The sequence below is a fragment of the Pseudochaenichthys georgianus genome, chromosome 3 (assembly GCF_902827115.2).
Source record: "Pseudochaenichthys georgianus chromosome 3, fPseGeo1.2, whole genome shotgun sequence".
Classification (NCBI taxonomy): domain Eukaryota; kingdom Metazoa; phylum Chordata; class Actinopteri; order Perciformes; family Channichthyidae; genus Pseudochaenichthys; species Pseudochaenichthys georgianus.
Genome location: NC_047505.1, coordinates 10,590,844 through 10,735,022, shown reverse-complemented (window position 1 = coordinate 10,735,022; position 144,179 = coordinate 10,590,844). Strand labels below are relative to the sequence as shown.

At 41.5% G+C, this 144,179-nt stretch overlaps 2 protein-coding genes across 4 annotated transcripts; one reads left to right on the top strand and one right to left on the bottom strand.

The window, feature by feature from the left end:
- Positions 1-6,624: 6,624 nt before the first annotated feature.
- On the bottom strand, positions 6,625-13,525 carry dhcr7 (7-dehydrocholesterol reductase). 2 transcript variants are annotated; one of them, XM_034077418.1, is made up of 8 exons: positions 13,438-13,525; positions 12,460-12,568; positions 11,420-11,642; positions 11,187-11,277; positions 10,487-10,700; positions 9,660-9,864; positions 8,768-8,899; positions 6,625-8,030 (listed from the first exon to the last, which is right to left on the bottom strand). In XM_034077418.1, the coding sequence occupies exons 2-8, from the start codon at positions 12,564-12,566 to the stop codon at positions 7,566-7,568; spliced, it is 1,437 nt and encodes a 478-aa protein (XP_033933309.1). In that variant the 5' UTR covers positions 12,567-12,568; positions 13,438-13,525; the 3' UTR covers positions 6,625-7,565. The 2 variants fall into 2 exon arrangements, with proteins under 2 accessions (XP_033933309.1, XP_033933313.1); XM_034077422.2 differs by having other exon boundaries at positions 13,388-13,478.
- Positions 13,526-36,550: 23,025 nt separating this feature from the next.
- LOC117462567 (protein MTSS 2-like) lies at positions 36,551-139,362 on the top strand. Of its 2 annotated transcripts, none has more exons than XM_034104860.2 (14): positions 36,551-36,777; positions 66,872-66,933; positions 67,071-67,144; positions 108,601-108,685; positions 109,665-109,756; positions 110,494-110,568; positions 115,275-115,432; positions 116,990-117,097; positions 117,184-117,281; positions 118,376-118,523; positions 119,028-119,102; positions 122,773-122,955; positions 129,104-129,269; positions 131,003-139,362. In XM_034104860.2, the coding sequence occupies exons 1-14, from the start codon at positions 36,691-36,693 to the stop codon at positions 131,860-131,862; spliced, it is 2,271 nt and encodes a 756-aa protein (XP_033960751.1). In that variant the 5' UTR covers positions 36,551-36,690; the 3' UTR covers positions 131,863-139,362. The 2 variants fall into 2 exon arrangements, with proteins under 2 accessions (XP_033960751.1, XP_033960739.1); XM_034104848.2 differs by having other exon boundaries at positions 118,238-118,523.
- The last annotated feature ends 4,817 nt before the right edge of the window (positions 139,363-144,179 follow it).

Below are 144,179 nucleotides of genomic sequence, written 5' to 3'. Positions count from 1 at the left end.
CAACTGTCAAATTCGCTGATTTGCAGATTGCTAACAACCACTGGTGACCGGTTCATTACAAGCTGCTGAGAAGGCAGAGATTAGCAAAGCATGCTAATGGACCTTATCTCCTATGACTAAGTGGAAGGGGCGGAGTAAAGATGATACCAGTAACACAGAGGGAGTCGTGGAGTGTGAGACAACGGTATGGAGATAGCAAAGTGGGGGACCAAGGTTACATTTAGGGTGTGGACGAGAGCATGTGTTTAGAACCGTCTTGTTTGACCATGGTGAAGAAAGGAAGTTGGAATAAGTGAGCTGTGAGAGGATGGGTGACAAATAGCCGGAAGGAGTTCATGATCAGACCAAAGCAGAGCTGCAGGGTGTGGATGGGAATGGACTCGGTGTGGAGAGCCTAGCATGGTTTCACAGTCCCTACAGAGCAGTTTTCATCCCTATTTAAGTACGTTCCATAGCAGGACTGTTCATAAAAATGCAACATGTGTTAGCCCTTTATTTCTGGCTCAGGTTCTGGCAGAGTTTCTCTGGCTCGGTATCAGTGCTGGAGCTAACACGCAAAGGTCAAAGCTAATAATGTGGTGAGGAAGAGCTGGGCTCAGCAGTAAGATGGCTAGTAGAATAGATGGTTAACACGTGAAACAAAGCTAGACAACAGAGCTCGACTGCCAACAAAAGAACAGCTATGAGGTGACTGAAATGCTGACTTCACACCAGACGTAGTTATATCAAACCTCTGCCTTACCTCAGATAATAGCAAAGACAGCCGATCGAATTGCTGTCAACAGGTATTATATACACAGCGCAGAATTGTAATGGTGTGTGAATTGTGACTGAAGATATTGGAAGAGTGATTGCCCCTTGTGATTTATTAAAGAGAAAGCTATTAGTGGCGGTGTGCGGCGCTTCTGCCGCTTCAATTATCATTAGATCCAGTTCTGACCAGTCAGCTAATTGATAAAGGAAAAGTGCATGGCTCATCCAGTATCTCGTTTGTAGCAGCTGAGAGAAGTCAGAAGCTGCAATAATTGTTGCTATTCTTTTTTGTATCTATTCAGTACACCCCAAAACTAATAAGCAATTCAAAGACAACTTAAAATGAAAGCGTTTAGTTTATTTAATAAAAGAGCACATGTTAAATGTGAAAACTGGCAGTAGATATAGATTAGTTGCAATTTGGTTCCAAATATGAAAAAAAATTACAAAAAAAAAAATTATATATTTTTTTTTTTTAAACACCTTGAATTTCAGGGGGGGCGCGGGGCTCCGTGCGGGGCTCCGTGCGGGGCTCCGTTGGCGGGGTGCAGCGCCCCTCCAAGACAATGGTAGGGGAAACACTGAGCGGCAAATGGCCCTGTAAATGAACAGAGACAGCTCTTGTTTTAGAAACTGTAGGTTGTGGGAAATGTTTTCGCTTTCTTGAGTTTAAAAGTGTATAATTAACCCCAGGCCAATTTGGGTAAGATTACCATCAACTGATAAGGATGACTTTTTGTCATTAGCCTCAGTTTTTTTTAAGCGCAATATCAAATATGTGGTCATCAGGTGCATTGTTTTCAACCAGCTCATGTTAGCTTATTGAGCCATAGCTTATCTTAACAGAACGGCATATGAATGAAAAATGTAAAGGCAATGGCACAAGATTTTGGTAACAGAAGCGTCCTGTTTACTGTTTTAATCTGAGTAGTATTGACCATTAATGTTTGAGGAGGCTTTGGTTGAATTTAGGTAAACAGTTCATGTAAAAAAATAACACGCAGAAAGAATGCATGGTCTAAAATGCAACCTGAAAACCCAACTGCTATTTTACTTGTTAAACAATCCACTTGTTGGCTTTTTTTCCAAACCAATTCTCCCATCACAGTTTGATAATGGGACTGTAAACAATGAGGGGCCCTGAGAAGAGGAAGTCTTAACCCAGATATCATATAGCTACACCCCTGATATGCCCCTCGAGGCTAATCATTGTCACACTGATAGCTGATGGGTTTCGGGGTTGAGCGATAGCTGATAACATCTGCAAGATGCAGTCTGGAATAAGGGTCCATTGTTTAAAGAAATTGCAAATATTTAAGTGGTAAATTATCAATTATCATTTTACAACTACATGCGCCATACAAGAATGTCAAGCAAAGCGCATATTTTGTTTTGTTTTCCAGCAGTTGGTTGGTGTGACTAGAGACATACTTTCACGTTTTTTTTGTGTGAAAAATTCACATTTCAGATTTTGCTTAAAAAAACGTGGGCGTCTTAAATAATTGGGACCCAGTCTGAATCCCAAATCACTGTTGGCGGTAGTCATCGTGTCTGAATGCCATGCCAGCTAATATCCCACATTGTGGAGCAGGGTGAGGCCGCAGAGGGTGAGAAGGTCCGGTCAGATGGGTCCTTGGTGCTGTGCCCAGATTGGCAGCAATGTCCTTACCCCAACTCTCTCCCACTGGACAACTGGCCTTCATCCGGCCAGTTCACCACACCCCCTCACACCTGCCTGTCCCCTAAGCAACCAAACACATCAAACAACTCCCTTGTGGTGTATGTGAGTTCACTAAAAGCAAATTACTCCTTCTGTCCTCCGGTTGTGTTTTCAGGAGTTCATTTAAACGTTGCTGATGTCTCAGCATTGTTTATAATCCGGTAAACAGTAATTGTATCTCCAGCCACAGCAGCTCCCCTGCAGCTAAGTCAAGCTCAATTTGGCTCAGCGTTTGCAATGCAGGATTCAAGCTGTTTAAGTGGAGTCTGACTATCAGCTCGAGAAAGAACTCAGGGCCTCGTCTCGAACACTTCAAACATGTAAAATATGAGCAATTTGGTGCCTGAGTTGCTGCTGCTGTGGCCACTGATGTGTGAAGACAGAGCCTGCATGCCTCACAAGCCTTGTTAATATGAGATGGAGCATCTCCAACCAATCATTTTGACCACATCAGCTATGGATTTGTAGCGAGGCCCGGGAATCCTTTTTAATCCCTCTAATACTTTCTCTGCTGCTAATCCCTTTTTAATTCAACTCTCTCTGTCACTTACAAGGAGTCAAGCCTCCAACGTAGGTGTGGGATTCTATCAGCTTATTTTGGTGGATCACTTTTCTCAATTTAAGACCTGTGTCAATATCTCTGGAAGATCACAACGGAGGAAGATGTGTTAAGCGTCTAGGTGGGATGTGTTGTCTGGATTCAGGCTTTTGGTCTGGTCTGCTAAATTGCAGGGGTTCAGGTACTGTGTCTGACCGAATCGTGACTTCCAAAGTCATTCAAACTCACATGTTTGGAGGTCTCTTATCTCTATTAAAGCCAGGGTTAACCACATGCCCTGACCTCCTCACGCCCTGACCTTTAGTATCCAACGTGTGGCTCTTTTTGTTTAGTCTGATGGTCATCCTGGATGACTCATCACTCCATTAGCTAGCAGGACAGACCCGTCTTCAGGTCAGAGGTCAGAGGAGAAGAAAAGGAAGGGAAGGAAGATCAGTTGAACAAACTAATAGTTGAAGTTGGTTGTCAGCGGACATGTGGAATCTCTTTGTGGTCGTTTGATTGACTTCACAACAAAAATGTTAACACTGATTTTAAACAGGGCTCTGACCCAAGGGTTACTTAAGGAATTGGACCCCCTGTGCTGCCTTGTACCGAGCAGGTTTCGTTCAGTATTCTGCAATAAACATGTGTACCAAATTACAACCCATTTAATACTTGGGGAATTATTTCAAACCAACCCCTGCTGGAGCTTGAGGAAAAGACATCCTGAAGGGCAGCAGGACCCTACAGAACCTTCAATGTATTTCCAAAGTCGTGGACAGGCCAGACCCTAACCCTAACCCTAATGCCCGTCATCCCCATCCGTAGAGTCGCTTAGCTAATGTGGCTTTAAAATAAAAAAACAAGGGACTGCTTATGTTGCACGCCTTTTGAAGTAGAAAAAAAGAAATTAGCAAATGTATAACCAACTAACCCAAACACAGGAAATCAACATCATGATGGCGAGAATCACTCTCTTGCCACCAACCACAAGCAGCCAGTCAAGCTAATCTCACCCACCGCAGTGTGGTTATGAGGCACACCTCTAAAGTCCTGGAATGCTCTTTAGAGGTCTACTTTATGGTACATGCAAATCGTCGGTGCCCGCAGTTTGCTGACAAATCATGTACTTTCCTCTGAGGTGCCCCTTTTCCTCCTGGGTTTTGACTCTCAACAACAACGCTCACACCCCCCAAAACCTCCCATAAAAACTAATTTGGCCCCTCGGGAAATCAAGCCAACTTTGGATGAGGAGTGGCACCAACTCCAAGTATCCCATTGTGCTTTCTGTATATCGCATTCCTCGAGCCCAGGGGTGTCCAAAGTGTTTTCACTGAGGGCCACAGAGAGACAAATATACGAAAGGCTGGGCCACTCACTAGGTATACTGCCTCATAAATTCAGTTATAAGTTGGAATTAATCCAATGTAGGTAAAATATTCTTGATGCTGTTAGAAAAAAACAGCCTACATCACAGCTCTCCATAGGGTTTCATTCATTTCGTGAGCAGCTCATTGCTTAAAACAGAAGCTTCTGATTGATTATAATAAGAGGAAATATGAAGAGTATATTTCAAGGTTGTTATGAAAATAAGTTATTGGGCTTTTATCTTATCAACTTAGATTTGTTAGAACATGTTTTCAACTTTAATTGACTGAATTGATTTGAAAATTGGGCTAAGTTTGAGAAACCGGCTCGAGATACACTTTTTGCTATATTCCATGGAATGCTCTTAACATCCCGATAGCAATGAATATCTTAAGTGCTTTGACAGAACATCCATACAAAACATGTCATCTGTGGAAGCCGTAGTACTGTAAAAAGCACGACCAATCATCTGAGCCGGCCCGGCTAAAATAACTGGATGACCTACCTGCCTGTCAGCCTTCCATCTGTGCACAAACTTATCTCGTGCCCTCATTGGTCGTGTGCGCGTTCCTGCGTGTTGGAGGCGGGGCTCTGTAAGGAAGTGGCAGATTTTTTCCGGCTGTGTATTTTTAAATTCTAGCGATCTCGAGCCGGTTTCTCCAAAATTACCTACCCCACATTTAACTCATGAACACTGTGTAATATATTTGAACAGATATATTTAAGAAGTACAATATAAGACAAGCAGACGTTTATTATACTTAAGTCATTATGCTTTTTGAATTGGCTGACGGCCGATTCAAAATGGTTCACCTCTGCTCTACCTCCTCGTCATCTTTCACTCTCCCCTAACTTTGTTGTTTCTTTCTCCCTGACCCCCACCTGCCTGTCAGTGCAGATGAATGTGCAGCTGCACAAAGGGTCTTCCACAACATGGTTATTGTGTACACTGGATATGTATATGGGTGCGTGCTTCTCCATTTGTAAATTCAATAGCGTAGCTTTTAGTGTCCTCACAGGAAGATCATCCCTTCTTCAGATTTCAACCTCTTTCCCAGAGAGCTATCTGTCAACGAGTTAGCCCAGCAGTAGAGCCCCCTCAATCTCACGCAATATGTCCTCGCCTTCAAGGATAATTTGGGAATCAATTAACCTGAAAAGAGAATGATCTGTAACGTGGTCCCATGTAATGCAATGCATCTTGGGAATATTGCATTAGCGTTGAACGAACGCAGGGGAAATCAATGAGTCTCCCATTATCATAACTGATTTACATCCATAACTTGTATCATTACAGATATGGGAGACCCACTGATGGGGGGGGGGGGGGGGTGCAGGGAGTAGGAGGGTGCTTACATGGCATAATCGGTTGCCAGGTGTGGATAACTAAAAACACTTGAGAACAAGCTGTCAATCATTGACGTCTTCAACTAAAATAATGCACCTAGAATATTTATTTTGCATTTGATACCAATGTAGTTTCACTCCAAAGATAACATTCAAGGTGAATTGCTAATTTTGAAGCGTTGATAAAACAAAGTTCAGCATAAGGCCAATTTAAAGCTGTACTGCAGTTTCTAAATGATATCTCATCATCTCCAACCATGAAGATATACTTTCATTCTCAATTGTTGGTTACCCTGTGCAAGCTTTCCTTCTAACACCATTAACTTTATATTTGTACTGGAAAATAACTATTTCCCACGAAATAGGGATTTACTAGGCTATATATACAATTTTTACAGTTTTAAAAAAAGCTTGCCTGAAGAAGACCTTGGTTAAGACGTTACAACAAAACAAGTTTGATTCTTATGTGGGTTTTGTTCTAGTTTTGCCTTTTTGATTCATAGTATCCACTGAGATTGTGTTGATCAGCGCACGAATGCTCAAATTAAATGATGATAGGAGTAAGTGTTACAACATAGAAGTGCATTACGCAAATGATGCAGTGGTTTGGGTGTGGATTTGGTAAATGACAGAAACATATTTAGAAGCTTTAAATGGACAGTGAAAATAACATGTGTATTCTAAGCTGTTTGTATGTTTTTAGGTAACCTACGCCACCTATCCGATATGTATACAAATACAAGTCTCTTTACATGTAACTGACCACTTGGATTAGCTGTCATCTGCTGCCCCCTAGTGTTGAACATCAAAATAACATGCTGGGGTGCAATTTAATTTAAATGTCTTACTGTTTTGTTTGTCATACATTTCCCAATTTGACTTTCATACCCACACATATCTTGAATCCTTTTTTATTTGCTTGTATTCATACAGAATAAATCAACCAAATATCAACCTTTTGAAGTGAATTGTGTTGCTATAGGAAAGGCAGTGCTGGCATACGGAAATAATATCAAACAGCAGACATATGATGTTTTGACACACACAAAACCATTTCAGTCAGCACAGAATTAGCTACCGTAAATGTCGCAATGCGACACAGAGATGACACTTTTTATGAGGCAGGCCAGAGAAACCCTTAATCCCATTGGTCCATTAATCCCTTCGACAGCAACACAATATTATTGTCTATATTGATGATTACATTTATTGTTTTCATTTGAAATAACTTGGTGAGAAAAAAGCCCCCATCATGGCTACCTGAACTAAGTGACATCCTCATCATCGATTATGAGCAACAGGCAAGGGAACAAAAAGGTTTTAATCTCACTAAGATATAAAACAGAGAAACTTCAAATTCTCATATTTGAGACAGCATAATCAGCCATGTTGTGTCTTGATACATGATTATCAAAATGGCAAAGTGCATTATGGGAATGTCACAGAAAGTTGTGTGTTAGAGAACTGACTCCTTCTCTTCCTGATGTGGGCTTTGGGTGGTTTAAGATGTGCTTGGTCTTACTGGCTCCAAAAATATATTGTATAGTTATTGAAATAGTTTTAAAGTATGTTAAATGATCACATCATAACGGAAGCAGCATACTGGTGTATCAAACTGCCTTTAAGAGGCAGGAAAAAAGAGCACTTAAATGTCTGTACCTGCATATTTTGTGTGTCCAGCTCTTATTTACAAACATTTGTTTTGGAATGTACAAAATGTAGTGTAACATTTTCAGTATGTTATATTCTAGACATATATAAAACACATTCCAATTGTTGAAGCTATGTAGCCCCTCTCTATCCCTGTGGGTCCCGCCTCCCCTCTTGCCCCCCTCTCTAAAACACCCCAGGAATGAGTCGGCGCGGCACAACATCAGTGTAACGCTTCCAATCCTTTCCGTACTTGCTGCTGCAGCGGTGCTCGTCGCGCACACAGCGGTGCACCAGCAGGATGGTCATGTAAACGATGTAGAAGTACGGGAGGATGTGTCCGAAGCCGCAGGCGGCACAGTAAGCCAGGGAGCCCATCAGGTCCCCGGTGTAGTTGAGGTGCCGGGCCATCCCCCAGAAACCTGAGGTCATCAGTTTGCTGCGGTGGAGGCCGCCGTCACCGGAGTTGTACGAGCACTCGATGTACGTTGGCTTACTGCCCCAGATGGAACAGGAGCCCTCTGTGCGGCGGAACAGATCCTTCTGGTGGTTGGTGGAGCGGAAAATGTAATACCCAACGAGGCCGAGCAACAGCACGGCGAGGGCATGGGCGCTGGAGAGCTGCACCGGGTGGTACACCAGGTACAGACCCTGCAGAGCATTCATCACATTAATGTACACTTATTGGTGCTGTTATACATTTGAGAGCAACACTAATGATTGGTTGAATGACAAGTATTTGATAAGGGATGGCATTAAGACATAGGATTTAAGTTCAATATAAATTAGTACAGTCTTGTATTTTACTTTCAACTTGACTTTAGGGCTTCCCAATGGGTAGGCCCCCTGGTGTACCGGCTAAGTAATAACAGCTTGGCAGTAGCCTTGGCTGGAGAAAAAAAACCTTGTATGCAGCAAATTCATCCAAATAGATATTATGTTTAACCATATCTTTGAAACTAATATGCACTAGATGAAATAAAATGCATATTTCAACTGTACTTTTAATGTTATTAACAACTAACTGTTATTACTGTACAGTGTGTATTGTATGGGCAACCCTTATATTTTAGATTCAAATCAAGATTTATTTTTTGAAGAAATATTTGGATTATTAAATGCATTGTTATTGTAAAAGGTAAGTGATTATCATGTTCACATGCATTTCTAATGGCTGTAGCCGTTCAAATCATGTCTCTTGATCCTTTACAAAGGGTGGATCCCATTAGGTTTGCTGCCAATCATTAGTCCTCATGGTGTGATGTGTTGGTGTCAGGGAAGACCCACATAACTAAAACAACGGTGTTTACACATGAAGCCACTAAGGACCAGTCTTTTCATATTCATGACATAATTGTTACTATGCATTTTCAACATGTGTTTGTTACCTGCAGTGTGTAGAGGTATGGCAGCCACACACAGTCTCCCCAACCCAGATACCATCCGAAGTGGTCGTGGCAGATATCAATAGTCTTCAGGTACCACGCCTCATTCCAGAAGAAATCCAATACATAGAGGGCCTACAAAAACACAAAAAGACACAACTTGCTTTTACTACAATGACTCAACAAGCAGTGTTTACTCAAACTGTAGCTTAAGACCCCATTTACACGGGAACGCAAACGAAACGCAACGCAAACGAACCGAATACGATATCAAAAAAGTCTTCCGTTCACACGACACCGCTCGAAAGCGCTGGAGACGCTGGAGTACATATGCCGGGCCTGTAAGTGGCGCTGTACTTCCGCCACAAAATACACCAAAAGCAGCGAAGAAGACCCCCGAGCATGGTTGCCATGGTGGCCTGGTTGCCTTTTTGTTTATTCTACATCTTCTTCTACTGACAGTATCTACTGCTACAGCAGTGAGCAGCAGAGGTGGGGAGAGGCGGGGCTATGGCTTCATCGTTATCAGAAAAGTATCGTATAGGACGTACACACGGAGCCGTTTGCCCCCCCAGAGCGTTCCGTTGGCAGATCTATCCTCCTTAGGAGCCGTTATCGTTTGCGGGGTCCGTTTCCACGTTTCCGTTACGGCCTCGTGTGAAAGAACGGGCTATACGGAAGAGAAAAGTAGTGGATACAACCGTTTGTGTTCTCGTGTAAACACCACCTAAGAGTCAAGAACTCTAAACTTAAATATAAACACACACAACTAAACAGGTCGGAGAAGTTGAGTTCTTCCTAGTCCGTTTCTACATCGTGGTGTGATTTCAGTTTGCAGGCGTCTGCTTCCACATGTCTGCTCAGGGTCATCAAAGCAATTGGTATTCGTCCTTACCTGCAGGACGTTGACCAGGATCATGGAGTTGGTCACGTGACCGTACAGTTCTTGCTGCTTGGCCATGTATGACAGATTGATCAGAGTCCAGGCTACGATGCCGGGCCGGCCGTTGAAGAAAAGCTTGAAGTCGAACCACTTCCCGACGCGTGGGTTGAACTCGATGCCCATCATGTAGTTGTAGAAGACGTTCCCCGTGAACTTGCTGCAGAATCACAAAGAAAAGATCTTGATAAGCACTGTGAAGATTATGAAAACAATTGTAGAAAATGTAGAACATTAATGCTATCTACAGTATGGCCGCTCATATTCACAGAGAAATAATGATTTATATTATATAATAGACTGCTTTATATTATATATCAATCGATATTTATATAGCCCAATATCACAAATGTTACATTTGTCTCAGTGGACTTCAGTTTGTACAGAATATAATGAAGACTACAAGTCTTCACTAGTACATTACTACACATATTAATGTTTATATTAAGATGTAGTAGCAGTAGCCCTTAGGCTTGGCAGCAAGGGTGCCATCCCCTTATCATTGTGTATTATGTGTATCAATAATTGTATTTTAAATAACGGGTAGGCTATAGCTAGGGCTGGCTCAGGGTTGCCTTGAACATCCCCCTGGGTGCTATACTTTATTGCATTTCATTTAATATGATTTCCCTTTAGTCGTATTTTACATTCACATTAGCATTTTGTCCGTTGGATTTTCTATGCTGTAATGCTATTATGTTTTTTCTGTACAAGCTGCAAAGCCACCTGAGACAAGTGTATGTTGTGATTTTAAATCAAACTTGAATGTGATCAGTACTCACCAGTCCTCAGCGCACGTGGGGAAAAGGTAGGCCTTTGTGAAAGCATAGGTGGACACGGCGTAGCCCAGTATGTTGGCACACCACATCAGAGGGATCCAGTTGTCAAAGATGATGGTGGGGGAAAACCAGTGGAAGTAGTGGGCGTTGGCGAACCACAGAGCATGAGTGATCAGCCAGCACTGCAGCCCGTTCACCTCATACTTGTTAATCACGCCTTAAAACACAGGAGATCAGGTTTTAACATTCCATTTTGTTGTTTGTTACAAATTTGTATTAAAGTAAAAGTGGATTAACACATTATTTTACATGGCTTAGTTGAATACTCAATTCTGATTGGTCGATTTGGACAATAGGTCTGCTCTTTTTCAATAACAGACCGCTGCTAATTACGCTGTGATCAAGTAACTATGTGCAGTGATATCACTCCGCAGTAAGAAGTCCGGTCAATTTAACTTCAGCTGAGTCCCAAAAGATATTGGTTTTCCTTCATCAGAATATTCTGCGAAATATTTTTTGATTATTTATTTGTATTATTGTGGAGAGCATGCAGTCTACAGCAGACCATGTTTTTCTTAGCGGAAGCATCACATTTAAATGAATACAATTGTGTTAAATCAATATCCTGCTTTATAATATTGATTTATTTAGTTAGTGGCCATAGACTTCTATGTATAGTACATGTAAGTGTGTACGTAATTACCAGCAGGCGTCCGTGCTCCGTCCTGCACTCCACCGACATAGCCAGGAATAAGCTTGTGTGTCATGTCAGGAACACACATATACAGGAACACCTACGGGAGGAACACACACCCTGCTTTAACACTACTTGCCAAGACGCCTCCCTGTTTAGCAAGAGCTGGAATGGACCCATTATGCAATGTCATTCGTTGTGCTTCTTCTTCTTCTTCTTCTTCTTCTTCTTCTTCTTCTTACCTGGAAGGACACCCAGATGGCGTAGATCTTTGCAGCTGACCAGGTGAAGGAGGGAGCTCGGGACCAGATGGAGAGCAGGGTGGTCTCTCCTTGGTATAAGTCGATCAGAGGCTGGCTGACGGAGCACTGGTACTGATCACAGGCCATCACAAAGTAGAAGACAATGAAAGGGGCGAAGCAGAGGAGGCCTATCACCCCGCTCAAGGAAAACCAGTCCACCTCCCTGAGGATGAATCACATGTGAACACACATTTAAGTTTGGGCTGGGAGACAAAGAACATATTCAGAAATATACGGTATACTTTATTGTCCCCGTAAGGACATTTGTTCTGGACTCCGTCCCACAGTTCCGCATACATGTACATATACAAACATAGTGGACATTAAGAGACATACACATATCATCAGTCATGCACCTTTTGATAAACACAATACACAGACGTGACGTGATGTTGTTGTTTCAGTATTACCAGAACAAGTCAAATGGAGTGTTGGAAGATGAGACTACAACATCAAAACAACAATAATAACTAGAAGAAAAAATGAATGCTGTAAACTGTGTACATTTGTTGCTGAATTTAGCTGAAAATGCAGATAAAGCTATTAGCTATTAGTTGATTTAAAAATGGTAGTAGATTGTGATTTCAGTACAGTTTAATTAATTGTTCAGACCTAGTTTAAATGGTATATGGACTGCATTTATATTGCGCTTTGAGGTCTTTCCGACCCCTTATAGCAGCTTTACATATACATTACATAGTCAGCACTCACCCACATTCATACAGAGAGGGGATGCCATACAGGGGGCCTCTGCTCAGCGAGACTAACACACTCACACACCGTCCATGCCATTGGAAGCAATTTGAGGTTAAGTGTCTTGCCCAAGGACACATCAACATGTTGACAGCAGGGGTTGGAGATCAAACCAACGACCTTCCAATGGAGGACGACACTCCACCTCCTGAGCCACATAGACTTGTGATAAAGTAAATTATTTAAGAAAATTGCCTATTGCGACCTGTGACATAACATCGTCTCACCATGCTCTCCCCCACTGTGCAGGCTGCCCCTCATTTTCACTGGACTTCCCATTGGCACCGTGCTGGGCTCTTCTCCTGGTGGCTTCCATGGCCACGGAACCTTTCATTACTGGGGAGGGGTCAGGTTATCAGGTTAGAATCAGATATCCAGTGGCATGCTGTACTTTGTACTTCTGTCTTTCGAAGAACATACAGTTGCATTCACCAAATAAAATATGTAGGTAATGGCACCAATGACAAGGGGACAAAATATGCTATTTTATACATTTCACAAATAATTTGCCTTTTTGTCTGTACTCTTTTAAGAAGTGTTTCAATGTGAACATGCCATGAAAGGACAAACAACACGTTCCACAAGCCAAACATTAACAAACAGATCTGAGGTAATTGGGAATTAAAGTTCATGTCCATGGAGATGTGGCATGTACCATAAAGTAAATAAATAAAGCTAACTGCTCTCTGGTCAGCTACACCCGCGCACGCGCACACAGAATCGAGACTCTCGATATGCATCATTACCTTTGCTCTAGACTAGAGCAAAGGTAATGATGCCTGTACTTCATGTATGTCATACATATGCGCACAGAAACAATATTACTATCATTTAATAACTATGTTGCATGAAGAGACTCTCTGTTTGTCCAACATGTCAGTGTTAGCATGTTAACAGCAGCTTGTCACACAGGCAAGTGGGAAGAGGGAGGAGGCGACCCAGCATTTCAGAACGACATAACAAATAAAACCGTTTACCTCTTTTTTGTGTGAAATACAAATCTTTATCTTTCGCACACGCGCCCCTTCTCTGACGAAGTAAACGGAAATAACTAGGTTAAACGCTCAGTACTCATGTGTATCTTTAACGGTGCTATTTAAATAAACACAGAGGTAGTGCACATGCATTAACCGTAAACACAAGTTGTAGACCTACCAGGTTAAAAATCCCGTAAGAGGTGCACTAATGTACCGTATGTCACTCACCGGTAGACAGGCCGACAGAGGCGGAGGCAGGCTGCTCTTCCAGGTGCAGGCTATCATGGAACCGCTGGAACAAAACTCACCGTAAGGCTAGAGGCTCCGCCCATAAGACCACTATTTATTAAAATGTAACCAATGATATCCGTGCAAAGGCGGGCCTGGGAAGTGAGGTGGACTCTGATTGGGCAGTACTAACTGGAGCCACCAGCTCCTGACAAAGACACCAGTGGTGGAATCATTTAGTAAACAATGAAAATGGAAACATTATGAAATAGCTGTCATAGTATCTTTGCCAAACACTGTCCTTTGGCACCCTCGATTATTATAATTGGTTGTTATATCACAATGTTATTAATGACAGAATCAAAAAGACAACGTAACGAGAAATCAGTAACATTATAAAGGAACACATTTAAATTTGAAAAAAAGAACTGAAATGCCTTTTTCAAAAGCAACACTCTAATTTCAAACAAAAATGATTACACAGTGTCAGATTATAATAGCCTACTGAGTACCCAGTTGACGTTTAATTTAATACTGGTCTTGAACAGAGGCATGTAAAAAAACATATTTTGTTACACAAGACTCAATTGAATTGCAGTTAAACAGTTATTGTATTATGGTTTTGTCTCTTTAGTACTTTCATACACATACATACAAATATGGTGTTTCTTCTAATTTAAAACAATATTAAAGGTCCCATGTCATGGCCAGTTCTACTGATCATAATTCCATTGTTGAGGTCTACTAAAATAGATTTATACTGTGCAATTTTCCAAACTCACAATGGTTTCTCAAACAGCATCTCTGTATAGTCTGTGTGTTCACCGGTATTCACTCTCTGTCCTAAACGGCTTGTTGGAGCCTGCAAGGTGAATACAGCTGGTAAAAGAAAAAGCGTTTGAATGCGTACATTAACAGATTTATGATCTCACTGCCCCGTCTAAGACACGAGTGGATCTGACTTTAATTACATTTGACTCGAGTGTTTCATCAACTTAATGTGTTGCTTAAAATAATACTTCTGCATACAGTATGTGACACTGTAACGGAGCTTAAACAATACACACGGTGGCGTGCGTTGAAGCTTCAACGCTTCTGCCCATTCACTTTGAATGGGGTGACTTTGCCGAACTGCATTGTGGGAGCAAAGCGATGCTCGCTTCAAAAGTAGAGTAATTTTGAAGCTTCGACGGAAGCGTCAGCCAATCAAATCCCGCTTATGCAAATCTGCCAGTACCAGCGCTAGCCAATCAAACCCTGTGTATGCTGGGAGAGCCAGACCGCAGTTCATTTCCAAAAATGTCATTTCCATGTGCCAAAAAATGGAGGACAAAATCATCATAGCGGTAGGGAATCACCCGGTGTTATATGATCAGTCCCTGTTCACCTACCGGGATACAAACCGGAGGAGCCATGGCATGGAGGGAGGTGGCAGAGACAGTGGGTGAAACTGGTAGGTTTTCGCCTGTTTGTGGAGTTTATATATCCAGTTGGTCGCGTTGCTCGCGTTAACTCCCCAAGCTTCAGACACGCCCACCGCCAAGCGTCAACGCACGCCGCCGTGTGTAAGCTCCGTAGCGTGTGCCCATTCTGCCCATTCACTTTGAATGGGGTGACGTCACGCTTCGCCGAACTGCATTGTGGGAGCAAAGCGTAGCTGATGATACCCGCCATGTCTGCTACTGGGGCCTTCGTCCTCAATTGCCGCCGCCACGTCGCCTCCACACACTGCCAGATATCTGATATCTTGGGAGGGTGAACTTGAATGGCACCTCATAGAGATCATCCATTTTGACCACCTCAAGGTCCTGATCCTCCACCTGCGGGCCGAGCTACCCCTGGAAATGCTCGCCACGATGCCGGTGGCTTAGCTGCGGGATCATGCAGCAGGCATTACAGGCCGGCGTCTGGCCTAGGCCCTCCTCGGCGTGGTTCGGCCCCAGGCACTGGAAGCACAGGTGGTGCAGGTCAGCCCCTGCAATCAGGCCAGGGCATGTCGGGCAGGTTCGGTGGTCTAGGAGTGGTTCCATGTTCAATCGCTTCTCTTTCTCTCTCACGTCTTTGCTCAGTATCACTTCCGCTTGCTGAAGAGAAAGGGATGACGGTCAGGAGGCAAGGTTTTTAAAAAATGTTTTTAAATGTATACTTTTGTGAGATGTGCGCGCATTCAGGTAGGCCCGCCCCGGGGCCGGCTACGTCTATAGCAGTCTCAGTAGGTGAATGCTTGCATGATAAGGTAGTACCCATAGAGTCCAGTAGAGGGCGGAGCCTGTCAGAGATATAACTCAGAGTTTTCGCTGAAGTTAGCTCGCTAAGCGAAAATCCGGCTTCGTAGTACAGGCCTCTGAACACTAAATAAATAACCTGACCAGAGAGCCTAAACAAGGTCAGTTTGGTCCCAAAATGTGGCACTTGGAGACGGTGGAGGATTAATAATAAATAATAATAATAATAATAGATTTATTTTGTTAGCGCTTTTACAGGTGCTCAAAGCCGCTTTACAGATATAGTGAAAAGGAAAGAAAATAAAGGAACAACAAATAAATATATATAGTTAAGTTAAAGTCAAATAATACAAAAACAATCACACATTAAAAGCCAGATTGAAGAGGTGAGTTTTTGTACGTTTTTTGAAGGTGGTGAGGTCAGTGCAGTCTCTGATGGGTTGTGGGAGTGAGTTCCAGAGGGAGGGGGCAGCAGTGGTGCAGCAGGTCTGTGAGGTAGGGGGGGGGCCTGGTTGTTGAGGGCTTCGTGAGTAATGAGGAGGACTTTGAAGTTGATTCTTTGACGAACGGGGAGCCAGTGGAGGTTCTGGAGGACGGGAGTGATGTGGTCTCGGGAGCGGGTGTGGGTGAGGTGTGTAGGAGCAGACACAGTTGTGGTGGCTTAAAGCCCAGCTCTGCTCCGCGCCGTCCGTTTAGATGAGCCTTGTCAGATTAATAAGAAAAGGAGTTCAAAACACCGGCATACAAGTTATAACAATAATCTGATTTTATGGTAAAAAGACACAATACGAAAATACAGAGTGCCCTGTAACAGAGCACTCTGGGCTCCCCGCTCTACTGCCGTGCGATACAGGTATCGGGACCAGCCAGTCAGCAACAGGGGGCACCGTGCATGAATAAACAACAGTATATATGGACATTTTGGGGTGGAGAGTCACTTCTTATCTTCCACCGGACTTCACTCCTTTAATTTCCCAGGGAAGGTTTCACACAAACTATTCTTTCTCAAACAATCAAACATTGTACACAGATATATTGGTATCAAACATTGGCCTCAAAAAGAACCTTGAAAAGGACATGTGTGTGTGTTTGGTAAGAGGACGTGTATGTGTGTGTGTGTGTTGATATCTTGGTCAGGGAGTGTATGTGTGTCAGGGTATCTGGGAAAGTGTGTGTGTGTGTGTGTTGGTATCTTGGTCAGGGAGTGTATTGTGTGTGTGTGTGTCAGGGTGTCTGGGAAAGTGTATGTAAGAAGGTTTATATATATATATATAGGATTACTTTAAAACAGTCCCAAATAATACATGTTCACTTCAATACAGTTCAAGATAATACCTGTTTACTTTAATACAGTTTAGAACAATATCTGTTTGCTTTAATCCCTTTTTTGATCTCACCTTCAGAGATCGACTTATACACAGCATTTGAAACATAACCACTGTCATTCTTTTCTACTGTCTGTTCCCCAACATTTATATAAATCCATCAGTCGCTGGGATTTAGAGCACTTTAAACCTTTAGGAACAGTCCACCATAACAACTTCTTATGACAGTGGAGGGAGACCAAAATATGTTAAAAAATTGTCCCTGTCGGCTGAGTCATCGTGCTCGTCCTCCTCCGACGGGTAAGCCAAAAGGGGCATTTGGTACGAAAGGGAAGGGGCAGCTTCTCCCTCAAAAAATGGGATATTGAAGCAAAGTTCCTCAAAAAATGGGGTATTGGAGCAAAGTCCACACCGGCTATATCAACCTGTTTCAGCGGAGAGTGGAGTCCCCTGGGCCGTCCTGGCTTGCCGTGTCTTTGGCCCCCCCGATCCGCTGACGGCGGCTTCTGGGCTGCCTTCTAGAGAGATGTCTTTCGGATCCTCCTCCTCTGGCCCGCTGATGGCGGCTTCCGGGTCGATGCTGGAGAGATGTCTTCACGATCCTCCTTCTCCGGCCCGTTGATGGCGCCTCCAGAGTCGACCTCCTCTGCGAGGGCCACGTCCGTCCAGATGTCGTCCCCGGTCCTAGCAGGTGGTTTCCCCGCCACACACTGGCACCAGCTGTCCCCCTTTCCTCCTATGCGGATGGCTAGAGAGGTCCGCTGGGTCACTCGGTCGGGGCCGGAGAGCCTGGGGTTGAGCCACTTTGTCCTGATGACCTTCAGCCAGACGAACTCCGCTGTGTCGGCCTCCTGGGTCCCCCTTTTGGCGCCAGCAACCTGTGTGGAGAAATCTGATACAAATCCCTCAAGCCTACGCTCAGGGCTCCTGGGCCCTCAGCTTTTTGATCCCCCACTGCGTATGAATACAGAATTCCAACAAACTGTCATCAAATGTCTTTCTATTATGAACTTGGATGAAATGTATATCCCCATAATGACCTAAACAATAAAGTCTATGGCTTTTACTTCTTTACCAGGCTAGTTACATGATGTTGTTTAAATTAAATTCTGTGTCATTACATTACTATGTTTTAGCTTAACTGTAATATGTTCTTTCTACATTTCAAACCTCAGTTACTTTAATACCTGTTGAAATATTACAAAATTGTTTCATTATCACAGGTCAACTTCTTCAGTATTCCATTCTGGAATTACATCTCTCCCAGTAGCCCCTTGGCCACTGATTCTGCATCTGTGTTACCTGTTATAACTCAATCAATATTAGAGACATGTCAACATCCATCAAACAGTATCTTATCCCCAGATTTGGAGCAGGTCAATTCTAAAACTGTCAATCAATGGTCAGATTGAAAAATGTAGATTGTGAAGTTTACACTCCCCCTTTTTACACATGAACTCATGTGTAACACAATCCTGTATGGGAAGAAAACCTTCAGGTAATAATGGATTATAAGAAAATACCAAACCTTATTCACAAATGTACATCCATCATTTTCCATAGTAAACACTCCAGTGAAATGAAGTTTTTCTCTCCATCCTTCAGTCCTAAAAGAAACAGAATCTTCATGTTTTAGTTTGAGTTTCACATTCTGCAAACAGCCACCTCCTGTGGGAGTGAAATATCATCAAGCAGATTAGAAACGGGTCACATGTGCGGTTTTCCAATTCTGTGGAATTGTAGGAAACCTCTCATTTCCCACAGAGCACCAGAAATAATGTGTTAGTCCAAAAGCATGCTTGATTAGTAATTGTTGTAAAGTCAAGTTTGGTCAGGTTCACCTCAGAGTCAGTCATTGACAGTACTTTTCTCAAGTCACACTGTCGGTCAGGGTCAAAGGTCAGTTGGTCTCAGTCTTTTTGGCCATGTGTCGTGCTCTGCAGAGACTTTGACATGTCAGCATAGGCCAGTATCCTTTGTCTACAAAAATCTGTCATATATGGAGCGCCATCATTTATTAATTCACGATTACAACTATAATTTTCAAGATATCTCCAACCCCTCATTGGAACAGCTGTTTCCCACATTCCCTGAAAAGTGTTAGCCAAAAAATGTCACTTCCTTATTGTACTACTACTGCAGTTTATCAACACCTAATCCATATTAAAATGTCTAATAGATCTATTTCAGAAACGTGTGCGTATAATTATTTTCTTGAGTCAAAACATTATCAGGATCTGTAAAGCTCTGCTATGTATTTCCTAACTCATTATATTAATTTATCTTCAATTCTGGTCCACTTAAAGAACAATGTTACCCTCTTTAACAGTGCGTGGAACCTTGGGTGTCCGAACATGCAACAATTACTCCCTAATTTATCAAGGATTTAAAAACAGAAGTCATTTCGTATGTCCATCCGAAAGCCCTCCTATGGTAATAACTATGCCACAATGGTGAAACCAGCACCTCAAATTGAAATACTATATTTTGTTTAGAACCAGCTTTCCCTTCAACATGACCTATATAAAGAAATATTTATCTGATCTTATAGAGCTGTTACTAAAACTCTCCCTTTGAACTGATCAATAATGTAACAAATTAAAACACTACCAGGAGCAGGATTTAGAAAAGCTTGTCCATGCTTTTATCTTCAGTAGACTCGATTAATGTAATGGTGTCTTCAGGGCTCACAAAAAAATCCATCAGAAAGCTGCAGCTGTTTCATAACGCTCACATAATCCTCACAAACACTAAAAGAGTGGATCACATCAGTCCAGTACTGAAGTCTTTACACTGGCTTCCATTCTGCCAAATAATTGATTTTAAAGTACTATTGCTGGTTTTTAAAGCACTAATATATAATATAAATGGTTTAGGACCAAATTATATTAACGACCTCCTGCAAAAATATGAACCATCCAGGAGTCTCAGGTCTTCTGGGACGGGTCTGCTCTCTGTTACAAGAGTCGGAACTAAACATGGAGAAGCAGCGTTTAGTTTTTATGCCCCGAGCATCTGGAACAAACTGCCCGAATCCTGCAGGTCAGCTGCAACTGTTGATACTTTTAAATCGAGATTAAAAACGTATCTGTTTGACGCAGCATTTGGATGAGTTGTTGAAACTCAAACTGCAGTATGGCTATTTATCCATGTATTTTATACCTGTTGTGTTGATTTTATTATCTTCACTTTTTAAATGCCTTTTTATAATGTGCTTCCACTGTTCTTAAATGTATTTTATTTCATTTTGTAAAGCACTTTGGGTTGCCGTGTGCTGAAAGGTGCTGTATAAATAATCTTGCCTTGCCTTGCCTTGCCTTACCAAATTCACACTTGAATAAAAACTCTAAAAGAATAATTTGTAAACATGATGAAAAGATTGAAGAATATGTTTCTACTCTGTACTCCTAACTCCCAAACACCCACTAATTAAAGTCTAGTGCACACTTCCATCATGCCCCCCCCCTTTTTCCATCAGTGTGTTTTAGGATGATTTTTCACTTCACTTTAATAGTTTTCTCTTTACCGCTATTTTTAATTTACCAATTGATTAATTTATGGTTAATACATCTTCTTATCTTCACTTATTTATCAAGTCAATTCAAGTTCTTTACAATACATTAGTAGATACCTTGTGGAGTATTCACAATAACTAATCCTCTCTAGGATATGAAATCCGTTCATCTTTAAGCAGATACTATTTCCTTATTTATCTTTTGTTCATGATAACAATGGTACAACAACCACACGTTTTACCCATAGCTAGTTTCTAGTCTTGTTTGCTAACCAAGAATATTAAACTTTAATCTTTTCAGTATTCCAGACCATCATTTAAACAAACAGCCTCTTATCTAAACACTAAGCATTAAGGTTTCTACACCACCCCCTGGGAAACTCTTGCACAATTATGCTGTAAAATCATTGCATCATTTGCATTTGCTTTAGGAGGCGGGCAGCAGAGTTCTGGATATGTTGGAGTTTATTGAGGAGGTTGGATGGTATGCCGTAGGATGCTATTGCAGTAGTCGAGTCGTGAAGTGATGAATGCATGAATCAGGGTTTGAGCAGCAGAGGAGGAGAGTGATGGGCGGAGACGGGCAACGTTTTGTTACTGTTTTGATTACTGCGAGTGCCTCCTGTGAGACCCATATTAAATTAAAGTTATATTTCAATTTCCGTGCAGTGCGCAGTTACTGCCAATTGTTCTTCTCGACAATTAACTTTATCTTTTGCCTTACCATTTTTATTTTATTTAAGTGCAATAGTTACTCATACATGTTCTGTGTGTCAAAGGTTCTTGGGTTTTATACTTCGATTGTTTAGCACTTATGTCAGTAATGCAGTTTTGTCAGGTGCATGAACATAAACCAACCACTAGAGGTTAGCATTCAGCTGTTACATTATGCCACTGCATACACACCACCACCACCACCACCACCACATGCCCTTATAAGAGAAGTGCAGTTGAATTGTACATCTATTTTTCAGCTTAAATCAAACCATAGATGTGAAACATAGTGCGGCATCAGGCATTCAATGAGCAGGATGTGTCTTTATGTAGGAGTTCAGCATTCAGCTGGTAGATTGTTCAGGAAATTAATCCTCCCAGCTGAATCTTTATTGCCACTGAGATGTGAGGATGCCATGGACAGGCTTGGGGAGTAATGGATTTCAAGTAATGCAATTACGTACAGTAATCAGGAGGATACAAAACAAGGAGACCGTATTCCCTTGGAGTTACATACATTGTATAATACATTATCATATTACCAGTACATTTAGAAAAAATGGGATTATCAATCAATCAATCAATCAATCAATGTTTATTTATATAGCCCAATATCACAAATGTTACATTTGTCTCAGTGGTCTTCACAGTGTGTACAGAATATCAGTATGACAATACGACACCCTCTGTCCTTAGACCCTCACATCGTACAAGGAATAACTTCCGGAGAAAACCCACAGTTTAAAGGGAAACATGGGAGAAACCTCAGGGAGAGCAACAGAGGAGGGATCCCTCTCCCAGGACGGACAGACGTGCAATAGATGCCGTGTGTAAATTGAAAAGATAATACATTTGCAACATAGGTAGTCCAAATGTTTGGAAATGCATGTGTGTATAATAGGAAGATTAGGATCACAACATTACAACACACACAGAAAAGATCGGTATTCAACATTTTTATTTTTGCTTTGTAAACTGTACGTGCTCATGTTGGTCTATGACTATCAATATGCCTAAGAAAAGACAGGTTTTTCTTTTAAACAAAATGTTCTATTTTCTAAGGTTTCATTGTTTTATTTTTCTAATATAATACACTTAAAGGTGGGGTAGGTAAGTTTGAGAAACCGGCTCGAGATCGTTAGAATTTGAAAATACACAACCGGATAAAATCTGCCACTATCGAGCCCCTCCTCCAACACACACGAACGCGCACATGACCATTGAGGGCACGAGATACGTTTGTGCACAGATGGAAGGCTGACAGGCAGGTAGGCCATCCAATCTGTTTAGCCGGGCCGGCTAAACGGATTGGTTGTACTTTTTACAGTACTACGGCTTCTACAGATGACATTTTTGTATGGATTTTTTGTCAAAGCACTTAAGATATTCATTGCTATCGGGATGTTAAGAGCATTCCATGGAATATAACAAAAAGTGTATCTCGAGCCGGTTTCTGAAACTTACCTACCCCACCTTTAAGTAAAAAACATCTTATTACTATTTATTTTCTGTCATATTTATTTGCATATTTGATTTTGATATAATCCAGAAGTAAGGGGAAGCAATCAGGTTACATTACTTTAATGATGAGATACTCAGATTACTGATTCTATTGTTTAACAGGTATAGGTAACCAACCCTATGTTTTCATATTTCTGGACTTTCTTTTTCGACTGATCTTTGTCCAGTGTGAAAGATAGTGGGACCGATGTCCAGTTGTCATAGTGTGTTCTAAATTGTCGGGATCGGCCTGCAAAAGACTGTAGAATGACTTAACTGTATCCAATGTTTTAATGTTATATCATATATTAGTCTTGAGGAAAACAAAAGTAGTGGAGAAGATGTGAGAATGCTGTGTATTTTTATATCCAGTGTAGGAATGTGTTGAAATGCGAACAGTTGATCAGGGCTATTTTCTATTGCACTACTGGCTGTTATATTGGGAGTGGGGATACATTCCTGTCTCATTACTTGTGGCTTTTTGTGCCACGTTAGACATTCCACCATCATATTATCCCCTTCATGTAATCAGCACCAAACACGCTCCCTCTGAAACGCTGCAGGACTCTGACCCGGCTGCTCGGAAGTGTAGCCGTGTGCTTTTTGGACAGTCTCAAACTGCTTTGTTGTCATCATATGTGTGATTTTCTGATGATCCGGAATTGGTTCTTCTCCAGGTCTACTGGTTTCCTGTCAAATAACTTCTGCATCATCAAATGGCCGCACTCTTTCTGATCTTTGAAACATCTAAGTCTGGTGCTGCTTCTCTTTTCTCGCAGTGTGTGTTGTTATGGAGCAGTTCACTCTGTTTCTGCAGTCTTTACTCTGTTTCCCTGTTCTCCTTCCTCACGTCTCCACTCTTTGATCAGAGGTTGCTATGCCGTATCCAGACAGTGTGATGTATCTGGGCCAAGCAGCAGACAGCTTCACAATGTGTCTGAGAAAAAGAAGAAATGTTCTGCTGCTGGCATCTTTTGTTACCTTGTGAAATGTGCTGTAAAAATGCACCAGTCTGCTCTCAGAAAGCACTTTCATATTAATCCCAGAATGCAACATGTCAGAATTATTAATGAAAAACCTGTCAGTGTGATAATCTTCATTATTCTGAGTTAATAGACAGGCACTAGGATTTACCATTTCAAACTGTGAAATTCAGAATTCATATCTCCTTCATTCTAATACACCAGTATTGTAATATAAATGTCATATATTGTCATATGTTTTACTTTAACCTCGTTTATGTAACACGTTTTAAAAAAAATAAATCTATTCATCTTTTATTAGACATTTTAATTTGACTTCTATGTTTATATAAATATATTTATTTTATCTTTTTTTTTTACATTCTAACTTTAACTTATTGTGTTTATATAAATATTTGTATTATTTTTGTATTGTTTATTATTTATTTATTATAAACTTAATTTATGTCTCTGTAGATTACCAAGTCCAGGGACGTCTGTCTGTCTGCGTGCGTGCGTGTGTGTGTGTGTGTGTGTGTGTGTGTGTGTGTGTGTGTGTGTATGTGTGTGTGTGTGTGTGGCACATATGTGGGAGGGAGGGCAGGTTGCCTGACACATCTTGCTCTAATCAGCTCCCCTGGGAGAGTGCATGTGTGTGTGTGTCTGTATGCATAGCAGTTTATGCAGTCGCGTACAATATTCAGAATGTATGAATAGTGTGTATCAATGTGTCGCCATGAATGTGCATATATGTGTTTGTATGTGTGTGGTGTGGTGTGTGTCCCTTTGTTGATGTGTTAGTGTCTTATACATTCGAGGACCTTGCTGTATCAGAGACGCAGGGCAACACAGCTCTTAAATAATTTACTTTAAATGAAAGTGAAAAATGAATGAGAGCAGATCCTCTCTCCTGTCCTCATGTGAATGTCCACCCCCCTCTTCTGCTTCGTTAGACTTTGTCATCTAACACATTTTATTTTATGTTCGGCCCTAAATGTCTTCGTATTTCCACATAATCAAAATGATCATTTCGCAATTCAAACATAAACATTATGTTGCCGTTCTCCTTACTGTCCTTCCTCTCCCTTCTGTTGTGACATGAATGCTCCCACCCTCACATCCCTCACATATGATCTACAGAACCCTTTTTCTCAGCTGCATGTTTGAATTTGATCAGAAAATCTATTTTTCACCAAATGTGTTCTCATATGGGGCAACATGAAGGCTCTAACCGGTAGTTTAAAGCTACCTTCACGTGATCCACGGTAATCCCTTTGACGCGCAACCAATGAGATTACAGCGGTCTGAGACCACGAGTCGTATCCATAATCAACACAGGCAAGCAGAGGGGGTAACCACACACATAAAACACACAGCAATCATCAATCCTTCACTCTCATACACTCGGCCCACCACCTCGCGGTGAAAGAACAATAATGTGAAGAGAAGACGACTTATTGATATTCATTTTATTAAAACCAGAAATATTTGAATATAGTTGAAATAGATATTTCTGAACAAACACTGAATCACCCTATCTAAAGGAGCCCTAACGTTTCCAACTGTTTACATGTATACATTGTTTTCCATTGACAACACCCTTCATCCGTCGGTAGGGGCCGCTACTTCAGTTTGGACTGTTTAGGATGGTGTGTGTTGCGTACACACAGCATCCATCTCTGTTTTTAATGGCATGAGTCTGTCTCAGAAGAACGTGATCCGCTCAGCCGGTGTTCTTAACGGCTAGAGATCGCTAGATACAGCGTGGAGCCAGCATTTTTTTTTAACATCCAACAGTAAATGAATGGTTTATCTTACCCAGATCACAGTTAGTGATTGTTGAAAAAGGTGGACAAACCAAGAAGGTTAATAAGGTTAATGTTGTTTTGTTCCAAAGTGTGTGTTCTGGTGAGTTAACGAGGCTATCTGTAAACATACATCTACTGATGCATCTGGACACATCCTCAGTGATGTTCCTGGAATCATCGGGTGTTTCGGGTCTTTCAACATCATACACCCTCCTCCAGGTGACCCAGCTGGGGCTGATCAAACCAAGCTACTATTTCCTCCACTTCTCTCCCCTCTTGAGCCACCGCCATCTTGATGCTCTCTCTGTCGCTTCGATGGTACTGCGAATGGCTCTCCTCTTCCTTTCCCCCTCAATGCCCATGGTACTTAGGGCTCTGGCCAAAGAACGAGCTGCAACACCCCTGCACCCAACCTCCACTGGGAGACACCTTGCTCTCCAACCAGCCTGCTGGGTGCTGGCAACTGTTAACCAGTCCTGCATACTTGAAAAGCTTCCTCTCAAGAGCCTCTTCCAAACGATCTTCCCATGGGACTGTCAGCTCCAGAAGTACAACTTGCTTGGTGGAGTCAGAGACAAGGACTATGTCTGGTCGCAGGATGGTTGCTGCGATGTCATTTGGGAACTTCAGCTGTTTCTCAAGGTCAACCAGCCGCCAGTCCTTCGCAGTGGTCAGGATGCCTGCAGATGTTTTCGAGGTGCCTTTTGGCTGCTCTCCGGCTCTGACAAAGGTAATGGTCTGCTTGGAGGGTCTGGACCGCTTTGCTGACTCGATTCCTGCTGCAATAGCTTCAGCTACAGACTTAAGGACCTGTTCGTGCCTCCAACGGTACCGTCCTTCTCCGAGCGCCTTTGGGCAGCAGCTTAAGATGTGCTCCAGGGTTCCTCGCTTGGAGCACAGTGGGCATGCTGGTGACTCTTCACCCATATGTGAAGGTTCGATGGGCCTGGGAGCCCATCGTACACTGCCTGAACAAGAAACTTGATGCGATGTGGCTCTGCTTTCCAAAGCTCAGCCCATCTTGTCCATGCTCCCTGTTGTTTCATCCCCACCACCCCACCAGGTTCTGGTCTCCTCAACTGCTGCTCGCCTATAAGCTAGCCTTGGCGAAAGACAGCTACCTGGTTTCCGAAGGTGTACGATTGCCTGTGTAATGAGGACAACATGTACGAATATTTTATTGATACTTTATGGGTTTAATTGGTTAATTTATTTTACTAAAGAAGTTGAGAGATCTTAATTTGATGCTGTTGGTTCACATATACTTCAAACGGCTAAATTAGTTTTTCTGGAGCCCTGTCCCAGAAACACCTTGCAGAGCTCTGCAGTTTACTGAATGCACGTTTCTAGCTCTCAATTAAGAGCTTGTTCCGGATTTTGTCAACATGATGGCGGTCATCTTATTCAGTCTCATGTATTATGTCACTGGAAACAGTCTGAGAGCGAGCAAAATGATACTGAGTGCTGATAGTCACACAGAGAACCTTTATAACAAGGCTATTTGTCAGTTGGACTAAGAACAACCAGATCATGTCACACAAATTATATTTACTTGTACAAAGATGCATCTTTAATGCACCTTAAATAAATGTTACATCATATCAAATGCATTGTACTCTTACAGAATACAACAGGTTACTGTTTGATTGATTAACAGTGAACTTATCAAACAGTCGTTGATTACAAGGGGCAACATAAAAAGCCTTTAAAGTTAACTGTATTTTGCTTTATTGAGAATGTAAAGTTCAAGAGGGTTTAAGGCAGACTACATGTATCCTCTGTCCTTGTCCTAGAAGGGACCTGAAGGAGTGCTGGGATCATTTCCTAGTTTTGTGAATGAGTAAAAGCACTCAACCCCACGTGAGACCACCCTCAGTAGTCTACGTTACTTTTAATGTCATGAATGGACTGTATGCATAACAGGCACTTGGGCCTTTGGGGCACTCTCACGAACAGATAGGACACACATAATAACTGCACCAACAGAGTGTCTCATATGCCTGAAGCCCCAAGATAAATAGGAAGTACACACTAAAGTAGATCTTGCCAAAAGTCTATTAAATAAGAGATATTTTCTGACTGTGAAACCACTCAACTGCTAGGTTTACCATTTCTGCTATCATTCTCTAATCTTCAAGACACATATATCAACAATAAAGCAACACTATTGGTAACAAAGTCTGTGTTTTTATCCTTGACACGTAATGTGACTGTCAGTCAACCATCATGGACTTTTATTCTTAAGCAGCTACAGCTTTTATAACATTTACTGTTAAGTACAGATATGCAAAAAAGCTGAAAATGTTGAAGAACATTTTCATTAAAGTAAATATAACCTGGAACAGTTGAAAGAGCAGAACCCTCACAATCCTTGCTGCCCAACGACCTTTCCATTACAACGATCTTAACCATTCAAAATCAATGCCTTACATTAAGAGTCAAAGACCTGACTGTCTTTTCTGATTCCAACCCTGAACCCAGACCAGACAAAGAAGCATAGAAGCAATTTCCTTCAGGACATAGTGGAGACCAAAAAGAGAGCAAACAGAAAGTATATTAAACCCATGTTTATAAGGTGGACTCCAACAACCATTCAAATAAATAATAATATGTACAATTTTCTTGAGCATTTGAAAGACAGCAGAACTCTTACGATACTTGCTGCCCAACGACCTTCAATCCCAATGATCTTAACCATTCAAAGTCGATGTCTTACCTTAACTGTTTCACTAGGAAAAAGGTTACTGTCTTTTCAGCAACTGTCTTTTGCAACCCTAACCCTAACCCTAACCGGACAGCATTCATTCTGGTTATAATTTGTGATTTGAAAACTAGATGGAGAAAATCTCAGCATTTAGCAACTTGCGCCATATTTTTCCTTCAGGACGCGGTGGAGACCAAAAAGAGAGAGTATATTAGACGCAAACACCACTCAAAATAAACAAGAGTATTGCTCAGTAACTGCTATGTAAATAATCAAATATTGGCTAACATGTTTTCCATATCGACTTTAAAGGTATATTATATTGAAAGTGTATGAGGCTTGTTTAAGCCACCTTGAACCAGCATATCATAAATAAATAAAGCTGCTGATGTGAAAATCAATGATAAACATGTTAGCTGATTTTCACCAGCGGTTGTGGGTCCGTCTATCTTTGGTAAAGTGTGTTATTTTTCCTTCATTGCTACTAAATGATGCCAAATAAAATACATGCAGTTTTTTGGCTGTGACAGCTGTGATAAAAAAATATGATATCCGATTTTTTTTTTTTTATTCACCTCCCGAATTCTGAGAGAGGCATGATCATCTTCAAACGTATGCAGACGTAGGCTCAGGCGTGTCGCAGATCAAGCCTCTGTGTGCCAGCGTGTGTGTTCCTCTGAGACTGCTCTGTGTGTGTGTTTCTGCCAGCATATTGTAAGCGTGTCTGTTTCTATGTGCATCTGTGAGTGTATTTCTGCGTATTGTGACGCATGTGTGTGTGAGTATGTTTAGTCTGTGAGATGCGTCAGTAACTGGGGCAGAACAGATTGTTGCTGATGGCTGTAGGCGAGCACAGACCTACATTCTGCTCCGCCATACAAAGGAGGAGGAGGAGGAGGAGGGGGGGCGGGGGGTGCAGTAGGGTTATAACAATTGGGGTTTCTCCATCACTCCTCTTCCTCCTTAATCTCCCCTTTTCTATTTCAACCTCCCACTCTGCTTTTGTCTGTTTTCTGATCTGTCCTCTCCTCTCCGCTCTGACAGTTGACAGACACGGAGACTTACTCAGCACACTGAGAGGAAGTGACTCCCGAAACGAGGGAGAGAAAAGCCAAAGAGATAGAAGAAGGGAGAGAGAGGAAGTAAGATGAAATTGATGGTGCATTAATGTAATAAAATAATACCCTTCTCCGTTCTAGTGATGGAAGGAGTCCTCAAATTTTAAGCAAAAATAGACATACTATAGTATAGTGTACAATCACTCTGTTACAAGGTCCTGCATTCAAAATATACTTAAAATACCCATATAAAAGCCAATTTTAGAATCATAGTCCCTCTGTGGGACTAATAAAGGAATTATGATTCTGATATTAAATGACAGATTTATGGCAATTGATGCATTAATGTGTTTGTCATAGCTGCTAAATGTGGAGCTAATTTGAATTGTTTAATTGTATACTGCCGCTGGAAGTCTTAAGCAATAATTAAATAACATGTTTCCAATGTCTTCAGAGCTATGTCTGTGTTCACTGTCCGCCTTCAAAAGGGGGGCTCTGAACCTACCAGTAGGCATAAAGCGGCCTACACATCAAACTGACACCAAAGAACACGTCCCGACGCAACACGACTGTTGTGTCGCCTCACTCGCCTCACGTCTCCTTGGCCAACAGTCGCACTGGAACACACCGCAAAGACTTCAGCAGACGGCCAAGTAGCACGTACGAACTGCGCATGTGTGAGTGCCAATAACTCTCCTTACCAGCAGGCGGCAGTAGTGTGTATTCATCATTAAAAAGACGCAACAACCGGAAGACAGACTGCGTGATACACCGAGAGAAGAAGAACAGACTGCGTGATATAAACAATCAACAAATAGCGTGTGCGTTCCATTTTCACTCCACAGCAAGAAGCTCACGGGGCTTTCCCGAACCTGTGTCGAGAGCTGGAGTTAAATGAAATCTCAGATTTGCCTTCTTAATAGTTTGTTTGGGTCCCTCACTTCCGTTCCGCTTCTCATGCACTGATTCGCTAAGCTGAACAGTCAATCGGAGTGACTTCTTTGGCCGACGGCCTTTAGCCGACAGCATCCCGATTCAACATGTCGAATTGGCGGCGGAAGGTGTCGGCACGGGCGAAAAGACACGACGGTGTGGGACACACCAATCTGAGTAGGGTGACAGGACGCTCATCAACGGCCAGACATCTGTCGACATCTATCGACGGCCAACATCGGCTTGGTGTATCCGGGCCTTAAGATGCGTACACAAATCTATAGAAGGTCACAGTTTCCTTAAATCTAACTTACAGTTAGACTAGTTTAGGAACTATAATACATTTGTGTTTAAAACAGGTAACATTGCAGAACGTAAATTCGGTGTAAAACGGACGCAACCACACTTTCCATACGTGGGGTGAAACTACTAAACGCTGGTAAGGTGGATGTGGCTCAGGGGATTAATAGATGTCTTCCAATCTGTGGGTCAGTGAATTGATCCCCAGCCCCTGCAGACGACACGCCAAGTGTCCTTGGAAAAGATACTGAACCCCAAAAAACTACTTAAGGACAGACATGACCAGGACATATGTCCCAGGGAAACAGGGGAATAATAACACCTGTGACAGGTTGGAACGACACTGGGGAATATGTTAGCTAATCTATCCTTGGAGTAATGTAGTCGGTGTACCATACCTTAAATTGGATTAATCCATGTCTAATACAGAAAGATAAGGTGTGTTTACGTGAAACAATGTTTTTCTAGGCGTCCTCTGAGATAGAATCTCCAACATCCCCTTCCTATGCTTCTTTACTTTTATCCCATTTGTGAGGGCAGATATTTGGAATTAATATATATTTTTTGACAGTGAACCTTTATCGAATGGATTCACATTAAGAACTGAATAAGCTAAATCTTCAGAGGGTATATGATGTGATGTAGACTGAAAATCATCTTATCTTCAATGCTTTTAAATGGCCTAATATACTCTGTAATTAAATATTGCCGATAAATGGTGCAGAAGGAGAGGATCACTGTCAGTTTTTGTTCCTCTTTAGACAAAACAAAACAGAAAGTCCTCCTTTGAAATTCCATTAGATAATAAATCAGTACTTGACTCAAATATCGCTCCACACTGTTGTGTTCAGAGCTGCTCACATCTGCTTTCAGTGGGCAACATCAATTGCTCAAGTTGTGCTACTTCCTCTCAAAAGAAATGCCGACAATCAGCGGTTTGAACAGTCAGCTGACACCTGACCTCTGACCCCACCCAGGGACATTGGTCTGAGTCACACCACAGAGCATGAAACAGGCTGTCACTCCAACATTCATTGAATGATGACATGAATTCTAAAAAAAAGATATAACCTTACACTTAACATACGCCTATGTAGCAAATGCCAGCAAGATGTGCTGGAGCTTGTGCTGAATTTGACTCTCATGAGACATCCATCACTTCAAAGAAAACATGTTCATCCTACCATGACTTCACTTTACTGTAGGCTCAGCTGTCATAATGTGATTCCCTGCAACACATGAATCATCATGGCCTATATGCTAACTGTTTTCAGGGTATTTGAATATTCTATTTTGAAAGCCACTGACTAATCTTTTGCACACATTTGCCATAAGCCTTTAACACATTATGATAAAAGAAACTGTGAAAATGCCTTATTTTTCTTATTTTTCCCTCATACTTCACTGTGCGTGTGGTCAGAATGAAGGTTTCGATGGAGCAATGATGAAAATATAGACAACAGTTCTTAATGCAACAATGGTTAGGACTGACATTGTCAGATTCTTAGGTCCAATACCAACTGGCTAAGAGGTGAGGAAAAGGTTTTCACTAGTTTGAAGGGAAACAAACATGACGGCCTGTCTCTGCAGTAGCTGTGTGCGAGACACTCTAAATAGAAACCAGGTCCACGGTTAAGAAAGCAGTGAAACCTTGTCAAATTGATTTAACCTGGCTGGAATCTGTCTCTGGAACATACACAGCTGTTAATAAACCCAGACTGTTTTCATGATTCTTTGAAGTATGTTTACCTTCCACACTGATCGGATCTTTTTCACGAAAGGCCTGGTGGGAGACAATGAGAGCCAAAGGAGGATTCAGTTGCAACTGAACACATGCTCCTTAGTTTTCTGTCACGTCCAAAAAGAACCGGTACATTTGCTGAGTGTGACGGTAGAGAGAGAGTGTATGAACAAACTGTGCGCAGGACAGACTCGAAGCACAGGAAGGGTAAGGCTGAGACAAGAAAAACACTGGCTGTGTTGTTCCTTCTGTCAAGGTCACTAGAGGACCATTGTACCACATGACACATGCTCGCAAACATGTACACATATAGAGTACACATATGGTATTCACACACACACACACACACACACACACACACACACACACACACACACACACACACACACACACACACACACACACACACACACACACACACACACACACACACACACACACACACACACACACACACACACACACACACACACACACACACACACACACACACACACACACACACACACACACACACACACGAGATGCTCACATGGGCGTGTCCTCTCCTGTATCTATATGAAGTCTCTCTGGGGAAGCTGAACATTTGGCAGCTGAGCATGTTGCTCATACACAAGGTGTTTCTGCAGTCGACTCCCCTCTATAGACACACAGGCTCTTACATGTTGATAAATGTCCCTGCTTTTTTTTAAATATTAAGTGTAGGATATGAGCATCATTTTTGTTTTATTATTTCAAAAAGGAACTATTATTAACAGAATTTCAAGAGTTTTGTTAAGTCAAAGAAGACTATGTTTTGTGTTGCTGAGACAACTACTGAAGTTAGCATGCTAATCCTTTCTTGTAATACCATTTGTTCCTTTAGAGGTGTTAGGCCAGACTTGATGCTACAGTTACACACCAAGTCTATGAATGTACAACGTTTAAAGGTTATAGTGTTGGAGACGGGGCCCGTTCGTTCTGATGTGTTGCCCAGGGACGATGTAGCCAATGGCCCATCTCTTAGGAACAGTGTTGGGCAAGTTACTTCCAAAATATAATACATTACATATGACTTATTACTGTCTTTTTTATGTAATAAGTTACATTACAATATTACTGTCTCTGAAATGTAATGAGTTACACTACTTTTATATTACTTTGGAGTTACATTCACCAAAATAACAGCAAAATAATGGCTAGGTATTTTAAATGCTAAAATGTAGTTTAGTGCAGCAACTGTGTGGGCCCTTAAGACCCTGTTTACACGAGGACGAAACGGGTTGTATCTGCATAGTTACTCTCGCGTATAGCCCTTTCGTTTACACAAGGCCGTAACGGAATGTCGGAAATGGACCCCGCAAACGATAACGGGTGTGGGGGGGGGCAAACGGCTCCGTGTGTACGCCCTATACCAGTGACCATCAACATGTCAATTGAATTTAATATTCATTTGACATGTTAACTATATCGTAAAGCGCTTCATGGGAGTAATTGTGGGATGATACATTTTCAAAGTATCACGATATGTATCGGTATCGTTCAGTGGTATCGGTATCGTAAAAAAAGTCAACGATATGCATCCCTACTTTGAGAGAAACATTAAGAGATCTATCGATACATCTCTCAACACCCATATGAAACAGAACTGTAAACAGATTTTTCTTTATGGATATTTTACAAATCACTCCCCTTTTAAACTGTATTCTTGTTTTACTGTCATATAGTATTTCATAACTGTTTTTCATTTGTTCTCTCTGGCTGTCCATCTCATAATGTTCACATAGAAACTAGCTAGGAATATCATTCAGAAGAATTATAATTTCATGCAAAAATAAAAAAGTCACAAGTGTTGTTATGGCAACGTCAGTGGCCAAACAGCCACATTTACTGCTGCAAATACGTTCAAACATGCTGTCGACACGTAAAGCAGTGGCATGCCACCATTTCAGCTGACTTTTCCTCAGAAATACTGTCACATAACATCCATATATTTCAGTGCTAGGTTGATGCTTAGCTAAGCTAACTATGAAACACTTTAACTGACAGGACTCAGGATAAACTGTGTACTGTAAGGTAGCTTCTAGCTTCATGTCGAACAGTAAGTCAACATTTCCCAGAGAGCTTTGAAATCACCAGGTAACGCTAAAAAACATTACATTTAGGCCCCGGCCCCACGGGAACGAAACGGGTTGTATCTGCATAGTTTCTCTTGCGTATAGCTCTTTCGTTTACACGAGGCCGTAACAAAACGATAGAAACGGACCCTGCAAACGATAGCGGGTCCCAAGGTGGATAGATCTGCAAACGGAATGCTCTGGGGGGGGGGGCAAACGGCTCCGTGTGTAAGCCTCTATACCAGGGGTGCCCAACCAGTCGATCGACCGGTCGATCGCGGGGAGATTCCCAGTTGATCGCGAGATGTGTCTAAAAATAGAACAACAATATTCTGTTTTATCGTTGATGTCCTATAACATAATCTTCCTGTGCCAGAATAATGCACTTGAACGCATCAAAGCTTTGTGATTGGCCGGCGTGACCCCATGTGTCGGGGCGTGGCTGGTGGGCAGTGGTAGGGATGCATACCGGCTACAACATGGTTAAGTTTATGAATATTATTAAGGAATACAAATCCCTCTTTGCAATGTTTACCAGCCTCCTTAGGCTTTTCAATCACAATCATTCAACTGGAATAAATACAATATTGTTAACATGAAAATATGATTTAATGTTCGTTGTTTAGAGTTATTCTAAGGCTTTACTCATTGGGAACTCGGTATGAGATAGATAGAGCACACTGTTGAGATGTCCAATCTGCCTGTTTTACACACGTTGACCAACAGGGGGTTTGTGTTCAAATGAAGCCCATGATGAAGCCTCATGAGATGAACCCTTTTGCGAACCAATTGGCTGGAAAGCTTCAAAGCTTCATAAGGCTTCATCTCGCCATCACTACCATTCACCATAGCTGCAAGCCAGCAAGAAGGTCAATGAATATAACTCCACTTCAAATGGATCATCTGCTGCGTCCATATGTGGTTGGTTTGTACTGTTACGGTTGAGTGAAGGAAGCAGGACCCAAATGCAGATAACTCAGATTAACCTTTATTTCAAGGATAATGAAAAACTAATTTGGACAAAACAGAACACTCACCGGTGAACTCAGTCACAAACAAAAGACGAACCAACACTGAACGCAGGAAGAGACAAGACTAAATACAGGGAGGGGTCATCACGAGACGAGAAACAGCCGGGCAGGGGAGGAGAAACACAAGGGCCACAGGGGAACACAATCAGACAACTAGACACACCAGGGAAACTAACGACAGGAGGAAAAACACAGGGAGAAGGACCAGACAATAAACCAGAGGAAAACACGACAGGGAGAACAGAACAGCAAAATAAAGCCAAACATACAAAACTACAAACGTGACATAACATGAGAATCGTGACAGGTCCCTTATAATTATGATGAATATCATTTATGTCTATGCCTTATTCTGTATTTGACATAATTGTTTCAATAAAAAAAATATATAACTCAATATAATGAGATAGCTAAGTCAATATATTGAGATCGTAAGTCAATATATTGACTGTATTTGTTTTCCTGTGGCGCAAACAGGCTTCCATATTATGGGAACACATTCCCACACACATGCACACACTCTTGTGGCAGCTAAAGCAATGTGACATTTCCCCCCTGCTGAATTTTTTTTTCTGGTGGTCTACAGTGTGTATGTGCGTGTGTCTGAGCGTGCGTGGTGCCATGTGACAGGGGGTCCAGAGTTGTCCAGCCTCCTTTATTTTGTGTGACTCCCTTGCAGTTGCATGGATCGTGTTACTGGCTGCTCCCCGCACCGCTGAGCCCACCACCTCTGCGCCAATCACAGCCTGCCTTCACCTACGCGCACATGCACACACGCACGGGCTCAGACCCTGAGTACTGAGTGACACACACGGCGATCCACCGCTCCCGGTTCTCCGCTGCCTTCACATGCGTCCCCACCGACTCCGCGTAGCGCTGGCTGCGCCAAGATGAGCGGTCTTCCCGGTACCATCTGAACACCGCCTGCCTGACCCGCCGCGGAGAGAGACATCCAGACATCCAGACAGACAGACAGACAGACAGACAGACAGACAGACAGACAGCGAAAGAGACCGTCTTTCCTCTCTCACAACCCATCTTCCGTTTGCTTGGAAGCACCGCATATCTTTCGGCATCTTTTCATTTTTTCTCACCCCTCCTCTTCTTCCTCCTCCTCCTCCTCCTCCTCCTCCTCCTCCTCCTCCTCCTCCTCCTCCTCCTCCTCCTCCTCCTCCTCCTCCTCCTCCTCCTCCATTTGCTGCATCCCCTCCGTTATTGCCGGTTTACAGGAGAAACCGGAGAGCCACCTTGTGGAAATACATTTTCTTTTTTTGTGCATTTTCTTTTTTCCTGCCTAGTGTTGGTAGCGCGCTGTCGGTGCGCGCTTTGCAAATTCCGTTGAATGGTGGATTTGGCAAACATGGAGACCGTGGAGAAGGAATGCGGGGCCCTCGGGGGTTTATTCCAGGCGATTGTCAACGACATGAAGGTAAATAAAAGCTTATTTCACTGGGATGGTGGCGAATCACACGTGCGTCCCTGAGAATCATAATAAAACATTATAATCATAACCAATAACTGTTTCTATTCCAAGTGTATCCTGACCCACACATCTAGACTACTAATTTCCCTTTCATTTAATAGTAAGATGGAGAAATGCGGCGGTTGTTGGTGCGAAACCCGCCTCCCTAATATTGGCTGCGCATGTAAACCCGTATGCACCCATTATCGGACATGTTTGACGTGATGCGCACCCCCATTTCCCAGCTCGTGCACAACCAGCTCACAAAGGGGTTCTCAATGTGTCTGGCTATTAATGTTGCTCATCATTTCGGGGTGTGTGTTAATAAGCCTGCAGGATCCTATTAACGTGTCTTAATCAGGCACCTATCTTTGTGGAGCAAATTGGCATATTAGGCTACAGAGGCCTGTATACTTTAGGGTAGATGTTTTTCACACATTCCGTTACGTAGGCCTACATCAGATGCATATTATAATCACCTTGTTGTGTATGAGGGAAGGTGCAGACATGATTATTGCACATTCAGCCTCTCCTCCTCGCTCTTTTCACGGGTTACTGTGCGTCTCCGTGAGAGTGCAGCGTCATTGATTTTCTGTCAGGCTGATCTGGCAGGAAAACATGAAGGCGTGAGAAGCCGAGCTGCCGTCAGACAGCCAGCCTCCCTTGTCTGTCTGTCTGTCTGTCTGTCTGTCTGTCTGTCTGTCTGTCTGTCTGTCTGTCTGTCTGTCTGTCTGTCTGTCTGTCTGTCGGTCTGCCTGCCTGTGGTTCTGCTGCTTGATGTCTCCAGCATGCTACACGCCCGGATCACTCGTCCATCCAACATGTTCTGATTCAGGGTCTGTCATATCTGCCTGTCATATCTGCCTGTCATTCCTCTCCCTTTGTCTGTTCCAACCTGAATATGAAAGATAATGCGGCTCTCTTCCACACTGCACATTTTATTGCCTCACTAGCCGATGACCCCAAATGGAGGTCATGTGCTCCGCTCTTATTGTTCCATAAGGAGAGATTATTGGCTTTCTGTGAAGCATGTGGGAGCAGGAGAAAGTGAAACATGAGAATGGTCCTGGAGTCAATACCAATCCAGCAGACATAGATGAAATATTTCCAATAGTAAATCTGAAGAGTATTATATGGATTCAATTACATTTGAGTGAATGTACTTGTTTTGGGTAAGAAGGATTTCACTACAAAACGAAGGATATTGTGGCTTTTCTTTTTTAGTTGTTTAGGCTGTCACTAGTTGTGAAGTCAATACATCAGGGCTGAAATAATGCATGGATTCATTGATACATTAGCACTTGATCAGTAACTACTTAGATAGTCAATTCATCCGTTTTATTTTCAAGCTAGAATGCCCAACCATCTTCCAGAGAGGAGTTTTGTTAGGACCCAGGGATATCGGTGGCCAAGCGCAGGAATTGGGGGTTCCCAGGAAGATTTGTTTTAAATATTCAACGTTAAATGCATCAATAAGTTTGAGAGCAAAATGAAGAGGCTTGATTATTGAAAAACCTTGTGATCTTGTTAAGGGAAGGGGCGGTGTGCACAACTCTCAACATTCAACAATGAATCTGTATTATCACAATATAAGAACATGAACTTAACTAATAACATCAATTCAACTTATTGTATAGTTGTGAACTGCATGTACTCACCCTCCACCACACATGTCTTTTGATCAATGATATAATATAATATAATATATATATAGGTTTTAATGGATAATCGGAATGACGGACGAATACTTTTTTTATTATCCCTAATTTTTGCATTAAAAGAAATGCCCTTGACCTATTTATGAAACAATATGAAACGCTAAAGAATAGTTGTTGGCGATCACTATAGTCCGACAATGCAGCATACACATATTTACATAAACAAATAAACTAGGGGATTATATGTTCACTGTTATCTTAAGTAAGGTGTATGTAATAGTAAACTGGATATGGTTAGGTTTAAAAGCAGCTTTATGACATCACCTTGGGCTCGGGGAAACCATGAAGAGAATTGTTCAGTATTTTCCGACATTACAAGAACAATATTTAACTGGTGCGATAGGAATGATGTCCTCGGGTGACAACACATTCAAATATTTCAAATAAGTCTGGAAAATGTCAGCCTGCCCTGAGTATAGCATAGGTGTCACACTTCTCTCTACAGTATCTGGACTGAAGCTGAACATATTTAGTATTTATTGTTCTGTGATGGCACATAGCAGCTCCTTTTACGCAGGCAATCCATCTGTATTTTGGAGGAGATTCTTCTGGGAGCTGCAATGGGAGCCACGCAGATCATAAATCAAGAGTTCCTGCTTATGGTCATACATCACGAGTCTTATAGGAAACAGTTTTTCTGCCAAAAACAACCATTTTGTGAGGATAATAAACGTGTAATGATGTCCATCTCTCTGAAAACGATGTGGGTGTTGCATGGCAACATCAGCAGCCATGACACAGCATCTGTGGTGTTCTTTAACAGAGTTCAGGATGTAGGTGCATAGTGAGAGTTGCTCCTGCACGTTTTTATTGGTAAAATGTCACATTTCAATTAGGGATGCACGATATTGTTTTTTTTTAAACCGATACCGATAACTTCCTGCTTCTCAAGACCGATACCGATAACCGATAATAATATAATATATATATATATATTAAATGTACCTGTAGTTTTTGCACCTGGTGGTAAAAAAAAGACTAGTAGTGAGCAAATGACATGAGCATTACTACTATGAACAAAGCAAAGCCAAGAACAGTTCTGACTCTTCAAAGTGACCATATTTATTTTCCCAAACAAAGTTCTTGCCTTTTTCAAAAGCCTCGTCGATAGGTAAAAGCCCCGGTGCCTTTGCAGCTGGCTTTGGATTCGCCGCTAGTTTAGCAGCGCAGGCGTCTTCGTACGCTTTTAACACACCATCGTAGCCATGGCGATGTTTCAGGTGACTGATCAGGTTGGAAGTATTATAGCTCGTTGCCTTTTTCCCTCCTCATGGAACTTCTGCATTGCATTTGTTAATACAAATAGCAAGCGAACTATCTAACTCTGAAACTTTGAAATAGTCCCATACTACCGACGACATGTTTGTTTACTGTCCTGGCTTCACGGCCGCACACCATTTACGCCACAGCCAGGCGTGAGAAGGGAGCGCTGGATTTGTGAAAAACTCCCCTCTTGCTAAACCACTAACACCACAGTACTGGCAAAACCCGGAGGAGCCGAGTGAAAAACAAGCGCCCCTCATCCCAATCCGCCCACATCGCAGTACTTTTTTCGTTTTTTTACCCAAAAAATATATTGTATATTATCGGGGCTATTAATACTTTTATCGGGTTTATCGGGATGACGTCATAATTCCTAATATCGGACCGATAATTATCGTGCACCACTAATTTCAATTGATTCTTGTTAAGTATGTCCTGCAGTAATGGTCTATAATTAGCAGTAGTAGTGTTTTAGGATGGACGACTTTGCATTGAGGTCCAGGGTTTGAAAGTGAAGTAAACCTGCATTCATTCAAACTGCCAGCAGGGAGTTAGATCGTATAGAAGTCTATGAGAAAAGGACCCTACTTAGCCCACTTGATTTACAACCTCAATAAGCAGTTCAGACCAACGGTACAGTCTAAATGTTAAAGTAGCCTTGACAGATACTTTAAGAGGATATGTTAAGCTCATTTTAGGGTTCATATTTATAATGTGTGCCTCTACTGGGACATGTCTCCATGCTTTAATGTTCAAAAAGCTCTTCATTTTTCTCATACTGCCTGTGCTGCAGCACCTCTTTTCACCCTCTGTCTGAAACCAGAGCCCAGTCTGCTCTGATTGGTTAGTTGGCTGGCTCTGTTGTGATTGATCAAGATGTCCGGCCTCTTAGCCTATCACGTACAAAGTGTTGCAGTGCTATATAAGCGGGAGTGTTACATAGTGATGTCACTATGTTACGAAAGTAAACAAAGGAGACCGTATGCACACAAACCTAAATAACATACAGGAAAGAGAGAACTGACAAAAGGTGCTGTGTCAGCTGAGTTTCCCAGAATTAGCATCGTCATGGTCAGCTCTTCTAAAAATAGATCTGCTATATCTTTTAACACTTCAACAACAATATCACCAAAGACCAAGACTGATGACAGACCTCGTTTAAAAATCTTTATTCTCTGTCTTGTTCTCGTTTGTTCTCTCAGTCACTACTCAAACACACGATACAGAATTAAGTTGGGTAAACAATGTTCAAGGAATCCCACTTTAAAGACTTCACTTTCCATGTTTTCATCTATTATTCATGAGGCTCCTAATGGCTCTCTTGTTTACGCTATCCAGCTCACTCTGATCACTACAATCACTGCAACCTGCGCCAACACACACTACTGCCCCGTAGTCTGAATCCCCCAAGGAGCCACTGAATGGACCTCAGCGAGCGATTGAGGATAACTGAGTCACCAGCCCTCAAATTCACTTTGACTCAACAGGAAGCTATGCGGCTTTAATCAATATGTATCGCTTGGCAAAGAAGAAGCCATCGGTCAGAAGGAAGAGATTGATTAATAGTTTTCGTTGATTTGTTCTTGGGATAAGGTTTTGAGGTCTTTGGATATTAAGTGGATTACTTGGGCGATTACACAAAAACCAGGGTTAGGAAGGGTCAGAGCTATTTAATAGAAGAGTTACGACACCGGAAGTCCAAAAACGGTTATCGTCACGTGGTTCATGTAGACGAGGGATCGTTCCCCGGAAGTTCATGGCGGGCAATGTGAATGCATCGATAACAGGAGATAGAACTACGATTTTTGGTAATTATTAGTGAATAAAGGTTTTGATTTGCAATATTTATACAACAAATCGATATGTGTATGTATTTACATCAATATGTTTTCAAAAATAAAATCGAATTTGCTAATATTAAGTGATAATATTAGGATTAGTGTGAACAACTAGTTTACATGTTACTAACAGTGCCTTGGTTAAAGAGCCTGTTGCTGTTTATTTATAGCTTTGAATTATTTCAAACCAATATTATCTTCTTAAACTTGTATGGTAGTCAGGAGCATCACTTTATAATGTTTATTGATACATTTAGAGGGAGGGGATCTAAAGTAATGCTTTAAAATTCAGATTGGATTCATTTCTACCATTTTCTTAAATTCATGGTAGTTTCAGTAATCCCATGGTAATTGAGGACACAAGTTATCTAAATGACTAATGTTGTCTTTATGGCTTTCAGAAAGGACAGGAGACCGACAGGATATGATGATGATGATGATGATGATGATGATGTTAAATGTGTTGCTTTAGGAACATCCATTGCAAATACATGGAATTCAATAAACATAGAAGAGCATATCATGCAGTTTGTCGGTGCCTTTTCCTCCGTGTTGTCCTGGTTTGCTGTGCTGCCTCCTAGTCGCCACCATGGTTTGCTGTGCTGCCTCCTAGTCGCCACCATGGTTTGATGTGCTGCCTGGGGATGCTCAAATCGCTCAGAGAAAGGAGTACGAATGTACGGCTTCCCCACTGACACAGAGCGGAGGAAAAAATGGCTGGCTCAAGTCAGCAGGAGCAATTTCACGACCAACAGCAACAAAATATGTGATTTATATACAAACACTGCATTTGCACTTTTTCACAAAACGAAAACCACACCATTGGGAGAGCTTAATGTTTTGTTTAATACAAAAAAACAGGGAAAGGCTTGAAAAACACTGAGAGTTGAGACTCAGGGTGCAGGATGAGGGTCTCAGTGCAGGTATTCAGGCTCCATTGAATCCCCCTCTGGTTCTTGTGCTGAGAGAGGGAGCAACAGACAGGAGAAAGGGTTATACACACCTATATAGCACACCTATTGCCTTGGGGAGATAACGTGTTTACTTATATAAAACAGTAGTATTAAACGTACCTTGTGTTTTCACTCTCACTTAAGTCCCTCTCCCTTTGCCATCAATCCAGAATCAGCTGAGCTGCAACATTATACAGACGGGTAATAATCAACAGAATCACAAGGACACAATATGGCTCTGCTAAAAACACTCACTCTTACACGCACCAAAGTTATATTTATCTAATATTTAACTCCCTCCACCCCCGCATACAATCCCGTTTAGAAGCCCCTCTTCTCTAATTCAACATGTTGGACGAAATGACATTAAGAGAACGGAATTTACAATTAAAAGGCTGTTCAACGTGTGTTGCTAACTTGCTTCGCTATGCTAGCTTAATCTGTTATCTGTAAACGTTCCCTAAATCTACTAATTTAGGGATAATCCACTGACATCCTTTAATACACATGTTCATTTGAATCAGATGTACTGATAATATCCGCAATATACATCTTTAAACTTCTTCTTACCTTTAAAAGTCCGTCACGAACGGTGTATTATGCTGCAACTCCACAGCTCTGCCAGCCTTGGCGCTAACTTCCGGGGAACGATTGAGAGGCTCCACGATCCGCCATTGCTGTAAAAAAGTGGTCCATTGGAGTGAACGGAGATGTCGTAACTCTTCTATTAAATGGCTCTGGGAAGGGTACATTAAGGATGTATTCTGTTACAATTACTAGTTAATGGAACTGGATTACCCTCCATTACTTTGGAATTGCCTTCTTATCAAAGCAATGCAAAAAATACAAGAAAAAAGAAATATCACCAAGGTGTTTTAAACATGTGTGTATTGTGTAGGACAACAAAACAATGTGACCTTCTGAAAGGAAGACACCAAGATATTTAGGATCAGAAATGATGTTTTTGATAGGAAGACCTGCCTTTCATTCAGCATATTCAGGCAGCACCAACACCAACAATGAAACACTTGAGCACAGACTACAGTTTACAAAAGCAGAAATAATATCTGAGTTGACAGAAAATGCTCACACACACTATTTTATGAACATATAGGTTCACCTACCGAATTAAAAGCAGAACAAATGAACCAAAGAAAGTGAAAATCATAAAGCCGATTCAGGCGTATAGATTCACACTTAAAGTATTATACTTTCTTTTTGGTGTCTATATACGCCGGGATCCGGAGACATGGATGATCCTGCGGTCCTGTGTCCTGGATCGCGAGCCCTGGATCTTGAGTCGTGGCTGTGGTCCTGGATCATCGGTCCTGGATGGATATCCTTGTGGATTCATCTTCCTATTATACACACATGCATTTCCAAACATCTGGACTACCTATGTTGCAAATGTATTATCTTTTCAATTTACACACGGCATCTATTGCACGTCTGTCCGTCCTGGGAGAGGGATCCCTCCTCTGTTGCTCTCCCTGAGGTTTCTCCCATGTTCCCCTTTAAACTGGGTTTTCTACGGAAGTTTTTCCTTGTACGATGTGAGGGTCTAAGGACAGAGGGTCTAAGGACAGAGGGTGTCGTATTGTCATACTGATATTCTGTACACACTGTGAAGACCACTGAGACAAATGTAACATTTGTGATATTGGGCTATATAAATACACATTGATTGATGATTGATTTTAGCCTACAGGACAGTACAGCTTACAGATCTGATATTTTACTACAAACACTATTATGCTCTTTTTAGTTTTTAAGTAACATTGACATCCTGCTAGTAATCCCCAATTTGTATAAATGTAAAAGCAATCTGGTTACATATTTGTTTATGTAACTGAAAAGGAATTCATCCTGTGACCCCAAGTGTATCAAATGGTTTCACCTGTACTAGCGGACCTAATTCTTGGTTGTATCATTTCACTCATGTTCACAACACGAGCCGAGCTGAATGCTGCCGTCTGCCAGTGTCAGCAGATTTAACTCTTGCTGTTTACAAAGCACTTTTTCTTCCTCTTTCCCCATCGTCTTCCTCTTTCTCCTCCTGTCCACCCGGGGTCCTGCCTTCCTCTTTCTCCTCCTGTCCACCCGGGGTCCTCCCTTCCTCTTTCTTACCTCAGCAAATCCTCCACCCAAATTGACCAGTCACTACTCTTTATGTGTGTGAATTGTGGTTGTGTGATGTATGCAAAGTGCCCTTGGTTTCCTTTGTGCTGCAAAGACCTCGTAATCGTAAATAAATAATGGCGAAAATATAATTTATAAAGTGATAGTCATTGAGGTTGTGTATAGAATACAGTATGAAAACTTCCCATTAGTGTGTGTGTGTGTGTGTGTGTGTGTGTGTGTTTGAGGGCATTATGTTGCTGTCTACCAATGTGTGTCCCTGGAGGCTATGTCTCGCAACTTTCAAGTGAATTACACACACACACATACACACACACACACACACACACACACACACACACACACACACACACACACACACACACACACACACACACACACACACACACACACACACACACACACACACACACACACACACACAGACACAGACACAGACACAGACACACACACACACACAGACACACAGGTCACCAAGGGGTAATATGATGAGACGCAGAGGTCATGTTCACGGTCAGCTGGCTAAATGGACCAGAGGTTACTGAGGAAATGTAATATTAAGTGAACAATTGCAACAGGATGGAAAAAAGCCAGCTGTTAATAAAGGTTTTGAAAGGATTATTAGTCTGTCTTCACCTTGATGGTCCTGTTCCATTATCATTAGCATATGATTTGAGCTTATTTGTAAGTGTATCGTGTGGTTCATAGATACACATAAAATATACTTTATCAGGTCAGAAACTCTTGTTGCAGGATTAGTACCAACATTATTGTAAGTGATAGCCTAAGGAGCGGGACATCTCTAAATGGTTGACCAATCACAACAGAGCAGGCCAGCTAACCAATCAGAGCAGACTTGGCTCTGGTTTCAGACGGAGGGTGAAAAGAGGTGCAGCAGCACAGGCCGTATGAGGCGAATAAAGAGCCTTTTGAACATTAAAGCATGGAGACATGTCCCAGTAGAGACACTACATACTGATATGAACCTGGAGATGTGCATTATTTATAGGCAGGGGTGCACATCACTTTTTTAGTGAGTTACTCAGATGAGTACCAGGAGACAGCGTTTGGTACGCACCCCACACGAAGCATGGTCCTCCTCAGTGTCTCCTTCACTGTCCTCTATTTACACTTCTTGCATGCTAGATGATGAAGATGCACCTCCCTGTCTCTTTTTAAGCCTCCGATTTGCTTTCTTGTTGCCAACACTGTGAAGTCCTTGCATTTCCTGAGGCCAAGTTGAAGGATCAAATACTAAGAAATGATCACATGACTTGAAGTCATATCTGATTTCAGATGTGGGAAGTTACTAAGTACACTTACTCAAGTACTGTACTTAAAGTGCCAGTGAAGTGCATATTTTTGCGCCAAAATGAAATGGCAGTTTCATTCCTTACATATCATTGTGCCTGTTCATGGCTAAAATTATTTTAATTATTGATTAATTATGAAAAATTAAATAATATTTAATAATATTTTTTAATAATAACGGCCGTCTGAGCCTACCGGAAGTTGCAGACGATAGCGGCGGTGACGTCACAAGATGAGCCCAGTTGTGATTGTAAACATGGCGGAGACTTTGGAAAGTGATACAAGTGTGAGAGAAATGATTGATTTTGACAGTTTTTCTCGATTTAATTCCATTTCCTGCCTTTCTACAAATATATTAGGGACTATAGTGTTAACAAATCCAAGAAAAATGTGTAATGTACATAATGAGTGTGCACACTTATCTAGTATCCTATCCATGTGAACCTGTTTTATTTGTGATGACCTCACACCCTCACCCGGGAAGATGTTTTTCTTTAAATTGAAGTTAAAGGCATCAATCTGGTGCACTTTGAGGGCAACATTAAGAGATTTATGGATACAGCTCTCAACACTCATATCAAACATATATTTCAATAATCAAAAAACATTGGAAGGATTTCTTAACCTATTTTATACAACTAACATAGATGGAAATATTTGTTTACATAGATGACCAAACCAACTGAGATAACTTAGGCTACAGTTTACAATCTAATCACTCAGAGTCCTTTACCTCCCTGAGCTGACATTATCTCTCTCAGTCCAACAGGAGAGGACTCTCCCTCTTGAAACAGCTAATCTCCGTTAGCTCCGAGCTAGCACTAGATGCTAACAACAACCCTGTAACTCTCTCAGTCTCTCTTTCTCTCTCTCTCGAATCGACCAGTGGCCTTTATTTGTCATGAACAATCAACGAATCTACGAAACAATGACACCAGCCAGACTCACCTTCATCTTTTGGGAACAGAAACATCGCCACTTCGGCAGACTTGACATTACTACAGCCAGCGGCAATGCATCGCTTCCCGTGTGTTTTTCCTCCCTTTTTCTTCACTGTCGCCTCCATTGTCAGGTTTTCTCGATTGGCAATCACTTCCAGTCGACTCCGACACACTTTCCAGTAAAATACTCGCTCAAAAACTTTGATAAATTCGACTTTGAAACAGAGAAACAATACACTGTGATGAATGTAAACACTTCGGAGGCGACCATCTTGTGACGTCACGCAGTAGCTCGCAAGCCACGCCCACGAAGGCGGAGGTCAACTGCGGATTTCACGGCAGCAAATTCAAAACTCATCAAATTAGTTGCTATTCCAACATCTTTTGATATGGGTTTCAATGGACAATTTTGGTCATTACTATATGTATTAGCATAACAGATCATGCACAGGCGCACACTTCACGGGGTCTTTAAGTACAATTTTGAGATATTTGTACTTTACTTGACTTTGATACTACTGTGTACTTCTACTCCAGTTCAGAGGTACATGGTGTACTTTGACTCCCCTACATGTATTTAATACCTTTAGTAACTTTACAGATGTGGATGAATGATGTGAAATATAATCAAGTGTTAAATCAGACTTTAGTTCCACCTGGAGTAAATCCACCAGCTACCCTGCAGTCTACAAAGTCATTCAAACTAGCTGCACCTTTACCAGCTTTGAGAACACTTTCATGATCAATCATTATAAAACATATCATATATATTATTCTGAAATGGACCAATCTGCACAACGACTACTTTTAGAACTTTAACTATATTTTGATAATACTTTTCAGATTTTACTTGAGTAACATTTTGAATGCAGGACTTTTACTGTAACAGAGTAACACTCTAGTACTTCTACTTTTACTCTTAAGTACAAGATCTGAGTACTTCTTCCACCTCTGTCTAATTCCAAACTCTTCCATTAACACCCTGAGGAAGATTGCAGCTGTGGGTTTTGCTCCACTTGGTTGTAAATAAAACTGCAGCAGTGTGACCACAGAGCGTGAACGTTGTGATCAGCTGATTTTGCGCAGTTCTCCAGTGTGTGCGCGTGCACAGAATGTGCACAGGGGAGTCTCCCTCCGCAGCCAGTTGGCGTCGTTTTGGTACAATTCTGTTGTTCATACCGACGTTAACCCTGTCTGTGCACACGGCGACCAACTCTGTCGTCCAGTGAGCCTCCGCCTCCTGTAAGCTTCACAGGTCCGTCAGTTATGGCCTGCGCGGATCGGCCAGCACCCAGTTCAATCAGTCCAAGAAAGTCCGAAGATTTTTTACAGGGAGCGAAACGGCAACGTAGCTGCTTAATGTCTGATGTTTTTTTTTGTACATGTCTAGTAGTTTACTCAATTGAGTGTTGACAAGAAACACGTGTAGACGAAAAATGTGTTTTGTTTTGATGTTTTGAGGTAAAAGGCGCGTAGTGACACAAGTGACGTTACGCAAAGGCGCGTAGTGACACAAGTGACGTTACGCAATTCAGATTTTTGCCGCGCATGCCTACCTGCGTATGTGCACCCCTGATTATAGGGCCCCTTTAAAGTTGACCTATTATGCTATATTGGAAAAATATATTGTAGGGCCAGACCTATACAAAACATGTCTGTGAAGTTTTTTGCTTAAAATACCAAACAGATCACCCATTGTAGCCATGCCTCATACTGCTCATACGCCTCTTTTGCAGCCCTGTTAGAGAAACGCAGATTTTGGGTCCTTAGCTTGAAAAAAAGAGGAGGTGGAGCTAATGCCTGATCGGAATTCTACCGGAGATAAAGTTCAATTCTGGAAAACAGGAAACCGAGTCCCTGTTCTCCTCCTGGGGAGTCAGCAGCCACGATGTTGCATGCAGGGTCCTGGTCACATGCAGCCACTTTCCCAGTATGTCTCTACCGCATCATTAGTTTAGCTGCAGGCTTTCAGCTGTGTGTCTGCCTGGCGTAACGTTACTCTGTCAGGGTTTCTGCTAGTCTATTACAACGCTCTTTGGTTTGCCATGAATGTGTGATGATGAGTATCAAGTGAGCAGTAACATCATTGAAACTGGAAGCATCATCAGCAGAAACCAAAAAGATCCAAGCTAAGTTTATGACTTTTGCAACTCTACTTGAATCCAGTATTATTTTAGTTATTAATGTTCATTCTAAAACTATAAAATATAAGGGTTTCCAAAATTCTATGAAGACCTATAAAGGGAGGTCTCGTCTTGCTTTGAAGAAGACTTTGTTCTTCGTCGTGCAAAGATGGCTCCTCGAGGTTAAGTCCTCTGCTCAGTTATGGTGAGAACCAGGAAGAGCCTGTGGTTGTGTTGGCAGGCCGCATCTGCTTTGCTTCTATTTGTCTGGCCTCATGATGCCCAATGTGTAGTCTACCACACAGCATAAGAGATAGCGGATACACAACCTCACATGTGCATGTTGGTTAGAGTCCCTCCAGTCTTGTAGCAGAGCTTTCATGTATGTGTTTGCCCTTTGGCATTACTTATGCTAAATGTTGACTAACAATTAGCGCCATTGAAAGATTGCTACTCCTTTTTAAAACTTGTAGACTCTCCACGGCATGATTTTCTGTCTTAACTTAGGCACAATACCAAATGCATTTTCCAAATGCTTTGGACATGTCTTAAAAGTTAGTTCTCTTTTTATGTATCCAAAAAAAATGTATATATTCAGATCATAAGCCCTATATGCACTGAGCTTTGTTTAGGGCTGGATATATTCCATTAGATGTGAACAGTGGATGTCCATGAGGTTCTAATTGTAATGCTTCAGGTTTCTGGTGTGTTTACAACCCTGCAGACAGCAATACGATCAGTGCATTCAGTGTGCACCCCCGCTAACATGGGCAGATGATGATATTGATGTCACGCTCAAAATATATTTAGCTTTTAAGGTGTACCTTTAGCCGTTTAGCACACCTTTGTGTGGGCATATATTCCTTGCAGAACTTCTCAATTCCAGGCATGTTGGCAGTGTCATTGGCTAGTCTGGCTTTAACTAATGCATTTCATTCATTTATTGAATCATAATCAGATTGCTTTATTTATACCAGGGAAAATGATGTGTTTAACAACTTTCTGGTTGCCCTGGGTGTCACATTACTATCAAACAACAAGTAGAAGGCTTGCTAAACACTGTATATTGCATCGAAAGCTTTTATCTAGCAGTCCATATTAAGAATGTTTTTTCCACAAATCAGGAACAAAATCCTTTCAGATCTGGATTAGAAAACTGTTAGAGTTCAGTGTCCTCATTAAAGAACAACAACATCAACAAACCAGGAGAACTGGAAGTAAACTGCTCACATAGACCGCCCATTGTTTTTCAGCCCTTTAAAAACCTGTGACAATTATGTCCTATGACTGTGGGCCATGCTGCAGAACTGAAGATGATCTGTGGGAGCGTATCATTAGTCCGCTCTGTTGTGCGTTTGTGTCTGTGTGGTCCGGGGGACTTCCCACCACAGAATTGTAGTAAAACAGAGGATGATGAAAAAGAAAAGAGAGGGTCCTTTCTCACTGCATGTATAGTATATCCATGCAGCATTAGCTTCATAAGACATCAGACATTTTCACTTGTCAAAAGCACATATGTTACTAATAACTAAAACCACGACTCAGTTCTATAAGAGCCCCAGTAAGCCACAACAGTTGGATAGTGAGCCAACATGCAACAAAACCAGTAACCACAGCATTTTAATAGAATTCTGCCATCATTCATTTTTATTTTGACATGTCGTGTTTTTCACGAAAAAGGCATGTTCCTTCTGATGGTATTTTGCACTCAGTCAGACGGACACCTCTTTTAGTTTGCAGATCTAAAACAGTTGATTCAAGAAAACTACTAAAACATCTTTGATCAGTACGTATTTTATAAATTAATGCTAGCTTAAATAACTCCTGAAGATCTACATGTATCTATCTTTGTCATGCAGTGACGATGCTGTTTGTGGATTGCTGTAATTTTTCAATACTTCAATGCTAACATCTTATCTTTTAACACTATTACGACAACTATGATATCTGCTGATTATAACATCCTTATGTACAATGTTTCTATGCCAAATGTTGTGCCCAGTCAAACCAGGAAGTTGTACAAGTCTACGTTGCAAATATCTTGGGGGCTTAATCAACCACAGATCATCATGGACTGATCTTCTACCTATAAATCCAATAATTGATTGGTTAATGGGGTAAAGTTACCTGCAAATTACCTCTAGATGAAGTCGCGTCACTATAGGAAGCAGTTCAAGCAGAGAGCCCCGAACTTCCCTTTCCCTGGCCACATCAAACAGCTCTGACTGGGGGATTCCAAGGTGCTCCCAGACCAGCGTTGATGTCTAATCCCTCCACCTGGTCCTAGGTCAGCACTTTGGTCTCCTCCCAGGTTGACAAGACTCTGCTCCGTGTCCCTCCCGGATGATTGAACTTTTCACCTTATGCCTAAGGGACAAGCCAGCCACCCTCCGGAGAAAATCCATTTTGGCCACTTGTATCCGTGATTGATGACCATAGGAGAGTAGAAACAACGGTTGACCGGTAGATTGAGAGCTTTGTAGGTTCCCCAAGTAAAGGAGTTCAAGTATCTCCGAGTCTTGTTCTTGAGTAGGGGACCCGTATTGATATCATTTCTGTAATGAATGGATTCGGAAGAGCTTTTTTTCTTTTAAAAGTAATAGCAGCAATGGTCCGACTGATGAGGATTTAGTCAAACCAGAATGTGTTAACACTAGTAATGTCTTGGGGTGGATGTTGGATGATGTAGTGACTTCTTGCATTGCACATTTGCAATGTATTGTGGCCAGCTCACAAATCAGTATCTTACTAGCTGTCTGATAACATTCTAGAACTTTGTTGGTACAATTGCTTGACAAACCAGCTGGCCTAAAACTGAAATTGGATAGACCGCAAACCGGGCCTCTTTGGTAGAGCTATTTTGTAACAGACATACAGTATGCCAAACACATGGTTTTATAAACCTTGGTGTGTTTCACTGCTTATATGATAAATGTATTCTATTTCCACTCTCAAAGATAATCTTCGAGACAATTCTGTATAGTCAGCTGCGCACATTTGACAGTCAGATTTAACCAAAACTAAATTTATGCAAAACCTGCTCAGATTTGCTTCATCCCCCTGAGCAATTATGCTTATCACAGAAACTGTAATGAATTGATTTCGGGCAGTCATGTATTCTATGCATGCTGACTTGGATATTTCTTTTACATACTGGTGTAGATTAAAAAGGTGCAAGACAAGGTAAAAAAAAGAAGCTGATTTGTAAAGAAAATACAAAGCTAGTTGAGGACAAGTTTGACATGCCTTGCATTGCCTCATTGATAACAGGGTTTCCCACACATAGACTTTACTTGGGCGGGCCACCCAGGTATATTAACGGCCGCCCAAGTATATTGTGGACAATGATCCCTCGCTCTACTCCTCCTGTACCCAGGCCATCAGGAGGACCGGGGGGTTTCCCGATGGCCTGGCCTGTTAAGTGGCCTGCTGGCCTGAGGATTTTTACATTTATTTTGAATGTATTGTGAACACAACGATGCGCAAATGTGTGTCTGCCTCACACAGGGTGACTGGCTGTCTACATGATGTGGCCTGCCGACATGGCCAATGTCATACAGATCATACATCAGAGCCATTGATTGGTCTCTGTGTGTCATTCATGCTTGGGATATTTACAGCTCAGTGTTCTGAGTGTTTAGATGGTTAACTTTGTCTATGTTCTCAGTACACATATTTCCATTTGAGGGGGTAGTGATTAGTAAAATATGCATGAATACAAAAAAATAAAATGTTAACTAGGTGAAAAAAGGTAAGATACACTTTTAAAACCTGTTGAGAGCTAAAACTAGTCTTTGCTGCTGCCTCAAATACCTCATTCACACCAACAGTGTTTCAGGGCCGGTTCGGAGCTGGAGCTTGAAAAGCACCGGGTTTTCCTCTTCACACCGCAACGGAGCAGCCTCTTAGCTCCGGAATCCGGTTCGTTTCAAGCACCAAAAAATTGTCCGACCAGAGCAAAAGCACCACATACGTCACGCTTACGTCGAGGCGGGGGCAGGGGCAGAGACAGATCAACTCCTGAACAACAACAAAAAGCCCGCGTTTTATCCAGTTTGTACACAACGATGGAGAAACTTAACAAGAGTTTCAGAGTTTCAGTGTTTCTGCCATAGACTGTATATATAAAGGTTTCTGCTCATGGTGAAGCAACGTGTCTGCATGTTAAGGTGGAACCTGAGCATTCACGTTGATCACCTCTCATTATAACTCATTATAAATCTATAAAACTATAAATATTAAACTTTTCTTCACATGTTCATTTGAGAACAGCTGTTACATACCTGGGTGAAGGTTACAGTTAATTGAAATGAACGTTACTCCACACTTATGGTTCAGTCCACCTTAAGAAATAAGACCGACCTCGGAAGCAGTTGTGTTTTAAAAAAACCTTTATTGACACGAGTACACTTTTTATAAGAATATAACTAAACCACAGAAATGACTCTGGAAAAGCTGCAGATAGAGCCATAAGAAATGAATGCAACTGATTTCATCCGCGCGGTTTGGCTTTATGAAGCAGGCACGCAAACGGTTACGTCATGACGCAAACGATGACGCAACGACGCATTACCAGTCGGACTCTGGGCGGTGTGAAAAGAGCCAGAGCTAAACCGAAGAACTGGTTCTGAACCTGAAAAGCTCTAGCATGGAGCTTGAACCGGAGTTGCGTTGGTGTGAATGAGGTAAAAGAGGAGAGGGGGGAGAGGTGGGAGACAGGTGAGGCTGATTCAGGAGCCCAGACACACTCACAACTATAAATGAACCAAAAATAAATAAATAAACAAGTGTCAGTGTTTTTTTATATTGGTTATGGCCATGATTTTATGATTATTGAAATGTATACAGTTCTGTTTCATATAGGTGTTTCCATAGATTTCTTTATTTTCCCCTCAAAATGCACCAGATTGATGCATTTAACTCCAAAATAAATAAATAAATCTTACCGGGGGAGCATACCCCCGGACCCCCTAGAGGATTTGAGGTCCACCCCCACTTAAAATCACTTGGATAGGTTGCTAAATACATTTACAATTTTTTAAAAATAGTAACCCATGTCCATATGATTATTTGTGGGTAGTAGATTTAAACCATAGGGCTATCACTATGAGCAGCAACGCTGTAAATATTGACAAATAAATCCAGCAAAATGGCTCAAATAAAACTGGTAGTGGCCAGGCTGGGTGTATAATTCCCGGCCTGACTTATTGTCTCGGTCCGGTCCTGGCTGTACCTGTTCGCTCTGCCATCGTGTGAAGGGTCTGCTAACAAGCGACCAACCGAAAGGTTAATGTTAATGTTGTTGCACTTCACAAAGGCACGTCACGTCACCTCGCCACACACCCCCCACCCCCCGCAACCACCACCCCCCCTGGTATTGTGCCTAAGTTAAGACAGAAACCCATGCAGTGGAGAGTCTACAAGTTTTAAAAAGCAGAACCAAGCTTTCAATGGCGCTAATTGTTAGTCAACATTTAGCATAAGTAATGCCAAAGGGCAAACACATACATGAAAGCTCTGCTACAAGACTGGAGGGACTCTAGCCAATATGCACATGTGAGGTTGTGTATCTGCTATCTCTTATGCTGTATGGTAGACATACACATTGGGTATCATGAGGCATGGCCATGGCCAGACAAAGTATATTTCAAATCTGTGGGAAACACTGGATATGCATGCTTTTGTTTTTGAACAATTCAGATGACCTTGATTCTTTTTCTTTGCAAAAACCACCATCATTGGCTTCAGTTTCATAAGAAAAAGGTGCCAGCAGAATCTCAGGACGCCTAAAGCAGCATCTCCCTCGTTAGAACTCGTTAACATTTCTTAGGTTGTTAGGGCCCCGGGGCTCGTTAAGGCCGCTGCAGATGAATGAGGAGGGCTGAGGGTGGGAGGCGTGAGGGTGCTGGGAGACAGCCAAGACAGCCTCTCTCACTGAACCCTTTGTCAGCGCTGTCAAAGCCTTCTCATCACACTCAGCTGTTCACTGTAAAACACACTGATCATTATGAACAGGCCACAGATAGAGAATAACAATGAATGTGGCTAATCAATATTCTCTTGTACTACAGAATACACAGAGAGATGTCGTCATGCTCTATATCACATCTTATTTTTTGGAGATATTCTTAATTTAACTCTGTAGCCAGAAGCTGCCGAAAACACAGTTAGAGAAGAAAAAGGTAACAGAAAGTCCGCCCTTCATCTCTAGCTGCACCGACAGCCTCTTCATCCCACAACACACTGTAGTGCCGTGCAGTCTGCCTCACTTCCTCTCATGTGTCAAAATATATGTTACATTTGCAACATTTGGACATTCTGTAACAGTACATTTAGCCAACTGACAAGCCTGCAGATGTATTGGCAATTAGCATATTGCTGATATTAAGGTAGTGGCATGAATGTTGGCCTCTGAAGCTGCGTTTCCAGCTCTACTCCACTTACATCCTTTCTTACCATTCAGTTACATTGCTTCAACATGTTGTGTCAGCAGGAGGCTTGCTGCATTCTTTCATTGGCAACTTAAACGAAGTCAGTCTGGATCTGGTCAATTGTTAAGGAGTGTAAGGCGTAGTTTTGACGGCTTCCACATGCCAGGTTTGTGCAGGTTGTCCGGACCGTCACACACCAGTTTTGATTCTCTCTGACATATCAGTTGTCTGCAGTGTCTTAACGTCACCTTTTAGTATTGGCTCAGCTAGCTTAGCATCACATTTGGTGGTAAAGTATAATATACACAAATATGTTATCAAATGTTTACCTGCTAGCCATGCTTACCGGCTAGCCTTGCCTACTTATTCTGTTTGCCGTTTAGTGCTTGGTATGTAGTCAGAACATACAGTATTTCCGTCAAAAAGAACCAAAAGCAGATATGTTTTAGGTGGCAAACCAAAAGAAAAGGTGCTAAAATGCTGCATAAGGCTGAGGGTAACCGCAGAGTTGACAGTTCTTGTCACTACGAGCTAGGGCTGTGCAATTAATCGTATTTTAATCGCGATTACGATTATGGCTTGCGACGATTCTGAAAACAGCATAGGCTAATTGACAAAATACTTTTGCTGGGTGCGCTTTCGCCCCTCCCTAAAGGCCCACTCGGCCACGTGGGAGTGACATGTGTTGTGAGTGTTCAGCGCAAGCGAAGATGTCAGAACAAGAGCAGCAACTACCAATCTCTTTAATCATCTGAAATACAACCACAAAGTGCAATACGACCGGGCAATAATACAACAAAAATCAGACCAAAAAGCAGATGCCCGCTCCACTTCATCCACCACATCATCACAGTCATCGATTCAGGATGCATTGTACAGAGCAACGGCCTACTCGACGAGCTCGCAGAGACACAGATATTACAGGTGCCATTACATTTCACATCGCTAAAGATATGTGCCCAGTTAGCACTGTTAGCAACCAGGGCTTTAAGCCACTTGTCAACACGTTGGACAAGCGTTACGCGATGCCGTCTCGGTATTATTTCAGCAGGTCTGCGCTGCCTGTGCTATATGACAAATGCCGTGGGGAAGTTGAAAGAGATGTGGCTTCAGCTGACTACTTTGCCACCACAACGGACCTATGGTCTAGCCCAGGGGTGCCCAACCAGTCGATCGCGATCGCGGGCAGATTCCCAGTCGATCGCGAGATGTGTCTAAAAATAGAACAACAATATTCTGTTTTATCGTTAATGTCCTGTAACATAATCTTCCTGTGCCAGAATAGTGCACTTGAACGCATCAAAGCTTTCTGATTGGCCGGAGTGACCCCGTGGGCACTATTTTGCTGACGTTGTCCGTGGCAACAGGAGTGACAGTCCGCACACACACAAGACCGCAATTATGGCAGAAGCAAAAAAGCCCAAAATATATCATTTTCACTCCGAGTGGGAGGATGATTATTTTTGTATCTATTCAATTCAAAGTCCACCTGTCTCATCTGCAATGCGAGCTTGGCTTTATCGAAGAAGGGTCATTTAGGAGCGGCATTTCAAAACAGTGCACAAACGCTACGAGACGGAATTCCCTCCTAATTCTGCCCTACGCTCCCAAAAGGGGAGGGGCCTGAGAGGACAGTTAAATGCACAGCAGTCCATTTCCACCAGGCCCAACAACAAGAGCAAGGCTGCTACCATAGCATCTTATCGGGTCAGTCACGTTCTTGCGAAACACATGAAGTATTTCAAAGACGGCGAAGTTGTGAAGGAAGCATTCCTGGAGGCTGCCGACGCGCTTTTGGGGACAGTAAAAATAACAGAAGCATTTCAACAGGTTTTTGATATAATAAAAACTCAAGTTAGATACCGTTATTAATCAGCTGTAAGTTTTAGTTTGTTTGAACTTATTCATGATAATTATTGCACAAAATGGTATAAGAATGCAAACATTAAGATCTGTTCTGTTTAAATTGATTATAGTCTATTATCAATTCAGGTTAAGAAACTAGTGTTGCTTGCATCCTATTTTAAAGGCATTTATTTGTATACTCTAATAAAATGCAACAAAAAAAGGGTTTGATTCTATTCATTTTGTCTTTTTTATTGCACTTTGGCAGCAGATTCCTGTGTAGCTTCAGATCTGAGTTGTCTTATTAGTAAGCCTAATTTATACTTTTGTAGCAACACTATTTTTATATAATGGCAAAGAAAGGGTTCAGAGTATTTTCTTTTTTCCCTGTGTCATATGTGGCAGCACTGCCACAAGTTCCTCTTCAGAGAGGGTCTTCTGTCCAGGTGGCAATATCGTCACCTGCCTGCGCTCATCTCTGAAACCAGACCATGTCAACAGGCTGGTGTTTCTTGCAAAATATCTTTAAGAGATGACATGAGCAGCCCTACCAGCATGTGCCATGGTGGCCAAAACATTTTTATTTGGTCTTAAATTGTAGTTCAACATTTATTTCCTGTTACTTCTGGACCATGACGGTTGGCCAGCCTTCAACGTTTAACTGGGTGGAATATGTTGAATATGTTTTACCAACATGTTGGTTATATGTTAAGGAGTTTTCAGTAGGTTGTGACAGTGCACTGCAACATATTTGATTTAATTTATTTTGGTCTAATTTATTTTTATTTATCATATTAATAATATGTTTAGTATGTTTTTGGAAGTGCGCTCCAACATATTTGTTGATCTTGTTTATTGATAAAATATTATTTGTTTTAAAGTTCAATAAATGGTAAATGAATAATCGTCAAAATAATCGTGATATCAATTATTGACCCAAATAATCGTGATTATGATTTTTGCCATAATCGCACAGCCCTACTACGAGCAACCCTTTCAACACATTGTTCAAGGTCATTTGATTTATTTACAAATACAAATAGTCACAAGGGCACCTGCGATATCGCTTTTCTTTTAATCTAATATTTGTTGGGTATGGATCTGCAGCATTCCATTCAACAGCAAAGACTCATTCTGGAGGTCAACACTAACCCTTCTGAAGCAAATTGCTACAAACTATATTAAATTAGGATTGGATAATGATGTACTTTCTCAAATGTCTTCAACTTCCCTACTTAATGAGATTTTAGGACACCGTCTCACGCTTAGCCATCAAAGTCAAGTTCCTCTCCAACGCAGACGTACCTCTCTGAGTGCTGGGGATCACAGCAGCAGGTACAGTCACTTACAGTAAGTGATCTGACGGACCCTCCCTTAGCAGCTTCAAAAGCCCTTTCACAGGATTGGAGCAGTGCAGATAATAATGACATCGATCCCAACAGAGAGAGGAGAAAGACACCTACTGTAAGTGACATCTTTATACCTATACAAGCCTGGCTGATGGATGGCTGCTTGTCAACATACCGTCCCATGACAGATAACGCAGATGGCTCTGCTTCCGTCTTGTCTTTTCTCAGTGTGCTGCCTGTCCTGTGTGTAAATCTCTCTCTGCGTGACATGGTTCATGCCAGAATATGTATGTATCTTTGGCCTAAAGGTACAACATGTAGAGCTGAAGCAAAATCAGTTTACGTGTTAAATGGTGTGGCTCTGGAGTAGCTTTCAAAAGTCTGAGAAAATAACTGATGATGTCATTGGACCAGCTTCAAATTTTAACAGCAGGTCTTTGTTATAAAACTTTGGGCATAAAGAATGCATGAGAGCAACATCATTTGACTGGTGGTGAATACAGATTCTGAGGATTTCACAAGTCGGATCATAACACATGAAGAACACTGTTCATATTTGTATCTACAACGATCCCTAATGCGATGGTCGGTTAGGAAAACAGTTAACACAATGTCATTTGAGATTGAATATTGGCATTGATGTGATGACATTGATAGCAATAGCGGAGCAATGGCCATTCGGTCCAATAGTGGATGAGTGGCTGACACTTAAACAGGGATTTCCTTGGCTTGTCAGTGTGTTATATTTCAATGCAGCAGGCAAACAAAATGGTGTCTGATCCATAGACGTCTGATCCCACCCACATACTCCACCCAGAATTCCAGCTCCTACCTTCTGGTAGAAGATCCAGGGCTCCCAAGAGCAGGCTGAACCGCTATAAGCACTCATTCCTACCTATGTCGATTAAGCTGTTAAATGTAGTCAAATATAATGAAATGTACTTTTTAAATGTTGGCCATGAGGGGTAGTGCAATAGGTCGCCATTGTCAGTATGTGCGTCAGTGTATTGTGTTTGTTCAAACGGTGCATGACTGATGATATGTGTATGTCTCTTAATGTCCACTATGTTTGTATATGTACATGTATGCGGAACTGCAGGATGGAGTCCAGAACAAATGTCCTTACGGGGACAATAAAGTATATCGTATCGTATCGTATCACACTGACCGGGTCCCATCATTTACGCTTTCAATCTCTCTGTGGACGGCCTGCAGATTTTTTCTATGTGAAGTAAAGAAAATTCTTGTTTTGTTGTCTGACTTTCAAACATGACTCAGCAGCTTTTAGGCAGGATAACAAAATCGTTCTTCTTTGTTTTCACCAGAAACGAGGCTGGCCTTAATTTGTTCACGCAGTGACGTAGCACTCCTCTCATCCATTTACCAGGCAGGCAGCATTATGGGAAGTGTAGTTAACGGTCTTTGTGGAGCTCGACACATACAATGTGACAAAGTGAAGATACTTCGGCTTCTACGTTTCACCCTTTTCTATTCCCTAGTATCTGCGTCTGGAGCAAATGCCACTATCTTTTCTTCCTCATATCTCATAGTTCACTCCTGCTAAGATACAGCAGCATGACATGCAGCCACTGATCAAGCGTCTACATTCATGGCCACCTCTGTCTGCCATATCACATGATATTCATGAGAACACTTTTGCCCAAAACATTATGCAGCCATCCCATTGGGCAGATCGCTGCTCGGAGACACAACAACACACAGATGGTTTCCCTTTCCCCTCATCACTATGTTTAGATTGGAATTAGCTGCCGCACCTCATCAATGATGCAGCGAGGCAGCCTCTGTCTCCTCATCTGCATGCTGATCCTCTCCCTTTGAAACCAGCCATGTGGTTGGAGAGGCTTTTTACTCAGCATGGTAGAGGACATCATGACTCCTCTTATATTGCATAATGCATCACGGTTCTTTTGTGAGATACACATCTAATCACATGTGTAGGTATATAAATTAAGATTTTTCAGATGATATTAAATTAGTTACAAGTTGCCCCCTGATAGTTCCTAAATTGACCACCTCTATGGTTAAGGCATTGTTAAAGTTAGGGAAATAGGGGAGAAAAGACCCTCAGCCTTCCATCTGCCGTGTCAGATGTTCTGTACACCGTCAGTTAAACCTGAGTGTCCAGTGTTACGAATCACACAAGGCTCAGGACCAAGAACGCACAACGGCAGGGACAAGGTAACACTGTACGGCTTTTAGTCAAGAGATTAATAACATATTCAAAGTAAATGCTCACTTGGGGGATACAAAAACACTCAAAAACTCAATCAATGGATACTTAGGTCTGGGGAGATTTGGTATGACAAACACACTGGCACGGAGACGCAGACCATATGCACACAAGCTAAGGTAAAGACTATCAGGGCGTGGTCGACAATCACAGAGGCGGGAAACACACAAAGCCAGGTTATCAGTTTACCAATACTCATGATAATAGGTAACACAACTATAAAGGTAACATAGCAACTTGAGTTCAAATCTTAACGATGTGCCCAGGGTCGACAGGTTTGTCCTTTTGTCAGGGCCATAGATTCAAATTCTATTTAACTCATCTCGTCGTTTCTCCCACCATTTTTTTATACAAGCATAAAACAAACATGCATGCGTGAATACAAAAACAAGGAGCAATGCTTGGGGCTGATTCTTCATTTTCACCGGAAAGGGAGCGGGGCCATCATTTTGCCAGGCAGTAACGTGGTGGCAATGACTATAGAGAAAAACAGATAAAGGATCAATAAGTCAGGCAAAGACTAACATATTCCACTAAACACCCTCTACCTGCACTCTCTTTGGGCATTGAGAGGGGGGATGGAAGGTTAACAAGGGCCATGCATTTTGGTCATATGCTAACAAGAGGGATGGCACCCCCCCCCCCTCACCTACTGGCTCTGCGTGTAAGTGAATCTGATTCACTGTAATGGTGCAGACAAAGACAGAAACCCTCTCCATGGGGACGTGGAGATAGATATGTAGCTTATTTCCAGTGGCGAGCCGTGACTTTCATACCTAGGCCCTCTGACCCCCTCAATCTTGAAAATGACTCGGTTAATAATTTCGCAACCATATTCACCATCATGAACGAACTTATGCTAATTAGCTACGTCCGCCTTGCTTGACCCGTTGTTATAACACACATGCATAAACTTCACAGCGGGTGGAACTTTTCATAAAGTCCGCGAAAACAAAGCCCACCCATTTAGGGGGAAGGTATGATTGGTCAATTGTACCGTCAGTTGACATTACTCTCTCATTGAGATACCCTAGCTGGCCCTTTGTGAATTTATAGCAGGACCACCAATCAGCTCCTATCTTGACCTCGCAGAGACGGCCAAAGGAGCTTCTTTCATTTAACCCTTCACATTCCAACATAAACTGAACAGGCAGATTCAAAGGATTTATGTCTTTGGAAATGTTATTTTAAATACAATTAAATGAAGTTATTTTGGTAAAACTAATGAAAAATGTAACGAATTTCTTATATATATATATATATATATTTTTTTTTTTAATGTTTTCAAATATTTTTTTTTAGAATATCTTAGGCCACTGCTTATTTCTTTGTGGCTCATACATCCATCCCAACCTCGATAAATATGAGTGTGATCCTCTTTTTGAAAAACTCCCAGTTGGTCGATTATGCATAAGAACTGTGAAATTAGCCCCTTTTGTTTGGTTCTTGCATTTCTCTTTAAACGTGTGAATTGGCTCCATTATACAAAAAGAAAAATCGGGCTAATCCTTACATCCCTCTCTGCCTGCCTCCACCCGTCCTCGCTCTCGCTGGATTTCCTCTGTTTTTCTGTCTTGCTGTGGGGGAAACAAAGGGAACAAAAGAGCGAGAGGAGACAGTAAGCTTCCCATCCACTGTAGTGAGTGCTGGAGTGGGAGCTCTCAATGGAGTGCTGAGCAGACTGCGTGGACTGGTGGTGCTCTGAGAACTAGGCCAGAGGACTGTTGACAGCACTCCAGAGTCCAGAGTCAGGACCAGATGAAACGGAGGATTACTGGAAGAAAAGGGGAAACATTTGTCAATATTTGGCTCAGGTTTGGGGATAAGGGATTATTATTGGAAAGACGGAAGGGTCCCTGTACACTGTGGGATTTAAGACTGGGATCAAGTGCAGGGGAAATCACAGTTTGCCTACTCCCATTTAAATAAACATTCAAACATGAATTTGATCAGATTATATTTGAAGGAGGAGTCAGTTCAAGTACCTGTCAATGCAAATAAATTGTCCCAAAATTGCACACTAAATAAAAATGTCCGACTTCCTGTTGGCTTTACAATACATCTGCATGACACTTTGTTTTTTAGGTATCTGCTCCGACTATGTTGGTGTTCAGGACTTTTGTTATCACCACACATGTACAAAGCACATTGCCATTCATTATATGTGTACAAGGAGCCGTTGGCAGCTACTATGTAGAGTCCTGGGGGTCAAGTGCCTTGTTTAAAGCCACACTGTGCAATAGGTAAAGGTGCATTTCACCATTTCGTCTTTTATGTGCCGGTTTAGCTGCGGCAAAATCTGGACAATCCTTTTGGTAATCGTCCACAGTGCTCAGATTCTGATATGCATGAAAACAAGGGAGGCTAAAAAGGTTTTTATTAGTAACGTCCTCGCAGGGAGGAATCTTGTTTTGTGTGTATACAGTATGCGTCTGTGTGCGTGAGAGGTAATCATGCATGGCCTGCTGACCTTTTTTCTTGACACAGGAAGTGGTGATGTAATAGTGCACAATCCCAAAGCTTTTTCTCACACTCTCTGTGTCCCGCACTGTGTCTCTCCCACACTGCTGTGTTTGCCCCCCAGCCACCGTGTATTCCCAGTTCTACAGTCGTGCGAGCGCAGTGGTTATGGTGGCCGTCGTTCAGCTCCCTGGTCGAGACAAACACAACCATAGACACATGTATGGAGTTTAAAGCAAGGAGGCTGAGGACCTTGTATAACCTTAAAGGCACGACTGATTTCAGAAGGGTTCAGAAAGTAGATATTTCCCCTTGGACGGACAGGCCCTGTCTTTGGAATAGTATTACCCAATGTCACCATATAGGCCTTTAACCTGTCATCAAAGGAAAATAGAAGTCTCAAATGTACACTAATAGTGTTGTGGTTGCTTTAGTACTGCAAGACTTAGGCCCCGTGTCCACGCAGCTAGTGTCTTGCAGGGGGTTGGGGAATTTGGTGCATTGTTCTGTCACCATAACTCACACTTTGTTGAATGAGCTGCACTGCTCAGTCTGACAGCCGTAGAACACGCGGGCTCATCCCTGTACGAAAGAAACGGGAGCAATGTCGACTAGGCAATGTCTCCCCCCCCTTCAACTCTTCTTCTATCAATAAAGGCACTCTCTGGCCAAATACATATCATACAAAAAGAAAAGAATTGAGCTCTTACATTTTTGTTATGATCATTTATATCTGAACGTTTCTGCAGTGACGTCACAAGCGCTTTGGTGAAAGGTTGCAGAGTTTATTGCAATTATTTTTGACTGATATTGCAATTGATTCACGATATTAGAGGGCATTTTTATTTTGTAAACATTATTCATTCATTCATTAAAGGTGGGATAGGTAAGTTTCAGAAACCGGCTCGAGATACACTTGTTGTTATATTCCATGGAATGCTCTTAACATCCCGATAGCAATGAATATCTCAAGTGCTTTGACAATGAATCCATAAAAACGTCATCTGTGGAAGCCGTAGTACTGTAAAAAGCACGACCAATCATCTGAGCCGGCCCGGCTAAAGTAACTGGATGGCCTACCTGCCTGTCAGCCTTCCATCTGGACACACACTTATCTCGTGCCCTCATTGGTCATGTGCACGTTCGTGTGTATTGGAGGAGGGGCTCTGTGAAGAAGGGGCAGATTTGTTCCGGTTGTGTATTTTCAAATTCTAGCGCACTCGAGCTGGTTTCTCCAAAATTACCCACCCCACCTTTAAGTATTTAGAATACTGTTTGTATGCTGGGACTTCTCTGCAGATAATCAGATATTGTCACACATATTGCGCTTACTGGGAAAATGTTGCACTAGCCCATATTGTGATTTTGATTGAATTTACCAACTGACTAGGTTAACTAGGTGACAGCACCTCACTGATGCATTCTAACACAAGGTGCGTGGGGGAAGACCTGTGTGTAAAGGAAGGGGAATCAATCTCTCTCTCACACTTACACACTTACACACACACACTTACACACACACACACACACACACACACACACACACACACACACACACACACACACACACACACACACACACACACACACACACACACACACACACACACACACACACACACACACACACACACACACACACACACACACACACACACACACACACACACACACACACACACACACACTCAATGTAATGGCTGACACACTAATGAGATGAAAGGCTGCTCCTGTGTGTGTGTGTGTGTGTGTGTGTGTGTGTGTGTGTGTGTGTGTGTGTGTGGACAGGGCGCAGATTTCCGTACCAGGGGGAAATAGGACTGTGATTTCAGACCAAATTAAGCCACATCAAACGGGGCAGATCAAAGCGTGAACAGACCTTACTGTCTGTGGCAGTCTGACATGCCCCCCCCCCATCACTGGCTTCCTTCGCTTTCATTTATCACTATTCCATGCACGTCCTTAAGTTTCCTTTTTTCATATGGACACATTTTCCCGTATCTTACTGTTCCTGTAAGCGCACTTCATCCTGCTATACATTCAACTGCCCACCCCCATGCACACAATTTGCAGCTATTTAACCGGGTTATAGGTTAACCTGGATCGAGTGTAATGTAATGTGTGCTGAGGCCGGGTGTGTTTGATCGAGCAGCCATGCAGTCTACAGGGGGGAGGGTGGGGGAGGGTGGGGGAGCAGCAACCATTAGCTTTGAATTGTGTTAGCAATCCTACTCAGAGCCTTTGATGCTGCCTCATGCCAGTGGCACCAACTGATATCTGTGTGTGTGTGTGTGTGTGTGTGTGTGTGTGTGTGTGCGTGTGCGCGAGCGTGCGTGCGATGGATTAGACTGCTGCATAAGGAGAAGAGGGGTGGCAGCAGTTTGTGGGTATGAAGACAGAGGTTGGGAGCGGGTGAAATAAGGGGGGATGCTGGGTAAGGAGCAGAGAGCGTGTTGGGGGTGTGTGCTTTGTGGAAAGATAATGGGGAATTAAATTGATGACAGAAGCTGACAAGGGTAAAGAGGTGTGTTTAACCTACAGAGGTACAGGAGAGGAGGGGAACAGAGAGTGAGACCTGGAGAAATGTCTGCCTTTTTTTTTTGGGGATTGTTTTTCCTCATCTAAATGAGGAAGCTATTATACAATAGTTTCATATTAGGGTTGGGGGAAAGGATCCAGCAAATGTAGGGGGTTCCGATTCCTTTGTACTTTTCCTGATGAATAATAACATTTATTTAGATTTTGTTCTCAAATTAATTAACTGGGCTTTACATATTATGTCAGAGAAACAATGACGATCACATTTTCTAGAGCTCAGGGGGACCATATGAAATGCCTGTTCATTCTTACGACCCACCCCAATGCAACCCAACATCATCACATGCTCACATTTAAGAGCGTGTAATCAGAGAAGGGACACTTTTATTTCAACACCCCTTCGAGATGTATAGCATTGTTTGTCTGGTATGTTTTTTCTACAAACATGTTCCACTGCCTGACATTGACTTCTCCTTCATGGGGGTCTGCCCCTTCAAGTCCATCCTCAGTTTGTATCTGCGATAGGTTTCTAAGCTTTTACAAAATATTTTAAAAGGTAAACATTTTGAGGTATGACTGGCCCCAAATTGTGGTCATTTGTGTAAGCATGGAGAATATGTCAGCCTTCACAGTGAAAGTGGAAATATATAATAAGAATGAATAATAAAGTATATAAATGGTCCCTTGGTACAGTTCTTGAGTTAGTCAGTCTACTTTGTTCATACATGTCTTAATGAATTCCAAATCAGTGTCATCTTGGTTCTTTCCTAAAATGTTCTGCTCATTTATTGACATTTCTTAATATCTCTCCTTCCTTTCACCTACTGAGTAGTATGGTGTGTTTTTTATCAGTATGTTATATCTGTGGATTGTAATGTGTATTATTGTCTGTGCGTTGCAGTGCTCCTATCCTGTGTGGGAGGACTTCAGCGCCAAGGCCACCAAGCTGCATTCCCAGCTCCGGTAGGTTTCTTTGAAAACATAATAAATACATCTTTGTTTTGATATGTCATCGTACATGGAGTATGTATTGTGTTCTGTACTGATACCAAGTTTCCTTTACATGTATCTAAAGTAATCAGTGTCTTCTGTTACTATAGCACCACGGTTCTGGCTGCTGTAGCCTTCCTGGATGCCTTTCAGAAGGTGGCAGACATGGCTACCAACACCAGAGGTAGGACACCAGCAGTGTGTAGGCTCATCTCAATGGAATATTTCACCTCTTCCTTTCCCTCACGCACGTCCCTTCCTTGCGTCTTAGCTCCGCCTCCGTTAGACGCGAGCGAGAGACACGAGGAAGAGACGCGAGGACAGAGGAGTCCTCAGGTATGAGTTGGGATGTCCTCGTTCACTCCAGCGTCACCATAACAACGCCCTTTACTTCTGGTGCGCGCAGTGTATCACCTGTCACTGGACTCTCCACATCAATCCCTTCAAACCTGGGGTTTAGTTTCTCATTGAAATGACTTCGTCCATCTCTTCCATTCATCTCTTTTATTATAGTTATAATTATAATCACAACAATAATCATAATTGATGGATTCATTTCCTTATGGTATTTGAGCTTGTTTCAGATCAACTTTTGGATTGGATGTTGTTATTTAATTTGTCCAACAGAAGAGACACAGACCTCTAAAATATGTATTAGTTATTTACCCGTATCTGTATACATCCTAAATGTCTGCGTGCTGTGGGTCTCCCACACATGCATCACAGACCACAAGTCAGAACTGTACGTTATTATTTTATAATCAAAACATTATTGTTGAATTTGTAAGTATTTATAGAGTATGATCTCCTCATTCGTTTAAGAGATTTAATATGTTACCCTTAATGAAGCACTTTAAACATTGAATGACTCCTCCTTTAACGGTAAGATCAGCTGCCGTGAGCATAGGCTGTGAAGGCGGGGGCGGGGCTTTGCGAGTAGTGAAAACACTTCCGCGTAGTCTGCTCTCATGTATCCTCGCTCTCATCTCCTCTGGAAGCCTCCTCCCTCACCCCTCCTCGACTCCTCTGTGTGCATTTAAGAGATTGGGACGTCCTTCAACATGGCGTGTCTCGATCGATTTCCGGGTCAAGTCCCGGAGGAGGGGGAGAGAGGAGTCGAGGAGGGACATTGAGATGAACCTTCTGTGTCCGTGCTTGTGTGTCCGTGCGTGTGTGTGTGTGTGTGTGTGTGTGTGTGTGTGTGTGTGTGTGTGTGCCCAAAAAACTAGGATTTGTGTTCATCAGTATGTGCCTTTACCAATGCTGTGTTGTGTGTTGCTCTTCTGAAGCGCCCTCCACATGGCAGCACTATTAGAAATATCATTATGTTGTTGAGATATTATCAACCAGCAACTGATGAAAGTGTTTCCAAGAGCCTCAAGGTACACTTTGTACCAAACCTCAAAGCATTGCACTGCATTGTTTACTGTGATGAATGATAAATGGTGAGAGTATCTCGGAGAGGTCAATACTAGCTATTTGTGTAGCGGGACTTTTTCTAAGTCTTCCCATGGCAATAGAACAACCAGTGTTCTATTGCAGTGTGTTGTATGGCATGGTTTTTAGAGGATATTTGCGGGTAAAATCTTCTGTTTGTTGACAGTTTATGCCTTGCTGTCATATATCTAAAGGTTACTATGTGTGCAGCAAACAAATCAGGGTGTGTTAGTGTATTAAAAGGGAATGCCTCAAAAAACAATGTTTTATGCTCCTAATTAAGTGATAAATACTCATTATAAGAACGGTCCGAGCAACTGACGGTAGAGTGAGAAACATAGTTTAGGGTCAAACAAGCACAAAGGACCATCCTGTTAGAACCTTTTGTGAAGCCTGGGCTGCAGTCGGATAGTTTAAAAATCAGCTCCTAAGTTCTAACTCTATCGTCTATTCCTTGACCTCTGAGTGAAACGTCACGGGGTTAAGGGATAGTGGATAGGAGAATTAAAAAGGACTTAGGAGAAGAGACTGCGGTACTTTAGAGAATCCGAATGCACTTTCACTATCCGACGTGTTTATGATGCGCCAGCGGACGTCATTGTGTGCGTCTGCTGCTGTGGGGAAACTATGGAAACCACAGTTTTCTATACAGCGGACTACAACATGGATGTTTAATAAGAACGAGGGACTACTGTAAACTCATCTAGAGACTCTGCACCGTGCTCTGATGCTGCTGCTTTGCTTTATGAACGTGGACAACAGAGAAGCATATTCTTCATGACCAAAGTTGGAATTGAAATAAAAAAGGACAGTGAAACTTATGCTCGTCACCCTCTCCCTCCGGTCCACATTAATACCAATGATCCCAATACGTTTGATTGTATGAACTAAAGATCTAAAAATCAATACAGATGTATTTATTATGAACGTTAGTCCTTACCATCTATCACTGTGTATATCACCATTCAAACATCTTTTAAAAGTTGAACAAACTCCACACAGCTCAGTAAAGACTGAAATGTTGACTTTATTTGATCATTTCAGTGAAAACTAAGGTTCATATTTCTCTTTTTGATTATAATACTGATGAACGTTCAAAACAAAGCACTTTGGCAACTTACCACCTATGTTTTAAAATGCTTAATAAGCACCGTAACTTTCATGATATAATTTCTCCGTCATAATCGTTTTTTTCCGTGAACGGCCGACTGTTGAGTGACGGCAAATGCTGCGGCTGCAAGGCATTGTGGGGCAGCATTTTCGCTTCTCCTGTCGGTAAGGGAGGTCCAGTGGTTACTAAGCTAAAGGAGGTTATAAAGGAAGTTTGAAACCTCCTTTCCTATCATTCTCATCATTCTAGAGAATTCGAACGGCACTTATCATGGCTGCCACTGAGGGACTTCCGGGTCATTTCACTCCTTTAGGAAGGTTCCTAAGCTAAATGGACTATTCAACTTCAGCCCAACACTCAACGCTGACTTACTTTATCTTTGTTACATAACTCCCGTACCCAACGAACACCGGCTACGTAGCAAGCACACTTATTTCACGTAACAAAACACCTCTTTTAACCCAAACCAAAAAAGTTTCCTTAGCCTAAGACAGTGCTTCTCAAAGTGTGGTCCGCGGACCACTGGTGGTCCGTGGGCGCCCCCTAGTGGTCCGTGAGTATATTGGTAAAATTTCATATTTGAAATAAATAAATACATTTAAGTTTTCCACACTGTCGCGGGAATATCTCCGCAATGGAGCGAGCTTAAGTTTAACTTTCGATTGCATGATATAGCCCAGATAAACACCTTCATCACACATGTTGCCACTTGTTTGTACCATTTTCAGGCGAGTGGTCCTTGGTATGAAAAAGTTTGAGAAACACTGGCCTAAGAACTTAACCAAGTCATTTTGTCATTTAAATTCATCCAAAAACGAACCTACATTGAAAATCAATTTTAAAATAAAGTTTCCTTTGAGCACAGACTTTGCATCGTACGAGCAAAAACATATTTCTGTGACATGTTCCATACTCCTCGATCATCATATTTAGAAGTGTATGGTTTATGACCAATCGTCTGTATTCTGTATCAGGGAGAATATGTTGGGTTTTTAAGCAAGTTTCTCCATTTCTGAATAAACAAAAATAAAGCTACCATGACAGTGTGTTACTTCCAACATAAAGCTCAACACTGTTTCTCCCCTGTGCTACACTCCAAAACTCAATGAACTTTATAGAACTACGGTCAATGGATTGTATATTAGGTTTTTGGCTTGACACTCTTGAGATTCCCTGCGTAGGCTAAAAGCTGGACGCTAGTTTCAGAGTGTGGGCTGAGAGCTAAGCGGGTCAGAAAAACACATGCCGCCCACTGAAGGACAACTGAATACTATAGTACCACAGAGGAAGAGAGGGGAACCAGGAAGACAACTGTGGCTGTAACACAGGGGATTCCTCCTCCTGTTGTGACTTATTAGATGCAGCTACCAGACTGTGTGTGTGTGTGTGTGTGTGTGTGTGTGTGTGTGTGTGTGTGTGTGTGTGTGTGTGTGTGTGTGTGTGTGTGTGTGTGTGTGTGTGTGTGTGTGTGTGTGTGTGTGTGGCCCCAGGTGGGATTCTACAGAGAGGATACAGGAAGAGGCTCATGCTGCTTTTACAGGCCAGACAGGAAATCACCGAGCTCCGTCAGCTCATTACACATGCCACACGCACACAGAGAGGCAAAAATATAACACAAATGAAGTTGGCACAAAGATGCCGTCTGTGCATCAGAGGCTCTTTGTACTTTCTGTACTGATGAGTCATTCCTGCTGGAGTCCATTTGTCCGATTGCCTTACACACGCTGCTCTTTCTCAGTGTGGGGTGTTCTCTAATAGATCTGTAGAATGGATGGAAGCAGACGACGGACACAATAATGATGCTGTGTATCTTCCTGACTTTCGTTGCATCAATGTTCCACTTATTACTGTGTGTGTGTGTGTGTGTGTGTGTGTGTGTGTGTGTGTATGTGTGTGTGTTCAATGTGCCCAAAATGGTACTGATGATCCTGTGCTCTGCTCTTGTACCGAGTATTAATGAGTTGTCGGCTGTGTTTCCTTTCAGCGTGAGTTTTATGTGAGTTGTTTATATCGGCTGCCTTGATCAAAAATGGTGCTTGACTATATATAAGGAATATTTTCTGTCAATAATTGTATCTTGAATTTGATAGAATAAAGGAAAAGCATTATAATATTAAAGACGACATATTTTTGCTCATTTTCATGTTCATATTTGTATTTAGTGCCTCTACTGGGACATGTCTCCATGCTTTAATGTTCAAAAGGCTCTTTATGTGTCTCATACTGCCTGTGCTGCAGCACCTCTTTTCACCCTCTGTCTGAAACCAGAGCCAAGTCTGATCTGATTGGTTAGCTGGCCGGCTCTGTTGGGATTACCCAACCGCTTAGAGATCCCTTATCACGTGTCACTATCTATTGAAGAGCTAGCCAATAGAAGCAGGAGTGTTACATAGTGATGTCATTGAGTTACATAAGTAAAAAAAGGAGTCCACTGAAGGTGTTTCAGCCATCTCTGGAGGAACACAGAGATGTAAGCCTTTACAGACCATGTACATGCACAAATACCTTTATAACACACAGGAAATGGAAAACCCCAAAGAGCATAATCGGGCCCCTTTAGCATCGATATGAATCACATAAAGTATATGGGGATAATATGTATTTGAGAAGTGGTACATGCCATATTTTGGATTGTTTTAGAATAAATAAATCAACTGTTCAGTAGTCTTTGGGAGAGGACAATGTTGGTTGGTCCTCCACTTTGATCCAGGCTAAAATATTGGATACATTGCCATGACATTTTCTACAAACAAAGATGGTCCCAGAGTACGATTATACTCCTTTCGGTGATCCCCCACCATACTGTGACACCGTCATGAAGTTGCATTTTAGATTTGAAGTAAACTAATCAACAACTTTTGAACGTGTTAATGTTAATTGTTTGTGTTGAAGTGGTAACATGTACATGGAACAAAGCTGTATAAGATGGCCAATGGGAATTCACCAGCGCTTACAATGGTTTGGCTCATTTGAAGCAAATGTTGCACATTTTGATTTGGATTTGATTTGATTTACTTTATTTATCCCCGTGGGGAAATTGTTTCTGCATTTGACCCATCCTAGTGTTAGGAGCAGTGGGCTGCCATTTTGAACGGCGCCCGGGGAGCAGTGTGGGGAACGGTGCCTTGCTCAGGGACACCTCGGTAGCACTTGGTCTTGCCGGGACTTGAACTGGTGACCTTCCAGTTGCCAAGCCAAGTCCCTATCGACTTCACCACCGCCGATTTTCGAGTTTGTATCTTCATGGTCTATTGCAGTTATTGTAAGCTTCTTTGGATAAAAGTGCCTGCTGAATTTATTCAGTCGTCCTCTCGAGCTGATACAGTTTTAAAAAAGACAACATGAAGGGTGAGAGAAAATGTGTTTTAGTGTGTGTGACGGTCATGGTGTGTGTGAGAGAGAGGTGTAGTGAAATCCAGTAGGATAACATGTGCAAGTGTTGCTGAATTCCCTGGTGAATTTCAGTGCACTTTCAGAAGTGTTCTCTTCTTCACTCTTCTAGCCCAAATATTCACCTTCCCCAGGGCCAACACAGTGTGTTTGTGTGTGTGTGTGTGTGTGTGTGTGTGTGTGTGTGTGTGAGTGTTTGAAAGCATAACACAGTAAACTGGAAGCATATAAACAAATCCACATCACAACTGCTCCCCTGACATGGGTTGATAAATGTGTGTGTGTTAAGCTTCCCATGTTTAATAACCTGTCTATTTGGCACTATTTAAAGACTCTTCATCTTTGCTTCTGTCACACAAAGCATGATCCACTATCCACACACTCACAGACATCATTTGTTAATTATAACATTCATTTTGGCCATTTAAAAAGCAATCACTTTTGTATATGCTTGAAACCATTTGAGAAATGTTATGTTAAAGAGCTGTCCCAAATCAGTAGTTCTTAGCAGACATGATTTATTGGCATAACTGGCCTTTTTGATTGAGTTCGTGGACAGATTCTGCTTGTCTTTTCTCTCCGTTTAGATAGACTTGTTTAATATTAATCCAAACAAGGCCTTTTCATATTGGAAATTCAGAAATTGCTGCTTTGGTTTATGTATTTTTTTTAACTATTTCAGAAGACAGCAGTCACAGATCTTTATTGTGTGGCTGTTCTCAGTTTACCAACCAACTCGAGCTTTGTTCAATAGGTAAATGTGATGAGTTCAATGCAACAGAAACCACAGAATACGGCATACTGTGTTTAAAAATGCCCTAAGATATTCCCCTTAAAGATTTTTCCTTGCAAAGATACGGAGGAAGGAAACCACAAATTGGTCAAATGTTTATAAAATTGTTCATTTGTGCCACACCAACCACTAATGTTGTGCATTCTTTTGCTGATCATATCTGCCCCAGTCTGTCCCCACCCTGTTTCTCTCTAGTTATGTAAAGATGCACATTGCAATGATGTCCAGCATATCTTTCACGGCGTGGACCACATGACAATTTAATGATGTGTAAGCCATTGAATTGTTGGCAACGTCATCATGTACTTTCAGTGACAGCACCTGTGCATCTTTGACATAGAGGCATACAAATAGAAAAGGAGTACAAAGGACATTCCCATTCAAACCAAAGCAGCAGAATGGTCAGAGCGGCATAGCCACATAGACAACTCACTGAGGTTTTGGGGTTAGGGTTGGGTTAGGGTTAGGGTTACTAAGCAGAGAGCCAGAGTGAAGTAGAATTCATAATTTCGCTGGATGAGTGACTGTTTTCGACTCCATTCATTACAGCTTGGTGGAATTATCAGACAGCTAACCTACCAAATCCACCATGTGAATAGCCTAGAAGAGTGATGGTATTTATTTCTCTACAGTACCACCTATGCCACTATGGAGACTTTGGTAGTGGTAAAGGTACTGGAACAAGTGTATAGTCAGGGCCTGTCGGAGCGATTATGTCTCATCCATGAAAAACATCACCTTTTTAAAAAAAAGGTGCTATGTCCGAGGGGTAACATGATCAATCAAAGGATTAGTGGTTGGACACCTAGCCCCTGCAGTCAATATGTCAAAGTGTCCTTAGGCGCATTCACAACGCAGTACTTTTCCCACTTTAGTTCCGATATAGTTCCGAAATGTTGCGTTCACACCAAAAAGAGCCGGAACTAAAATTAGTTCATCAGAACCTTTTCACCCCCTTTTCCGTCCCTGCTAGAGAGCAGGGACTTTCGTGGGAGAAACAGGTTCCTATGTCTGATTGGCTGGGCGGATTGCAAACCACGCCCCGTAAAACTCCCAAAAAGTTTTGTGAAGCCGCCATTTTATTATCCTTGCATTAGCATTATTAGCATTAGCATTAGCCCAGCGCACAAACGCAGAGAGACTAACTTATGGCAACACAAAAGAAAACATGGGAGCGGTGGAGATGAGGAGATGTCGGCGTTCTGGCGATTTACTCTGAAGCCAGTCCCCAACTCCGGGGACTTCCGGTCGGGGACTTCCGGTCGGAGACTTCGGGTGGCAGTATACGCCGTGAAGTTGTTTGCGGCCTGCCAGTAAACCCAAAGCAGAAGAAGAAGAAAAAGTGACGTCAGCGGCTTCATTTGCCTATGAACCTGATGAACCTTTGTGGGAAAAGTACTGCGGTGTGAAAGCGCCTCTTGGTTAAGACCCCAATTTGCTCCTGTTGTGGAGGTGTTTTGTTCCATGCTTTGGATTAAAGCATCAGCTAAATGTAAAGTAATACTATTTCAAGGATTACTTGCAACAGTATTACACAACTTTATAGTTATCTGGCTTCTGATGTCAAACAGAGACTATGCCATAATACTTTTTCTATTAAACCTTATGAACTCGATGAGGATAAATGATCTTGAACTGTACAGGACCAAGCTTGATTGTTTTTCTATTAAACAAGCAGTAGTGAGAACCAGGGCTAAGGCTTACTTCAACTACAGATGGTGTAAAGGAGAGAACAATGTCTTAAACTTATTTCCAACATGTTTATTTTCTTCTGTAAAGTGAAATGAAAGGTTCTGCGGGGCAGGAAGCAATGAAGTTTATTGGAAATGTGGTTTTGATTTTTTGAAACGTAACCACCAACAATATTACTACTGGTGTGACATAGAGGCTGCCACTGATGCCGACCTCAGTGTAATGCGTTTAGAGTCATGTTACCAAGCTAGGAATTTTAAATTGAGATTTATTATTGGCAAACTGCTACACAAAGCACATTTCAAACCTGACAAAAAGAAGAAGAGCACATTGATTTCCTGTAAATAAAGAACCTCAGATTTTAGGCACAGTGGCACTGTGTGAGGAATGGGAGTTAATGTGTTTAAATGGTATTGAAATGATGCGAGCAACAGTTGAGGATTGTTCCAGACCTCCGAGGAATGGAGTGATGGCTGTATGAAAAGACAGAGGGGTCCATGCTTGAGAGGGCACTGTGTAGCGAGTAATAAAGACAGAAAACGGACAGAGGAGTGTTGTGGGGGATAGAGAGGAAGTCTTCAACAGCAGGCTTTTGCCATCACTTCACTATACACTATATCAGGGGTGCCCAACCTTTTTTGAACCGAGAGCTACTTTTAAAGTTGCCAGTCTGCCGAGATCTACCAGTCCAAATAGAGAGGCGTAGCCATTACTGACAGCCTACTGCCAGGTAAATACACACTACTTGTATAAAACTGACCTTTAATACTCCATAAAATACTGCAGATCCTTTATTTTACCTCTTTCTAATCTACACACATACAAGTATTTAACTGAAGTTACACAGCAGTGTTGTTGATACAGAGTTGGAGTTTATTCACACGTCACATACTACAGTGGGTAATGTTTAAGAAACATTGAACAGTGCTGCCACATATGACACAGGAAAAAAAGAAAAGACTGAACCCTTTCTTTGCCATTATATAAAAATAGTGTTGCTACAAAAGTATAAATTATGCTTACTAATAAGACAACTCAGATCTGAAGCTACACAGGAATCTGCTGCCAAAGTGCAATAACAAAGACAAAATTAATAGAATCAAACCCTTTTTTTGTTGCATTTTAGTCGAGTATAAAAATAAATGCCTTTTAAAATAGGATGCAAGCAACACTAGTTTCTTAACCTGAATTGATAATAGACTATAATCAATTTAAGTTTGCATTCTTATACCATTTTGTACAATAATTATAATGAATAAGTTCAAACAAATTAAAACTTACAGCTGATTAATAACGGTATCTAACTTGAGTTTTTATTATATCAAAAACCTGTTGAAATGCTACTGTTATGTTTACTGTCCCCCAAAAAGCGTGTGGGCAGCCTCCAGGAACGCTTCTTTCACAACTTCGCTGTCTTTGAAAGACTTCATGTGTTTCGCAAGAACGTGACTGACACGTTAAGATGCTCTGGTAGCAGCCTCGCTCTTGTTGTTGGGCCTGGTGAAAATGGACTGCTGTGCATTTAGCTGTCCTCTCAGGCCCCTCCCCTTTTGGAGCGTAGGGCAGAATTAGGAGGGAATTCCGTCTCGTAGCGTTTGTGCACTGTTTTGAAATGCCGCTCCTAAAAGACCCTTCTTCGATAAAGCCACGCTCGCATTGCAGATGAGACAGATGGACTTTGAATTGGAATAGATACAAAAATGATCATCCTCCCACTCAGAGTGAAAATTATATATTTTGGGCTTTTTTGCTTCTGCCATAATTGCGGGTTTGTTTGTGTGCAGACTGTCACTCCTGTTGACACGGAGAACGTCAGCGAAATAGTGCCCACTGCCCACCAGCCACGCCCCCACACATGGGATCACGCCGGCCAATCACAAAGCTTTGGTGCGTTCAAGTGCATTATTCTGGCACGGGAAGATTATGTTTTGGACATTAACGATAAAACAGAATATTGTTGTTCTATTTTTAGACACATCTCGCGATCGACTGGGAATCTCGCTGCGATCGACCGGTCGATCGCGATCGACTGGTTGGGCACCCCTGCACTATATACTACATTTGGAGATAGTGAATACATTTTTTTGTACAGTTTGACTTTCAATGTTTAGGTGGTTTTGGTTCAAGTTTGCATTAATACATGTAGCATCAAATATTTTAAACATGTATCTATTCATTTGAGCTATATCCATTATCTCCAGCTATCTATTAAAACCATCACCTACAAATGTCTGTGTGCTAGCTACTTCAACCATGTATCCATTACCTTTAGCTAACTTTTAGCCAACTTTCACCCACATCCATTATGTCTAGGTATCGATTTCAATCTTATAAGCTACCAATTACTTTGGTTTACTATTTCAACCATGTATCAATTAGTGTTAGGCAACTATGTCTACAATGCATTTCAGCTAACTATTTATATTATATCCATTATGTGTAGCTATCTATTTCAACAATATAATTTACAAATTAGGCCTACTTTTGTGAACTCTTCTTAACATGTATCCATGACAGTGATTCCCCTAGGATGGAGTCATAGCAGCGGTGCTAAGGCACGCGGGCCAAGTCAAATGTGATCGCGGAGCACATGGAATTTTTTAGTGTGCGAAGTGCGCCCCGCCAATATGTTTCTACAGTATGTGTCTGCCAGCACAAGAAAGGCTCTTGAGGCTCTACAGGTGTATTTTGCTAAATCACCTTTATTGAACATAACACAAATACTACACATCCACATAACCAACAATGAAAATAAAATGTATGCATTAGAATTATTTTTAACCTGCTTTATTTGGGGGTGGACCTCACCTCCTCTCGGGGGGTCTGGGGGCATGCACCCCCGGGAAGATTTGTTTTTAAATGTTGAAGTGAAATGCATCAATCTGGTGCACTTTGAGCACAAAAGGAATTTATGGATACAGCTCTCAACACTCAGATGAAAGGGAGCTGTATACTTTTCAATAATCCAAACATCTTTAGAATATGATCACAACCAATAACAAATCATTTAAACCTCTCTATTCTTATCTTATGTTACCTAGTTAGCATTCTTTCTTTTTATTTATGCATATTTTAATAATCACTCCCCTTTTAAACTTTTTTACTGTCCTACTGTATAGTACAAATTGGAATGATTTCTTACTTTATTTTTTCCACCTATATTAAATAGATACAGGTGTGCTCTCTCGCGCTCTCTCTGTCTCGCTCATTCATAGAGATTCACAAATAAAAAATGTTTTAAATATTTGTATTTGGTACCTGCCTGACGCCCCGCCCCGTAGCACACTGCATTACTTTTAGCTTACTATTTTACCCATACACTGCTGTTAGCTAACTATTTCAACCACGTGTCCATCACTTTTAGCTAACTATTTCTACCATATTGATTATGTTCATATCTATTTCAACCATATAACCTACTATTTACTTTTGCTAACTGTACATGTCTGTTAGCTAACTATGTTAAACATGTATCCATTACTTTTAGCTGACTATTTTAACCACATATAAATAACTTTAAGATAACTCTGTCAACCATGTATTCATTATTTTTAGCTAACTATTTCAATCATGTATAAATTACTCTGAGATAACTATTTCAAACATGTATCCATTACTTTTAGCTGACAATTTTAACCCTATCCATTACGTTTAGCTATCTATTTCAACGGTGTAGCTATTACTTTTAGCTAGTTCATCCACTCACTCGTAACTCACTCGTATGTGGTGTGCAGGTGTTACTGCAGATTCAGTATGTGAACATATAATTGTTAATCTATTTGGTATTTAAGAGACAAAGAAGGGGACATATTGTTGTAGAGGGGGTAATAAAAAAAAGAATAATAACTTAATACAATATTTAAAAAAAAGGCATTTAGATTGTCCTTACTTTTAAGTTAATATGCTGATTGTGTCCATGTGTGTGTGTGTTCATTCAGTACAAGTATGCAACACTCCCTCATTAACTAGCTGGTAGCCTGGCAGGACCTTCCATGCTGACTACACTGATGACTCCTTCGGTGGGAGGAAGAGAGGCAATAGGCCCCGTCCACACGAAAACAAAAACGAACCTTAGTCGTTTTCAAAAAAGTCTTCCGTCCACACGGAAATGACTCAAGAATGCCCTATTCCTGTAAAGCGACCTTGGGTCCCTTGAAAGGCGCTATAGAAATCCCAGTTATTATTATTATTATTAAGAAACGTGTCCGTCCACACGAAAACGCTCAAACGCTGGAGACGCTGTAGTACATATGCTGGGCCTGTAAGTGGCGCTGTACTTCCGCCACAAAATACACCAAAATCAGGGAATAAGACTGACTATTATTATTATTATTATTATTATTATATCATATTATTATTGTTGCTGATGGTTGTGGTAGAGGAGCTGTAGATTTTGCACTAAAATCTGTATCATGGTCAATAGCGTCTGGAGCACGAACGCAACCCTGTGATCCGCCATTGTTGTTGTTGTTGTTGGCGAAAAGCATCAGCAATGACGCAGGGGTGAGCAGGAGAGGTGGGGAGAGGTGGGGCTATGGCGTCATCATTTTCAGGAAATTATCATATAGGGCGTACACACGGAGCCGCAGGCGTTTCGTCCTCAGACCTACCCACTTTGGGAGCCGTTATCAAAGTGTATCGGATTCGGGCTCCGAATCCGCGTTTCCGTTTCGGCCTCGTGTGGACGAACCGTCTATACGATAGAGAACGTTAGCGGATTCAACTGATATCGTCTCCGTGTGCCTTAGATGTGAGGCCACTTAAGTTAAAAAAGATACACACACAAATCAAATCAAGTTTTATTTATATAGCACATTTATAAATGATTTTTGGTCGAGCCAAAGTGCTGTACATATAATAAAAATAGCCTACAGTAGAGACACTTTACAGCAAATACAACAGCACAGATTGTTCAGAATATCAGTATGAGAAAAACGACACCCTCTATCCTTAGACCCTCTGTCCTTAGACCCTCTGTCCTTAGACCCTCACATCATACAAGGAAAAACTTCCAGAGAAAACCCACAGTTTAAAGGGAACATGGGAGAAACCTCAGGGAGAGGAACAGAGGCGGGATCCCTCTCTCAGGACGGACAGACGTGCAATAGATGCCGTGTGTAAATCGAAGAGGTAATACATTTTACAGCATATAGACCGAATGTTAGGAAATGCACGTGTCTGTAATAAGAAGATGAATCCACGAGGATGTCAGCTACAATCCTGAGGAAGCCATCAGGGAAGCAGCATGGCGAGACCCAAGGCAGGACCGCAGAGACAGGTTCAGCCACGACCCGAACGTCCTCGACTTAATCCAGAACTCAGGATAGAGGATCCAAGACACAGGACTACAGCAAGAGGATCAGCCTCGACTCCGGATCCCGGCGTAGATATAGATACAAAACAAGAAAAAAGATGTGGCTGGGTTAATCGGAACAAGAGAATACACAGACACAGACAGAGAGGGGAAAAGGTCATTGGATAAAAGTTATTCTTGATAACCCTCTAGAAAGATCTCATGAACTTCCCCACTCAATCTATCAAGACCCGAGCAGTTATATTAAATATAGGATATGAAACAGAGATAGGGAGCACAAGAACCTATCTCTTCGTCAGATGCACTCCCCCGCTACACAAAGTGTAGACACACACAAAGTGGAGACAAACACAAAGTGGAGACAAACACACGCACACATGCAACTGGGTTACCACTATTCAGCTCGCAGCATGGCACCCCTCTCCAAGGACCCCCTGCTAGTTAATACCACTTCTCACACACAGGGACACTCCCACTCACCCCCACACATGCAATTCTGACATGCATACATATTCGCTCACTGGCATGTGTGCACTGCTCAAGCAATTCTGACCACAGGCACATCCAGACATGCATGGTTCATCATGTAGAGACAACATGCAATGGGAAGTGGTTATTGCCTCAGAAGAGCACGCATACTTATTTCAGTTGTGTGACATTCGTTAGTTAAGATTTCCTGCGTGTGATGCATGCGTGTCTCCCCCTTTTCTGGCTCTGACATGGATCCGCCGTCCCCTCAGCCAATCACAGACACGTGGGATCACATTTACGAGTGTGGTTGCCAGGCAACAGGGAGAAAGAGAGCTAGAGTGTGTGGCCCAATTCCAAACCACCCCTACACCCTACACACTACTCCTCCGTTCGCGCAGAGGGTCCGCCACATTAAGTGCTGTTCCAAACCAACAAGTGTGGAGGGGGAGTGGGTTATCAAGCCCTCAAACAGCGAGTCTGCATCGGTCCTGACTTCACCTGCTGCTGCCCTACCTGACCGGAGTCACGCTGTGTGTGTCAGGAAAACAAGCTGTAGTTCCAGCAAACATCCACTGATAAATTGCGATGTTAAAAACCTCATAATTACCTCATATTTGTTTAACTTAGGATCATACCTGTGTTTAGTAAATGAAAAGGAGAGAGGGGAGGCCGTCCCAAAGCTTGCTGCTGTATTTACTCCCTCCATCTGACAGGAGGGAGCTTCGTTGAGCTGCGAGTGTCACTCCGTCACGGAGGTGTAGGGCATGGTTTGAAATTGCGCCTGAGTGTGTGAGAAAGAGAGGGGAAGTGGTGGCAGAAAAAAAATAGCCGTGTTGTTGCCAAGAGGAGAGGAGAAATCTGATGGCTTAATTGCATTTCACAGATAGCATGCCATTCACGGTCAACTGGACGTGCATCTGATCTAATACAGTTGATCAAGCAACCCAAATGAATGCACTGAGGTTTGGTATTATACATCACTGGGTTAGCCCACTTTGGTCAGCTAACGACCTTAGTTTAACCCCACTGAATACATTATGACCTATATCATTCAACTCTGTAATTTCATTGTCTGGTTGTCTCCAAGTGTCTCTATTTTAGATGTCCATTAAGGCAGTCATAGAGTCGGCCAACAGCGATTGTCTAAAAAACATGTGCATATCCTGGGGCTTTGTGAATCCATCCATCAGTTGTTCTTTTGATATGTTTTATGGGCAACCAGTGCCTTTATTGAAGAGACAGAGTTGAAACGGGGAGACAGAGGAGATGTGACGTGGCAAATGGTCCAAGCCCGGATTTGAACCCGGAATGAGCCGCCAGCTCTACCAAGTGAGATATACAACAAAATAATACAAAATGCCATTAAATGTTCCCAAAACCAGTGATATTCACTTTACCACCATATACACCAACAAATGAATCCACAAATATGAGAAGCATTTTTGCTTTAAAAAAGATTAGTTGACAATCAAAGTAGTCTGCAAATATGTTTGTGACTTCTTCCTTTTTTTCCCAGCCTCTCTTTTCCATCTGCAAGCAGGCCATGTCTGAGAGGCCTGGTGTTGTGAAGGGCTACAAAATAACAACATTATTTTCATTAATTAACCTCACGTTGCATATATTTCCCTCCCTACAGCTCCCCCATCCCTCTCTCTCTCACTCTTTCTCTCCCACCTCCATGTTTTTCTCTCACTCATCCATCTCTTCGATGCTTCCTCTTCCCTCAGCGCTCACCCCAAACTCCAGTCCTCTCTTCCCTCCTCCTTTGTTCCCCTCTGCTCCATCGTACTTCCCAACACGTTTCTCCCATCAAATCCTTCCTCCCATCGTTCCTACTCCTCCTCTCTGCTCGCCTCCTTCCCTTCATGCCTCTCTCTGTCTCTGGCAGCTCTCTAAGGACATTTCCTGATGTCACAGTGCAGTATTGTCCCAGAGGTCAACAACACAGGACACACACGCACACACACACACACACACACACACACACACACACACACACACACACACACACACACACACACACACACACACACACACACACACACACACACACACACACACACACACACACACACACACACACACACACACACACACACACACACACACACACACACACACACACACACACACACACACACACACACACACACACACACACACACACACACACACACACAGTGCACTCACTCAGTAAGCATGGGAAGCTGAGCTCAGTGAGTCTTGGTGCTCCAAGGCCATGTCCTGTTTAATGAGACAAGAGGCTGGAGCGAGGAGTAGGGTGCGTGTAAAAGACAGTGTGTGTGTGTGTGTGTGTTGGATAGCCAGTGATGCCCTTTCTTAATACTGTGGCGCTGGTCCTGGTTGTATCATCAAATATGTTTGAACTCTTACTGAGTAGTATTAAAGTATTAAAGCAAGTGCTTGCAGAGTGGTCCAGAATGAGTCCTTACACCCAGAACTTAGTCAGCATGTTACCACTGCCGGTTCCCTTGTCCTGAATGTGCGAGAATGGCTGCACAAAATAAAGTGGTGAAAACAACTCAGAATACAATTTGTTTGCATACTTTCCTTTTGACCTGAGCTAAGTTGGTCAACAAGGGCCAATGGTAACATAGATTGTTAATAGAGTATTGCAAGAATAAGTCCTAACAAGTGTCTAAATGAGACTACTAAACGTCATTAGCGGCCTTTAGCTTAGCTGTGCTGATGTGAAGTCATGTGACCGTGATGAAGTATATGGCCTAATGTTAGCTTTTTACTTCTGGAAGTTAGATTCAAGCTTCACAAATCATAAAGTGGTGTTAATATGTGGAGATTATCTTGCTGAACAAAACGTGTAAGTATCATAAACATGGGTTTGCCATTTATTTTCTGCAATATTCCAAAGTCCAATGGGCAAGTGCCATAGCTTTTATAAGGGAGCCCTTTCTATAGGCGCGTTCACACCGCAGTACTTTTCCCAATTTAGTTCCGATATAGTTCCGAAATATCGCGTTCACACCAAAAAGAGCCGGAACTAAAATTATTTCATGAGAACCTTTTCACCCCCTGCTAGAGAACAAGGACTTTCGTGGGAGAAAACGGTTCCTATGTCTTATTGGCTGGGCGGATTGCAAACCACGCCCCGTAAAACTCAGTTCTCATGAACCTTTGTGGGAAAAGTACTGCGGTGTGAATGCGCCTAATGCTAACTTCTGGGTCGGCCTTCCAAAATACATCATCACTGCATTGGTGTGTGTGTGTGTGTGTGCGTGTGCGTGCGTGTGCATGCGTGTGTGTGTGTGTGGGGGTGTGTGTGTGTGTGCTTAGAGTTAGGGAGAGTGAGATGTTAATCCGCAGCATTAACAGCCATCAGCCAGGCGTGCTAACTTGTGGCTGCTGCTGGCTCAGCTGTACACACACACTCAGCTTTGTACTGCTATACTTCTGAGGACCATCCATATCTGACATTATTTGATCTAAAACGACTCTCCATCCTTTGCTCTGGAAAGTTATCATGGCCCTAATCATTATATATATATATATATATATATATATATATATATTTATTTTCACAATGTGTCCGTCTGACAGACCTACATCAGGTGTATACTTGATACCTGATAAAGGTTGGAAAGACAACAACGTGTTAATACATGTTTTACTTTCTGCCTTCGCACCTTTCACACATTCTGGGGTGCGGATGTTTTTCTAAATGATTGGAAAAGATATTACCAAAAGAAGCATCAAATTCTCACATTTGACAAGCAGGAACAATGGTGTATGCGTTATGAATTAGTTTCCTCATACATCTAGTTGTCCTGATAACGCTACACTGCGGCTGTGTTCCTCTTCAATGCCCTGAAGCTACAGAGAAGAATCATATTCTGGCATCTTGGCAATATTTCACATTCATCATTCATAATGTTTGTTACGAAATGTGCTTCTATTTGTCCTTCATGTCGCGCACGTGTGTACAGGTAGGCGTGCGCATCCTTTTTATTCTTTCCATTTGTCCTCTATGCCTCATCTCTGTCTATCTGCTGCAGTTCTGCCACTGGGTGCATTGCTATGGCAACAGTAGCACACACAGATGTCAGTATGTAACGTTTTCGGGCATCTTGGACAAGGGGGTACGACGTTCCTCCTCACACACTTTTTGTCAAATAGGAGCAATTACCAATATAATATATTTGACACAAAGTCTATATTTTTAATTATGTGACAGAAAAAAAATCTCAACTCAAGGTCATCTTGTGTGATTCAGTTGAATGCTTCTTAGGATAGACAAATCACAGTGGAGTGTGTTTCTATTCAGTCTCCATCATGCACAAAAAGCCAGTTTGTTCACTGGTGGTGGGAATACTTTATTTAGTTGTGTGCTTTTGTGTTAACAGTTCTCTTGAAAGTTGCTGGAAGCTGCATGGACGAGCTGTTAGACAGAGACAGTGCAGAGCGTTTCCCACAGTTACTTGACCTTCTGCCAGCCAGTCTGCTCAAAACCAAAGTGTTCCCAGGGACACACTGTCACCTTCTGACCGTGTGAGAGCCATACACACATAAACAAAGAGTATTCAGTGGAGGTGTGTGGCGCAGTGGGTAATGCGTAGGTGTTCGGATCAGGGGAGCACAGGTTCAAATCCCACAGCAGTCTGCATGTATTGAGTACGCAAGTCGCTTTGGATAAAAGCGTCTAACATGTAATGTATTCAATGTTTCCCTGACTGTTTTAGTGCCGGAGTTGTGACCCTGCTAATTTTCCTCTAATCCCATCCTCTCTGTTGCTTTATCTAGTGGGGTCAGAGGAGGAGGAACATGCATTCAGCCCAAACTACATTTCCCACAATGCTATATTTAGTCCACTGCAGTGTGTGACTCAGCACAGCCATTTCTAATTCTGGTCGGACAAAACAGCTCTTACTGGTTATGCCGCTACACCATATGCATATTCAATTCTGATTTATTTCCATAGGGACTAGGCTTTATTACAACCATAATTGCTAGAAGCCACAACAAATATACTGCCAAGATTAGAAAAACTAGCATGCAGAAAAATATTTCAATGTATAATGGTTGCTCTGGCATTAAAGGTTCCTATAATTCAAATCATATGTGTATTGGTTAGTCAGACACTCAGGGATGTATAAGTCTGAGGTTAAACAGGCATTATAATTACAATAGGGGTTAATATCCATTTATAACGGTATGTGTGTAGAATCTTCTGCTACCCTGACCCACTCTCTTGCCCCTAAGCAGCTCATATGACGCGTCCATGCAGATGGCGCGCTGCATGTTACAGTGAATGCCATCTGTGGAATGCATTGTGCATATTAACACTAGAACTGCCAACGGGTACATTTTACCTGCAGCTGTTTCTTGATTGTATGTAACTTTTTTTCAATAAAATATTCAAGTCTCCCAATCTGTGACTTTCCTGAAAGTGTGTTATGTCGCACCCTCTGTTGTTAAAAATTGTCAATAGGAAGTCAGATTGAAAAAATGGCCCAAACAATTGCTATTTATACCCATCAGCGCCAGCGGGTAATATTTACCCTATAGAAAATGCAGTGATTCTTGCGCTATTGATCTTGCGCGTAGACATAAACATGACGTGTTGCTATAGCAACGTCTGTTGTTTACTGTGGTTCCTTATAGATAGTTATAGACAGATAGATAGAGACACTTTTAGCGATATGTTATACTTCATGCTATCTGCACACTAGATATCATATGAAAGCTGAGAGTCCACATATTCTATTGGTATACGTTTCATCACTGTGCGATCAAAACTCACTGTTAACCCTGTGTTCTAGTATGATAAATAAAATAACATTGTACCTTGAAAATCAATGCATTCTAATAGCAGGTACATTTGACCCGTTGGCGGTTTTAGGTATACAGCGCCCCCTGGCGGTTCTAGTGTTAACGCGCGAGTGCTATTGGGTCCGTGTGAGAATGTTTGTCCGTAATGCACATGCACATCGGCATAATGGAGCCGTGTTTCAGTATCATGTGCGCTCTGTGAGGCGGTGTGTAATGGGTGACATGGAGTGCGGATGAGCAGTGAATTCCAAACACCTTTTCACGCATTGCATGCTCGTGTATGTAAGTCATGTTTCCAAGACTCTGTGCTCTACATGCAAAGCAATGTGTAAGGAAGCCATGACGAGTAGTCACCCTCAGGGTTTCGTGCAACGTGTGTGTGGGAGACTTTCTTTCTTAATTGCTTTTGTCCTAGAATGCGTGTTAAGAAATACCAGCTGACTTGACTGAAGCTTCATCGCTGTCTAAACAATCCTGTAAACTAAAACATGTCAGAACAGTCTGATCATATTGGTGAATATCAACCTTGCTGGTGTCCTTGAGCAAAACACTGATTCCTCTCAACACCTCCAGGGAGGATTTCCTGACCCCTGACCAAGCATTGTATTTCTTGTTTTGTTCAATACAATGTCTGACAAGAACATATGATTGCAGGTCAAAATCTTACATTTAAAAGGTCACGTCTGCTGCACCAGAAACAGACATATCAGCTTATTTCATCATTCTTGGTAGAGACATGCTGCTGGATCTAGGTCCATATGGATACACCTTGACATTGGTATCAGTCTTGTCTTATAACTCTCTAGCCTGTATTTCTAAAAATGTTGAAGTATTCCTACAATGTTTTTTCCTGAAGATAATAGACATAACATGAGGACCGAGACACCAATTGGTTATCAGACTGTGGTTTTGAAGCTTCACTTTTGGAAGAGAGGGGTGACACTAGACACAACACTGAACAAGATCATGTTAGCACTCAAGCCTTCACTTTCATGAACTGAAAACACACTGAAAGGTTCAAAGCTCTGTAAGATAAAAATGGACATACAAGTTACTTGTGCCGTAATGCAAACCCTGCCTTATCTTCTATTTTCCTGTAAATAAAACCATTATTAACTAATAATAATAATTATGCTTCATTATAGAAGACTTCAAAGCTAGTAATTGAGCATAAACTCATTAGGAACATGTTAACTGAGATAACAAACCAAGTCAGATGTAGGGTATTCTTTCATAGATTTCTATAGAATCTGACTGCAAGTTTTAGGCAATTTTGGATTGGCTGAACTGTTCAGACTTGGAGGTTGCCACTTGTTCAGATGTGTGCTGCATATTGGAAGTACATCACAATGCAAATACAGTCATATATGCTGTTCCAAAACCATTTTGGGAGACTTTGATTGTGTAATTATTTATCGCATTTATCTACTGGCAAAACATTTTTGTAATTTTAGGGCAGAATAAACAAGCCTTACTAGATTGCACTTTACAGTTATAAATTATGAATATTTATAATATTTTGTCTATGGACAACAACAATTGTCTTGGCATGTGTAGTCCTTATTGAACTGTTGCAATTGCAAAGCAAGCAAAGTGCCCAGAGGCTACAATGTTTTCAGCTGACCCGCTCAACATGTGATACTGGAGAACGCACGCACACGCACGCACGCACACAAACACGCACACACACACGCACACACACACACACACACACACACACACACACACACACACACACACACACATCACTTTAGGGGACATTACATTGACTTACATGCATTTCCTAGAGACTTATCCTAACCTTAACCATAACCAACACATGCCTAACCCTAACCCTTACCCTAACCCTAACCCTAACCCTAATCCTAAACCTAACCAAGTCTTCACCCGAAAATTAATGATCCCCCTTATGGGGACCTCCAATTTGTCCCCATAAGGGAGGCGAGTCCCCACACGTGACTATGTAAACAGATTTAAGTCCCCACAAGTATAGTAATGCTAGTCCACACACACACACACACACACACACACACACACACACACACACACACACACACACACACACACACACACACACACACACACACACACACACACACACACACACACACACACACACACACACACACACACACACACACGTTACGGAGATACAATTACACTTGCAAGAGCAGTGAGAGCCCTTTAAGATCATGTGCCATGGAGCTCTTGGAGGTCTGGAAGCCCAGACAGCACAGACAATCAGCGGCTACTGAAAGTATCACCGCCACAAACACTGGCATACAACTGAAGCCTTGTTTACTGTTCAGCATTCTTACCAAATTACAACCCAGTCTCACGGCATTTCGTGTTATTGTCACAAAATTAATCTATTGATTCGTGTTCACCAACACGATTTCCCCATTTTTTTGTGTCATCCAGAACGATTTTAAAAGCAATGTAAATAATAACAAATTAGAAGGAAACAAATATTTAAAAATAATACAGATTTCAGTATTCTGACACAGAACGATTTTAGAAGCAATGTATTTCTATTGGTAGTATGTTTTGTGCCTGCACCAAAAAATAACAAATTAGAAGGAAAACAATATTTAAAAAATACAGATTTCAGTATTCTGAGGCTCTGAGCCCCATTTACTTTCCTCGCAGACAGCAACGAAAGTCAGACATTATACAATTTAAAATAAAAACAATAATTGTGGCTTGATATTGAGTAAGAACATCTTTTTATGAACCCCACAGCTTCCGGTCTACCAAGACCCGACCGGACAAAAAGACGTGGTGCAGGCACGCAACATACATTGCTTTTAAAATCGTTGTGTGACACGAAAAAAATGGGGAAATCGTGTTGGTGAACACGAATCAATAGATTACATTTATTTTTTGACTATTACACGAAATGCCGTGAGACTGGGTTGCAAATTATGATCAACAGATGAATTGCTCAGGTCTGGATGTATGTTTTAGAGAAGTTTCCCTGGTTAAAAGGCTGAATCAGGGTCAACTGTATCTGAAATGATAATGTACTGTATGATAATGTTATGATATGGCTTAAAAAGGTTTCTGGTTGGATGATATATAATTCAGCATCGACATTGCAATGTGTGCAGTCGCATAGCACGACATGTAATGAACTCAAACATGTCATGCTATAACTTTTTGCTGCTTGATACAAAAGGGTAAACTTGCTTAGCTCTAACTTTCCATGACTAGTCTACAAAATAACTATTTCTAGAACCCCACTAGCTCATATTTAAGAGTTGTTGGATACTAAGAATGTGTTGCTAATGAGTAACATTGAGGCTCTGCACAAAAACAGCAAACTAGTACTCAGGATCCTTCTTGATCAATTAATAATAATACAACCAATGCCTGCGGGAAATGAACAAGCCTCTGAAAAAATAACAGAAAAGTAAGAGTTGGTTGCAAAAGGAACACGTCAGCTGTATAGACACATGTTAGCGACGGAAAAGATGGCACTGAAAGGTCATCATCTGGTGAAAATGTTTTGTGTTTTGTCACATCACAATATCTTTCGTAAAGCCCTCCATTCCGCTGAATTTGTGAGAAACCGTTCTGGCTGCATAGCACCTGAAGACAGGCTGGATATCATTCTGAGAGACCAAATTGTGAAACCTCTCAGCTAAGATCAGGCCAGAATTGTTTATATAGCACTCTTTTTTTCTATCAACTTGCCTTTTGCTTAACAACACATTGTTGATGCCAAACAGAGACAGGGAGACAGATCCAGAACAAAGCCTTTTAAGTCCCTCTGAACTCTACTTGCTTCCTTGCTTTGTATTTTTTCCCACAATTTCAGTGTAATGTCACGGGGCGATCCGGCCTTTCTGGTTTCACTTTCTGAGTTGCTATTTTTAGCAGCAGAAACTGTCCCTTGCCAACAACCCCCCAATTGTTGAGTAAAATGATGTCCTAGCTGTCTGGAGGCCGACAGTTCAGTTTGCCTCGGTCTCTGGGGATAGAGTGTGTATCTGAATTCCAGTTTGTATATTCGTGTGTGTTAGTGTGTAAGAGAGATTTAAAGCCTCTATAATCAAAGCCAGAGAATGGCATGCTTTCCCAGGCTCAGCTGACTCCACTCTAAACCATTACACCAGCACACTCACTGTACAGTATCCTGCGTCTTAATGCGTCCAATGTGCTGGCTACTTGTGTGTTCATGTGTGCGAGTAAGGAAGTTACAGGCAGTAGGCTTCGTCTATGGTGGTTTGATGCTAATGGTTCTCTGTAATATTTATTTTTTCTCGCAGCTATTGCTGGTTACGTCACACTTTCATTATCTTTGGGTTTGATGTTGGACCTTTATTTTAAAAAGTGATGAAAATTACAAAGGGTATTCACCTTATACTTTGCCTTCAATAGGGCACTTCCAAATCGCCTTATTGTGTGTAAGAACTTCCCGTTAAAGCATTATTTTTGCATGTCATTGCCAGTTTTATCAACCTTTACTTGCCGAATAAACAGTTTTGCAGGCAAGAAAGTAAGTATTTTGATTACCAATATGTGATTACATTATACAAAAAAATTATATTTGAGAATGTACAGCAATGTTTGTAGCTGTGAGGAGCTGCTGGCTGTGTGACTCACTCTCACTGCCATAACGGTAGACACAGGTCTGCACTGCAAGCATAGGCGGCGCGTGACGCTCAGGTTTGGGAAAGCTAAATAACTTGTTTTGCCCGCCTCCGGCGTCTATAGAAAACACTATATATTGTATACTATATACTATACTATATATCCTATATACGGTGGGGCAAAAAAGTATTTAGTCAGCCACCAATTGTGCAAGTTCTCCCACTTAAAAAGATGAGAGGCCTGTAATTTTCATCCTAGGTATACCTCAACTTTGAGAGACAACATGAGAAGAAAAAAATCCAGAAAATCACGTTTCATCTTCAATGCCCTTGCTGATGGAAGGAGGTTGTCACTCAAAATCTCACGATAAAGTCGTTCATTATTTCCTTTACACGGATCAGTCGTACTGGTCCCTTTGCAGAAGAACAGCCCCAAAGCATGATGTTTCCACCCCCATGTTTCACAGTAGGTATGGTGTTCTTTGGATGCAACTCAGCATTCTTTCTCCTCCAAACACGTTGAGTGTTAAATTCTATTTTGGTTTCATCTGACCATATGACATTCTCCCTATCCTCTTCTGGATCATCTAAATGCTCTCTAGCAAACTTCAGGCGGGCCTGGACATGTACTGGCTTAAGCAGGGAGACACGTCTGGCACTGCAGGATTTGAGTCCCTGGCGGCGTAGTGTGTTACTGATGGTAGCCTTTGTTACTTTGGTCCCAGCTCTCTGCAGGTCATTGACTCGGTCCCCCCGTGTGGTTCTGGGATCTTTGCTCACCGTTCTTGTGATCACTTTGACCCCACGGGGTGAGATCTTGCGTGGAGCCCCAGATCGAGGGAGATTATCAGTGGTCTTGTATGTCTTCCATTTTCTAATAATTGCTCCCACAGTTGATTTCTTCACACCAAGCTGCTTACCTATTGCAGATGCAGTCTTCCCAGCCTGGTGCAGGTCTACAATTTAGTTTCTGGTGTCCTTTGACAGCTCTTTGGTCTTGGCCATAGTGGAGTTTGGAGTGTGACTGTTTGAGGTTGTGGACAGGTGTCTTTTATACTGATAACGAGTTCAAACAGGTGCCAGTAATACAGTTAACGAGTGGAGGACAGAGGAGGCTCTTAAAGAAGAAGTTACAGGTCTGTGAGAGCCAGAAATCTTGTTTGTTTGTAGGTGACCAAATACTTATTTTACCGAGGAATTTACCAATTAATTAATTAAAAATCCTACAATGTGATTTCCTGGATTCTTTCCCCCCCATTCTGTCTCTCATAGTTGAGGTGTACCAGGATGAACATGACAGGCCTCTCATCTTTTTAAGTGGGAGAACTTGCACAATTGGTGGCTGACTAAATACTTTTTTGCCCCACCGTATATGCTAAGGTCCCGCTGCTGACACGATAGCAGTCATTTAGTGCGCATATGTGTAATTAAACCCATGATATCAAAATCTCACTCCAGCCAGGTACCCAAAGTTGGCAACCCTGCTGTTAGATGGGTAGCTAAGGGATAGCTAATGTTAGCTAGCTTGATTTACAGATAGATAGATGGATAGATAGATAAATAAGCTTTAAACTGGAATTTGAAAAGGGCCAGGCCTAATGTAAACAGAAAGAACAATATACTGTATATTGCATCTGCCATCTTGTTAGATGTAATGACAGGTAAGAGAACAAAATACTGCAGATGTCTTTAATTTGTGGCTCATATTTTGGTGACCAGTGATATGTGTGATGTTGAACAGAAAGTTGAGAGCATCACACAGGAAGAGGATATAAGTTGAGCTCTGTATAAGCAAGAAGAGAATTACTGTGCAGATTGAGTATACAGAGAACTCCTGAACCCCCCCTAAAACACCCCCTGCTGTGTTATGCCTTCTGTTCACTTTCAAGTCAGTGCTTTGAACTGTCAAATTGTTCGGTTATTCCCTTATGACAGGAAAGCACACTTCTCTCCCTGCAACAGCAGTCTGTGAGTATTAAAAAGATAAAGAGAAGAAAGTAAAGAGAAGCACAAAGATCGAAAACTATCGGTTAAGGTTACTTTTATCTTAACATACTGTTGCTCACCTTACTTCTCTATTTTCTTCTTCCAATAGGAGTTGTGATGTAGATCCTATTCTCAGGCAGTATGTGTATATTTTCTATTCTACCCTATTGCATAATCAATATGTTGATATAGTACGTTTCCTGTTTAATTAATCAAGAAACTAGTTAGGGCAAAATAAGAGCACCTACTGTCATGGGATTTTTTTTTTAACATAACAGATATTTAGCTTCTGCTACCAGGACGACATACATTTAATAGACATGTTTAAAATAGTAAGCAAACATCAAACATACATAGAAAATACATTTTTAACTTTCATCTCAAAAACAAAATGAATGAAAGTAATACCTAAGAAGAACCTAAATGAAGAAAACTCATGATGTGCTCGTTCCTGTTAAGGCTAATAGATCTCTGAGACATTAATAGTAGAGCATCAGGGATGAATAATAATAATATAGACTGCAGGCAATTAGGTTCAGCTCTTATAAGACCAGAAAGTATTTAGAAACCTTTGCAGGTTCTTTTGCTATTTGATAATTATGTTTAATCAAAGAGTCAGCAGCAATTGATTGGATTTCTCCACAAAATAAGAAGTGGATTATCTGTAAAGTAGAACACATGGATTTCTAGTTGTGGTTTTGTGTTCACTCTCAGTCCAGACATCAGATGACATTACCAAGAGAGAAACGTGTATGTCCAACTCACATAGTCTTTTCTTCTTCATAAGTTACATTGAACCAAGAGTGTGCTTAATATTTGAATAAAAATAGATAGGACAAAGGAAGAGATTATGTTTCCTGTGGCTGCACCACTTGTGTGCACTGTTTGAGGCGACGCGGGTGGAAACTGACCGGCTGTGGTTGTACAGCTTCATCACAGCGGACGCTCTTCTAGGTCACAATCTCCAGGATGATGGGTTGCAGTTTATGTTAAACATTAAACATCCTGGCTTAAGGGCAAAACATTTCAATGCAAACATATGACCAGTAAATGCTACTTTTGTCTCAGATGTTCTACATGCTACTATGTGTTATCAATCTTAGCCTTGAGAGCGTGTGTCAGTTACATTGGCATAATGTATCCTCCTGTCACCATGGCAATAGCAGTTGCGTTGGAGAGATGTGTTCTGGCAGGAAGTGACCTAGCCTTGACCTCGAAGGTCGAAGGTCAAAGCTGGAATGTTGTGTGTGTGTGTGTGTGTGTGTGTGTGTGTGTGTGTGTGTGTGTGTGTGTGTGTGTGTGTGTGTGTGTGTGTGTGTGTGTGTGTGTGTGTGTGTGTGTGTGTGTGTGTGTGTGTGTGTGTGTGGGTGTGTGTGTGTGTGTGTGTGTGAGTGAATGTCAAATTTCTACTGTCTATTGAAAGGCAGTAGTAGGGGAACACCGGTACACATGTAACTCCTTTTAGATACATGTAATTTTAAAAGATAATTTAACAAAGATAAGCTAAAATCAACGTAATCAACATCTCACATGTGTGTTCTATCAATACCAATAAGTATGTTGTACAATTGTTGAACGACTCTGGTTTCATCTGGCTTTGAATCGATGATGCACATGGTATGTTAAAAAAAGGAATCTGAAAATGTCCAATGTTGATGGCAAACACAGTATGTTATTATAATATTAAATGCACATTTAAATTTTATAAAATGTTCTACAAAAACAGTATGAATTAGTGTCACACAGGACACGATCATTTTAAAAAACAAAAAACACTTTATTTGTAGGTAAAACAGAGCAGGGCAAGGAGAGCAACATGGAACAGAACGCTCTGATTAACAAAAAACAAGGATCTGACAAAGACCAACAGAAAACCAGAATTGAAATAGATGCAGGACTAATCACCAGGGCAACACACAGCTGGGCAGGAACAACACAAGTGCACCAGGTGAACAGAGTCATGTAATCAAACAGGAGGGGAAACACAGGGCTTGAGCACTTTCCAAAACAAAACAGGAAACACTGACAGATCTTGACGAGTAGAACAGTTACAAATTGAATATTACATAAAGAAAATTGGAAAATATTGCAGTAGGAAACAGTTTAAACGGATGTATAGTATGTGTTTCTGTATATAGGCATATTTGCCTAGGCTTGAAGAAAACCCCTGATTTAATTTGACTCGGACGTTTAAGCTGCGTTACTTTCGTTCTTAGTTACTTTCGTTCTTAGTTACTTTCATTCTTAGTTACTTTCATACTGCATTTTTTTCTTTTTATTCAGTTATTTATGTAATTCAAAACTTTCATATTGGCTTTCATAGGCATATTTCCCTACAGGCTCACTCTTGTTCCTGTCCTCTTTTAGCTTGCAACATTTAAGCTGGTTTTCGGTTAGAGTTTGGACCAAACTATTTACAGTTACGTTATAACCAGGATAAATGTCTTTTTTCATACAAATGGGAAAACAACTATTTCAAAGAGAAGATAGTCCATGTATCAGGTAGCAGTGAATATACAAGTAATAATGCTACAAAACCAGAGACACAGACATTATCCTAATGAAGGCAAACCATTTGGAAATGAAGGATGATGTAGTCGAGGAAAGTGGTTATAATTCTGATAGTGTTACTCAGACATTGTTTGATCATTTATTAATCCTGTTATCAAGATCGGTTCCCTTGTTCTAGTTGCAGATAGAGCTCAGCAGGGAGAACACCTCACATTCATCTTTTACAGTTGTTTTAGCACAAGGTGCAGTGTTCCCACAGAACTTGATTCTATTTGTGGGGGCACCGCACCGCACTCCCCCCCCCCCCGGCAAGAAAAGCCAAAGACCCCTTAACCCAGCGATCCGCGGCTCCTTTAAGACTAGTTGCGGCTCTTTTAAGTCCCACTTAAAAAAAAAAAAAAAAAAACGAAAAACTAAACCATTGTCAGCAGAGTTCATCAACATTTCATTATCACTCACAAGTCACACATCAGTCATCACACACATCAGTCTATTAAGCCGCCCCCCCCATCCCTCTGAACAACCAATCACAAATTATTTCAGGTTGCACGCTCTGATTGCAGGTGCGCGAGATAATTGCTCCGTCACACTGGGAAAACTAGCTTACTATGCAAAAATGGCAAAGGAATATAGGAAACGAAAATATGAAGAGGAATATCGAACATTTAAAGAGGACTGAGAACTCGAGTTCTTCTTCGTCTCCACCGGTTCGGCAAAATGCATCTGCCTGCTTTGTGACAACGTCATCTCACAATTTAAAAGGTCCAATTTGCAGCGCCATCACGACACAAAACACGCGAAGTTCAGTACCGACTTTCCGAAAGGTGGAGAGTTGAGGGCGGAAAAGCTGGCGAGACTCAAACAGAACCGAACTGCTCAAAAAAACGTATTCCACCCTAATACGAGTGAAAGAGCGACAGAGGCACCCTGTGGTGATCAGTAAACATGCTGTCTGTTATCTGTTGTTATGGGCAGTCAGCAATGTGTGTTTTGTGGTTGCAGTGAAAATAATAAATCACAGTTATTGCACTGTACATTATGCTTTTCATTCCTTAGTAACATATTACTATTATCCATATTCTCAAATGCATATTGGTTTCAGGGAGGAAAGGAGCGTTTTTGGATTGTGGCTTTTGCAAAAATATTTTTTCGTCAATGTGGCTCCTGATTAGGACAAGGTTGAGTACCACTGCCTTAACCTATTCGGGTGGCCCACGCATCCACCCCCCCCTCAAATAAGATAATACATGCGAGTTCATGGCTACTGTAGACAACGTTCTTGTTGCTCTGTGTTGCGTTGTTAATGAGTGAGACGCTCCGGAGTTGAGGATCTGTGGGGTTTATTCTCCCAGAAATATCATTTACAATTCAGGCATTTAGCAGACGCCTTATTCCAGAGCGACTTACAATGACCAATTACAGGGACGTTCTCTCCGGAGTAACCGAGGGCTAAGTGCCTTACTCAAGGGCACACTATTGGTGGTGTTCCAGGCGGGATTTGAACTCGCAACCTTCCGATCAACCTCACTATCCATTAGACCACCAAACTAAAATATATATATTTTGTATCAGATCCATTTGTGGCGGACGATATTTAAATCAATGTATGGGAAACACTGAGGTCTTGACTTATGGAGAAACCTTTCCTCCCCTTGCCTCTGATCTAAGCAGAAGGCAGACGGGTAAACACACTCACCGTCAGCTCATTTAAAATGGATGTGCAGGCTGTAGCAACACACAAGTCAACAGCTTTATCCTTGGGATCTGTGAGACGTTGCAACAGGGTTCAGATTCCCTGTATCACGTCATTACAAATATCTTCACTCATAATAATATTTGAGTCTGTTCATTTCCATTATCGATGATAAACTTATGAGCCTTCGTCTTAATCAAAATCCTTCCAAACCACGGCCTCTTGCAGCTTGTTTTTTAAGTATAATGTTTCATGCTGCAAGACATTCCTCCAGCATGCGGTATTTGAGGTTGGCTGCACACGATTCACCCTGCTGGAACACACTTCAGTGTGTAGATGCCGTTGTATCAGAGACTGATGGCTTGTTTTGGCGACGGTCTGCTTCGTCGTCTGGAAGGCACGATCCCTGACTCGGTATCAAAGTGAGAGGAGAATCTAGGCCTCATGAATTATTCTGCTTGATCTACCGCTGCAGTCTCTCTGCTGCATCTTCCTGTCATCCTCTCTTTAATCTGTCTCCGCGACACCTCCTCCTTTGTCTCGCCCTGTGCGTCTATCGTTTGTCTCTAACTCTGCCGTCTTCTTGCTGTGTCACCTCCGAGATGCTGGTGTCAGGGGAACAGAGGTGCGTTTTCCTGCAGACGTCTGTAACCTTGGCAACAGCAACCTCACCTGCTTAAGCATTAATCCTCTATCCTTGTTATGCCACAAGAGACACAAAAGCACCGTCATCCAAGACTCCATTTTCCTCTTCTTCCTTATATCTTATTTGGTATCTTTTCCCGTACTGTCTTTCTCCTTTGATTGGTCATGTTATTGGTCAATGACAGCCAGTGAAGTATTTCCTGCACCTTTAGCACGTACATGAGATATCTAAGAAATATTCAATCATTAAGATATTGGAATCAAAAACTCCTTGGATGAAGAAGAAGAAGATATACTTTATTCAATGTCTTTCCCCACTCTGTTGTGTTTACACACACAGGGAGGATATACATGAAGAAACACAAAGGATATACATGCAGATAGGAGAGGTGGCAGAGCAGAGAGGCTGCCAGGTACCCGGCGCCAAGGGAGCAGTTTTGAGGATAGGTGCCTTTCTCAAGGGCACCTCGGCAGTGGCCTTGGAGGTGAACTGGCACCTCTCCAGCTACCAGCTCACTCCATATTATGTTCTGTGGTCAGATCAGGACGTGAACCAGCGACCCTTCGGTTCCAAGACCAAGTCCCTACAGACTGAGCCACTGCCGCCTCAAATGGTGGTAATATAGAAATAACATGTGTGCTACAAAGACGTTTCATTTAGATGTATTAATCAATTAGACTCCTTTTTACTTGCATAACATAGTGACATCACTATGTAACCATAGAAGCGTGAGTGTTACATAGTGATGTCACTATGTAACACTCACGCTTCTATTGACTAGCACTCCAACACATTGTAGGTGATAGGCTAAGAAGCGGGACATCTCTAAGAGGTTGATCAATAACAACAGAGCCAGCCAGCTAACCAATCAGAGCAGACTGGACTCTGGTTTCAGACAGAGGATGAAAAGAGGTGCTGCAGCACAGGCAGTATGAGAACAATAAAGTGCTTTTTGAACATTAAAGCAAGGAGACATGTCACAAGAGGCACCAAATACAAATATGTACCTGAACATTTGCAGAATTCCCCTCTTTAAAAGTGAAGCATATTTTGTGTATTTCCACAATATTTGGATCCGTAATTCATCAATGTCCCACACCTACACTGGCTGTATTCTGATCCCTAAGCCAGGTGCATGTTGACTGAGCCCCTTTTTGCATTAGTAATGATCGAGCCTCCCAGGAAACAGAAAATGTCTCTCTGGTATGATTTAATTATAGAGATTCATCCTTCATTTCAACTAACTGACTTGTTTTCTTATATAATGAAAGGTTGCTTCAAAGGTTCCGCTATGTCTTTGCAGTCATTGGCCTTCTTCACACTTGGATCACGCCTGAGAGGCATGTGAGCATTCCCTTCAACAGAATTGCTCCCACATCCCAGAAAACAGATGTGATTGTCATGGTTACAATGTGTCTAATGTTTATGGTTTGAAGCAATCAAAGTTGTGTATATGAGCAATTGTGAGGTTTGTAGTCTGGTTCTGTAATATCGTACGACACTGCGACAACTGTTTATTGGATGATTTATGTTCATTATAAACTGTATAAGGAGTGGACGCAGGGTTAGGGTTAGGGTTAGGGTTTTAAGGGGACTACATGTTTACAATGAAAACACACAGTGAATCACACTAAATGTAATTTACGAAACAAACATCTCAACATATCCTCCTGGGACCCGGCCCATTGAAAATGTCCACCATTTTGTTAACATGCATCTCCTTTGACTCGTTTGAGCTACTCCATCAATCCCTGATGTGCTGTAGAGGACACCCTGGGCTTTCCAGTGATATGTCATTGGTTACAATTGCATGCTGGGAAGTTCTCTTTCTTGTCATCCAAAATGGCTGACATACCAAAAACAAAACTTTATAGAATTATTATATTTTTACCATGGAAATCATATATGTTCTTGTTTATTAACATGTGAGGAACTATATAATTAGTTCTGAAAGCAATTCAATAATGCAAGTTTTCAAATAACAGCCCTTTTATAAATGTCCATTCTAGTGGACGTCAGGACTATCTTCATGGACTTTATGACTCAATATTGTTGCAGGAGACGGAACTGAAGCAGACATTTTCTGTACCAGATAGTTCAGGGAGATTCAGATGTTGAGCTCTCAGATGATGAGAGAGATGAGGCTTTCACACCTGGGAGAGAAGAGGGTCAAGAAGAAGGGTGCATGAGGCTCCTTGAGCGCACAGATACAGACAGAGAGATGTCTTATTGTTGTTTTTATTTTAAGTGGAGCCATGAAAAATGAGAATTGCCTCAGGAATGCCAGCTTAGTTTCTATGAGCAGGTGAAATGGAGACCGCATCCATTAAACTATCAAGATGACCCTACAGCCCGTGCCGACTGGAGTCAATGAGGTACTTTTCCCACTATGACAAAGTCTTTGAAGATCTAGAAAGATTCACCAAAAACCAAACTAGTTTTTTAATGACCAAATAAACAGCAATGTTCAGATCAATTACTTATTTATGTTTTAAATAGGTGAATGAATGAAAACTTTATTACAGACTCAGGGTCCAGATAAAAGACAAGACATTACATAGAAATGTATTATTGTATTAATATCACTCTATAACTATAATACGTTACATAGTCTATCTGTTAATTTTGGCTGTCTTTTCAAACTAATATGGTCCTCTACGTCGTCCTCTACAGTGGACATACTGTAACATTTAAAAATAAAATAAAAAAAGTCTAAATTGCAAGATGTTTTTTAACTCTAAAATGGTAGAAAATCACCACAAAAAAAAGGAAATTGGAAGACACTTTTTTTCATCGGGTCCCACTTAAAACTAGCGATTAAAAACAAAAAACAATTAGGGAAATGTATTTTTTTTATGTGAAAAATCTGGTTATTTAATAATCTGAAAGGTCCATCGAATCGTAAACAGTCTCAGAATATCTAACCTAAATAAAATGTTTGATCTTTTCTCCGAACATGTGAATGAAGACTAAACTCATAACCACACTCACACATACGCATGCATGCCCATGCTGTATGCATTTGGGAGTGTGGTCATCACTGCAGTTCACTTTTGTAGTTGCAAGTTTGCTTGCATTGCACAGCCAATGAGGATAGAGAAGCTGACGAATCCCTCTGCAAGATCATAGATAATAGTTGCCATGGAGATGCACTGGTGGAAAGGCCACAGATGCCCCAGGCAAAGAGAGAGAGAAAGAGAGAGAGAGAGAGGGAGCATGTTATCATTAGAGAGCAGACTGTTTGAAAGAGGCCCATTGAGATTCCCTGGGAAAGCAACAGTATACCAAATACAGTATATGTGTTTGCAATTTTCAATTAGGGTGTATCTGAAATCCCTCTGAATATGGTGGTCCCTGGGCAGCCCTACCTCTGTGCTGAAGGGACATGGTTTTAGATGATTATTGTGAATGTGACATTCTAAAATGTCTTATAATTGTTGAGATTTAAAGAACAGCTGTTTGACATTTTCTTGCATTTCTATGTTCTATGTTTTGATCAACAGTTGAATGTCCTATATGAACTATAATATAAAATTGCACTTATAAATGATTAGTATGAATTAATTAATAATCAAAATGATGTGTGTGTGTGTGTGTGTGTGCGTGCGTGCGTGTGTGTGTGTGCGTGCGTGCGTGTGTGCGTGTGTGTGTGTGAGAGAGTGAGTTTGAGTACTTAATTCTCTCTCTTGCAGTGAAGTTCAGACATTCATTTCTGTAGCTGCAGACAATTTGACATTAGCAACAAACATTTGGATTCCCTCCATAGCAACAGGCCAAGATGTGCGCTGTCATGGAAACTGTTACAAACCTGTCACTGAAGATGGTTGCTAGGTGACGTGGGAGAATTATGACTTTGCCATTCTCTGGGCAGACTTCAATCCAGTCATTTTATAAACATCATGTGTGTTATTACACAATTTGTCCACTGAGACAAATGTAACATTTGTGATATTGGGCTATATAAATAAACATTGATTGATTGATTGATTGATTGATAATTACAGGTACTTCCTTATCTGCACCAGTATTATACAAAATGGAAATGTGACGTCACAACCAGCAAGTCGGCCATCTTTGATGACTCGTTGACTAACACAGTGGTTCCCAAACTTGTTGTGCCCAAGGCACACCAAAGGACAAGTACAAATCTCAAGGCACACTTATTGTGCAAAATAGCCCTTATAACACGTGTTATCACTCATATCATGTAAAATATCTGTAAATGTGCATAATTATTTACTAATGCCAAATAAAATGTGACAAAGACAACTATATTACTCATGAAATATTTATTAACAAAATATTTCAGAAATTAATTTGAAACGTTATCAAATTAGGCTTCATCAAAGCAGCAACCCACTCATTTAAACCAGACAGGTCACAACATTAAAAATGAGACAAAGGAAATTCAGTACAGAGAACTGTCAATGCAAGGAAGCTGCATTGTCCATGGTCCTGAACTACAAATTATAAATGTAACATTTTAGCAATCAGCATTGAAACATGTGCTATTGTAAATATGTTGCCAACTGATATAGGTCTCTGGATCTATATATCACTAGACAAGGTCCTAAGCAGAGATGGGGTCGTTACTAAAAAAAAGTAATATATTACATATTACTTTAAAAAAAGTAATATATTACACTACTTCGTTACTCTCTACATAAAGTAACTTGTTACTTTACTCGTTACTTTACTCGCAGGGCCGGCCCGCCCCTCCCTGCAGGCAGATCACGCAGACTGCTAAAGTTTCAAAATGTTCTCTTTAGTTCAGTTTCCATTGTCGCATAAGACTGATCCAGATCCTGAATGTTTTCCTATCTGACCGTGGCTGTCCTCTGTCTCCTGCTATCTGACCGTGGCTGTCCTCTGTCTCCTGCTATCTGTATATTTTGCGCAGTCTATCTCTGCTCACGCTGTTGCGTCGGCGTGTTCTCCTGCGTGTTGGCCATGTGTTGCACTGGAACCAGACACCGCAAAGACTTCAGCCGAGCACGTACGAACTGCGCATGCGTGAGTGGCAATAACTCTCCTTACCAGCAGGCGGCAGTAGTGTGTATTCGTCATTCAAAACAGGCAACAACCGGAAAACAGAGAAGAAGAACAGACTGATATAAACACACAACAAATAGCGTGTGCGGTAGCTTCACCTTTAACATGTGTTATTTGCAGGTGCTTGTTGAGGTTTGACGTGGTGTTTACAGCAGTGGATAACAGCTTCTGGCCTGGACAGGACACAGTTTGCACCTCACCGTCACATTCCTGTCTATTCTTCGGACGAACTCAAAATAATGGGCATACCTCCACCCCTCGAGAGTTATCGCTGACTCAGCCATGTTTATGCAGCACTGCACGTGGAGATGTGGACGCGCAAGTCGCGCAGATTACGTACATATAAACCTACAAAGTACTGACATAGTAAATTAAAAAATAATTATTTTTGTGTAGTTGAATATTGCAATAATAACGTATGGTTGTCACAAAATCCCACGGCACACCCGGACTTGCCTCACGGCACACCAGTGTGCCGCGGCACACCGTTTGGGAACCACTGGACTAACAATTGCGGCAGAAGAAGTAGCAGTAACCTTTTTAATTTAAACTTTTAAACAAGGTCATTAGGCACTGTTGCAATGGTACATAAAGGACCATGGGTTTACGTTTCATTCGTTTCCAGCATGGAAAGTTTACCAAATGACCAGGTAGCCAACATTAGCAAGAGACGCCGCATGCGTTGGGTGGCAGCCATTTTATGACTGCTTAATGTCAAAATGAATCGCTGAACTACTGTACAGTTAAACAGACCATTAATAAAGGAATGACAATTCAAACATGGAATAAGGTAGTATATAAATACACAAGTCAATAAAAGGTGGGGTAGGTAAGTTTGAGAAACCGGCTCGAGATCGCTAGAATTTGAAAATACACAACCGGAGAACATCTGCCACTTCCTTATAGAGCCCTTCCTCCAACACACACAAACGCGCACATGACCAATGAGGGCACGAGATAAGTTTGTGCCCCGATGGAAGGCTGACAGGCAGGTAGGCCATCGAATCCTTGGTTGCACTTTTTACAGTATTACAGCTTCTACAGATGACGTTTTTTTATGGATTTTTTGTCAAAGCACTTAAGATATTCATTGCTATCGGGATGTTAAGAGCATTCCATGGAATATAACAAAAAGTGTATCTCGAGCCGGTTTCTCAAACTTACCTACCCCACCTTTAATTATGCATAATAAGCCATTGTTTTGTTAGCATTCTTGTGCTACCTTTATCCAGATATTTGTTTTGTTGTCATTGAGCAATAGATTCAAGGGCCCTTAATACCCACTCTTCAGCAATTTAGACATGAGCTTCAAAGATGTACTATTTTTCAATTGCTGACAGGTGTATAGGCACCAACTCCATATAACAGAGAGGCGCAGAAAAGTTACGATTCTTTGAACAAGAATTTCATGAACAATTACCCATGTTATGCTCATGTCGACAAGGATATTTATTTGTTACATACTTTATTTATTTACGATGTCAAACAGTTCACATACTGTATGACTGGTGAGAGCTGATAGATATGTGTGGATCCTGCCGTTGCTATGGACGCTTTTCTTCAAAGATGGCAGCGCCGCCCCAGAATGCAACAGTTCCCTTTCTCTATTGATATTCTAAATAGCACACCACTTGGTTGAACAGAGTCAACGCTAAACTTACTTATATGACAAAAGTAGCTTACTTGTTAGCACAATTGATGTTTTGCAATGGATGAGTACCATGTATATGCGATACAACATTATACCTTATACTTCATCTGTGAAACTACAGCACTAGTGTATTGTTCAGATCGGGTGGGTCCCTCTTACAAACACGTACATAAACACTGGGGGCTCTGCAGACAGGAAGCACATCAACAGCAGGAGAGAGAGTGAATGAGGGGACAGGAAGGAACAAGTCATATTTCCCAGGAGGGAGTCCCTCCTTCTCTTTAAAGGGTGGTCAGAGAGACAGACAGAAATGGTGTATGGGGGTTGATCTCAGAATACTTGTACACTTTATAAAGTAACTGTGAGTGATATTCACCTCAATTTCCTGCTGGAAACAAATGTACAACTGTGTCTGTCTGTTTGGAGTACAACGACGGTTTAAAGCCTGGACACACACGCCTTCTGCCTCTGGAAACCACACAGATGAGAGTCATGATAAAACGATAGAAGTTGCAAGAACTGTGGACACAGGAGCAATTTGGGGTGAAGTGTCTCGCCCAGGGACACAGCGACATGCGGACTGCAGTGGGGTTTGAACCTGTGACCCCCTGAACCCAACGCTCAACCCACTGCACCACACGCCTCCCGGTGTGCAAGAACAATGCACGGATTCTCCAGATTCTCTGTTAAATGAGAATAAGTCGTTACTTTGAAATCCTATCAGCTGAAAGTAGATCAACGATTTCTACACAAATGAATCAAAACAGAGCTTTGAATATAACAGTTTCACAACTGTTGCCTATTATTCTTGATGTTAAGTGCTGTAACAATTTATAAATGGGCAGTTTTTTTTTCTTTGAGAGTACAATAAACTGCACACACTTTTGAATACAACCCTTTTTATGTGATACTAACACAGTACATAGTGTCAAAGCACAGAGGAATGTAGGTAGTCTCCTATCCAGTGCTCACTCTGTTCTACTTTTCCTTTTTGGGGGATGTTCCTGTCCTTTTGCGTTCCAATCAATTTGACGCAAATGAACACTGACGTACAGTACACACACACAACAAGCACAGTAGCTGTATTCCAGATGTGAGGAGCGAGTGTTCTGTGCCGCCCCTCATCTAAGCTGTTGATCTCCCGTGGAGTCTGAGAGGCATGGTAATAACAGACAAACAGGAAGAGAACCCTCATAAACGACAAGATCAAACACACACAGACGCACATCACACACACACACACACACACACAGTTGGCTGTAACTGCAGTCCCATGTTGCTCTCGCCAGCAGTGAGCTCATTAAAATGTGTGAGGCGACCCCTCTCGTCTTCATGTTGTCATCTCTTCCTCTCTCATTTCATTCATTTCATGTTCCTTTTCCTAGGATACAACATATCACACACTCTCTTATCAGCTGTATTACGTTGCTTCAGTCTTTCTCTACATCAACTTCAACATGTGCTTATTGGTTTAGGGTTAGATTCCACCGTCAACACACAGTACACAATACTGCAACTGATCGGCATGCACGGCATACAAGTGTGTTTGTGTGTGTGTGTGTGTGTGTGTGTGTGTTTGCGGGAGGGTGGCTCTGCTTTAATGAATGGTTGCCGGGTAGAACAGGAGGTGTGAGGGAGGAATTTGTTAATTATGAATGGAGCACTTCTCTGTGGATGTGAACAACACACTGTGTGTGTGTGTGTGTGTGTGTGTGTGTGTGTGTGTGTGTGTGTGTGTGTGTGTGTGTGTGTGTGTGTGTGTGTGTGTGTGTGTGTGTGTGTGTGTGTACTATCATTACTATACTTGTGGGGACCTACATCTGTTTACATAGTCACGTGTGGGGACTCGCCTCCCTTATGGGGACATATTGGAGGTCCCCATGAGGGGAATCATTAATTTTAGGGTGAAGACTTGGTTAAGTTTAGGGTTAGGTTAAGGGTAAGGGTTAGGCATGTGTTGGTTATGGTTAAGGTTAGGATAAGTCTCCAGGAAATGCATGTAAGTCAATGTAATGTCCCCTGAAGTGATGTATACATGGTGTGTGTGTGTGTGTGTGTATGTGTGTGTGTGTGTGTGTGTGTGTGTGTGTGTGTGTGTGTGTGTGTGTGTGTGTGTGTGTGTGTGTGTGTGTGTGTGTGTGTGCGTGCGTGCGTGCGTGCGTGCGTGCGTGCGTGCGTGCGTGCGTGCGTGCGTGCGTGCGTGCGTGCGTGTGCGTGTGTGTGGTTTTACATTTGTCAGTGTATGGGTATGCACTGATTTGTAGGGAAATAACATTTCATATGAATGATCAGTATTTATTTTAATCTACCGTAGGAGATTAGGCAAATTATATCCATGTTCAGGTCGTTTAGAATGACAGCATTTGAACTGTCATTCTAAACGTCCTGATCATTGAAGTGGACTCTATTGACCAATCGGCATTGAGTATTCAACCAAGCCATGTAATATTTTGTAGTAAATACAAATGTGGCTATAGCTAAGAATAAATGCTATTTATGTTCATATTTAGGAAGTACTTGAACATAATCCACAGTATTTGGTCTGATGATGTCACACAGTTCTTCTAATTTCTCCTGTAGGAGTATATAAAGCACGTTGACAGTTTCATTTGTTGTGGTCACTATGCATGCTGTCGCTGTTATATTTATACGGGATTCGTTGAATGGATCAACTCCTTTTTTTCAAACACATTTCTTTTCAGTTTTGGAAGAAAATACTAATCTGGTGCATAACGTTTTGGAATAACAACTTTCTTCACTCTGCAATCCCTGCATTGGACTATGTAAACCTGTCTAAGCTCTGCTGATAAACAGTGTCTCTTGAGGAAATCCCATTTGGCTGCTGTTTAATCTGAATGTTCCAGTGTGTACATTTCAGCAGTGATGATATACTGTATAAGCCTTACCTCTGGTGGAAAGCCTTTATGTGCACATCGTCAGAGTGCAGCTCTCATCCCATTTCTCTGGTGGGTTCTCCACCTGCACAGCAGCAGTGTCAGTTTGGAGCACCTTGTTTGGAAGTTAACAGTCTCTGCCATCATTTAAACTGACTTACACTTCAGGGTCAGCTTTTTCCACACGGACCTGCTCCCTCTTAAAATAGACTTGTGTTTACAGTTGCAGGTTAGCTGCTCACAAATCTGGGTCCCTGGGCGCTTGGGCTCTCGCACAAACACACTCAAGAGACACCACTTTATTTGGACGAGGCAGGCAGTGTGTGTAGTATCTACGAAGCAGATCAGGGTCTAGTGTAAATACTGGCTGAATGTAAAAGGACACTTGGTAGGTGCTCATCTGTTTGAAGAATACATTGTTTTTCACCAGCATGTACTTTACAAAGCACACAAATAGCTGCAATGTAAATATTGAATGTGGCTTTGTGTTTTTTCTGTGGAACAAAATCGGGTTGTAAATGTGCAATGAAACTCGTAGGTAGCATCTTGTGTATGTGCACGTGTATCATCATATGAACATGGCTTGTTTGTGTTTCTAGGGGCGACCAGAGACATTGGTTCAGCTCTAACCAGGATGTGCATGAGGCATCGCAGCATTGAGGCCAAACTTCGCCAGTTCACCAAGTAAGATACATGTCTTTCCTTCTCACTTTTTATCTCCTTGATTACCTCCTAACTTTGCTTCCTTTCCTTTCTTTGAAGACCTTACACTGTAGTCCATCAAGGTTTTTCAGAAGTCTAAGAGAACTCATCGAATGCTGACCTTTTATTGTTGTGTTATGATTGGGCCAAAGCTTGGGAACTTACAATAAGTACATTCGGCCAGGAAGACACAACCTTGAAGAAAACAGAATCATATAAGTACATCAGGTTTCATAGAGCCAAGTATTTCAAGTGCTACTCAACTGGCTATAGATAAGCCAGTCCTCTATTAGTATATAAGTGCTTTGTTAGCAGTTCTTAGTTAGTAATTCTATCGCTCGAGGTGGATGACTTCCATTAGGATCATTGCTCTGTCTGTACTAATTACACATCACTGTAGGTGACTCCAACCATTGACCCATAACACATTCCACTCTAGTAACCTCCGCAACAGTCTGTTTACAACCATCATTTGCTTGTTCCTCCATCGTCCATCCTCTGTTATGACTTTTCCACAGCACAAACTATTATATTGATGCTGATGATAATGGCGATGTTGATCTATAACCATGGTAATGACTGGGGTCTCTATTTTCCAATGCACTAATGTGCACGTTGACAGAAATATGTGTATGGATCTCATTCCAGAAACGTGGTGCTTGGTCGTCAGAATACGATGTTGCTACTGTTCACACCAAAGCTTTTCCTTATACTGTCTGGGTGGAAGATGCATTTCACACATGTTAAGTTGATAGTAAAGCATATAGCATTGAGATACACGTGATGCAGACCATAGCAAACTTTCGTAATTCACCACATTGGAAGTATAACTGAAGTCAGACTCTTGTCAAGACACCACCGAATACAAGTACTTGTCCTAGGACTGCTTTGATTGAAACAAAGCAGCAGTTATTAATGCTGTGTTTGAACTGTCTCCCAATCTCTTCAATGTCTTTCACAGTGCTTTGATGGAGAGTCTGATCAATCCTCTCCAGGATAAGATTGAGGATTGGAAGAAGACAGCCACCCAGATGGATAAAGATCACGCCAAAGGTACACACTGCTCACAGGTTATGATGCTAATTCATGACATCATTGCACACATAGCATCCACCCAACTGAAGTTGCTTTATTGTATAAAAGTGTGTAATGTCTTGTAAGTTGCTGCTCTGTGCCTTACTAGTATTTTTAGGGTTAGGGTTATTTGACCATTTATCAGCAGAAATACAAAAAATACTGATAACCTGATTCAAGAGCAGAGATTGCCCTTCTAGTTTAAATGTTTGAAGGTTGGTTGGAAGTGAAGTATACTGTATTCAGACAGTAGATACCTTATTCATCAATTATCCAGAACAATCACTTTATTCAACTAAGAGTCTCATTAAGATTAAACATGTATTTTACAAGAGTCCTGGTCAAGATACACGAGTCTTGGTCAAAACTCTAAAGTCACATGGAGTGGAAGGGTTAGGGTTAAGTCGCACTTTACTAATACCATTGTTGTAAAAGAAAAAAGCCTACATAACTGATAAATAAATACCTGGTTTTGAGCATTATTAGCCAAGGTTGTTGTGTATAATGTTTAATCGTTTGGTCCATTCAAGTGTTCCAAAGTCCAAGGCTATGATTTGACTGTAATCTCTAAGGATCAGCATGTTTTGCTCGAACCAATGCAAAGTCTTTACCAGTTAGCTCTTGGCTTCATAGCTTCTGTAAGCAAGAGAATATGAGTTCACACAGAGGGCTTTACATTCCTGCTACTAAAGCATCTCTGTTCGTCCCGTCTCCAGAGTACAAGAGGTCACGCCACGAGATCAAGAAGAAGTCATCTGACACCATGAAGCTGCAGAAGAAGGCCCGTAAAGGTAACGGTCAGCAGGAGAGCTCCGGCTCAACAGGAAGTCACATTGTAGAGCTCAATCTGTTTTATTGCAAGCTTACAAAGACCACATCAATTATCTTCTGTCAATGGTGTTTATGTGTTGCTCCTATACTTTGTCTGTAGACACTGAGTTCATTTATACACCCGTTATCTCTTTGATGGTGTCACTGTTGCTAATGAAAGGTAAATCCACACCAACAACAATATTCCCTTGGCCAACAATCCAAAATGATGATTTATGGTTTGTATCTGATATGGATGCATGATACATTAACATACAACAGACGAAGTTGCATTCAGTGCCAACACACACACACACACACACACACACACACACACACACACACACACACACACACACACACACACACACACACACACACACACACACACACACACACACACACACACACACACACACACACACACACACACACACACACACACACACACACACACACACACACACACACACACACACACACACACACACAGAGAGAATGAGTCATTCACCGAGGTCGAGAACCGTAGCCTTTCTGCAGCACATAACAAAAGCTGTAGGTTTACATTGACATCTAGTGGTGATCAGTGGTATTGCAGGTATTCTCTTATTTGTCCTGAAACATTTCACTTAATGATGAAACAACCAATGATAAGTGTGTTTTTATGGACCAGCTTTCATTTGGTTGCCAGGCAGATCAATACACAAATGCATTATGTCTGTAATGTACATTTCATAATGTCTTTCTGTTTAATACATTAGTCTTTCGGTTAATCTCTAGGACTTTTTAAATGTAATGATTGAAATGTGATACATACGTGTCTTGGTGGAATTATTATTAGTATTATTATTATTAGTAGTAGTAATAATAATGTATTTCTATATTATTTTCTATATTTTTTATTTATTAAAGGTGGGGTAGGTAATTTTGGAGAAACCAGCTCGAGTGCGCTAGAATTTGAAAATACACAGCCGGAAAAAATCTGCCACTTCCTTACAGAGCCCCTCCTCCAACACACACGAACGCGCACATGACCAATGAGGGCACGAGATAAATGTGTGCACAGATGGAAGGCTGACAGGCAGGTAGGCCATCCAATTATTTTAGCCGGGCCGGCTAAAATGATTGGTCGTGCTTTTTACAGTACTACGGCTTCCACAGATGACATGTTTTTATGGATTTTTTGTCAAAGCACTTCAGATATTCATTGCTATCGGGATGTTAAGAGCATTCCATGGAATATAACAAAAAGTGTATCTCGAGCCGGTTTCTCAAACGTACCTACCCCACCTTTAAGTAAAGGCGAAAGTAACACATACATGACAGAAATAGAAACCTTAAATCCAGATAACTTCTTGATTGAGCTTTAAAAATATGTATTTTACCAAACTGAATTATTGTATGTATTATCTAAGGACCATTTTCATCTGGAACCCCTAGACTTGTTTAATGCAACATTTAATAAATCAAATGATGAGCGATACATTAAATAAAATAAGTGTCAATAGAAAAACATTGAATAATGCAACATTTGCTGAAAGTGATAATAGCTCAGTTATGTCTGTATGTTTGCTGATGCTTGGTTAATGTATTATTTCTGGATGTTTTGGGTTGTGTTATTCTGCTCTAACCTGTGGCTCTGTGGCTGTCTTGTGATGGCTTCCTGTTATACTAACCCTAACAATGAGTTCTGCTCTGTCTGCTCTCTCTCCCCCCTCTTTCTCTTTCCTTATTTTGCTTCCTTTTTGCCCACTGCTACCGTCTTGCTGTCTCTCCCTCCCCGTGGTGTTTGTCCCCCTGTAATAGAGATCCAGGGTAAGTATCGCTCGCTACAGATCTGCTGCATCATCTCCTGGTTAACCCACATTCAGACTGTTCCTGCAGATGACCTTCCAAGCATGTGTGTCGTGTAACAGTTTGTGGGTATCACTACTTTAGAGATACAAGGGGTGATCCAACAGGTTCTTTGTTTATTAGGGAATTAGGGAATTACAACATGGAAAAGCCATAGAAGTTGACTTCAGGTGACAAAGAGAGCAATGGACCAGTGTCGGATGAACTGAGTCAACATACATGAGTCTATGGTCACATGAATAAGCATGATTTAATAACACAGAATACGTAACATAATAAAATACAATAAAAATTGGACACATTTAAATATAAACCAAAATAACAAAAGCCTTGAATCTTTATTTTATCACTCGGCCTCAAAATCCGGAATCAAGACCAATCCAAACGCCACTCTCCCATCTAACCCTGCAGCATATTACTCTTTACTCACGTTACTAAGGTGCTTATTTTCTATGTGTCTTATTTGTTATGATAACTTTGAAACAAGATGTCCACCTCCATGTATTTACAAGTTGAAGAAAAGGGTTGCGGAAATTAAACTTGATTCAAACGAACCCATAAAACAACCTGGTTGATTTAATTAAAACTCCTGAAACACATTCACTTTCACCAATATGTTTCTCTTCAAAGTTGGGTCTTTATTTGAATTCCTTTATTATTTAACCTTCATTAAACCAGGAATGTTTCATCGAGGTTATAAGAAAGAAATCAAGGAACCAATCATCACTCATATGTTAAAGAAGCAGTTTTGTTACACGTTGAATTAAAAAAAACATTGACTAAAATAAATCAGAGTTTAACAATGTGTTGTACTTTGGATGTAACACATAGCGAGATCAATGAAATAATATCTTCCTGCAACACATTCTATACTCAGAATACACAAATGCACTTTTTTCTCTTTGGGCATTTTGGGACATAAAGAAGTCCATCATTATTCTGTGATGAGGACACAAAGGTATTATTGCAGCAGACCAATCATTTCATGACCTTTTAGAGAACCACCATATGTTAACAGCCTGAAACAACTGATTATGAATATATCCTTTCAGTGCCGGATCAGTTAGATATTTTTCAGAAGTATAAATTGCATGAGTACGGCAGAAATATCTGAAAGGACATAAAGTATGCTGCGAAACTGTGGACAGCTACGGAGCACACAGCTAGGACTTAATGACTACAGACAGGGATTTGCAGACCAACCCATGTTTGGTAAGTGCATTGCATTGTGCAGTTACCGTGGCCTATGAGTAGAACAATACACACATAAGGAACATGTTATCTTCTTGACAACATATGTGAAAGCAGCTACCATGTCTTTTTTAGCAAACTACTAGTTGCAACACATGAGTTTGAAAGGGCTTTTTTAAAATTCTGGTGACAGACAGAGTTCAGCTTCTACAGTTGTTTGAGTTATGCAATCTTCTGCATGACTTCTGCAATTATCTTTGTAGTCACACTTTCATTTTGCTCTCATGCTGCCACTCGTCTCTTGTCCTCTCTTTCACTGCATGTTGTGACACTACAAATATATATTTCATGGCTGACTTTCAATGCATTGCACTAGTTTTTGTTAACAGTAGGTAGGATTGAGATGTTTTACACCAGGGGTGTCAAACTCAAGGCCCGGGGGCCACATTCGGCCCGCGACTTCATTTTATGTGGCCCCACAAGAGCTTTCAAAGAATATAATATGTTTATTATACGGTTACATGCTACAGAAGCATGTTTCCCATAAACAACATGTCCCACAATGCATCTCAAATATGACTTTTTTCTCAGAATTTGCCTTTTTTTCTTCAAAATATGCATTTTTTCATAGAATTCCATTTTCTCAGAATTAGATTTTTATTTCAAAATGTCACTTCTATTTCTTTTTTCTCCAGAATTTGGCTTTTCTTTTTAAATCATTTTGGGACATACGCACTGAAAAGATTTGCAATTATTTGCCCTAGACTTCTGCTTTCAGACGTAGTTAATTATGAAGTTATTACCCTATCCGATGATAATCCAATGCAGAGGCAATGATGTAATATAATACATTATTTTATATATATGATATATTTATATATGTATTTTTATATGGTCTTAAAGTTACAACCGGCCCTTTGAGTGCAACCATAATGCTGATGTGGCCCGTGATGAAATTGAGTTTGACACCCCTGTTTTACACCATACTTCTCCACTTATGTGTCCTTTTCTGTCATCGATGCATTTCTGTGCAATCACTGCAAGTGACATTTTTAGGAAGAAACACATAGTATGTGTTTTGGCTCTGTGTTGTTATTACGGGAGATGTGCACACTCTCGCACATTATGTGTGCACATAGCTGTTTATGGATACATTTAGACTCTAGTCTTAGTTACAACAAAAAACACAGTCCGTTGTAGACTTGTAGGCCTATAAATCATGTTTTACCAAGGTTATCCAAAGCTCTAATTATTGAAGTGAAAGGGCTCTCATAACCCACCATATGTTATTATGCCAGCAACAAACAGGGGACCCACAAAGTTAGCGGCCAGCTACATGTGATATTTAGCAGTTGGTGGAAACCAAAACAAAGCTGATAGACAGCGGTACGGATGTAACTTTTATAAGCATTGGATTACAATATCAAACAAGATGTTGCTGCTTACCTTGTCTCCCTGTGTTCGGTATGCTATGGTGACATTTCCTACACACACCTTCCACTTGCATTGTTTGCAACGTCACCTTCTTTCCTACTACATCACCCACATCCGAAAACCTCTCTTCTCCCGTCTTCTACCCTCATCTTCCCACTGAGCTGCTGGTTTCAAGCTCTTCTATATCATATGTGTTTCCCCCCTGCAGGGCGAGTGGACCTGCAGCCCCAGCTGGACAGTGCCATGCAGGATGTGACTGACATGTGTCTGCTGATGGAGGAGATGGAGAAGCAGGCAGTGCGCCGTGCCCTGGTGGAGGAGAGGGGGCGCTTCTGCACATTCATCGGCTTCCTGCAGCCTGTTGTGGTGAGTGGGGGGGGGGCTATAGTCTAAAGCTCCTTACACACCAAACTGACACCAAAGAACACGTCCCGACGGAACGTCTCCTGCGTCTTGGCCATGTTTCGCACTGGAACACACCGCAAAGACTTCAGCCGACGGCCAAGTTGCACGTACGAACTGCGCATGCGTGAGTGGCAATGCGTGATATAATTAGGCAATAGCTCACGACAGGCCGTGGTATATGCTCATTATATCACAGCTAAGGGCGTGGTTCGGCCCGACGCGGAGCACAACATAATGCGAGGTGGTTGCTATGCAACAACACTAACAGCTAGCGAACATTTTAGACAGAGAGCGTTGATCCATTATTTGGCTATTTATTTACATGCATTTGTATGTTGCCGTTTATTGTGCACCCACTGAAAACCTGTCCAGCATCAGTAGCATGGCTTACGAGGTTACTTGTTGAGGTTGTTCTAGCTGTTGCTTGGCGTGGTGAGAATATTGCTTCACTTTCTCCGGTCCCCGAGATTGGGCTTCCAGTAGCTCTCGAGAGAGCTTTCGCACCTGTGGCCACTAACGGTCATAATTTCTCTGCTTTGTTTCAAGACCTGCATCAGAAAGCTTTTGAATGGTGGTACTTCTCCAGTTGGTCTACCTGCTCTTCACGTAGCTCTGCATGTCGTCGTTTAGGTGCTTTTTTTTCTGGAGATAGGCACTGCTCAATCCACTCCTCCATAGTAAGACCTCCCGGAGGTCGAAGTTAATCTTAAATGTTTCCATTTTATGCTTTGTAAGTTTGTTTCGTAAAGGAAGAAATTTAAATATATTTATAAAACTGCCAAGTTAAATCAAGCAATCTGATTGGTCGATAGCGTTTTTGCGGACCTCTTTGATTACAGATTTGAAAACAACGTTGCTTGCTTTAAAAGTAGCACAATTCATTATGTCAAACCATGGAAAGTATCTAGATATCCCTGCCCTGATGCCAAAGGAACTGCACACTGAATATGTTTTGCCGTTTGATGTCTATGTCTGGACCGCTGTGTAAAAAGGAGGGTTTCTGCCCCGTTACTTCTCCGCTGCTTTCTTGTTCCAATTTGAAAAGCCAGTTTGCTTTTCAGCTCAACTGTATACTGTTTTTCTCAGGCGCGGAGGGATACTGACGGCTAAGAACCAATCAGATTGCTTGATTTGACTTGTCCGTTTTATAAACAAACAACAAATAGCGTGTGCGTTCCATTTTCACTCTACAGCGAGAAGCTCATGGGGCTTTCCCGAACCTGTGTCGAGAGCTGGAGTTAAATTAAATCTCAGATTTGCCTTCTTAATAGTTTGTTTGGGTCCCTCACTTCCGCTTCGCTTCTCATGCACTGATTCGCTAGCTGAACAGCCAATCAGAGTGATTTCTTTGGCCGATAGCCTAGCGATTCAACATGTCAAATCGGCGGCGGAAGGTGTCCACACAGCCGAAAAGACACGACGGTGCAGTACACACCAATCTGAGTAGGGTGACCTGACGCTCATCGACGGCCCGACATCTATTACAAGCGCAGTGCATGTTTCAATCATGTTTTATAGAATGGAGAGATTGCCATGCTGGGAGAGATCACACACCTCCAGGCCATCATTGATGACCTCACTGTGCTGACAACTGATCCTCACAAACTGCCGCCAGCTAGTGAACAGGTACCACACACACAGACACACAAACACACACATGTGCGTGCTGAAAGGAAAGAAACTAATGATATTACAACCTCTCTCTCTCACAGGTGATAAAGGACCTTAAGGGGTCGGACTACAGCTGGTCCTATCAGACCCCCCCCTCATCCCCCAGCAGCTCCTGCTCCCGCAAGAGCAGCATGTGCAGGTACTCACACAAACACACACACACTACCAACAACTTATGGTTGCTCGACAATACTTTTTTGTAAAGAAAGAGGAGCCTCCCTGTGTGTGTGTTACTGTGCTATTGTCTATGTGTCAGTACTTCATTACTGTGTGTCCAGTTATCATCACTCTTAATGGAATCCTACATAAACCACAAACCACCTTCAGACACAGAAACAATCTTCTAAAAAGTGGACTAATTATATTTAATTTGCCACAAATAGCAGAGATCATCAGCATACGCGCATATCTGCTTTTCATAGGGGTTAACACAATTCAAAATAAATAATACAAGAAGAATACTGTAAACTAAGCAGTTTAGTCTGAGTAGTTCTTTGTCTGAAAAACATCACTGTATCTCTGTCAGTTTATGCATGGAGTCGCAGGCAAAGCTCAGAAGCATGCGAGTTCACAGCCTTTTGCCTGCAGTGTTTAGTGTGTGTGTGTTTTCCCTGGATCCTCATGAGCTTACACACTCTCTCTCCCACCCCTCTCGCCCTTTCTCTCCCCCCTTTTCCCTCACTATAACCATCACTCTCTGACTGTACTTGTCTCCCTTATTTCTATTTGTGTCGTTTGTCTGTGTGCACTCGTGTGATCTGCCCTCTTTCTCTTGGATCCCTGGTTTCCTTTCTTTTCTGGGGTCTTTTTACTGTGACTGATTGAATTTGCCATCTCATCGCTAACATTCTAAATCAACGACTACTCCTCAACTTCACCTATCAACCTCCACCACAAAATCCTCCTATCACCAATTTATCATCTTTCCCAATAACCAAACCCTTCCTAAACCATCACTTTAATCATGCTCTCCACTAAATACTGTCCTTACTGCACAATGGCACCCATCACCTTCCTCACATCCTCCCCTCACACTCCTCACCCTTCCCTCAATCCACCCTCCTCTGCACCTTACCCTCCCAACTCCCACTGCAGCAGCGTCAACAGCGCCCACAGTAGTGCCTCCCGTTCATCAGGGGGAGGCGGTGGTGGTGGTTTTGGTGGAGGCGGTGGAGGCTCCCAGCCCCACTCACCCACCTCATCCTCCTCCTCCTCCTCCTATCGCTACCGCAGCAACCTGCCGCATCAACCCCCACCACCGGGGGGCATAGCAGCACACCGCCTCAGCAGCGTCTCCTCCCACGACTCGGGATTCGTGTCCCAGGATACAAACATCTACTCCAAGCCCCCCTCACCCATGCCCTCGGACATCACTAGCCAGGTAAGCCAAAATACACACATAATATACTCCAAAAAAAAACGTGTGCTATCTTAAAATGCCTTGTGTTCAATATACTTCCACACAATCATACAAAGACAAAGCAGGGTATCAGGTTGCAGACATTACAAACAAATGATTAAAGAGGCTCTGTTTTGCTTTTTGGGGTTTGCCCTTCCCTGTATACTGTATACTGTACTGTATACTGTATACTGTATAGGTTTTTGTGCATGTAAATGGTCTGCTAAGGCTAAAATCCCAAAGTTCCCTCCTGGGGGAGTTCCTCTTAAAATGTTGGGGTTCAGTCATGAATTGGAATAGCATAAAACATCAGGATTTAACTTTCTATAATGGTCTTATTTTGGAAATCTAGCAGAATGATCTCACCTAACTGGCATTTGGGGAAAACATATATATTCAGGCTTCACAGATGCAATGCTCACACTGACTCATTGAGTCCTGGCAAATCATTAATATGTTTTCTGCTTTTTTGTTGTTTTGCTGTAGAAGTCGTCCAGCTCAGCATCGTCAGAGGCCTCAGAAACGTGCCAATCAGTCAGTGAATGCAGCTCCCCCACCACCGTGAGTACTCCCATTCAAACTGGACAATAGGCAGTCATCAGCGTAACACTCAATCCAAATGAAAGTGATTTAAGTATGGCAGAAATAGAATAAAACCGGTAATTTTGTTATCAATGTATCCTTGAAATCAGAGCTTTACATTTGTGTTTTTCATAACAAAAACTAAAACATCCCTTAAATTATTTCACCCCTTATGTTTAATTACATTGTTTGAACATTAAAAGAGTTATTGGTGTGTTCATCTATCTGTGAACTGCCTCCAATACACGGTTGTATTCCTACATTTTTTGGCATCACAGTTAGATGAATTAGTTATGATTAGACAATTTAATCTGTTCCATCCTCCATCCACAGCGTGTCAAAGCTGTGATGGATGCATGTCAGAGGACACTGCCATCTGTTCAGCAAAAAAGTTCGCAAATATGTCTCTTAGTGGTATCATAAATCCAACAGCTTGAAGTTGTAACTTTCTTCAACACATTTTTTTACGGTGGCAGTGATGAACATAAAAAAAATCAAATCTAGTATAATAGGACCGTTAACAACTGATAATTGTGGTGGTGGCATAAAGCCATTTCAGAACAGAATTATACAACACATGCTGTTTGAAATTATGAGTTGCATTCACCACGGTAGCGGGAGTTTAATGGATTTTTTAAAACAGTGGGAGACTTTGACATCTGGATGATCAGGCAAACCTGCAGTAGTAGTAGCTCTCTGTGGGCTAAATGGACTCTCCAGCAGAGAAGGCATTTTGGTGGTACAATATCAAACAACATTGAATCAAACACCATATACCTACGAGAGGACGAGTAAAATTCAATCTCACATGTGAAGTTTTTGTTGAATAAAGGCTTTCTTGCAGAAATTAGTTTGAACTGGATTTTTTTAGGAATATATCTTCCTAAGCACAAATGATTACTATTAGCACATATGTTTCTGGCTTGCTGCATTGGAAGAAGATGTTTCCTTTCAAGGATATTTTATGAATTATAAGGTGTCCTTGTGTGCTTTGAAAGGCGCCTCAAAATAAAATTTATTATTATGAAGTTACTGGCTGATTTAGTGCAGTAGAGATGCAGTGATGCAGCAAGAAGTTAGCATTCCAAAAAAAGTCCCGGACAAAATGGCAGAATATGTGATCAGTGACAAACAAACATTTGTTCGACCAAGAAGTTTTGTTCAGCAGGACAATCTCCACATAAAAATACAACTTTTATTATTTTTGAAGCGGAAATTCATTCGCTAGAAGTAAAAAGCTAACGTTAGGCCATAAACAATGCTAAGCTAATGGCGGCTAATGGCAGCTAATGGTGGCTAATGTCGGCGTGATGATATTTAATAGTCTCATTCAGCTGCTTGTTAGCAACCGTAGACTTCAAGACAAGAGAATTGGAAGTGGTAAAATGCGAACTTATTTCTGGTTAATGGACACTTTCATGACTTTACTACAATTCTGGTTAATGATTTGCAGCATCTAGCATTATCCCTTGCTAACTGATTTGGTTCAGATCAACAGCAAAGTATGCATGGATTGTATTTTGTCTTGTATTCACCACTTTAGTTGGTGCAATCACACCCACATAAACATCTTGAATATAACAGATTTTATTTATGCTTGAGAGCTTGTCCCTTTCATTATACATTATTTGACCAGCATGCACATCTGTTAGCAACATAAATACAATTCCAATGATGCTCGCGAGGCAAAGTACATTTTCATGTCGGATTTTAAGCAGCATCTGCCATCAACAACAGCCTGCATATATGTCTGTGTTCCCTTTCAGTTGATTAACACCTTTTACTACCATCTGATGGCAGTCAGTGTATGATACATCTCCAATTTGAGTGACATGCATTGTCTAGAATCTAGATTGATTGCACTCACCACATACACTGGTAACCTTGCCCAACCACCTTGCAGATGTTGCAAAAACAATCAAATACACTTCTGTTCTCTCTAACACATCCCATTGTCTTTCTAACAAATGTAGTAGATGCGAACATGTAGGCTTTTTAGAAATCACTTTTTCTAGTCATTTTGACGCACTTTTGACACTAATTGTATTTTCTATTCTAAATATAATAACTGCGTCTTGATTTCCAACCCAGTTTATATTTGAACACGGCCACTTCCGTATGGCAAAAACATGGAAGCAGCGTCACCCTTTGCGTTTCCATCCACCAAAATATGAATTTGGCAGCTACAGTTACTTCATACAGCATATTTTTAAGCGTTTTGCAGCATGGCTTGCGCTTGGAGTGACTGCAATGCCAGTTGCATTTTTTCCAATCTAGGGTCAAAGTGATATAAGTTGTTCAGATAGGGACATGTTAGGAACGTGACACTCAAATGCATGATTCAAGACAAAGGGAACACATCTAAAGTGTAGTACAACAAAAAATAACTATTTTAGAAGCAACACGTAGCAAAAGCAAACTGCCAAAACATAGGACTAAATAAACTTGACTATGTGAAATAACAACAAAGGTTCTTGGCTTCAAACGCTAGCTCTCTTGACTACACATTGAAAGAAGACAAACTGGCACAGGACAAAGGGAGACGAGGACTTTATAATATATACAAAAGGTAATGGGACTCAGGTGGCAACAATCATGTGTAGGGTTGACAATCTCAATGGTGGGAAATCACACAATGGCAGAAAGTCAAAAAACGAGAAGGAAAGGTAAGTACAAAATAAAAGCGCAATGACACAGAGAAAAACAAGACTAGATATAAGTGACTCTAACTTAAAGAGTGAACAATGAGACATGACTAAACTGAAAAACCTAATTCTACACATGGACTATAAACTAAACATGAGGAAGAGCTAAGTCGATGCGGAAGTGGGCATGGTCGAATCTAAACTGGGTTGAAAAAAAGATAGACGCGTCCCTGATCTTATGTTTCTTACTTGGTGTGTGAGGCTACTGTAGAGTAGATGAGTGTATGATGCTTTTATTCTCCTGTGATTGGCCCAGTGATCGTCCACCACAGCTGGCCAACTCTGTCTCTGTTTCTCTCTGATGATGTGACTATGTCTCTCATCCCGCAGTTTGGCACGTCCTTCGCTACCTTCCGCCCTGCTCTCTCTCACTCTGGCTCCCCCAGGCCACTCTCTGTCATTCTTCCTGCCTCGTCCCCACCCTATAACTGCCCCCCCGGATCCGGCTCCTCCTCTCCCACATCAAAGGTTCCGATGTGGAAGGTTTGTTCTCCATTCGCTTCCATTTTTTCAGTTGCTCTATTTTTTCTGTTTCTGTTTCATACGTTTCAGTTAATGCCTTTTATTTTCACTTTCATTACCTTTTTAACTCATTCGTAACCACATTGCTTTGCTTTCTGTGTTCATCCCAACTTATTGTGTGTACTTTTTTTTTGGCCCCCCCTGTCAATGGTTTTGCAATCTGGGGTCTGGAGATTTCCAAAACTAAACAGGGTGTTGAAAGCTGGCCATTCCAACTCATCAAGATAAAAACACGGAAATACTCAAAAAGCCCCCAGCCCACATGCACACACACTCTTCCAAGCACTCCCACACAATCCACCCGTAAAGGCCCCCTCTCTCTGCACTCAGATGAAGGGCTTCAAACTGCTGGATAGTGGACAAGTCTCTTGTGCTAACCCTACCTGCTACTTCCTGTTTCTTAATTTGACTCACCTCTTCAGGATTGGTCCAAAGCAGGTCAGTACGAGCATGCAGGGGCGGCAGCGGTAGTTCAGAGAAGAAAGGAACCACTTGATAGACTGAGGGAGAACGAGATGTCGCCGGTCTCCCAGGGATACACCACACCTACACAGCCCGAGGACGCGCAGAGACACAGGATGACACCGGCCAACATGGCTGCCAAGGTAATGCCGAAAAGCAAGGATATAAGTGTATTAAATGTATTCATATACTATATTTATATGCAATATTGTCCAGAGTATAGTGTAGCAAAGCCAAGACCTGTTGGCCCCCGGTAGATAGACACAACATCTTGCAAGAAACAGCGTCTCAGGGCTTCTTAACATTTAACGACCTATTATTGATGCATACCCACTTAACAGGAAGAAACTCAGCGAACAGACGATATTAACAATTTTTACCTAAACGTAACACAATTCCAACACCAAGCGTCTAAATCGTCTAAACCAGGGGTTTTCAAAGTGTGGGAAGGTGAGCCTCCCCTCAGAGAACATAAGCGCCCCCCCTCCCAATTATTATTGCTATTATTATTATTATTATTATTATTGTCGTTGTTGTTATGCAGGGGTATTATTATCCAGTGGAATGCCCTTACCTACTGGCCTAGTTAAATCAAAGTGGTTACTTTTTTTTGGCTGGGCAGTGTAGTTTTACACACCGTCTTATTTGACTTTCTCAGGACTTAAAACAGTTTTTTGGGGGAAGACCCCCACAAAGAAAAAAATATATTTACACACGTAAGGTCATCATCTTAACAGTTGTTTATGCTCATCGAGTCATCTGTGAGCAGAGCATCAAGTTGGCATGCCTATAACAGCTGAATGCAGCGAATACCATCTTGTTCAGCAAAACACCTCACAAACTGATTAAGATCTAAAGCTTTAGTGCTTTTTGATTCAATGCTGAGTACAGCCAAACTTGACAGTCTCTTCTCTGTCATTGTAGACCGCAAATACCTCATTCCTTCCGTCTATTTGGGTCCGAATGCGCCGTCCCGTTCAAATAAAATCATCGCCAATCACATTTCATCGCTTGCGCCAGGGCCGGGGGAGGGGTTACAAGGCTCGCGTCTTGTGCTGCATTCACTTGCACTCGGACATTAGTAGGGGTGTAACGGTTCACAGAAGTCACGGTTCGGTTCGTACCTCGGTTTGGGGGTCACGGTTCGGTACGGTTCGGTACAACAAGAAAAAGCAAAAAAAACTCCCAAATGCGTAATTCCAGGTTTGTTGTTATTTATTTTTGAACAGTAGTGCACGTTTCAGTTTAAAAATAAGGAACTCTGACATTTTGAATAATTAACTGTATTAAACAGTTAAAAACAAACCATAAACAGCACCACACACTCAGATGGCCATAGTATCTATAATGGCTGATGTCAAACTAAAAGGTTTCATCAAGCTGTAAAACTAAAAAGGATGTCTTGAAAACATTACATCATAAATAATAAGAAAGTGTTTCCAGAGAGCAAAGTCGTTGAAAAACATTATGCCAAAAGCTTCCGTTATTTATTTTGGTCTCACGGCTTTCATGTCTATTGACTTATTAAAAACAGCGGGGATCAGCTGCTGAACAGCTGTTGTCTTTCGCCGGGCTCTGGTGATTGGCTAATCCGGGTGATCCCTTCTGATGTGATTTAGCATGTTTGGCGTGTGTTACCATTAGCATACCGCACCGCTATCGAACAACGCCGACACACCGTCCTCGTCCGATCCACCTCTCGCACACTTCATCATTATTGTAGTCCACAGGGAACCCGAAATGTTCCCACACAGCTGATTCAAAAGAAGCAGGTGGGTTCTAGCTCCTGTGTGGTATCTGAAATCGCCATACTAACTTTTCTTCTTCTTGTATTTAGTTCGTTTTGTTGTTGTTTCTTCTTGTTCTTCATTTGTTGTTTAAGGGCGGCTGGCAAACAGCTTTTAGGCGCAATACCGCCCCCTGGATTATATATAGTGTAGTGGATGCTGCCCTGAAGGACAGACTTTTTTCCCACTCGTAAAAAAAGGCGTATTCGCCGTGTGACTGCATGTGCCGAACCGTGACGTCCGAACCGTGACGGTACGGGACGAATACGGATACCGTTACACCCCTAGACATTAGGGATTTTCTCTCATAAATGTCCGATGAGCCACAACTTTTATTTCAAAACAAAGCTGCCAACTGGGGTGGCAGCTGGGGTGGCAAGGCTATTTTTAGGGTGGCAGTTTCCACCCCATGCAACCCCGGTAGATCCGCCCCTGCTTGACCGGTACTTGCTTTTGATCAAAGTCAATGCGGAAAACCCGCACTCACACAGGTAGGCAGAGGTGAAGGGAAAGAGCACTTTTACAGCCTTTTTGGCGAGGTGGGGGAACTCGGTCTCCACAGACAGCCAAAAGTGTGCAAGTGACATTGTCTGCCAGACGCTGTCTCCTCTTTCACTTTAGGTAACTTCACAAAAAAAATCGATCCATCATTTTAATTCAAAAATAAAAAATGTTATAGATGCCATTGCTCCAACTAAGATAAAGGAAGTGACTGGCAAGACAATATCTCCATGGAGAAAGGCTATGACCGTGATAACTGAAAAAAGAGTGTCGAAAAGCTGAACGCAGGTGGCGAAAAACAAATCTCCAGGTTAATTTTGAAATCTATAAATTTATAATTTGGAATTTAAAATTGCATGACAGTCTTTCTTCTCTGACATCATTGCCAAAAACAAAAACAACACACGTGACTTGTTTGCTACTGTCGACAGACTACCTAACCCCCCAGTGTCAGTAGCCTCTGAATTTTTATCCACCAGGGCGTGCAATGATTTTGCCTCCTTCTTCACTGACAAAATTCAGAAAATTAGACAAGCAGTCAGTGCCTCTGCATCAGGTACAGCAAATGTGTTGTCTCTGTATCCACTTAAAATCAATTCAGGCATCATGACACAATTCCATCAGATTAATGATAAAACCTAGAGGACATTATACAACTTCTGAAATCCTCCTCCTGCTGCCTTGATATTATTCCAACAGGCTTTTCAAAAATGTTTTTCATTGCATGGCCTCAGATCTACTTCAGTCTCTTCACTCAGGTGTTTTTCCACAGGCCCTAAACACGGTAGTCATTAAACCGCTCTTAAAAAATAATAATCCCAGATGCTTCAGTAATTAACAATTACAGGCCAATATCAAACCTCCCATTTCTAGGTAAAATCATTGAAAAAGTAGTTTTTCAACATTTGAGTAATTTCTTGCATTTAAATAACTGTTTCGATGTTTTCCAGTCAGGCTTTCGTCAAAACCACAACACTAAGACTGCTCTTGTAAAGGTATTCAATGACATCCACTTAAACACAGACAGTGGCAGAACTTCAGTGTTAGTATTATTAGATCTCAGTGCTACGTTTGACACTGTTGACCACAACATATTACTAGACCGACTGGAAAACTGGGTGGGACTTTCGGCAACAGTTTGAATCCTACTTAAAGGACAGAAACAACTTTGTTTCTATAGATAAATACACATCTGAGTTGACAAATATGACATGTGGGGTTCCTCAAGGCTCCATCTTGGGGCCTCTTCTCTTTGACATCTACATGCTACCACTGGCTCAGATAATGAAAAACTACAAAATAAGTTACCATAGCTATGCGGATGACACCCACATGTACATAACCATTTCACCAGGAGACTATGCTCCAATTCAAACACAGAGTAAGTGCATTGAACAAATCAATGACTGGATGTGTCAGAACTTTCTCCATTTAAACAAAGATAAAACTGAGGTAATGTTTTTTGGAGCCAAGGCAGAAGATATAAAAGTTAGCGCTGAGCTTCAGTCTGCAATGTTCAAAACAACAGATAAAGCCAGCAATCTAGGTGTAGTCATGGACTCTGACCTGAGTTTCAACAGTCACATTAAAACAGTTACTAAATCAGCCTACTATCACCTAAAGAATATATCTAGGATTAAACTCTTACTACTTTTAAATCCAGGCTGAAGACTTTTCTTTTTTCCGCTGATTTTAATTGATATATTCATATCTTAAACTGCACTGTAATTTGTATTATCTTTGCTTTTTAAATTAGTGGTTTTAAATGTCATTTTATATCATTGCTTTTAAATGAGTGTTTCTAGATATCATTTTATAATATGTTTCATAATGCTCTTAATTTCTTTCATGTTTGTAAAGCACTTTGAATTGCATTGTGTTGAAAGGTGCTATATAAATAAACTTGCCTTGCCTTGCCTTACCTTTACTGTTTTGTGATCAAATGTTCTGTTCAAGGGCATAACAACACTGTTGAAGGTTAATCCAATGTCTCTGTGTCACTTTGAAATGATTACTGATGATAATCCATCATTACATTTTTGGCAATAAACGGCTTAGCATGGTTAGCAGTCAGGAGCGTCAGCTTTAGGACATGTGTGTGCGTCATTCTAACTGACCAATGGTAATGTTTATATGGATTTATGAACCGCCCCTCGATTCTATTGGCTCTAATGGTTACAAAGAGGTGTCAATCACCCAATTTGACCAATAGGTTCCAGAGATACGGCCATACGTAATGCATGTGTCTCACGCCTAGACTACTGCAACTCCCTCCGGGCTGGTCTACCTGCATGTGCCATCCAACCTCTGCAGCTCATCCAGCATGCAGCGGCTCGTCTGGTCTTCAACCTTCCAAAATGTCCCCATAGCACGCCGCTCCTCCGCTCACTTCACTGGCTTCCAGTATCTGCTAGAATCCACTTCAAGACTATGGTACTTGCGTACCATGCTGCGAATGGATCTGGCCCTTCCTACATCCAGGACATGGTTAAACTGTACACCCCAGTACGTGCACTCCGCTCTGCATCGGCCAAACGGCTCGCTGCACCAGCACTGCGAGGGGGACCCAAGTCCCCATCAGCAAAAACACGTCGGTTTGCTATTCTGGCTCCAAAATGGTGGAATGAGCTCCCCATTGACATCAGGACAGCAGAAAGCTTACACATCTTCCGGCGCAGACTGAAAACTCATCTCTTTCGACTCTACTTCGAGCGATAGAATTACTAACAAAGAATTGCTAACAAAGCACTTATATACTAATCAAGGACTGGCTTATCTAAAGCCAGTTGAGTAGCACTTGAAATGTTTTTGCTCTATGAAACCTGATGTACTTATATGATTCTGTTTTCTTCAAGTTTGTATCTTGTTGGTCGAACGCACTTATTGTAAGTCACTTTGGATAAAAGTGTCTGCTAAATGCAATGTAATGTGTAATGCATAGGTCTGACTGGCAGCCTGCGCAGCATTACGCATGTGGCCAAAAAGGGCATAGAGGTCAGGCTGAACTTTCCAAAAAGGTCAAAATACAGTTGTAATTGGATGGAATGAATACCTATAGTGATATTTCAATAAAATAAATGGCGCTGATGGTAACCAAATGTACCCAAAGGTGAGTCCGCCTGGACCTGCCTGTGCCAAAATAGTCTAAAGAAATTCAAGTTTCACTAAATTAGCATCAATCTTGACACAGGGTACTTATGATATATTGTGGTTTGGATCCCTAAAGGTTTTGGGCTACTATTCCATCAGTCAAGGGTGGTTTTCACTATAAATAATGGGTCTTTTTTAGGGCAATATTAGAATTTACATTGTAATATCATTGCTTTGATAATGCTAAGAGTCGGAACATTTCCTACACATTCCTAAGCGGTTGAACAATCACAACAGAGCCGGCCAGCTAACCAATCAGAGCACATTGGGCTTCCGTTTCAAAGAGCTGTAGGGGATGTTGGATGGATGGGAGTGAATAAAAGAGGATCACATTAAATACATTTGTGTGATTTAGTAGAGAGATACAGTTGTTTTAGGGAATTATACTGTTTTTCAACTTTAACCAAAGTCGGGAGAGTAGTTTTTCCGTTATATCATTTGGGGACATAATGTTTGTTACCTCTAGTCTAGCTGACAAGCGTTATACTAAACTTCATCAATTAATGAGGATGACTAAATATATTATTGTCTTAAATACAAAAAATATTGAAGTTTTAACAATATGCGAACATTTGTTCAAACTTTCAATTTCATTATAAATGTAAATTTGGGAAAAGGGTATAACTAAGCATTAGAAGAGGTTTTGCCGACATAAATTACATTTGTCATTTTAATTTTTGTGTTTGAGTATTATCTGGAACTGTGAACTATATCACATTAATTGCCTGCTTGGATTGCGATCGACCGGTTGGTGACCACTGGCTTAAGCCAAACTGACTTGCTTATGTGACATGTGATCGGGACAAAGTTTGTGTTTAAACACCATTCTAATGTTTCCTCTTTCTGTCCTCAGCATGGAGATGAGGTTTCTCCAGCAGCCAGTGACCTGGCCATGGTTCTGACCAGAGGACTGAGTATGGAGCAGCAAAAGAGCAACAGGGACTCTCTGCAGTACTCCAGTGGCTACAGCACAGAGACTACAACCCCATCCTGCTCTGAGGACACAATCCCCTCCCAAGGTGAAACTCTAATCTACTATACACCTTTTGCCTGACAGTGCAAGTTTACCCATGATTAATCCTGATATTGCCTGCAACTATTGCTGTAAAAGCCGAGTCGTAGTGCAAATGGCCAACAATTGGAGATGGATACACAGTATGGATGTCTCAAAATGGAAAAATCAGAACCAAAACCTCTAAACAGGTTCAGGATAAATAGCTGGAGGCAGTCGGAGCCTGATGAAATAGAACTGTATTCACAAAAAAGATCAATACACCAACCTGCAAATTACATAATACAGTGGTCAGTTCAATCAGCACAATACAGAACAACTACAACATGAACTGTCGGCTGTGAAAACAAACCACGTCATCTGTCAATCTTTCAAAACCTCTTTTTGTCCACGAGATTACACTTTTAGGAAAGTGCTACCATGCTTTACTCTCATAAGTACAGCAACTTTGACAGCTTTGAGTTATGAAAGATATTCTACCAGGCATATTTTTGAAGTTTGTGAAGGAAAAGCAGCACAACTAGGATTGAAAAAGTGTTGGCAAAGTACATCCTATTCATGGTACAATTGTAGGAAAATCACTAACATCTAGCTGCAAAAAAGGTTCAAGTACACGTAGCAACACTTTCTTAGTGAGTACAAATACCCTTTTTTATGGTAAAAGAAATAAGTTAGATATTGCCACCAAGAGGGACTGAATACTACTTTCAATTGCACAGTTGTGTCCAAGAACCCTGGCTCTTTGCAAGTCCTAATGGGGTCATTGATTCTTATTTGATTTTAAACATAAAATGTCCTGCGCCAGCCCACACTCACTGACCAGCTTTCTCAGAAATGCAAGGAAATGAAACCACTAGATTAATTCTTGCACCTGCAATTGGTCTGTTACATGGAACCGCTCCTCAGATTCCTGTCCATGTTTGCTCTTACCTGTGAAAGAGGGCATTACCAATTTCTTTCAAACAGCAATATATGTTTTGCTAAAGTCTCAAGTCATGGCCCAACCTTCCTAGAGTTCATCAATCCAATATCAGATTATTTTGCTAGCCATGCTCTGTGATTTACGAAACTGCCTTCTCAGATCACGTATAATAGGTTGGTAAACACATTTCACAAGGGTCATGAGAACTTCTCGCATTCCTTGCAGAAACATGGTAATTGCATTGCTAGCATATCCATCCGGTGTTAAATGCTTCTAGTGCTAAATCAATGTAGAGGAAATCATTTGTTGAGGCATCATGTTCCCAACCTCTTCACGGAAATTGATACCAACATATTTTGTGCTGCATAAAAATCAGCAAGATACAGTTTTTAACTTTAATTTACTAGGTCCATCTTAAATGTCTTGGTTCACGTTACCGTTAGTGTAGGCATAAGCCCACTGGGTCACCGCTACCGTCTTTAGCTACCATAATCAAACAAAGTGAATCATCCATTTAATTATTCAAGCAGCTGGCACAGTATGACAGTTCTTTCCTTGACAGTAGCTGGGAGAGGACAATTTATGTCAGGACTAAATTGAATATTATTAAATGTTTGTGCATTTCAAGACTGGCTGTCAGTATCAGGCATCTTTTATCAAAATAGCATACCATTATAATGTTGCTTTAATAATAATTTCTGTGCTTATCCGATAATGTAACCACAATAAATTGTCTTTCTTGCCTTTTCTTTGTGATCCTCAATCACTTTGTGATCTTCAATCACTTGTCTCCCTTCTCCCTTACCCTCCCACATTAGGTTCTGATTATGACTGCTACTCAGTGAATGGTGATGCTGAAGGTGCAGATGGCCAGACAGAGTTTGACAAGTCCTCCACAATTCCTCGCCACTCTAACATCGCTCAGAACTACCGGCGCATGATCCAGACCAAGAGACCAGCGAGCACAGCCGGACTACCCAGTGGGGTTCTAGGTCCTGGGGGTCATCTTATATCCGGGGGAGGTGGTTCAGGTACTCCAGGCACTGCCACCATCCGCCGAACCCCGTCTACGAAACCGGGCGTGAGGCGCACACTGTCCAGCGCAGGGCCTATTCCAATCCGACCACCCATTGTGCCTGTCAAGACACCTACTGTTCCAGGAGACTCACATTCACCTAGGGCAAGTGGTGGGTACGCAGGTGGAGCCCACTCAGGTGGGGTGCCTGTACGTGTGGGTAGTGAAGAGTGTGTCTTCTTTACTGGAGTTGAGGATGCACAGGGAGCACTTGATTATGTGAAGGCATCACCGAAGCGCCTCAGCCTGCCTAATACCGCCTGGGGATCAGGGGCGGCATTAGAGATCTACACCCAGCAGCATGGAGGCCTTGCCATGGGAACAGGCTCAGGGGCCGGGTTAGAGGAGGATCAGATGATCGCGGCCAATCGGCACAGCCTAGTGGAAAAGATCGGCGAGTTAGTTGCCAGTGCACACGCCCTTGGAGAAGGGCAGTTTCCTTTCCCCGCCCTCCCTGATGACCCGGCCCTGCAGCCAACCGGCCCCACCGATAGTGAGATAGAGATGGCAGAAGGGTCCGGCGACATGTTGACCACCATCAGGAGAGGGGTCCGTCTCCGCAAGACCGTATCCAATGACCGCTCAGCACCACGTATCTTGTGATTCGAGGAGAAGCAGGAATAAGATGATACTTGTCAGCCAATAGGGAGTCAGGTGTTGGTGTGGTGCAACCCAACAGCCTAGTACATACACAAACACTTAACTATGTAGGGAAGCTATAATATAACAGATGATGAATAAAAACATACACAAAAAAAGTTTAATGACACCATTAGAGTAAATGATATATAATATAATGATAATAATAACATTAATGATGTTAACTCATGGTGACAAATAAAAGTGAAATACTGAATATTGACAGGCTCCTAGCAGGCCACTATAACTAGTGTATGTCGGACGCATGTTTGTCTTCTTTACACCTTCACCCAGGGACGAAAAACAGATACGTGAAAAAAAAGGGCAAAGAAAGAGAGAAAGACTGGGTTCTGTTTGTCAATTACACCTTTCCCCATCCTCTTCTCCAACTAACCTGACTGTCTACTCCTAGATGAAAGACTAATGACTGATGGAGGTCCCTGTGGGGGGTGAGAGTGCCATGTGACCAGCTGGATTAGAACCCAGGCTATCTCAGCAGCGACATACTGTACTTATTAGCCCACTGAACTTTAGCTTTGGTATTAGCACGGGGAGCTAACAGGCCAGAGGTCCCCTCTGGTTCATCCTAATGTAAAAGAGTGTTTAAAAAATACTGTTGGCATTGAACCGTGCTAGTTCCCCCTTCCCCTCTCTTGTGTGTGTGGTGCATTCATGTGTATGCATGTGGGCAAAGGCGAGTGTGTGTGCACGTGATTGATTGTTTGTGTGTGCGCGAGGGGTGGGTAGAGCTCTGCTGCAGGACAGCTGGTTACCCAATGAGGGCAGGGCTTTTCTCCTGTGTGTTGTACCTGTATTTTCTTGTTTATATCGTGATGTCATTTACCTTGTTACAACTGTACGAGAAGTAATCCAGGCGTATAGATATTCATATATATTTTCTAGAACCAGAGAGAAAATGTTAATCAGAAATGGAGCAATAAATGTGTTTTATTTTCTTGTTTCTAAGAAGAGGATAAATGGAGGACTGTGGGTTCTCCTTTATCACATTCAGGCAATCATCAGGAATGCTAAATTATATGTTGACTGTGAATTCATGCCTCACCACTTTGGTGTGTCTCTCTCTCTGTCGCTTTTTCTTTCTAGTGGAGGAAATGGATTTCAAAAATGTTGAAAAACGCTCAAACTGTAAAGCACTTTGAGAGTATGTACAATAGCTGCTAGATGTTGCTGTCGTCATACCTTATGCAAGGGAGAGAGAAAGTGAAAGAGATGGTTGCCAATAATAGGGAGGGATATTATTTAATGCGTTATAGAAGACAGGGAGGGACAAAGAGGAAGTGATAAAGACCGGTGGAATTGAAGTAATTGGTGGAAGAAGGGCAGGGATGAGAAAGTTGGGCACAAATATTTATCTAAAATGTTGATTGAACGTCAGAGCTCTTCAGGGTTCTACAAGCCATTGTGCTTCTGTGGATGATGAATTAAGTGGTTGCACTCACCATATATTGCAAAATATACACAGCACAGATAGTTGAGAGTACTTTGGGATATAGGCTTTAGAAGGTCACTCGACCCGAATGACAAAAACAGTCAGCCCATAAAATTGATTATGGACACTTCTAATTTCTCATGTCCAAAGTAAGGTCAATTACAAAATAGCATTCACTCAAGTTCATGTGCAAATAGATATCATTGGCTTATCCGCAAATGTATTCTTACCTGTAAATACTGTATATCTTTGCATTATGAAAAAGCTGAGCAGCAGCCTTTTGCCCAACATTGGCTCCTCAAGTTGTATTTATAAGGACACCATACAGCAAAGGTAATATATCGTACAGAGGATTATATTTGCAATAATGTTACCATAGGAGACAAAAAATGACTTTGAGGGAGAGCACGCACAGTTAGTTGCACAGTGTTGGGCAGTGGTTAGCTGAAAGCTAGCAGCTCTGGCTTTGGCCAGGCCTTTAGTTGAAGATAGGATTTATCTTTAGGTAAACAGAATTTAAAACTCAGTGCTTTTGATGATCTGTAATGTGTAGTTGAACAAAAATAAAACTTGCCCAACACTGTTTATTTAATTGAGGGATTTACCCTGTTTGTGTATGTAGGCTAATGCTAAGCTAAACGTTAACATTTAGATTAGCATGTTTGCAGTCACAAACAGTACATACAGTTCCACTAATCATATCCTTCAACTGAACCTGTGTCTCAATTTCGATACTTCCATTAGTGCCATGTACTTGTGTAGTGAATTTCAACAGTGTTGTGTTGCTTCAAAGCTAACAGCTGTTGTGAAGTAACCTAAATTGACTCACATTTGAACATCCCTTTTTATACATTTTTATTTTAATCGTTTATTGCAACAGGAAATATATCTAGCCACCATATTGGCAAATCTGGTGGTAACTGCCCTTTGACTAGAGAGCCAAAATAGCTACCAGACTCCGGGTACTTGGATGGGTTAAATGCAGAGAACACATTTCACTGTGTGTGCTCTGCATGTGTGCCCATTAAAGAGGGTTTCATCCCTCCAATTCTATTCTATTATTGGGGGTAAGAAGTATCCAGTGTTCCACACGTCACTTTTCGACTGTTATAAGTACAACAACCAGGCATTCATAGTGCACTTCTGCCATACGTTCAAAATATGGAAGACCACAAATTGAGACACAGCACAAGTGTTTCAATCCCAGTTTAGCTTAGCTTAGTGCTAATAACCCAGTTCAGCTCAGGACACGACTGCATGAAAGGATTATTTATGGACAATCTGGTGAAGAAAAAGGTGAAGCCTGTTTGATACGCTCTCTGATGACAAATAAGCAGGAGTGTTAAATTAGACTTTAAAAACTGGCGGAGAGAGGACGAGAGCAATGAGCATTTCACTGCCTGTTCATACAATGTGTTGTACTTGTAAATGAGAATCAGGCGCGCATATTTGGCATTAATGGTTTGTTAAACACAAATGTACATTGAATTTTCAGTTTCAGTATTATTCTTTTTTCATTCCGCAGAATTGTTTGAATATTTTATCTTAATTTTATTTTATGTAAAAGAATAAGAAATCACTCCACATGTAACACAAACTGTGTCATATGTGGATGTAGGATGGGTGGGGCGAGTGTGAGTGTGTCCTTGTTTGGTTGAACTCTTTACATCTGTACGCTCTTCTAACCGAAGGCATCAGCACTGTTACAGTAAATGCCCTATTTTAAACTTATTTCTGTACTGTTTTAAATATAGTTGTGGCCCTTAAAAATAATATAATGATGATTCAATTTAAAGAGTGAGTGAAATTTGTAAACACAATGTGTGTGTGTTGTCACATGTGGATGCTGTGTGTTGTATCAGCTGGGTGAGAGGGTAGAAGGGGAGAGGACCTCCCTCAAGAACAAGAGAATTGTTCATCTGTAAGACCACCAATGGAAGTCAAAGTGTACATGAATATAGGTATGGATGCTGAATGTACTGCAATGTGTAGGGGGGACATTTAACTGTTTGTGTTTGACTTGCTTGAACGATTGCAATGTCATGACTTTGTTCTTGTACAACTGAATGAAGTTTAAACAGTATGAAAGCAATACAGAGGTAGTGTGCATGTGCGTACATTCAAGTGTGGGTATGTTAAAGGAAAATAGCTCTGTTTTGTTTTGGTTCACCATCTTAAAGATATATCACATTGCCATCTCTGAATGGGATGATATAGAGTTACCCTTCACTATATTTCCAAGGACACCGTTAGAGCCAATTCCAAGAGTCTGAATGCGTATGTGCTGTATGTTTATTAATTCTTGTGCACATTGAATTCACTGCCAGTTATCTATATTAGTCATTGCTTCATTAAAGCGTTTATAATTCCCTGCAAACCAGACATGCTGCTTAATTCCAAATGATGGATTACAACTCAGGATAAGAGCAGGATTTCACATTGAGTCGGATGAGAAAAAAAGTCAGATCATATTGAACACACTGGCCTTTGATGAGTGAGATGAGTGTACAACACTGCTATTTTCCTTTAAAATGCCAAATTAACAGCACAAAAAGTTATCTAAACTAAAACAATAATGTCTTTTTTTAACATGCTGAATTAACTGTGTACTGAACTAACTGTCTGATCAAGCTGAAACTAATACTCTGCTACACATATATCATTATGCCCATTTTTACGAGTATGTGTTTGTGGGTAGAAATAGGTCTACTGGCTACAATGAAACTGACATACATAAAAACATATCGGCAGATGTACATGCGTGCAGGCATGCGTGCGTACAACACGAACAAACACGTCATAGGATATACACAAACTACACAAACTAGGCCTGTGTATACACAAGTTACACAGGCCTAACTGCTGTACATCATGTTCAAAAGGAACTAGCACTGTAAAAATACATTTATTTACATTTCATAATTTTTAAATCAGTTAAAAAGTTGAAAATATCCCATCTCGACATTCAGTGATATTGCAGCATTGTAAGTTCTTATCTTGACAACATCTAGATAAGTACACACATGAAACATGATAGTTACATGCCATGTGCACACTTGAATAAAATGACTTCAGAAAATACTGTGTTTCTGTACAGACTGTAGTGCTGTTGAGTTATTATGCAAGTACCTACGACTACAACTGTCAAACTGATAAAGGAATAGTTTGAGCTACCTACAACGGCATGGTTAGCTTAGCCTACGATCAATAAGTAAGCACAGTTAGCCTGGCTAGCCCAATGATTAATAATAATACATCAACCAGGATCTAAAGTGAACTAATTAACATGCTATGTTTTGTTTGTTAAATCCACACGAAAATATTTTTTATATTCAACAAATTTTTTGGCCAAGTGCCAAAAAATACCCAGTTGAAAACCAGTTACTCCAAAGGAATACTTCTAAAACAAAATGACAATTTGTATATCAATGAATCACCCAATGCTACTATTGGGTTTTGAGAAAAATGCCTGCCTTTACGTTCTTAAACTAAAAGGCTTGGATAATACTGCAAGAGTTTTTATAGGGATATATTTTTGCTTTTGTTAAAAGCTGCCCCCATTTACTTAAATTCGTTTTTTGATTTTCCTTTCACATGGTGACATGTGAGCATTTTTCTTTAAGAACTCAAGGTAAAACATGGTTTGTAATTTGTATACAAGTTGTCCTTTTTGGTGTTTATTACTCTTCATGTTTAGTATATTGCCATTGTAGGAACACAGAAGCGTTAACAACTCAGCAGCACCATTGTCTGAAAGCCTGGCGGTGTACAGAATCTACTAATTACTATCAAATGAGTTTGAACACTCACGTTATGTACGGAGACCGTTTTCCCACCCATGTATCCCTCTTTCTCTTTCCCTCTCTATTATCTTCCTCTTGTCTTGCCTCCATCCACTGGCACAGACGCCGTCTGACTGATAGGTTAGAAAACAACATGTGTTGAGTCCCAGCGGCTGTACTCTTTGTCCCTCGCAGCCCATCAAAGCTAACGAAACATCATTCTGATGAAGTCTTTATTCACACCACAGCCAACATGGGCTCAGTTTCTCTCTCTGTTATATCCCATTCACTCTGGTCCTTCCTCTTTCTCCATGTCTGTGTGTTTGTAGGTTGGTAAGTATGTGTGCTACAGTTCAAATGTGGAGGTGGCTAACTGGTGGTTTCTGCGTGTGTTGTGTTAAGAGCCAGAAGCATTAGCTAGGGTAAACTACCCCGCTGTACAGGACTAGCTTCAAGGCACTCAGCTGACACTCAATCATAGCACTAGATTACATTTTAATTATGTTTGCCTTTTAAGACGTCTTGTTGGGACCATATCACAGGCAGCTTATATTACTTTGATGGTTTCTTGGTGAGCTTCTGTCTCTAAAACCTACAAGACGCACGGGGGAGCAGTATAATAACATGCAGTAGGAATGTTTACCCACATCGCCAACATACATCTTATGGTGTTTGCAGCACAAGTATATCAGTATTTGTGTTAAATAGGGCTAAAAATCAAAAGGCAACTTTGCTTTTTGAAAAGCTGCCAAAATGGACACAAGTGACAATTACAGCATAATGTTAAAATGTCACGGAACAGTAGCACATGAAAGGGAGGATTCTAAAGTCTTAATTCAAAACCAAACATCACCAAATCTCTCAAAGTAAATGTTAAAAAATAAGAGGGTTTTGAAAAAGCATTGGTTTTTCAACTTGTTGTCCATCCACACCTTAGTTACCCTGGTTACTTACTAGGACATTGGCAGATTCCCATTGTGGACATTTGCTTGCAGCGGGAACACATGCAAATCTATGTGGACATTTAGCTGAGAACAGACTTATTTTGCGGTGTGAAATGCAACTTTGATTTCCTTCAAGAAAACACAGGAATCATACTGTCTGTCAAACATTCTTAAAAACGAAAACACATATTTGAAGGCTCCTTATGGCTGATTCAAATACGAATGACCTTGTGGTGACCATTGAAAGGACAGATTGAGCTGCATTTATAAATGAGAAGTATTGCACATAGGCACATCCCTAGTGTATGGAACTGAGCTAGGGTTAAGCAAAAGACAAAATATATAAAATGTTCTTACTCTAAGTAGGTATTTAAATACTAATATCAGTCTTAATTTAAATTATACCTTACCAAATACATTTAAAAGTCTTTAGAAGGTACCAACATATGGGGTATTTAAAATGGTCCTTAGGCTCAAATGCTGCATGACAACACGCTCCCAAAGCCATCTGCCCAGGTTATACTGAATATGTATGTGAGTGTGCATGAGTGTGTGTTGCACTAGGACACTTGGTTAAGACCCCTACTGTTCCTCCCTCCCACCTCCCACGCACAATCTGCCAATCGTCTTTGCTGTCTATAACTGAAGAAACCCAACACACACACACCAACAAGCACACACACAGTTGTCTGAAGCAAACGTGACTAAGGTAGATTCTTGGAAGCTCCATTATGGTCTTCTGAGGGATCATGATGAAACACGTTGTAACTTCCTGTCATAGAGCCATGCAGAACAGAGGGGCCACAGTGGCCCCCGGTGCCACAGTGACTGAACTGAATGTCTGTCAGTTCTCAGTAGTGTCTCTCGCTTGCTCTCTCTCTCTCTGTCCCTTCTTCCTCTGTAGCCTCCAAATGAAATCTCTCCACAACTCACCATTAAGACATTGATATCATTTTCTATGGGGCTATTTTGTTCCAAGGATACCAATGTGGCCCAGTTAACATCTGCTTTATGTTTCTGTACAAACCAATCTCTTGCTCCTCTCTTCACCCCCCCTCGTAGACCTGCAGGCACCGTGGTCTTTGTCTTTCTCTCTTCTTTCTGTCCCCTCTTCTTTAATTTATTGTGAATTGATTTCCAAGGTCGTTTCACCTCTGTCGCTGATAAGGTTTTCTTTTTCTGTCTTCCACTGTAAAATTGACCTTTTTTTGTTAACTTTAGTCACTGCTAATGTAACAAAACGCACTGTGATGATTCCAGTATTAATAAAAGTTGTACTTAAACTGTGCACTGCTGTGTGAAGCGATTCTTTTTAATCAAGAAGGAAACAAAGGTCAAGGTTTTTAAGTGAATGAATATGGGTCTTCTTAAGAAAACTAGGGGTTAGCTAACTGTAATCAATGTACCAAAGTCATAACAGCCTGATTCTTTCACAATAAAGACTCTTTATGACAAAATATGAGCACATAACCAGGAAGCTGTATTTCCATAAGCAACCATATTAACTTAGACTAGATATTGTTGATATGAAAAGCTTGTTTACACAGTGGTCTTAATGTAAAGCTAAATGAAGATGGGGCTCAACATAACTCCCAGTAATTGATCTGAATAATCTGTATTTACAAAAGGCATAAATGGCTTTATGTAATTACTAACTGATGGAGCAAGAATACATTTAATGGATGATATCTTGATCTTCAAGGGAACAGACACCAGTTGAGGCAATTCTAACATTTGTAGAATGAAATATACACAACTGTGAGCACTGGAGCGGTCACGTAGAGCAGGGTGGTCCCAGGAGCAGGAAACAAAACCACTTGAAGAAAATACCTTGAATACCAGATGGGCCTAATCTGGCAAAACTGAACAGAGCAAGGCATACAAGCGGAACAGAAGGCTCCATTGTTCGACAAACAAGGATCTGACAAACGGTGACTGAAAACCAGAACTTGAATACATGCAGAGCTAATCACAAGGACAACACACACCTGGAGAGGACAGTAACACACAGGGGCTGCAGGTGACAATGATCTGACATTCAAACAGGACAGAAAACACAAGGAAGCTCGTACAGAGATAACACAGGGGGGGACCACATTTCACAATACAACAGGAATCACTGACAGATCGTGACAGAAGATCACACCTGTCTGCACAATTAGATCGGTTGTCCATTACCTTAATACTTACATCAACATTGTTTTATTGATTTACATTGTATACGTTTGATAAAGGACATTTTTTATATATAAAAAAAACGTTTTGCAACTTTAGTGATTTCTTAGTTGTATTTCATAACGTCAAACGTTGTTTTTTTTGAAGGTGTAGATTCCTTAAGGAAAACATCTCTGGTAAATTAACAAAACATTAAAACATGGCAACTACAATTGGTTGTCTTATTAACTTTTAGTTTGCAAGTCAAACATTCAGAGCAGACTTAAATCTGGGACTCAGAGGCCTTACATTTGAGGGGCCACAAGATGATGAACACGATAGAAGATGGGGGGGAAATATTTCTGCTCTCCAAAGCTTTTCTGACTAGCTAAAACTGTTTTGTGTTATTTATTCATCTCCAGGTCAATCAATACTAACGATGCAATAAGTGAACATGACTCTCGTTGGACTGGTCACAACTTAAATTCATTATTCAATTCTGTTAATTGTTTACAGGATGAAAAGGTTAGCAGCACTGCTGATAGACGTGCTTTACTACAACTATACTATTGCAATAGTTGGTTTCTTGATAACTTAAATAGTGTAAAAAAAGACACATGACATCTTTGTTGTCTTCAGGTCAAATTTGAAGAGTTTCTAAATAATTTGACATTGGAATAAGGGGTGATAGAAGATAAAAACTAAAACATGTATGGTTTCGTCCAGTTTTGCTAGAAAAAATAACGATCAGTACTTTGAATTAGGGATGTTTTACTCAAATGTATTGCATCCAGTGTCAATTTTGTAAAACCATACAAAATGTGTGCCTAATATTAGCTTTAAAATGTGTTATAGTATAGTTATATTGACCATACATTACAACAAACAAGTCAAACTTGTGGTAATAATTCAGAATTAAGTCGGCTTTCAATAAGAAACAGGTTGAAGTTACGATACTATATGCTTATAAGCAGCCAAACTGGGAGGACACAAGTTACATTATCGCAAAATCTTGGAAAACCCTTTTCAACTAGACCCTTGAAGGAACTAAACGGAGATTCATCAGGGTCTGGAGAAAAGAGAAAGTATCTCAGTCTGCTCACACCTTATACATTACACTCTCAGTAAGTAAAGGCTGAGTGTGCGGTCTCCACTTCCATTTGTTTGCCTTTTTTTCCAGGTCATTGCCCATGACAGAGTTGGAGAGCACTCGCAAAGGTGGAATTGAGGAGAGGGTGAAGAAAAATGAGATGTGTTCTGTGCTGGTAGGGGGCGCCCAAGATCTTTCCTACCTTGCACATGGGAGGTCAGTCTGAGGCAGATGGAGCAGTGATGATACACTAATTACTGTGTATAGGCCGTTTCAATGCAGATATGTCAGGATACAGTCTGACAAGCATTTTACATGTGCTTACAGTGAGATGTAGCATTTGATCAGTACATGTTTAAAGTAAAGACCATTAAAATACAAAAAAGAGGAGTTAAAAAGCCATTAGGATTCCTATTTTCAAGCCATAAATAGTGCTAAATCCAGAAAAACTGATTCTGATATTCAGATTCATTATCAGATATTTCATTATCTTTATTTGTATCTGCTCCTGGAGATGTATCTACAGTTAACAATGCAAGGCTTCATCTGCTGAATGTCAGTAATCTATTGGTTAACTGAACCACATCTTGTCAGCCTGTCTTTATAAACCACAGAGCGAGGACAGACGTCTTCTACTTAACACCTTGTCCCATGTTACCAGCATGGAACCACACTAAGAAACTTTAATTAAAAATAAGTGGGCCACAATTAATTCATTCAAAGTCACAGCAGCTTGAGACTGTAAGCCTGATGTAGCCTACTGTGTGTGTGTGTGTGTGTGTGTGTGTGTGTGTGTGTGTGTGTGTGTGTGTGTGTGTGTGTGTGTGTGTGTGTGTGTGTGTGTCTGTGTGTGTCTGTGTGTGTCTGTGTGTGTCTGTGTGTGTGTGTGTGTGTGTGTGTGTGTGTGTGTGTGTGTGTGTGTGTGATGGCCACAGCCACACAGGGTAAACCAACTACACTGCATCCTCATCTTCAGTAGTTTTGCTTCAGTGTAGCTACAATAAAACATGCCAATTAACACCACACATTTGCTCTAGATGGTAAACTCTTTGTTTGATTGTAATCTGACATTACTTCAAACATTTTAGCACAGCTAATACACAATTATTTGTTTGTATTAATGACATTCTTTGTCTCTTGAGTTACCATGTCCATTGGGGGAGGTTACTTCCTGGTTCAGCAAAGGGTGTGGCCGAGCGCTGAGGGCTCATAAATACTGCAAGGAGCCAATTGGGACAGATTGGGACAAACCACCTGCTTCCATGTCAAAGGGGGGATTTGGGTTTTGTCAGTAGGCGCATTCACACTGCGATACTTTTCCCACAAAGGTTCATGCGAACTTAGTTCATGATCGCGTTCACACCAAAAAGAGCCGGTACTAACATTAGTTCATGCGAACCTTTTTACCCGCTCGAAAGTCCCTGCTCTCTAGCAGGGACTTTCGAGCGGCTCTTTTGTGAGAAAAGAGCTATATTTCTGATTGGCTGGGCGGATTGCAAACCACGCCCCGTAAAACTCCCAAAAAGTTTTGTGAAGCCGCCATTTTATTATCCTCACATTAGCATTATTAGCATTAGCATTAGCCCAGCGCAGAAACGCAGAGAGACTAACTTATGGCAACACAAAATAAAACATGGGAGCGGTGGAGATGAGGAGGTGTCGGCGTTCTGGCGATTTACTCGGAAGGCTTCAGTAGAAGCTGCTGGGACTCCCAGCAGCTTCTACTGAAGCCAGGACTTCCGGCCGGGGACTCCGGGTGGCAGTATACGCCGTGAAGTGGTTTGCGGCCTGCCAGTAAGCCCAAAGCAGAAGAAGTGACGTCAGCGGCTTCATTTGCCTAATCCACCCCCAGGGACTTTTTCCGGTGTGAACGCGATCTGTACTTAGTTCATGCGAACTAAAGAGTTTGCATGAACTAAGTTCGCATAAATAAAAACCCTAGTTTATTTAAACCACTCCTGTGTCCTGTTGTCTTACTGCTTGGTCCCTGACAATTGGTGGCAGTGGTGGGATCATTCAGTGGAGGACACGGTGTTTTTTTCCACTTTCTTTTCTTTAAAAAAAATAAATAAATAAAAAAGATGCAGCGTGGAGGGAGAATTACAAGGAAACCGGGAGGACCGACAAGCCTTTCAAATGTCCAGGAGAAGCAAGCCAGTAGTGAAGAGGACAATGGGGCCTCTGGAGTGGTAGAAAGCACTGAGGGTGAAGGTAAGGAGCCATCCATGTCGGACCTGGTGGCCCTGCTTCAGGCTCATATGGGGCAGACAGAGGCTCAAGTGGCAAAGCAGAGCGAGATAACTACAAGACAGGAACAGCGGTTTGAAACAATGCGACAGCAGTTTCAGCTTTTGCAGTTAGAAGTTCAGGCTAGAACATCTCCAGTACCAGATTCTCTGTCCGCAGACCCTGATCCATCAGAGGTGGAAGTCTTACCAGCCACCAGCAACCATCCTCAGGTGCAAGCTGAGCTTTTTACCATGGCTGCCCATCCAGTCTCGCACACACCATGAGCCCAGAATGGAAGGATTAACGGACAATGATGACATTGAACACTTTCTGATTACATTTGAACGGATTGCAAAAGCATGCCGGTGGCAGAAAGCAGATTGGGTTTTTCACTTGTTACCATTGCTTACTGGCAAAGCTAGAGGTGTTTATGTGCATATGGACATTGATGATTCCCTTGACTATGACCAAGTAAAATCTGCTATTCTTTCTAAGTATGACATCAACCCTGAGACCTACAGGCAAAGATTTCGTTCCTTGGAGTTTAACCCTGACGAGAGCCCCAAGGAGTTGTATGTAAGACTCAAGGCAAGGCAAGGCAAGTTTATTTATATAGCACTTTTCAACACAAG

Excerpts from the sequence above, each read along its gene's own strand:
- dhcr7 (XM_034077418.1), bottom strand. The coding sequence starts at position 12,566 with ATGAAAGGTTCCGTGGCCATGGAAGCCACCAGGAGAAGAGCCCAGCAC. Across the intron at positions 11,278-11,419 it reads CCATCTGGGTGTCCTTCCAG|GTGTTCCTGTATATGTGTGT; the intron begins GTAAGAAGAAGA and ends TTCCTCCCGTAG. Across the intron at positions 10,701-11,186 it reads CGGAGCACGGACGCCTGCTG|GCGTGATTAACAAGTATGAG; the intron begins GTAATTACGTAC and ends CTGTGTTTTAAG.
- LOC117462567 (XM_034104848.2), top strand. The coding sequence starts at position 36,691 with ATGGTGGATTTGGCAAACATGGAGACCGTGGAGAAGGAATGCGGGGCC. Across the intron at positions 118,524-119,027 it reads CCTCGGACATCACTAGCCAG|AAGTCGTCCAGCTCAGCATC; the intron begins GTAAGCCAAAAT and ends GTTTTGCTGTAG. Across the intron at positions 122,956-129,103 it reads CGGCCAACATGGCTGCCAAG|CATGGAGATGAGGTTTCTCC; the intron begins GTAATGCCGAAA and ends TTCTGTCCTCAG.